Source organism: Littorina saxatilis, linkage group LG7, assembly GCF_037325665.1.
Source record: "Littorina saxatilis isolate snail1 linkage group LG7, US_GU_Lsax_2.0, whole genome shotgun sequence".
Classification (NCBI taxonomy): domain Eukaryota; kingdom Metazoa; phylum Mollusca; class Gastropoda; order Littorinimorpha; family Littorinidae; genus Littorina; species Littorina saxatilis.
Genome location: NC_090251.1, coordinates 56782986 through 56927164, shown reverse-complemented (window position 1 = coordinate 56927164; position 144179 = coordinate 56782986). Strand labels below are relative to the sequence as shown.

The 144179-nt window shown below is 42.4% G+C and overlaps 1 protein-coding gene and 4 long non-coding RNA genes across 7 annotated transcripts in view; 3 read left to right on the top strand and 2 right to left on the bottom strand.

Moving 5' to 3' along the window:
- The window catches only part of LOC138971868 (uncharacterized), a 6040-nt gene extending 1717 nt beyond the window's left edge, over positions 1 to 4323 (top strand). The window contains exon 2 of the long non-coding RNA XR_011457406.1: positions 1519 to 4323. This is a non-coding gene — a long non-coding RNA (uncharacterized lncRNA). The remainder of the gene's footprint in view (positions 1 to 1518) is intronic.
- On the bottom strand, positions 298 to 1512 carry LOC138971867 (uncharacterized). The gene is made up of 2 exons (XR_011457405.1): positions 699 to 1512; positions 298 to 453 (listed from the first exon to the last, which is right to left on the bottom strand). It is a non-coding gene; the product is annotated as an uncharacterized lncRNA (long non-coding RNA).
- A 62602-nt stretch (positions 4324 to 66925) lies between the features above and the next one.
- On the top strand, positions 66926 to 69311 carry LOC138971865 (uncharacterized). The gene is made up of 2 exons (XR_011457404.1): positions 66926 to 67135; positions 67630 to 69311. It is a non-coding gene; the product is annotated as an uncharacterized lncRNA (long non-coding RNA).
- Positions 69312 to 80897: 11586 nt separating this feature from the next.
- LOC138971864 (uncharacterized) lies at positions 80898 to 88591 on the bottom strand. Its single transcript, XR_011457403.1, has 3 exons — positions 88345 to 88591; positions 82023 to 82122; positions 80898 to 81489 (listed from the first exon to the last, which is right to left on the bottom strand). It is a non-coding gene; the product is annotated as an uncharacterized lncRNA (long non-coding RNA).
- Positions 88592 to 106355: 17764 nt separating this feature from the next.
- On the top strand, positions 106356 to 134180 carry LOC138971866 (zinc finger protein 76-like). 3 transcript variants are annotated; one of them, XM_070344704.1, is made up of 14 exons: positions 106356 to 106417; positions 114721 to 114897; positions 115387 to 115478; positions 116112 to 116262; positions 117465 to 117545; positions 120732 to 120827; positions 122190 to 122323; positions 124969 to 125097; positions 129293 to 129494; positions 130392 to 130571; positions 131283 to 131516; positions 132215 to 132339; positions 132618 to 132815; positions 133579 to 134180. In XM_070344704.1, exons 2-14 carry the CDS (start codon positions 114738 to 114740, stop codon positions 133720 to 133722), a joined length of 1926 nt encoding a protein of 641 aa, XP_070200805.1. In that variant the 5' UTR covers positions 106356 to 106417; positions 114721 to 114737; the 3' UTR covers positions 133723 to 134180. The 3 variants fall into 3 exon arrangements, with proteins under 3 accessions (XP_070200805.1, XP_070200804.1, XP_070200802.1); XM_070344703.1 differs by having other exon boundaries at positions 115384 to 115478; XM_070344701.1 differs by having other exon boundaries at positions 115333 to 115478.
- Positions 134181 to 144179: the final 9999 nt, after the last annotated feature.

The window sequence follows — 144179 nt, the reverse complement described above, 5'->3', positions numbered from 1 at the left end:
AACAAAACAGCAAATGTTAGACAAAACATTGGGCAACAACCAAAAATGTCCTACCAACCAAACTTTGCTACCAACCAGCCTTTCCTATCTTTCAGATTGTAACTAGACAACAGCACAACATGAACTCAAAAACAAACATGAAGCTGCTAACCACAGATGTGGCACTGACAGATGGAATAGAAGAGCCTCTGCATACATGAAAATCAATGACAGTTTTGAAATATTAACAAAACAGCGTTCCACCCACTCGTATTATTTTTTATTGTTTTTTTTTTTATTATGGAGGGAATGCATCTAGGCTGGTTGACCTCATGCTAAACAAATACATGACAACAGTACAGCTTCAGAAATCTTAGTGCATGGGAACAAAGGGCCACACATAGAAGTCTGTTTGCTTTCACGCTGTTTCTTCAGGAAATGTACTTCTGCACCATCACCAATGAGGGCTTGAATCTGCAACACAAAATAACAAGAAATTTCGAGGTGATATTCAAAGCGTACCAGTTCCACATAACTAATCTCATGAAAATCATCAATTTGATTGAATTAAACATAAATTACCATGCATGTTAATATATTCGTGTACATTTAAACAAAAACTAGTATCATTGGTACTGAAACAAACAAAAACAAAAAATCCCCAGTGCCTCAATTCTCACAATTTCTTCCTGAATGTATTGAAGTCCTTGTACTCTTACCCCTGGAAATGCAGGTCACAGTATTGTCAGCTGAGTCCACACCACTCTGTTCTGCAAACTTCACTGGATGTTGTCTCAGTTGATAGTGTCCAGGGAAGGAAGAAAATTTAAAAAAAATTAAATGCTGGACCGATGAAACAAACTTTTTTGTGTCCTGAAATAGCATTCCTAATGCTGTTGATCATGTGTGTGTTATGTTACATTGTGATTCAAACACATACTGTTAAAACTCATCCTAATACATAATTATTCACTCTTAGTCTGAAAACACTCACCTTCTTTGTGAATTTTTGTTTTTACCGAGTAAAGTTACATTCAAGCAATAGATTAAGTGGGTTTTTGTTTGTTTGTTGACCTGCATTAAACCATATCTTGGTTGTTAAGCAGCCTTAAAAAAAAGCATCCACAGAAAAGAAAGAAAAGATAATAAACTATGTTGACGGCAATTTTTACTCATACATGTAACTTAACACCGAATAATCCCTTAGTCTATGATTATGTTTGTGTTATGTGACATTCAAACACATGTTTAAAAAAAATGCTTGTACTAAGTGATCCACTCTTTGAACATTATAGTGTGCAATTAGTGTGCACAAAAATGTGAAATTCTTCAAGATACGTTTGAAAGTAACTTTACACAAAACCTATGGTGTCATGTTACATGCAAACACCTTTAATCTATTTTGAAGCATTAAACAGTTTGAAAAGCAAAATTGTTGACTGTTTCCATCCAGTCACCTTTCAAAGTGGGATGGAACCAGTCAATGAAATCCTGAGTTCATCTTAGCAATGCCATTTGAAAATGTCAGTATGACTGCAGACAGGTTTCACAGTCTTCAGAGTCGGGTATGTCCCTGACTTTGATATTAAATAAAATGTTTCGTTTTGTTTAGTCGTGAATTTTCACTGGTCTGTGTCGAATGTCTTCGGAATTTACATATGAAAAATAAACGTTGATCGAATTTAAGTCAAGTTTGTATTCCCCACCAGCGAAAAAGGTAGGTCGGTCGTGAGAAATGAGACAGACACGATTTCCCTTTTTAGCCACATTGCAATAGACAAAGGCACCAGTACAAAAACACACAAAGAAATCCAGTGAAAAGTACATTAGAAACCAAAGAACAGAGATAGATGAACACACTTAGTTAAAAAAAACAATGAATGTGTTTATGTTTAGTCGATACAATCGCATGTGAAGTAAACGGTCTTTTTTCCAAATGTGTCTGTCTCAAAAACGTTAATTCCAAATCTGTTCAGTTGGAATGGCTGTTAAAAGGTTTGGGCGTAACATGCTTTTAATAAGTAGCAATTTCCATCAAATCACGACATGAAAGGGTTTTGAAAGGCTAACTACGGCTTATTCTACTTGCGCTTGGTCATTTTGTCACTCGGGCAAGGTGTCTGTCTCATTTTTTCTCACGACCGCCCTGCAGACAAATCGTCTGCTATAACCGCCATACACAGCAAATTGTCATGATGCAACCAATTTTACACTTCCTATCCGTTGTCAGGCAGATAATCAACTGGCTGACTAAAGAATTTTTCGGCATGTGTTTATTTCAGAGCACGTTATTTACTGTCTAGTAACTCGGGCAAGGTGTCTGTCTCATTTTTTCTCACGACCGCCCTGCAGACAAATCGTCTGCTATAACCGCCATACACAGCAAATTGTCATGATGCAACCAATTTTACACTTCCTATCCGTTGTCAGGCAGATGATCAACTGGCTGACTAAAGAATTTTTCGGCATGTGTTTATTTCAGAGCACGTTATTTACTGTCTAGTCACTCGGGCAAGGTGTCTGTCTCATTTTTTCTCACGACCGTCCTGAAGACAAATCGTCTGCTATGACCGCCATACACAGCAAATTGTCATGATGCAACCAATTTTATACTTCCTATCCGTTGTCAGGCAGATGATCAACTGGCTGACTAAAGAATTTTTCGGCATGTGTTTATTTCAGAGCACGTTATTTACTGTCTGTCTCTGAAAACCTTGAATTCTCACGACCGCCCGGCACTATTGACGGTCATTTCTTACCAAATGTTAAGCAGATTCATTTGTAAAATAACAACATTCAGTGACTGTGTCTGATCAACGCCAGTGTTTTTTTCCAATCATTGAATGCACTGCATTGTGAATGTTGTGGTCAAGTGAGAGTTTTATAGACATCGCCGTACGTTTTTCAACACTTTGATGACGTCAGACAGCAGATTGAAAACGTTCCAACTTGGAAAGAGAGCCAGTCACGATCATATAATCGTAGGGCTAGGGAATCAATAGTTGCTTTGTTTATTAACTTTCAAGTGCTTTTAAAAGTTTGATTTTTGTCATTGTTATTGTTGCATATGTGCGTGCGTACGTGCGCGCGCGCCTGTCAGTGTGGAAGAGTGTAGGGTAAGTGTATCCAATTCCGACCGACTTCGGGGATACCTAAATCCGACCGATTTTCCAAGTCACTAATGATGAGGTTCACACGTCATCCCAACAGAAAGAATGCCATTCATACAAGGGCCATTCATGAACGGTTGATGACGCGACGTCACGAACCAATCGTTTCGTCACGAGAGTTAATTGCGTCATCTGCACCGCGGCGCGAAATGTGCCTTCGCCATACGTTTCTTGCAAAGGGTGAGATAATTTGATGAACAGAGTTGTGTTTCTTTTACATGGATGTTAATAAGTGTTTTTGGAAGAATAATGTTATGGTTCTGACTAAATCTCATTGTACTTTTTAATCGAAAAGGGGAAAATCTTATCGGTCGTGATTAGATACCCAGTTTTTGAGAGAGTATTTAAATCCGACAACAACGCAGATAATACAAAACGCTGCACAAAATCCCAGTAAAACCATTCATAGTTTACGTTTATGACTTGAAAAAAGCATATGAACAAGGAAACATATCAGATGATGTATTATCTAACTGTGTGTGTGTGTGTGTGTGTGTGTGTGCGTGCGGCCGAGCGTTGCGCGCACGTGTTCGTTTGTGTGTGTGTGTGTGTGTGTGTGCGTGCGTGCGTGCGTGCGTGTGTGTGTGTGTGTGTGTGTGTGTGTGTGTGTAAGCGTGCGCGCGAGCGTTGTGCGCACGTGTTCGTTTGTGTTAGCTTATGTGTGTGTGTGTGTGTGTGTGTGTGTGTGTGTGTGTGTGTGTGTTGATGCGTGAGTGTTCATGCGTGCGTACTTGCATGTGTGCGTGCGAGAGGGGTTGGGTTTTCTTATGTGTGCAGAGTAGTTGTAGAAAATGCAAGACATTAAGGTTCAATCTGTAGTAGATATACTGGGACAGCGTCCATGTACTATGCCACAGTTCAGTCTGTAGTGGATATACTGGGACTGCGTCCAGGTACTATGCCACAGTTCAGTCAGTAGTGGATATACTAGGACTGCGTTAAGGTACTCTGCCACAGTCTTTGATGACGTCATTTCCGTTTTTGTGATAGTTGAGGCGGACCTGTTAAGTAATCTTTGATTAAGTCGGGACTTTGATATTGCATTTGAGCCAGGTAGCTTGAAAATAAGTGAATTAGTTCGCTCATTAAAATTGTCATCAAAAACGAATATTTCATTACAGATTCAAACACTACTACATTGTACTTCTTATCTTCTCCTGATTTAAAATATATATATACATATGTTATGTTTACTTTAAAAACGCGTTCAGAATTAAAGAAAACAGGTTGAGTATGCTTCGCGGAGATGAGTGTGATCCGTGACGGTTTTCGGGTATGGTTAGCCGAGACTATCTGAATTTAGTCTCGCCGATCGGACTTTTTTTTTTTTTAGTTTATCCTTCAATTTGATGCCTATAGATTGACTACATGTTTTTATATCGCTTTACGCGACTTGTTTTACATTTCGTCAAGTTATGAAATGTATTATAAAATTTGCTACATAACATTCTAAAAATTGCAAATAACAATAACACTTTTGATTACAGATTCAAAAGTTATTGCATTGTATCCTTTGGATTTCCTGGATCCCAATGTATAAACAGATATGTCATGCTTAGTGTGAAAATCTGCTCAAATGAGAAAAATCGCCCGTTTTGTTCATATGCTTCGCGGAGGCAACCCGTCTCGGTCTTCTGGTTTCGGCTAGCCAAATCTCACTAGCATTGTTAATGACTCGTCCCTGATTCCAATGTTGATCTTTTAGTTTCAAACCAACTTAATGTTTTATTATCGCTTCACATGACTTGTTCTGTATATTTGTTTTCGCTGTCATGATGTCACCATTTAGAGGGTAGGGTTACATTTTCAGGTATTTATTCCCCAAGAATATGCAAAAAAAATTCCAAACTCGTTTTTTTCTATTGGTCAATGATTCTACTTTTTTTTTAAAGTGAGAAATGGAGTGCAATTAACATTGTTACTTTTGAAGGTATGCTCATGACGTGCATCACAGCGAAATAGCAGTTCAGAAGAACGGAATTCCCATAATTAGTCCTTATTTTCTGCTTTTTTCACTGAGCTCGGAAATGATATTTTGCTTGCATTGTTATTGCTTAATTTATTAAAGCCTCTGGACAATATTCTTTGAATAAATCGTTACCCAATTCTGTTTACGTCTATCCCTTTGTTTGATAGAGTACTGTAACAAGCTATCACATTATGTCGACAAGAATGCGTCTCCATACAAGTTTTTGTCTTGATTCCATCCAGGAGGATGTAAGGCTTTAATAAAAACACTATTTCAAAGATCTCTGTCAAGATTGATTTTGTTGAAAAAAAAGGAAGTCTGTGATTGAAGATTGTGAAACCTGCCTGCAGGTACATAACATAACATGCATTTATCGTGTTAAGTTACTTGCATGCACGTTTTTACTGCATGTAACATAATGCACAATTATAATTCAAATGTTACCATGAAGCAAACAATTCATTTGTATTAAAAAGCTCCTATTCAATAGATTTTGCTATACCAAACTTGTGTGATGAAAAATACATGAGTGTAACTTAACACCACTCTTTATGGAGTAAAGTTACATACAAACACATATATCACTAAAACATCCCTTGTGCAGGCGAAAACACAAACTGAAGTTAAAGATCGCCATTCAAAACGCATTATCTTGAAAAATCAGACAGGTACGTGCAGATTCAGTTTCCATCAACAAGGTGATAGTTAGCATGTAACTTTACACGGGCATGTTGTCACTGTGATTGCGTTAGGTTACGTACGAACAGAACATTCAAACTTGGGTTTAAGATCGTACCAGGGCCATCCACATTCATCGAGAATGCAAATGTTCAGATTATTGCATATTTGTTTTCCTTTAAAATTTCCCCGATCTAAAATGAATGCAGCACTTGCTTGTACGTAACGTTAACGATATGTACTTTCGTGTTAAGTTACAATCACGCGTCAAAATGGTAAGTCGTAACAATTTTTTTTAATCCTTCGAGATCTCACAACACTACGTCCAAAATTGGTCTTCTCGCTAAAAAACATGTAAAAATCATTCTCCTAAAGCAAACATATTCACGCATGTAACATTAAAAACAGTAACACCAAAAGTAAGCATGGTCACTCACAAACATGTGCTCATAACAAATCAAGGGCCCCAAAAAACATACATAGCATCTTGACCTTGCTTCAAGGTCAAGGTCGCAGGGACCATAAATGTTGTCTAAAAAACAGCTATTTTTCACATTTTTCCCATTTTCTCTGAAGTTTTTGAGATTGAATACCTCACCTATATATGATATATAGGGCAAAGTAAGCCCCATCTTTTGATACCAGTTTGGTTTACCTTGCTTCAAGGTCAAGGTCACAGGAGCTCTTCAAAGTTGGATTGTATACATATTTTGAAGTGACCTTGACCCTGAACTATGGAAGATAACTGTTTCAAACTTAAAAATTATGTGGGGCACATGTTATGCTTTCATCATGAGACACATTTGGTCACATATGATCAAGGTCAAGGTCACTTTGACCCTTATGAAATGTGACCAAAATAAGGTAGTGAACCACTAAAAGTGACCATATCTCATGGTAGAAAGAGCCAATAAGCACCATTGTACTTCCTATGTCTTGAATTAACAGCTTTGTGTTGCATGACCTTGGATGACCTTGACCTTGGGTCAAGGTCACATGTATTTTGGTAGGAAAAATGTGTAAAGCAGTTCTTAGTGTATGATGTCATTGCTAGGTTTAGGTCAAGCATGTGAGTCGTATGGGCTTTGCCCTTCTTGTTCACAATGTAGTCGTCAGTTAGTCATTTGAATGCGACTCGATGTGAGCTTATCTACAATAGCACGTTTTTATGCACGAAACAAACGGCTGTGGTTCACAAGAACTCTAGCGATGGCTTTTGACTGTCACTGAGAGGAACGGCGATATGCACTGATAAACCGTCGTCTGCTACGACCCTTGCGTGACCCTGCTTCCGGGCTTTTCTTTTTTCAAACTTTCACAACTTCGAATTGCACTGATCTTGTCTTGATGAAAAAAGAATTCTTTTATGATTAAAGAATGTTTGTGTAACAAGCTGTCAATTTATTATTTAGATTTTAAAAGTTAGGTCTAGCGCAAAAACGCACCACGGTCCAAAAACATTCTGATAATCATCGATCCACGGCTATCGCCAGTTTAAGGGAAGTAACTCATTTTTGACCTGAGTTCAGGATGGGTCCAAAAAGTGTTAGAGACAATCTGCAAAATTAATTCTTCAAAAATTGCTCGCTCTTTACGTAGGGCACCTAGGATGTTCCCGTTTGGTGAGCGTTCAAATGGAAGGGTGTTTGTACTGTGTCTAAAAGCCTGACAGTATCTGTGATGGGGTTTACGGGAGGCTTACTGTCCGGGCGTAATTTCCGGGATAGGCCTATTCACAACAGCCGTCCAGCACCAAAACGGGGCGCCATTGTTGTTAAGGACCAAGGCCACAAAAATAAATTCTTTGAACATTTCTCACGCTCGACAGAATGCAGCCAGAGACTATAGAGTATACAGAGACCCGTCATCCTTCTTTGCGCTGCGGTGCGAAACTGAGACCGGCCAGCCCAGCGCGGGAAAAGAGCCACACCCTGCCGCACAAGGTAGCTGGCGGCTTCTGTCGGCTGTGTTTATATCACGTTTATATTAACATACTGTCTGTTCTGTCCGGCTGACAGTGCTGCAAAAAGTAACTGGACGAAAAAATATGTTTGTTTGTGAACATCCTTTTTAAATTACCATAAAAACACCGCAGAAAATGGTATAGATTAAAATTAAATCAAATTTTCTTGGGCAATATTCGCTGTAGTTATGCAAACATGATTCAAGTCAGTCTCTTTTCATGAACAAACCGTCGTTATTTTTGTGTGTTTTAATCAAATACAAATACATACTGAATACATGGTTAGTTAAGCCTGAGAAAATATGTCAGGAATAAATCGTTTAACCTTTGCCGTGCTTCCTGGGTTCACCTGTACCCAGAGACACACTAAAATCATTGTAACTCTGGAACCATTAAAGGTATCGTTTTGAAATTTTAAGTATCTCTCACACACCTAATTTGCTCTCTGTCTGCACATTTTTAGTGTGTACATGACAAAACATTAAAATTAATTGATTATGATAATTTAGATAAACACTACCGATGGCGCGGGTTCACACAAACCCATACTTTTAAAGAGTAGTCAGACCTGGGAACCCATACGATTTCGCCGTATTTTGTACGCATAATTGTCTAGAATACGAGCAGTACGGTCAGTGTAAAGCAAATACGACGAGAAAAATGCCTGGACAACTTTTCCTTATAAGCTCATCCCAAAGTCGTTCCAGTATTTTGACACATGATTACAGTTTTTGTCAGTAAACATTGAAAGAAGCAATTGTTTTAAATGTTTCGGTAAACTTAATCGACGGTGCAACGGACGCGTGTGAAACATGTTTGGATCACAGATGTTCAAAATAATGCTGTGTGGAGTACGCTCATTTTTCTGAAAATACACCAAGTTTGTTTGAGAATACTCCAAGTGCGAAACAAGGGTTCCCAGGTCTGACTAGTAGTGATTGTAACTATCCCTCTGCCGACGGCGCGGGTTCTGCTACACCCATAATTACCAAAGGGGCGGAACAGTGTCTGTCTGCCTGTTTGTCTCCAAGAGACTGTCTGTCTCTCTGTCCGTCTGTCCGTATCTCTATGTCTGTATGTCTGTTGTCAGTTGCTCTGTCTGTCTGTCTATCTGTCTATCCGTCTATCCGTCTATCTGACTGTCTGTCTATCTGACTGTCTGTCTCTGTCTCTCTCTCTCTGTCTCTCTCTCTCTCTCTCTCTCTCTGTCTCTCTCTCTCTGTCTCTCTCTCTTAGTCTCTCTCTGTCTCTCTTTCTTAGTCTCTCTCTCTCTCTCTTTCTTAGTCTCTCTCTCTCTCTCTCTTTCTTAGTCTCTCTCTCTCTCTTTCTTAGTCTCTCTTTCTTAGTCTCTCTCTCTCTCTCTTTCTTAGTCTCTCGATCTCTCTCTCTTTCTTAGTCTCTCTCTTTCTTAGTCTCTCTCTCTCTTTCTTAGTCTCTCTCTCTTTCTTAGTCTCTCTCTCTCTCTCTTTCTTAGTCTCTCTCTCTCTCTTTCTTAGTCTCTCACTCTCTCTCTTTCTTAGTCTCTCTCTCTCTTTCTTAGTCTCTCTCTCTCTCTTTCTTAGTCTCTCTCTCTTTTTCTTAGTCTCTCTCTCTCTCTTTCTTAGTCTCTCTCTCTCTTTCTTAGTCTCTCTCTCTTAGTCTCTCTCTTTCTTAGTCTCTCTCTCTCTCTCTCTCTCTTTCTTAGTCTCTCTCTCTCTCTTTCTTAGTCTCTCTCTCTCTCTTTCTTAGTCTCTCTCTCTCTTTCTTAGTCTCTCTCTCTCTTTCTTAGTCTCTCTCTTTCTCTTTGTTAGTCTCTCTCTCTCTCTCTTTCTTAGCCTCTCTCTCTCTCTTTCTTAGTCTCTCTCTCTTTCTTAATCTCTCTCTCTCACTCTCTCTTTCTTAGTCTCTCTCTCTCTCTTTCTTAGTCTCTCTCTCTCTTTCTTAGTCTCTCTCTCTCTCTCTTTCTTAGTCTCTCTCTCTCTATCTCTCTCTCTTTCTTAGTCTCTCAGTCTCTCTCAGTCTCTCCCTCCCCCCTCTCCCTCCCCCTCTCCCTCCCCTGCAAGAAGTCGGTGAAGGGAGAAACTCGATGCACCCACTGAAGTAGCGCTGTGGGTTTCCATGAACCCACCCCGTCGTTAGAGAAATAAACGGTAAAAACCCTCTTTCAAATGTATGGGTTCAGACAAACCCGCATCGTCGTTAGAGAAATAAACGGTAAAAACCCTCTTTCAAATGTATGGGTTCAGACAAACCCGCATCGTCGGGCGTGTGTAGTCAAAAGCGGCATCCGGCAAAGGTTAACGAAATAGTTCCCGGTTAAATCGGTAACTAAGGCATTTAGTCAATTTGGTGTCGTCCCAGCACATCGAAACTGAAATGGGTTGTCAATTACACGGAGCTAAGAAGTTATCATGAAAGGAAAACTGTAAAATACAGCAACTTGAACCAGATTCTTGTGACCAAGCTGACTTGATCGATCGATGATTTTCTTGTTTCTTTTCAGTTGCTTCTTTCTTGTTCAGAAAGCTCTCTCTCACTCTCTCTCTCTCTCTCTCTCTCTCTCTCTCTCTCTCTCTCTCTCTCTCTCTCTCTCTCTCTCTCTCTCTCTCTCTTATTATGGCAAGATTCCGAGGTGGAATAACAGAACTATTTGTGCACGTTAATCGATATAAGAGATACGATGCGGATGTGTTGTTATGCCCATTGTGCAGGGAAAGTAAGGAAGATGAGTTTTATGTTGTGCTTTGTTGCCCCGCACTTCGTGATTTGCGATGCCAGTTTATTCCTGCTAAGTTTTATAGAAACCCAAGTTTACATAAGTTTTCTATCCTTATGGCATCTGTGAATAAAGGTATTGTTCGAAACTTGTGAGCTTATGTGTACAAAGCATTTCGGCTACGTAGTGTTGTTATGTCTTAGTTCATGTAAGCCTGCGGTATATTTTATTTGAAATGTAATGTCTTAGTTCGTGTATGATTTATTTCATTGGATTTGTGTGCAAATGTCATTATGTCATTGTATATTTGTTCACCCCCGTCAAGGGGCTATGGCCTAAAAAGAGTAAACAATCCAATCCAATCCAATCTCTCTCTCTCTCTCTCTCTCTCTCTCTCTCTCTCTCTCTCTCTCTCTCTCTCTCTCTCTCGCTCTCGCTCTCTCTCTATACCCTCTTTGACCTTTACTCATTCAAAATGGTGCACAAGAAGAACAACAACAATAGCCATCATCATCATCATCATCATCATCATCATCATCATCATCATCAATCTTACATCAAGTTTACAATCAAAATATTAATCATGATAATACTAACGTTCGAAGCTGCAAGCTGTTATCCGTTGTAGATCTACTCTATAACCCCGCGACGGCCGTGTCAATCAAACGTGATTGTTATGTCTACCCTAATCGATTACCGACCGTATTTGCCACTATCAGTTCCAGACTTGGCATGCCGAAATGAGATAAAGTAGAGGAGAAATAAATCTTATACATGTGAAACTAGTACCAACATGCACAGCTTGGACTGGTTTGTGTGTTTTCACTGTTCCGGTAGAATAGATCTACACGCAGTTCGACGCTACAACTTTTACTGATTTTCCAACATTTAACGAGAGAAAAATTGAAGAAACAATCCTCACCTGCTCTCTTCCTTGGGAAATTTGAACATCCTGAAGCCTTTGGCATGTGCGTTTGAGCAATTGATGGCCAAACACCATGCCCCACTGCGTTTTCGCGTTGGTGCGGCCATGCTTGAGCAGCACGATATCACTACTGCTGTGGAAAGAGAAAGTAGATTGTTCCATGTTTCCGAGTGGTGGCGCCACTGGGCTTCCGGTCTCACTTTTCAGCACCGTATAGAGCGTCTCTGTATACTCTATAGTCTCTGATGCAGCCAGGATGTTCCCGTTCGGTGAGCATTTAAATGGAAGTATGCTTGTACTGTATGTAGACGCTCGGGGAGCTCTGTGATGGTTTACGGGAGGCTTACTATGCCTTTAATATGTCAGGGGAGTGTCTGGTAACAGTGTGAGGGTCACCTTAGTCACGGGCTTATATCTCAAACAGTTTTTGCTCTTTTCTGAAACGGTTTTCACCACTGGATAGAGCATAAAAAACTCTTTAGGAAAATATAAAAATATGAAAATCATGCAAAAGTGACATGTAACTCATTCCGTGGTGGAGGGTCACATATTTTCCTGGAATACTCACTCAGTTACTCACACATGCTCACGTGGAATGTTTATGGCATCTAATTAGCCGGTAACTGATTTGCTTGCAGAAATGGAATGAGAACAAATATTTTAATGAAGGCCATTTCTTTGTCGGTGATGTGCGCACGTGTGTTTGTTTCATTATATTTTTTTTCTTCATATTTTCCCACATTCTTAATTCAGTTTCTCAACAGTCTATGCTTCCTCCAGTCTATATATAACTCAGTGGGATGAATACACTTACCATACCGTGTAGAGTGCATCTGGACCTGAGCCTTGGCAATGTGCGTTATATCGGGAAATTCCGTACCGTTAGATTGGCTGCGAGTACTGACCTAAACACAGCAGTGTGGCGAGAGAAATGTTGACACCAATAGAAGAAAAGCACTTAATCAATGTTATTTCTGTCTGTCTTTCGTTGATCAAGCCGTGTCGGTTTTATGATGTGTAAGAAACATTCTATTCGATCAGCAGGCTCAATAAATAAACTGTCTTGAAAGTTTGTTCATTCGAGTGCTTTGAATTGACTGAATAAGATTATTCACAAAATGTAATTTGCAGGTTGATTCTTATTAAAATATGCCTGCCAATAAACCTTGTGAAGTCGAATTCGCCATTGAAAGGTAATAATTTATACATTCAACTTCAGGAGGAGAAAAAGGAGAGACAGAGCAATCAGAAAAACAATTGATGGACTGAGAGGAAGAAAGGAGAACAGGAGTGGGAGGGGGTGGGGGTGTTTGTCTGAATCTGTGTTTTTGTGTGTGTGTGTGTGTGTGTGTGTGTGTGTGTGTGTGTGTGTGTGTGTGTGTGTGTGTTTTCATTTATCGAGTTCATAATTATTAACTTGAACAAATACACGCAAACAAGTGACATGCAGTTCCTTACAGGGTAGACATAAGATAGATATTTTATATTCACATGCTTACACATTTCAATTTTATGTCGACAAAAATAATGCGTTGTTTAAACCAAGATTGACATTTAAAATGCATGTAGAAATCACACAACACAACACATGCATAACCTATCACCTCATCCTTTTATATTGTATCAATTTTTAAATACATGCATACAATTTCGCAAACAAAATAATGCAATAATCAACAACATCTTCATTCACATTTTACATACATCCGAATAAAATACATTTTTTCTAAAATGAAAGACCAGCAGAATACAACTGTTTTTCCTTTGAAGTCATTCCAGAGTTTTGAATAAGCGGGCAGTAGGGGAGAGTTACTGGTATAGTACCACTTAAGGAAAAACAGCTGTGTATCATAAGTCTGTCGTCTCTAAACATGCAAACTGCTTCATGGTATTGCGTGGCAATGGTGCTACACATACACAGGGATCGCGCTAGCTTTTTAAAAAAACGCGTAAGTCATACGCAACGAAACGAAAAAAACGCGTCACGGACCAATATTTTTGCGTACTACGAAAACACGTACAGACACAAACAAAACACGCACGAAAGACTTAAAGACACTCCTTACCTAAATACGGCGAGTTTTCCTGTCGAACTCCGCGCACGCCTGTCGAATAACACCCCTGCTGTCTCCAACCTTCGGGCCTTTCGAGTTTGTTTCCCGCTCTAATACGACTAGACACACTTTCCGCCTTTTGGAAGCGCGAGATGGGAGAGCAGCTAATGTCTGTTTCATTATCCGACAAGACATTATCTGGTAATACCCTCGTTACGTTCGTTTGCGATACTTCGATGCAAAAAAGATACGGACTTTAGTTTTGACGCGCAGATTTCATGTGTGTCGTCACTTCTCGAGCCCTATAGTCAGTTTCAGGATCGGGTGATTATTAAGTCAGAGCAAAAGCGCTGCGTGAAGACAAGAAACAGTTACAATATTTTTGCGTATGGCTTACGCGGCGCGGCGAAAAAAAACGCGTCAGCGACTTTTAAAATGCGTCAAATACGCAAAAATCGTGCGTAAACGCGATCCCTGATACATGCATGGCTTTCTGACATTTTGAAATAAACACAGGGAAGAGAATTAAAGAAAGTTTTTATTCAAAAGGTACGATTCACAAGACCAGTTCCTCTTATAGTACTGCCAGGTTACCTGATAAGTACCGGGGGTACCATATCAATAACCACCTGGTACTGTATGCGTAACATGTTGTGCAGCTGTAAAATGCTCAATTCCCTAAATGGAATAATGACTAGAATGAGACTATGATGATCCTTGATGTGTACAGTTTAGTCCTAAAAGCCATTTGATATTTGTTTTCCCAAATGAGCAAAAGACATGAAAACTTTGACATAGTTATCCCTCAAATGTCAGTGCCTAAGAGATGGGTCTTGGCCTATAATGCCAGTGTTTCACGTCCTGCAGCTTGAAGTCATTGCAATAACACAGTTAGTCGTCGTCAGAATCACAATGATGGCAAACATAAGGATAACCGTTATCTGGTGTACACTGTACATGCGCCCATTTTTGGCATGAAACACAGGCAATCCATTCCTCTCTGCTTCTGCTGCATGAAAATTTCTCGCAGCAAACAATGCAAAACGGGTCATCCTCATCGCTGCTACTGCCACTTGGATGCACTCTCGTTGCATTTGCCCTCTGCTTCTTCCTCCTTGCCTGCTTGCTGGATTTGTCCGTCTTGCGGCTGCTGGGTTTTGCCTGCTTGCTGGATTTGTCCGTCTTGCGGGTGCAGGGTTTTGCCTGCTTGGTGGATTTGTCCATCTTGCGGCTGCTGGGTTTTGCACAATTCTTCTTTCGTTCAAGATTGTTTTTGTAGGGACTGCTGGTAAAAAGATGGGACTTTGAAGATTCAGGGGTCTTCCTTTTGTTGCCACCAACGACTCTTGGAAGCGGAGAAAGGTCAATAACTCGAGGGGCAGCGAGGCGTACCATTGCCTCATAATGACCAGCATCTGCATTTGGAATGTACTTAACAATCACTGGATCATTGGTACAGTTATCAGATGCATTGTACTCGGAAACATGGTCTGTGCCAACCACCACTACATGGACTGGCCGATCAAGTACCTTAGCAGTGGCCTGTATTTCAAGTTCGCCAACCATTGATTTTGGGTCAGACATGTGAAGAATCCTCTCAGCAACAGTACGGAATTGAATGCGTGCAGGCATGTCAGCACTCAAAACTGCTGCTCCAGGTTCCGCGTCCAGATGTTCACACATGTGCGTAATAACTGTAGTCCGGAGGTTATCAGCCCGAGCAGTTTCTTGTAGTGATTTCATTGGGTCCAATAACTCTCCTGTCAGATGATTGCGTTCACCCTTCTGCAGATCAGGATTCAAGGAAATGACGACTGCCCGGAAAAAGCATCGCCCGTCTCCTTTGGTTGGAAGGGTCTGAAAACCTGTTGATTCAGGAACAGCGGTTGATTCCCGAGATTCTGTTGGTATTTCTCCTACTCCATGTGATGCTGTGGGAGGTTCTGGTGGCATGCCAGTTGCATCATGGGCCTCATTTCGACATTTGGGTAGGCAGTACCTTGGGGATTCCCCTCTGGAACACGTGTGGTTGTTGAATCATGGGCCTCATTTGGGTGGGCAGTAGCTTGGGGATTCCCCTCTGGAACACGTGTGGTTGTTGAATCATGGTCCTCATTTGGGTGGGCAGTAGCTTGGGGATTCCCCTCTGGAACACGTGTGGTTGTTGGATGGCTGTCCACAATTGCCTCCATCCGCCTGAACTCATCATCAAAGATGTCGGGATTGGGTGGCCACAGACCCGTTTTTCGGAAACCATTGACTGCCGTTTCCATGGTAGCAGCTTTGATGAACTCCCTGCCCACCAAACGACTGACGAGGTGTACTCCAATAGCTCTCCCTTGGCTTGATTTCAGGAAGTTTTCAATTTCGACGTTGTACCAGTTCTTCAAGGACTTGAAGAATGCAACATCAAGCGGCTGCAACCGATGTGTTGTATGAGCTGGAAAGGAGAGAATGAACACCCCATTTTCTCTGGCCAGATTGATGGCGTCCAAGTTTTTGCTGTGCGATGTATGTCCATCAAGGAGCAGCAGGACCTTGTTTTCTGGACTTGCGTTGACACTCTGGATGAAATGGCGCAACCACTGTATGAATGTGTCCGTGTCGATCCACCCAGAATCCGTGCAGGCAAACACAGTTCCATTTGGAGCATCCACTTTCAGGCTATCAGCCATGCGTTTCCGTTTGAAAATGAGCATAGGAGGGATGAAATGCCCAGTGGCTGAATGGCAGTACACGCCTGTGGTGTTCGTACCACGCTCCGCACTGGTGGTTGCCCCCACCTGATGTTTCCCTTTGACTGAGATAACTCGAGTAGGCGTTTGAACTGTTGAATGTCCAGTTTCATCCATGTTGTATATTGCATTTGGTGCAAAGCCCTCTTCTTCAATAAGTTTGCTATACTTGTCAAAGAAGTCGCCCACATCTTGTCGATTGAATCCTCTCTGTCGTCCAATGGATGTTGGTTCTGGGGAACGCAAGGAGAGATCTGGGTGACGCTTCATGAAATTGTAGTACCAAGTCTTGTTGGCAGCTTGCTTGGTGTCACTGAATTTCTTTATCCCGTGTGCGCAGGCAACCTGGTATGCAAGTTTTATCAAGTCAGTAATGGAAATGCCAAAGAAAGCCTCATCAAGTTTCTTTATGTGTTCCACTAGCTCATTTTCAACGTCACCGGGTAAGACACAGGGACCTCCACGGAACTTGACAGAGCCAACCGCATACTTGTTCAAACCAAGGCGATGACGCCGGATGCTTGGCTTGGGAATACCAAATGTTCTGGAAGCAGCATTCACTCCCATCCCTGCATCAATCGCAGACAGACATCTGCTCATGTCATCTGGTGTCCACATGGATGCTGATGGCTTTTTCCTTAAATAAGAAAAAAAAGGAAAAAAATAAATCATAAATACAGCTCCTCTAATATTTGAAAGGGGCATTGGTATTACTACTAGCAGTAGCAGCAGCAGCAGCAATAATAATAATAATAATATTGGTAGTAGTAGTAGTAGTATAGTTGTAGTAGTAGTAGTAGAGGGGAGTAGTAGCAGTAGTATAACTATTTACAATGTATATCTATGTAAGGTGTCCGGGTTCGAGTATGGGAGATTCGAGGTTCAATAACTGGCTGGGTCAAACTAAACAAATAATAAATACTTTGGCATGAATGAATTTATGATCAAACAAACAAATAAATAAACAACTTAAAACTGACAGTTGGTAGTCATGAAAATAGTACCAGGTGTTACGTGTATCGTACCACTGGTACTATATGTGTAACTAGGTGAAGTAGCATACACGTAACTCATAGTTAAATGGGGAAAATGCTTGTAGATTCCACCATAGGAACATGTTGCATTTAGATCTAACTCAGAAATGCGGTTAACACTGCAGTGATTAGAATACAACTTATTCAGTTTTACTCCTTTGATCCTCTACAGATGTGCAGCTCACTAAAAGAGATCCAAATTTTACTTGAAATCGTCTGAAAATGTTTTTTTTTTCTCACCTTGATGATGCGCACGCCTTTTCCGCCATTTTTTCAAGGGGAAGTACTCAGAGTGTATCAAAGCATCACTCTAAGCATGGATTGTGCCCCCTGCATACACGCATTAGTCAGAAAAGGGGTGGTACGAATAGGATAACTGGTACGCAACCGGTGACTCTCCCCTACCTGAAAACAAATATACAACATTGTTTCATTGTCAAAAAAACAGAAAATAGCGAGGGAACTGTGCACATTTTTCTTTACAAAAACACGGCTGACGACATCAAGAATGCGATGTAGAAGTCTGGTCTGAAATCGTCTGTGCTTGGTTGTAAATCATTTATTTTAAGTATCAGTTTGCAGAGTTGGTTAACCTTTGCCGGATGCCGCTTTTGACTACACACTCCCGACGATGCGGGTTTGTCTGAACCCATACATTTGAAAGAGGGTTTTTACCGTTTATTCCTCTAACGACGATGCGGGTTTGTCTGAACCCATACATTTGAAAGAGGGTTTTTACCGTTTATTTCTCTAACGACGGGGTGGGTTCAGGGAAACCCACAGCGCTACTTCAGTGGTTGCATCGAGTTTCTCCCTTCACCGACCTCTTGCAGGGGAGGGAGAGGGGGAGGGAGAGAAGGAGGGAGAGACTGAGAGAGACTGAGAGACTAAGAAAGAGAGAGAGAGAGAGAGAGAGAGAGACTAAGAAAGAGAGAGAGAGAGAGACTAAGAAAGAGAGAGAGAGAGACTAAGAAAGAGAGAGAAAGACTAAGAAAGAGAGAGAGAGAGAGAGACTAAGAAAGAGAGAGAGAGAGTCCAAGAAAGAGAGTGAGAGACTAAGAAAGAGAGAGAGAGACTAAGAAAGAGAGAGAGGGAGACTAAGAAAGAGAGAGGGAGAGAGACTAAGAAAGAGAGAAAGACTAAGAAAGAGAGAGAGAGAGACTAAGAAAGAGAGAGAGACTAAGAAAGAGAGAGAGAGACTAAGAAAGAGAGAGAGAGACTAAGAAAGAGAGAGAGACTAAGAAAGAGAGAGAGAGAGAGACTAAGAAAGAGAGAGAGAGAGATACTAAGAAAGAGAGAGAGAGAGACTAAGAAAGATAGAGAGAGACAAATAAAGAGAGAGAGAGAGACAAATAAAGAGAGAGAGAGAGACTAAGAAAGAGAGAGAGAGAGAGAGACTAAGAAAGAGAGAGAGAGAGACTAAGAAAGAGAGAGAGACAAAGAGAGAGAGAGAGAGACTAAGAGAGAGAGAGAGAGACTAAGAAAGAGAGAGAGGGAGACTAAGAAAGAGAGAGAGACTAAGAAAGAGAGAGAGACAAAGAAAGAGAGAGAGAGACTAAGAAAGAGGGAGACTAAGAAAGAGAGAGAGAGAGAGAGACAAAGAAAGAGAGAGAGAGAGACTAAGAAAGAGAGAGAGAGACTAAGAAAGAGAGAGAGAGAGAGAGAGAGACTAAGAAAGAGAGAGAGACTAAGAGAGAGAGAGAGAGAGAGACGAAGAAAGAGAGAGAGAGACTAAGAAAGAGAGAGAGAGAGACTAAAAAAGAGAGAGAGAGACTAAGAAAGAGAGAGAGAGACTAAGAGAGAGAAAGAGAGACTAAGAAAGAGAGAGAGACTAAGAGAGAGAGAGAGAGACTAAGAAAGAGAGAGAGACTGAGAGAGAGAGACTAAGAAAGAGAGAGAGAGACTAAGAAAGAGAGAGAGAGAGACTAAGAAAGAGAGAGAGAGAGACTAAGAAAGAGAGACTAAGAAAGAGAGATAGAATAAGAAAGAGAGAGAGAGAGACTAAGAAAGAGAGAGAGAGAGAGAGACTAAGAAAGAGAGAGAGAGAGAGACTAAGAAAGAGAGAGAGAGAGAGAGAGAGAGAGACTAAGAAAGAGAGAGAGAGAGAGACTAAGAAAGAGCTAGAGAGAGAGAGAGAGACTAAGAAAGAGAGAGACTAAGAAAGAGAGAGAGAGACTAAGAAAGAGAGAGAGAGAGAGACTAAAAAAGAGAGAGAGACTAAGAAAGAGAGAGAGAGAGAGAGACAAAGAAAGAGAGAGAGACTAAGAAAGAGAGAGAGACTAAGAGAGACAGAGAGAGAGACTAAGAAAGAGAGAGAGAGAGACTAAGAGAGAGAGAGAGAGACTAAGAAAGAGAGAGAGAGACTAAGAAAGAGAGAGAGAGACTAAGAAAGAGAGAGAGCGAGAGACTAAGAAAGAGAGAGAGAGAGAGACTAAGAAAGAGAGAGAGAGACTAAGAGAGAGAGAGACTAAGAAAGAGAGAGAGAGAGACCAAGAAAGAGAGAGAGAGACCAAGAAAGAGAGAGAGAGAGACTAAGAAAGAGAGACAGAGAGAGAGACAGAGAGACTAAGAGAGAGAGACAGAGAGAGAGAGACAGAGAGAGACAGACAGGGAGAGAGACAGACAGAGAGAGAGAGAGACAGAGACAGACAGTCAGATAGACAGACAGTCAGATAGACGGATAGACGGATAGACAGACAGACAGACAGAGCAACTGACAACAGACATACAGACAGAGAGATACGGACAGACAAACAGAGAGACAGTCAGTCTCTTAGAGACAAACAGGCAGACAGACACTGTTCCGCCGCTTTGGTAATTATGGGTGTAGCAGAACCCGCGCCGTCGGCAGAGGGATAGTTACAATCACTACTACTCTTTAAAAGTATGGGTATGTGTGAATTACCCGCGCCATCGGTAGTGTTTATGTAAATTATCATAATCAATTAATTCTGATGTTTTGTCATGTACACACTAAAAATTTGCAGACAGAGAGCAAATTAGGTGTGTGAGAGATACTTAAAATTTCAAAACGATACCTTTAATGGTTCCAGAGTTACAATGATTTTAGTGTGTCTCTGGGTACAGGTGAACCCAGGAAGCACGGCAAAGGTTAAAAAAACAACATGTATCATGTTTCATCTATTTATGCCTGCTGGGTAAAGCTCGACCTTCAATTTTAGACATACATTGTTAACGGCATTTGAGCCTTTACAAATAACCTGCCAAGGATTCTAATGCATACCTTAAAAGCATTCAATTAATCAATCTTTAATAGTCTCTGATATTTCTTTCAAGACTAAATAACACATGCATAAAGTACGAAAAACAACAACAACCATTTTGACAAGAAATGGAGACTAAATTGAACAACTCATAAACATCCAAAAGATATTATGTTCATCCACTTCTCATTTTACAGCTGTCCCGCCATCTCCCACAATGTTCACGTTATATTGTATATGTTCTGCGCGAGGTTAGAATCCGGTACAGCAGTCCCTCTCATGAACGGACACCCTTGGGACATAGCAAAACTGTCCGTACATTGCAGGTGTCCGGTCACGGGAGGGGTGACCACACCACCCCCTCCGCCATACATTCACACAGAGACACACAAACAACAGGATTGAATCTATGCTAATCACTTCTTGTGGCTACTAAACAATAACAATAAACTCCTAATACTTCTTTAAACGTTCTGTAAAAATGATTTGTATGAAAAGTGTTGAAAAGAAGAGATAAGATAAATCCTCAAGGCAGTGAACACACTCACCATGCACTGACATACGAAAGCAGCCACACAAACACAGCACAGAGGAGCGTGTGCAGATGCTTTGAAAGAATAAGCTTGAAAACCAGTTTGAAGAAATAGCAGCAGATAGAGCTGCATGTCATAATCATGTAATTTATTTTCTTCTTGTCTGGCTTTATTGACTGCATGCCGATCATGTGGGATGGCAGTGACTTTTCACTCTTCAGTCAGAAATACACAGTACATAACACAGCTCCCACTCTCCCTCACTAATGCCTACCCCAAGCCGTGACAACTGATGCTTGGAAATTGTGTGGAAGAGTACACCTATCTATTTCTCTCCAATGCTCTTCCTGCTGACATGTAGTGACACCGGAAACCCCACAGAGTTTAGCCAGCTACCTCTCCACCCCCCCTCCCTCTCTCTCACTCCCTCCAGCCATGTACTGTTTGGGGCTGTGGCCAGAGAGGCCAGCTGGACTGTTCACTCAGAGCAAAACCAGTTGACTGTGTGTAACTTTTGACAAAGCAAGACAACTGAAGGGTTCACAGATTAGGCAACCGACTCACTGGTCAAGGCTGAGGGGAAACAAGAGTATCTTGTCAATGAAAGAGGTTACACACAGACACACGATGCTGAGAACTGTGGCCGTTTTTCACTCTCTTTCGCTCAGGACCTTCATCGACTGTACGTGTGGTTTCTGTTGTTTACGTCCATCAGACAAGAATAAAGAGCACAGTGCAGTTTCATGTTGGCATCTTCGCATGTACTCCACTCCTGACCAAAACTACCCCCCCCCCCCCCCCTCTCTCTCCTGATGGGTACACATGCACTCAAGTTATCAGTGACTGTCATCACGCCATTGCGGCTGTGATCTTTGTACCAAGAGCCGGACTGCTCTGTTATCGACTTTGTTGTGGTGAACATTTGACGATGGTCTGTCCGTACATTGGAGGTATGACCTGCTGTTGGGACCGAAAATGAGTGTCCGCGTCCACGTTTTGCAGGTGTCCGTTTAAGGGGGGGCAAATATAGAAGGAAAACACTCCGTGCCGAGCAAATGTGTCCGTACATGTCAGGTGTCCGCTCACGCCGGGGGCCGTACATTGCAGGGACTGCTGTACCATTCTAGAATGGACCGTGTCCAGGTTGGAATTCCAACCCTGCGCAAGTACAGAGCAGAGGTGCCATTCTAGAATGGTACATGCGTGAAGCATCGCGAGAGTGAATAAAGGGGGCCGTAATGTTTGTAGGTAAGACAGAGTTGTCTTCCCTTGAATTATCTCCACCTGCACCTTCCCTTTGATAAAATGGGGCTGATTTGTCTACCCCTGAAAAAAATCCTTTGGCGATCTTGCGATGTCATGTCATGTCATGTCAAGAAAGTTGACACTCCTGAGTACGCAATAAACAAAGGCAGACCATAGCAAGGGGGACTACCAGGGCGGTATTGTTTGCAGGGCAGTTGTTTTTGTGATGAGAGCCGGTTGCGGCCGCTTGCAATGTCAGCGCTGTCTCCCTCTCGGAAATGTCCGTTTTTTTGACAATTTTTTTGACAGACAGACAGACAGACGGTCAGACCGACTAACCGACAGACAGACCAACAGAAGGACAGAGTGAGTTATAGAGCTGTTGTCACAGGTTTAAAAAAAAGTTGACATTAACAAAAACAGAAATCAACAACAACTTTTGTCTGATTTTATAATATTATGGGAAAACATTGAAAGCAATTCGTAGTAGTAGTACTACCACAACAAATACTCTCAAAGGGGAATTCCATGCCTAAAAGTTTGACAGTTTTTATTTAATCTATCAGAATCCCTACCTTCCAAACTGTGATATGCCCACGTTTCAGACTCCTACAACCCTGCATTACTACTACACAAAAGAACAAAGTTCCAAGAATTATATCCTGGTGCACATTTATTTGTAGAGGAAGTACCAATCATTCAAGAGAGTTCACTTGATTTACAAATGGATTGGAGGTCTGTCATTTCCAAGCAACTGAATTGTAGCTTAAAATCAGTGAATACCCTTTATTTCTGACCAAGCCTCATTGCAATGACAGTCAATTAATTTTTCTCTCCAAAATCACAACATTATACCATGTCATACTTTCAAATAACCTCTAATTGCCCTTGAAAAAAATACAGGCTCCTGACGTTCTCAGTGCCCAGTGACGGCAGAGATTGACGAATTGCAATTCAACCGTGTAGCAAGATGACACCACTTGAGCCAGAGGTCAACTAATGATTAGTAATGACATTCCAATTCACAGCATCTTGATTGACAAGCTTGATTTTCCGTAATAACTGTGGAAAGTCAGAATTTTCAAAAATTTTCCCTGAAAAGCATAAATACTCGAAGCTCAGCGTTCACAAATGAATCAAATGAAAGAATGAAATCGATGATTAGATGCCACAAGACCTTATGTCGAAATACAAACGCCAGTTATGGGATGATATGTCATTTTGGAGAAAACAGAGACGATTTTCTACAGAAACTAGCCTCGCCTTCGCCGATTTTTGTGGGGCCCACCGCAGCCAATTGCTTACGTTGTGGTCGGCGCTCATAACGAGGGGTTTGCTATGGCTGCGAGTCTTGTGGTCAAAGCAGCACCGTTCTTAAGAGGCGCATGCCTGATAGAAGAACGTTAAAGCTAGTAAAAAAAAAAAAAGCCTTTCCCTCGCTCAAACTATATAGTCATATTATATATCGATACAAAGCTAAAGACTTTATCTTCACAATTCAGAAGACCAACTTCATGTATATGAATAAGATTAAAAGTTACAAGCGAGATCGGCAAAACACTGTCAGTCCGGAAATTTCCGTTCGTAGCGATCAGTGCTGAGTGTCTCTCAAAATCGTAATCACTTTCAGAACATCACAATCCCAATTCACGATGTCTTTGAGTAAAGTGTAAAAAACCCGAGAAAAAAAACCCCAACCAAACACACAAAATACAAAAACAAACAGAAAATCCACATTTGTGGCTTTGGCTGTGTGATAGTCTAACTGAAATGACTATTCCAACTTGGACCCAAATTCCAACCTTGCGCACGGCCGATTCTAGAATGGACCAGCAACAAGGGTACCATTCTAGAATGGCACCCCTGTACTTGCGCAGGGTTAGAATTCCAACTTCTAGAATGGAACCGGATTCTAACTTCGTGCAGAACATATACATTATGTAACAACATCTTGCCAGTCTGCTACCTAGTTACGGTAGTAGTATACGGAACAAATACGTTGCCAATTTTGCCAGTCAATTTTCAAAAGTGGCATCTTTGGTAGTATCTGTTTCAACATCGAACGCAGAAGAAGAAGAAGGTAGTATCTGTTTAAACATCACTAAAACGAATCAGATGTTTTATATCAACTGAAATTGAACATGTTCTTTTCTTCCCAGGCCGCAAAACTCGACACGATGGACAGACTGGCTTTGTACTTGGTGAACCATCTGCCTCGTGCAGCTCGTGCTGTCATTGCTGCTCGCTCTCCAAAACAAGTGAGTTTTCCATATCTTTGCAACTCTGCCGTGTAAAGGCAGAAGGAAGCAAGTCCATGAAACATAGTTTCGAGAAAATCGATATTTTCTGTTTGCATCACTGTTATGGAATGAAAAGCTTTAAATGATTTTTGACTCACATGCGAAGCAAAAGTGAGTCTATGTACTCACCCGAGTCGTCCGTCCGTCCGTCCGTCCGGCCGGAAAACTTTAACGTTGGATATTTCTTGGACACTATTCAGTCTATCAGTACCAAATTTGGCAAGATGGTGTATGATGACAAGGCCCCAAAAAACATACATAGCATCTTGACCTTGCTTCAAGGTCAAGGTCGCAGGGGCCATAAATGTTGTCTAAAAAACAGCTATTTTTCACATTTTTCCCATTTTCTCTGAAGTTTTTGAGATTCAATACCTCACCTATATATGATATATAGGGCAAAGTAAGCCCCATCTTTTGATACCAGTTTGGTTTACCTTGCTTCAAGGTCAAGGTCACAGGAGCTCTTCAAAGTTGGATTGTATACATATTTTGAAGTGACCTTGACCCTGAACTATGGAAGATAGCTGTTTCAAACTTAAAAATTATGAGGGGCACATGTTATGCTTTCATCATGAGACACATTTGGTCACATATGATCAAGGTCAAGGTCACTTTGACCCTTATGAAATGTGACCAAAATAAGGTAGTGAACCACTAAAAGTGACCATATCTCATGGTAGAAAGAGCCAATAAGCACCATTGTACTTCCTATGTCTTGAATTAACAGCTTTGTGTTGCATGACCTTGGATGACCTTGACCTTGGGTCAAGGTCACATACCCCCCGCGGGTTAGGGGGAGTCCCAAATTGGTTGGGACTAGAAAGAATTTACCCGATGCTACCCAGCATGTCGTAAGAGGCGACTAACGGTTCTGTTTCTTCTCTTCTTTTGTCTTATTTCTGCCTTACCAGTCCTTTCACCTATATTTCCTTCCAAGAAAACTCTCCCTACTATTCCCTGCAGTTTTCCAATTCTTTTCTTGTTGTCTTATTTCTACCTGACTGGATCCATCACCTTTATTTCACTTACCAAAAGTCTTCTTTTCCACATCCTTATTTCTCTGCACCCCGCATGTCGTATGAGGCGACTAACGGATTCTGTTTCTCCTTTTACCCTTGTTAAGTGGTTCTTGTATATACTGTTCAAAAAAAGAAACGCATAGTTGCTACTTGCCAAATTTGTTTTATTTTTCGAAAAAATTAACAGAAAATCCAATATTTAGATTATTTGTTTGAAATTTGGTATGGACACAGTTGAATGCACACACAGTTCATTTGCATCTTCAAATCAATCAGTCAATCAATACGATTGGGTGCCGAGGCTGTCAAGTCAGTAGGGGGTGTGACTGCCTTGAGCAGCAACAACTGCCCGGCACCTTCTGGGCATGGACTGGATCAGATGCCGGATATCTTGCTGTGGGATGGTGTCCCACTCCTCCTGAAGTGCCTGCAATAGATCGCGGTGATTTGCCGGCGCTTCTTCTCACCTGCGCACACGTCTGTCCAATTCATCCCAGAGGTGTTCTATCGGGTTCATGTCTGGCGACATGGATGGCCAGGGAAGCACCTGGACATGGTGGTCGGTGAGGAACTGGGTGGTGAGTCGTGCTGTGTGCGGGCGAGCGTTGTCCTGCTGGAATATGGCATCCTGGTCAGCCAGAAGAGGAAGGGCGTGTGGGCGCAGAATTTCCTCGACGTATCGCTGGGCAGTTATGCGCCCTTGGACGTGCACCAGGGTGCTCCTTCCAGCGGTATTGATCGCCCCCCACACCATGACGCCTCCACCACCATGAACGGGTGCCTCATCCACACAGTTGGGCGCGTAACGTTCGTTTACTCTCTGGTAGACCCTCCTCCGACCATCATGTCGCTGGAGCAGGAAGTAGGACTCGTCGCTGAACCACACGTGTCTCCAATGATTCCGGACGGTCCAGCGAAGGTGCTGGTTGCCCCACTGCACTCGGTTCTGGCGATGGCGGCGGGTGAGGACAGCTCCTCTGTGAGGTCTGCGAGCTCTCAAACCAGCTTCATGCAGGCGGTTCCGCACGGTCTGGTCCGATAATCGGTGTGGCCCGGGGAGAGCCTGGACAGAAGATGAGGCCGACAGGAAACGATTCCGGAGGTGGCGGAGCCGTATGAAGCGGTCGTGAGCAGCAGTTGTCGCCCTTGGTCTTCCCGCTCGTGGCAAGTCAGCAACGGAGCCAGTGGCTTGAAACCTGACCCACAGTCTACTGATGGTGCTCTGGGACACGTGGAAGTGCCTGGCGATTGCACTTTGACTTTGGCCTGCTTGTAAACGACCCAATGCAATTTGGCGGTCTTCTCTGCTCAATCGGGCCATCTTTCGTCGCTGAATTGTCGTCTGATTTCTTTGTGGCGAACAATCCGCTTTTATGGGTTTTGGAAGACATGGTGAGAGCTCAATATTCCCCGAGTTTCACGAGATTACACTGAAGCATGACGAGTGGTCATGCCAAATGAGCAATTTTGACATTGTAGCCACTGATAACGCATGCGTCACGTGCAGAGCTCACTTGTGGCAATGGACGAAAGGTCGACGACCAGATAAACATTTTCTGCAGTTTGGTGGATATCCTTGTAGCCATATAACTAAATTAACCAAATATTACAAGCTATGCGTTTCTTTTTTTGAACAGTATAGTCAATTTTAGTAAAGATTTTAGTCAAGCAGTATGTAAGAAATGTTAAATCCTTTGTACTGGAAACTTGCATTCTCCCAGTAAGGTCATATATTGTACTACGTTGCAAGCCCCTGGAGCAATTTTTTGATTAGTACTTTTGTGAACAAGAAACATTTAACAAGTGGCTCTATCCCATCTTCCCCCCCTTTCCCCTATCCCATCTCCCCCCCCCCCCCCCCCCCCTTTCCCCTATCCCATCTCCCCCCTTTCCCTCGTCGCGATATAATCTTCGTGGTTGAAAACGACGTTAAACACCAAATAAAGAAAGAAAGAAAGAAAAGGTCACATGTATTTTGGTAGGAAAAATGTGTAAAGCAGTTCTTAGTGTATGATGTCATTGCTAGGTTTAGTTATTTGACCTTGACCCTGAAGGTCAAGGTCATGTAAAGGTCAAGATCAAGCATGTGAGTCGTATGGGCTTTGCCCTTCTTGTTTTGTTTGCTGATAACATGTAGGGCATTATTGTGCGTTTCTGCTATGAATATTAAAACCCTCATTTGATTCATCACTTAGAAATAATGATTTTTGTGGACTTACTGCCTTTTGCCGAATTAATTCCCTAAACTCATTCACTCAAAAATAATGGTAAAAGGCAGTAAGAGGACATACTGCTTTCTGCCAAATTATATATCGCGACTTAAATCTTATTTTAAAAAAAATGGCAAAAAGCAGCATTGGACTTACTGCTTTCTGCCATATTATATCCTGGTCGATATATCTGGCTGAGAAAAGGGCATAGAGCAGCAAGTGGACTTACTGCTTTCTGCTAATTTATTATCTCAGAAAATTGAAAGTAAAAGAAAATACTTGCAACAGTGCTTTTGAAACTTTTTTTCAAATGTGACTTTACGTCCAGTGATTTCGTGAATTTCTGAATGCACAAACAACTTCCTTGGTGAACAATTTGTATTTTCTTTTGTGATTAACTGAGACAAATGTTCCCGTTTTCTTAAATTTCAACACATGCTCAAGTTAGTCTTTGTCTTGGTTCCTCGTTTTGCTTATCATTCTGTGGTCGCTCACTCATGATTAACTTTATTGTTAATCCGTTCTTGTGTCATTGATATCGTTTAAAAAGACCAGTGGTTTTAATACAAGTCTCCCTATTGAGACCTTCCTTATTACGACTTCCTCTAAGTTACGACTTTAAATTTCATGACCGATCCTTTTTACTCTGTTTACATCCTCTGTACTACGACTACCTCCTTAACCCGACATACGACTGACAAATCATGGTCAAATGCGACTTTGTTATTCCCAAGAAGAAGTTCAAAACTGTGCAAACCTTGATATTGTTTTGGAAATAGACCCTATCGATATTCCAAGCTCTCGTAATCTCTCGCAAACTTCAGAGAATAGCAAAGCATGCGGTACAGCGATCTCGTGCGAGCTGCACAAGCCAAGGTTCGAGGTTCTCGCGATGTTCAAAGCATAACAAAGAGCGTGTCTCGCGAGAGCTGCTCAGATACCGAAAAGGTCTATTGAGCAAACAGTTGACGAGCACATCGAGCAACTGCGATGTCGTCTGCTCAAATAGGCTCCATTTCAGGTCATTACTTTATTTTGAATAGATAAAGGTCATTCGCCAGATGTCTGCTTCATTTTGCAAAGAACTGTGCAGGAACTCCTACCTTTTAAACACGCAAAGTTACAGAAACGTTATGAAAGCAATCCGATCATCGAACCAAAACCGAAAGTTGTGGTGACGTCATGTCATTTTGCGATGTACGTATGCAAAGCGTGTGTAACATATTCGTCTATCTAACAATGGCGGCCGACGAACATGGGTTTTGAAATCTGGAACTGTTCTTGGTTTTCCTTGATCCGTGACCGAATGACGCGATATACAACCACGCGTTCGTTTGAATCAATAAATTCATCTCGGAATCCCGTCAGTGAAGTTTGAAGTGAGTAGTGGAGTACGTGTCCTAAATAACTCAACTCTGTGGACAGTCCGTAGTGCAGTTGTCCCTTGAATGAGCGAGTCAAGTTGCATCGTGAAAACTGACGCTTTTGGCTACAATTTGACATCAGTTTCAACACACTGCCGCGGTTCTTATTCGTTTTTGAGTCACTTGAGAAAAAGTGACTATGTAATCGGTCAGTGTTAGTCTGTCCGGCCGGCCGTCCGTAGACACCACCTTAACGTTGGACTTTTCTCGGAAACTATCAAAGCGATCGGGCTCATATTTTGTTTAGTCGTGACCTCCAATGACCTCTACACTTTAACGATGGTTTCGTTGACCTTTGACCTTTTTCAAGGTCACAGGTCAGCGTCAAAGGAAAAATTAGACATTTTATATCTTTGACAAAGTTCATCGGATGTGATTGAAACTTTGTAGGATTATTCTTTTCATCAAAGTATTTACATCTGTAGCCTTTTACGAACGTTATCAGAAAAACAAGGGAGATAACTAGCCTTTTCTGTTCGGCAACACAACTTAACGTTGGGCTTTTCTCGGAAACTATAAAAGTGACCGGGCTCAAATTTTATGTGAACGTGACTCATTGTGTTGTGAATAGCAATTTCTTCCTGTCCATCTGATGCCTCATATAATATTCAGAACTGCGAAAGTGACTCGATCGAGCGTTTGCTCTTCTTGTGTTCCTTGCGTTTGGGACACTTTTCTTTGTTTTCAACCAAATCGTTGCTGGGTATAGTGTGACTATGATAAGTAGCTGGTATCGACATCGATGTGCATGTTTTGGGACCGCATGCTTTCGTTCGACCTCAGTTTGTTTATTTCAAACCTTAACCCACGAGTAGTTACAGGGCTTGATTAAACAAGAAAGAAAACTGTGTGGGTAATTAATTGAATAGAAAACAGGTTACCATAATCGTTTAAGGAAAGAATAACATTACTTTGTGGGCAGAATCAATCAAAACGCCAATGTCATTCCGGATCATCGACTGACCCAGACATAACAAAACCATCCTCCATAATACGACCCCTCCATAATACGACCGAAATTCGGTTACATTTTCAAAGTCGTTATAGAGAGGTACCACTGTACTCTCTTTTGATATTCACAAGACAAATATTGACTTGAACGCAAGTCTTTTAACATTGAAATAAAAGTCTAAGAAAACGTTTACACACACACACACGCTTTTTTTCTTGCTGCTTGTCTGCAACACACACACACACACACACTTTTTCTTTCCTTCTCACTGTCTTTCTCGCTTTCGTTTGCTAATTATACATTAAAGTGTAACTAAACAAGCAAAAAGGAAAAACATCGTTCAGCAACCTTTACACTTTGATATGAAGAAGGGCCTCATATACTGTCGAACTGCGAAAAAAAAAATTTTTTCTCTCACTCGGACACTGTTTGCCGGACATGTGAAGTGCGCGCCAGGAACGACAATCTTCTTAGTTTACCTGATTAATGCCCTTAATTTTTGGTTCTGGTACTTTCAGTTCCGGCTGTTGTCATCAATCTACCAAAATAAAAGATCAAACGGAGTTTTCGATTTTTATTTCATGGTTCAGAAAAATATTGCTTATTTTCTGAAGTCAACCGTTTTAGCGAATCTTTCTTTGATTCTTAAAAGTCATTTCAGATTTTTCAAAAATAGTTAACGGTTAGCAATTACCAATATATCGTAAACAAACATATCGATAGGTTTTGGTAAGAAGACACAAGTGCGATGAATGTGGTACCAGTATTTTTGTGGTAAGTAAGGATGCATTTCTTTGCTGTAAGCACATTTACAATGCACATTTAATCTGTTTAGCAACATAAACGAAAGCATGGTACAGTGCCGCTTGTTTGTGGTCTATCTTTTCGCGGCAGATGCGTAACAATTAGGGTCTCAGTTGGAAAAAGCTGCTCGGAACCAGAGCAGATTTGGCTTGGGTTCTTTGAGTGTGAATGATCGACGAGTGGCTTGACATTTTTAACGAATCATTACTGTAGCCTACTTGAAACCATCATCTGTTTCTGAATTTGTCATCAGTTATGATTGAGCAGTCTCATAGGAATCGTCCATAAAATGTTAAACCGAAAAAGGGCAGACGATTCTGAATCACACAGGCTGCTGTACAAAATCAGATCTAAAACGATATTTTGAACTGCGACGTCTGCGTAAATGCCCTGTAACAAAATACCTTGTCCTGGTCATGTATATACACATCAGCTTCTATTGGGAAGATCAGTATTTTATATTAATCACAAATACAAGATTAGAAATAGTTCTGAAGATCGCCTTTGATTTCAGTTTCAGCGGCAAACTAGCAGATCTGTCCAAACCGGCATCGTTACATGGTTGAAACTTGAATAATCCCAAATAGATCTGAGTGGGGGTAAGTTTTATAGTATTTCAATTTTTTACGGCAGTTTTATTTAAAGATAGTGTAGTGGATGTCTCTGGTGAAGACTACAGTTATATGAATTTTTTGTTGTAATATTAAAATGATTGTTCTTTATTTACACAATTGAATAATTTGTATTTATTTGTTTGCAGATGACGGCATACTGAGTGCTCCAAGAACATACGCCTGCTGGCATTTTGTGTCTTTTCTGAAGACGTCGAGGCAAGCAGAAGTCACGGTCCTGGCCACACACACACAATGACATGAACAAGAAATGATATTTTTTCATGGGCATATCCAGTATTAAAACTTTATTACCATGCAAACGCAACGATTAGAATTTAGAGAAGGTCATCGGTCATACACACACACACACACACACACACTGGGCGGATCCGGAGGGGGGTTCCGGGGTTTCCGGATCACTTAGGAGCCGGCCTTTGTATTCTAAGTGACGATTTTGGGAAGAAGTTGGCTAATTAGTTTGCTCAGGTTGCGTCAGATCGATCAATTGTCCTTGTTGTGATTCAAATTTTTCTTCTTAATATATTTACTTTTTTGGAAGGTGTATTAGGGGATGTTTCTTGGTTCAGATTGATCCATTTTCCTTGTTTTTATCAACATTTGTCGCAACCCCCCCCCCCCCAAGGAGGTTGAACGCTTCGCGTCTTCAACTAAACGCTTCGCGTCGTCAAATTGTCCCTAAAAGAAATTTGGAAACTCCCCCTTAAAAATGATGTGATCCGCCCCTAGCCCTGCACACACACAAACACACACAAATAGAGAAGTAATAAATGGATACAGTTTTTCTTTATTTAAATTACAATCAGATGTGGCCGTAGAACAGGCACTGTAAACAAAACCTAGCATGATAAAATTGATATACCACTTGTGTGATGTTTCGGTCAATATCTTTATTTTCCTTTCAGAAATACATTGGCGTTTTGAATGTCAAGGGAAGTGATACAAATGCTGCAGCGGGCTATCAAGAACGCGAAGGCAAACAAGGTAAATACCTACTTCTGACATTAGTTTACTTATTAACTCTTTCTATACTGGCCATTATCTCCCCAGTCTCTCCCCAGAAACTGGCCATTTGCATGGGTTTGCAAAAAAATTCTCAAAAATAAACAAAACAAGATGCAGCCTTCAAACTCATAGGTTTTATTGTGAATATATTGCTAAAACATATGCCAAAGTTTGGTTTCATTGTTGTGAAAAAAAATAAAAATATGATGTCCAGAATTTATGGGTATGTTTTACGCAATACGAAAAAGGGGGTATGTATTTTGTCTTAGAAGCATTTTTTCTTATGAAGGCTCTGTTTGCAACAAAACTGTTTCTGTTTACTTGTATGAAGATTGTGCTTACACAAAAACATAACAAATACCAACTGATTTTCCATTTGGTGGTCATGTAAGCATTGTGAACATGTCCGAAAAATCTGATCACACACCATGTGGTCGACATGCAGACCTGAACGGCCAGTGTATGGTGGCAGAGTTGGAAAATAGGAAAAGTCTTGATGCCAATCCTTCATCAAAAACCGAAGAAAATCGTCATTGTAATAAGTTTGCTTTATTCTAAATCAAACGACAAGGATAGATGACAGACACAACGACAAACACATTCAATTCTATGTAAAACATACACAATGCTCACGTTAACAAGCTGGCCATAACAATGTGCCCATCGTGCATGAAGTGGCTTTGGTCGGATCAGTAGCCGTGCTTTGTCTGCGATACTAAACATGAAATTTTGTTAAAGCGACGATTTAGCAATGTTGTTGTTGCTGCTGCTGCTGTCTGTTCTTGTCACGACATCTCGTTTTTTCCCTCCTGATTCTGAGAAGAAGCTGTTTAATTGTGATATCAGGCCTAGGAACCCCTGATTTTCACTTGGAGCATTCTCAAAGAAACTTAGCGTATGTTATGTACCCCACACTTTGTCTTTTGTTGTTCGTTGTCGTTGCATGTCTACCGTTCCACAGCCACCTACTATAGCTGATGGGGTCTATGTCGACCAAAAGAATGGGATTCACTGTAGGTCGAGTTCCTGTAGGTGGATTCTCTGTATACCTAAGACTTTAAAATTGGCAATCTTGTATTTAGGGAATACCACAGGGTGTAGTTCCTGTAGCGTTTTGCTAATATCAATGAAAGTCACGTGATGCTTAGCGACATCGTTAGAATTTGATGTTTTTCGATCTTTTTTTGATATTTCTTAGAAATTCGAGTATGGTTTGCAAGTTTTATTGAAAAACTGCACCCTGTGGGATTCCCTGTATACTAGATTGCCAATTTTAAAGTCTTAGGTATGCAGGGAATCCACCTACAGGAACTCGACCTACAGAGAATCCCACTCTTTTGGTCGACATAGACCCCATCAGCCCTACTATAAGTGCAAGTGTTAAATGACGTATTTCCACAAAAGACTGCTTGCAGAGAATCATGTGATGCCAATGACAGGTAAGGACATGTGGTAATACATACTACGTTTTGGAACCAGGGAAAATGCAGCACAAATTATTTATCAACCAAATTGATTGACTTGTGCACCACGACAAAAGTTTTCTTTGATCCATAAAAGGTCTTTTGCCAGAAAAATTACTCTGAACATCAAGTACCCTGCAAGTTGTCACACATTAACATTATTGAAATAAAAAGAAAACACACCAGTAACCAGGTTAGGTACGTTAATATCTATAATCAATATCTCGGCACGTTACTGCCTTCTTCGGGATGGTAAGCTGAACATTATTGAACAAAATAATCGGTTTAGATTGTATACTTTGATTCCTGAACGAAGAAGCAGAGGTACTGCATAAAACTAGAACTGTAATATCAGCTTTTGCCTGAAACACACACACATACACTTATAAAATTAATGCAATGTCATTGTATGAAGCCAGAACAATCACTAACTTACATAGTTGGTCACACAATTACCCATCACTGAACAATAAATCGAAGTCGGGTGGAGTCAATGACTAAAGCAGTAAAGGCTTTGAAAAAACCCTCATCACAAAACATCCCCCCCCCCCCCCCCCTCCAAAAAAAAAAAATAATAAATAAATGAAATAAAACAGGTTGTGTATATAGCGCAGTAAACACCATGCAGGTACAAGCAAAGATTTGACAGTGATTATCCTTGTTTTATATAGCACACATTTTCTAGTTTTAATCTCTCTCTCTCTCTCTCTCTCTCTCTCTCTCTCTCTGTCTCTCTCTCTCTCTCTCTCTCTCTCTCTCTCTCTCTCTCTCTCTCTCTCTCTCTCTCTCTCTCTCTCTCTCTGTGGAAAGTAATTTATTGACTTGTGGGTTATTTGCGTTTGTATATACATTGGTGATTCGTAAACTATGTTGGAAGAGATTGTCAAACAATATTATATGGGGTGTCTTAAAAAAAATGTATATCAACAAAATCTGTCATTATTATCAGGCACACGGTTTTAACAAAGCTATGTCACGGAATGCAACATAAGTGGCTTAAAAAGTCGTGTTTTTGTGTGTGCAGGATATTCGCTAGGACAGGACCTCAAGCTGAACCAGCACAACAGCGATGCATTCTTCCATGGCTTTCACAAAAGTCTTTCACCTATAGCGAGCATTGCATACAGATAGTCCAAAGAGGGTTAGGGTTACCCTAACCCTCCTTTTTAAAAATTCTTTAGACCAATTATCCCTCTGTTCCCATGTTAAACATGGAATAATTCTGGACAAATGCGAGGACGTTAGCTTTTTTTTATTTTTTTATTTTTTTTATCATTTTACTTATCATTAAAACTTGTTTAGATTTCGATTCGTAAACCATTTACAGTAATCCTTTGTTTTTTTAACTTTGTTCATCTTACCACAGTCACTTCGTTGTTTAGATTTATCATTAAATTTGTTACCATTATGCAGGAAAAATGTAGAATAAAACCAGGAGAGCTTTCGGTAGAAGATATTTCCTGTGTCAAAAGTTAATGCTTATTCTGATTGATGGGTGCTCCAAACTAAGTTATTTTGACTGCCTTATTCGAATTCATTTCCAAGACAGGGCTGAGAAGTGGAGAAGCTTAGGAGAATATCGTAAAAATTGTCTGGGTGTTTATGCAAAACTTTCGAATATGTCAGATTTTACTTTAGAGATTTTAAATACTGTTAACTGACAGAAATGCTATAACTTCTACACCAATTGACTGGATAACTTCATATTCAGCATACTTAAACTTGATTTTATGCATGTGCAGTTCACAAAGTGGCAAATTTGTAGGTTAAATTATCTAACTAACTTTTGCATCACCAATGACACCAACGCTTTCGTGTCTGAGGATTGCCCTGAACCTAGCTGTAACTGCATGCTTTCTTCAGGTCATCGATAGCCTGGGGGTTGAAGGGGATGTTTTTACATACTCAGACATTCAAAATAATCAAAAAGGTAAAAGCCTGAAGGGTTTAAATTAGGTAAAAATAGCTACCGCTCAATGTCAAAACTCGTTCTGTTTAGTCGACCCCCGAATTTGGAGAAAAAAATTAAAATTGCACAAAAGTCAGACCATTCAATTTACAAAATTGCCACTTACTGGAAAGGCAGAACATAAACTGAAGTTAATGAATACCATATATAAAATAATTGGTTCAACAGATGCAGAAGTAATTTGCATGGTTGTGGGTGTCCTTTTTAGGGGGGTCAACCCTGTAGAAGAGACGATTTTCTTTAATTATCAATCCGTAATATATTGTTTGTTATGCATACAAGATTAACATTGACAAATACTTCAAGACTCCTCATTGATCTTAAGAAATGTTGTGTTTTTTTTTGTTACTGACTGATTCACTTTCTATTCACTTTACTCTACATAAGTCACGACAAGAAAAGCAAGGGAGGTAATTTCTTCGGAAGAGGTAATTCTCTCCCCTCAGAACGATTGTTGTAGTTTGTTTGATTTTGTTCCCTTCTAATAAGTATTATTTAAAATAGATCTTTACATCTTGATGTGAAAGGCGCAGTACCCCCCTCCCCCCAGGATGTTAAATTCTAGGTTGTGTCCATGTAAAATCCTGATCCTAGTCAAGATCCGAGTTGGTTTTTCATAATAATAATAATAATAATAAAGATAGCTTATATAGCGCCGCTTCACAAATTTAACTATGCTCTTAGCGCTGTACATCGAGATATAACAATTTCGATAATATAAATATGTAAAGCCGAGCGGTCTTAGCTTCACATTAACTCTAACTGTCTATGTCTGTGTCTTAGATGTTATACGTGTTTGAAGGTCATTTGTCAGGATGGCAATCACACGACAGGACAAACAGACACACAGAATATAAACTCAAGAAGAGGCAGGTAAAGTTCAAAATTGTATTGAATCAAAACAAATCATAAAAACAACTCAATACAAGGCGTTGGTTCTTTTCAGAAAATATATCTGTACATTGGTTCACTCTATTCCTGTAATTTTCCTACTCCTTACAAAAATATTCTAAGTCCAAAAATGGCTGAAAATTTGGGCATGACCCGTAGGTACCCTTAGCAAAATATGCTACTGAAAGCAATATCCTATGTCCAAAAATGGCTGAAAATTTGGGCAGAGGTTCGGGGCCTGAGTAAAAATAAAGTAAAAGAGTAAAGCGACGCCACTTTACTCGCCGTGTGGTAACCTTGACTGCGGAACGTTTGTTTTTAACCCTGTTAGTTCAGTCCACAGGGCGGAGTCCGGTATACCATTTAGACACTTAAGCCAGGTTGGTTGCCAAAACTTGTTTGTTTGTTTGTTTATTTGTTGCTTAACGTCCAGCCGACTACGCAGAGCCATATCAGGACGAGGAAGGGGGGGATGAAGGGGGCCACTTGTCAAGCGATTCCTGTTTACAAATGCACTAACCCATTACTTGTGTCCCAGCAGGCTTTAGTAAAACTAAATTAATACCTACTGGAAGATTACCAGTTTCCAGTATGTTAAAATAGGCTTAACCTATCTACTGCTGGACTTACATCAGAACACTAACAGATTAAACTATACATGAATCGCGAGACAAGCGGCAAGAGAAGAGATTTTTGGAAAAAATACAGGTGAATGAGCAAGAAGGCAGAAAAAGGAAAAGAATTCATGAAGAAAAAGAGAGCATGACAGGAAAGAGGAACCAAAAATCTACCTAACAGCAAACTAGAAAGCTCCTGCGGTTCCAAAAACAGGAGGGGCTTTTAATTTCATAACCGCAGTGCCCCACTGCGGGAGGTTGCCAAAACTCCGGAGGACAGTTTAGAGATAACAACAAATACTTCTCAGTACTCAGGTTTGGACTCATCCACAACCATTCCCACCGAAGCAATGCTGTAACCCTAAGTGGTGGTGGGGAGTCCGGTATACCATTTAGACACTTAAGCCAGGTTGGTTGCCAAGACTCCCGCCGAACCTTGAAAACTAGCAGCTTATATACCTTCCATGACTGTCCCTGACGTCAGTCCACGTGCAAAAACAAATTCGTGGCAAGTGACAGGAGCGTGACTTTGGGTTCACAACCCCGCCAGTCAAGCCGGCGCGATCGTATCAACGTCATAGAACAAAATGGGGAGGGAGGGGGGGGGGGGGGTAGAGTCTCGAGGCTGCTGTCAGCTTCCATAGAAGCTACAGTTAAAATCCCTCAAAAATACACAAAAACTCCTGTACAAAGAAAACTACATCAAAAACGCTATAAAGATATACATCAATAAAATGGAAATTCTACGACGCATCATTTGATACCAAACACTCATTGGTTATCAACACTGTGAACAAAGTGCAAAACCTCTGACTATTACCTCGCAAAATAGTCATGTCACACCAAAAACCGTATGCAGTTACAAGTTAACCACAATCAAACACAGTGTATATTGAACAGGCTCCTCATATGTAGATGATAAACATAAAATCTACATTCTACTAAACAAATGAATACAGACTACATGTTTATATTGAATACATGGGTAAAAGAAAGAATGATATACATGTAAAAGCTACATAAAAGACGAAAGAGAGAGAGAGAGAGAGAGAGAGAGAGAGAGAGAGAGAGAGAGAGAGATAGAGAGTATGTGTGTGTATGTATGTGTGTTCGCCTGTGTGTATCAAGTATATTATTAATAGAGAAGTAAAGAATCAGGTCAAGCTGGAAAGGAGGGTTGGGGGGGGGGGGGGGGGAGGTGAGAGTTGGATGTCGAAAAACAATGCTTTCACGGGTGGTCCACGTGCTCAAAACTAAGCCGTAGCGAGTTTGTGACCTAGGGTTCATATCCCGTCAGTCAAGCCGGCGCCATCGTGTCAAAACCAATTAACCAATTAATTCTATCGCAAGAGAACAATAGAAAAGTACTATATCATTCCTATCTCCGAACAATTTACTAGGGGAAAGAACAAATATGATTTTAGAGTTTAAATCTTAATTCCAAACAGTTTCAATACTAACTTAAATAATATATTCTGCTCTCTACGCTTTCTCTTCTTCCTCACTCTATAAACTTTAAGAAGAAAATTGCATATGGAGAAAAGACAAAAATATTCCTGTAGTCGCTTTTCTCCACAATGCCCCCCTCCACAAAAACAGTTTGCCCTCAAACTGAAAATGACCGAGGGTATTGAAACTTCTCAAAGCAGACAAGTACTCATCTTTTTACACAAAGCAAAATCATATTTACACAAACAATTGAAACACCAATACCTCTCCTTCTGTTTCTGACACCAATTGTAAAAACGAGCTGAAGGATAAGATTTGCGTTAGAGACACCATTTGTAACGCCGAACGAACAACCTCTGTTCGTTATTATTGGATTCCAACTCAAAATGGTGAGTTTGGCCCAAACCAAATAAAAACACCTCTCTCAGCTTCTCAGTTCTATTATCATTATAAATTTCAAGCAGAAAAAGAAAAAAATATATTGTTACAAAAAAAATATTAGAATTATGCGATTATAATTTCTTTCACCGACAACAAAAGGAGGGAAGTAAAAAAACCGTCGAAATAATTTGTTTCTTCGCGACCTTCCCAATGAAACAAGTGATGTATTTTACAGTTTACACGGACAAAGATATAAAAATGAAGGGTATAAAAACTTCTGCAGCTATAGTCCAACTTTGTTTTTTTCCCAAAAGAACGTTAGACTTTCCACTCTAGTCTTCTGTTCCCTTCTTCTTCTTCTTCTTGGCGTTCGCAGAGGTTACACAATCAGTCCAGCACTGGTGATAAATGTTGTCGTTTTCTCCAACTCCTGTCGACTGCCGTATAGTTTGGTCTGCAAGGGAGTTGGTGACGGCCACACTTCTTTTCGTTCCTCATCTAGTAAGGGACATCGCTGTAAGATGTGTTCCGCTGTTTGGTCCTCTTGACCGCAGGCACAGGTTGGTGATGGCGCCAGCTTGAACTTTCGGTTCATGTGAGCATTGAGCCTGTTGTGGCCAGTACGCAGCCTGATGAGGTTGACTTGCTGCTCTCTGGACATTGTGTGGTAGTCATCTCTGTTTGTCCTTGGCCTCATCAGTGCCTTGATGATTGTCTTCTGCTCACTAAAGCTGACACTGTTTTCAGGTTGGTCTTCCACGGCTCCTTCTTTTGCCAGCTCATCTGCCCTTTCATTTCCTGGTATCCCACAGTGTGCTGGTATCCACTGGAGGACAACTCTTCTGGTTTGTCTGACCATCTGTAATGCTTTGGCCAGCTGTGGGAGTTTGTCGTTCTCTAGGGCCTGAAGGACTGAAAGGGCGTCCGAGAGGAAGACAACTTGGTAGCAAGGGTCTGCGGAGTCCTGAACGAAGGAGGCGGCCTGCATGAGAGCTTCTGCTTCTGCTTTATAGTTTGTGCAGTGTTTGCCAGTGGCAACGCTGGATGTAGCTGTATGTCCCCCAGGGAACTGGATGAGAATGCCTGCACCTCCATTGAGCACGGCGTTAGTTGCTGATCCATCGGTGTATACATGGATCCACGCCTCTTTTGGGTACTGTTCGTCGATCAGGGCTAAGGTGAGTGCCTGTCGAGCTGTGTCATTCTGATCTTCTCCTGAGGTAACATGTGGAACACTGGTGCAGATCTGGATGCCTGGTTTCTCTGTTGCCTTGGGGGTTTCCTCTTCTTCTTGAGTCAGAGGTAGAGTGTTCTGTGGAAGGACTTCCCTGTACTGTCGAGAAAGTCTCTTGCTCTCGTGTACAAAACTGCTCCGTTTAAGCCGGTTCTTGGTGAGGTTGCTCAGTCTGTGCTTCATGGGGTGGTCAGGTAGGCACTTGAGCTTCTCGGCCTGTACCATAGTCTTGGCTTCTCTTCTCTGACAGAGGGGTTGGATGGTGGTAAGCTTCTCCATTTCCTTGATGGGCGTGGATTTCATTGCACCGGTGATGAGTCGGAGGGCCTGGTTTTGCACACGGTCAAGGGTCTGCAGGTTTGTCTTGGCTGAGGTTGACCACGCTGTGGAGCCGTACTCGAGGTGGGGTCTGATTGTTACCTGGTATACTGTCTTCAGTATCTTCTCGTTCGCTCCCCAGGTGGTACCTGCAAGCTTCCTGAGTATGGCTAGCTTGCGCCGGGCCTTCGTCTCTGCCTGTGCAATGTGTGGTTTCCAGGTCTGCCGTCTATCAAAGGTGACACCAAGGTACGTTGCTTCTTCATCCTCTCTCAGAGGAGTTCCACCAAGCCTAATGGTTCCGGCTTTCTGCTTTGGCGACAGTGTGAATAGGGTGGTAGAGGATTTCTCCTTGTTGATGGAGACGCACCAATCTTCTGCCCATGCGTTCAGCCTATCTGCCGCTTGCTGCATTCTGTAGGTGGCAGTACTTGCGTGCTCCTCCTTGCACCAGATCACAAGGTCGTCTGCGTAGAGAGCAGCTCTGATCCCCTTGGGCATCTCAGACACCAGATCGTCGATGAAGAGAAGGAAGAGTGTGGGGGAGAGGACTCCGCCCTGAGGACGCCATGACGAAGGAGGAACTTCTTGCTTTTGGTCTGGTCGACGTTAACTCTTGCCCTGCGGTTATAGAGGTAAGAGCGAATCCACTGGTACATGTTGCTGGACACGCCTTTCCTCAGCAGTTTTACAAGGAGTCCATCTTTCCAGACCTTGTCAAAGGCCTTCTGAAGATCTATCCAGGTGACGAAGACCAGCTTCTGTTCCTGAAAGGCATCTTCAACTTCTTGCGCCAGGTAAGTGACCTGATCTTCAGTGCTGCGGAACTGTCGGAATCCAGCTTGTTCAGGGGCGAGGAGGTTCCTGGATTCCAGGTACCACCTGAGGCGCTCGTTCACAATTCTCTCCAGGGTCTTCACATTCTGTTCCCTTAAAAAAAAAAACACAACCACACACCGATTTACCTCGCCGTGGTTGGTTTCGCAATACATTCAGAAAACATGACATCGCGGAACCAAACTTCACAGCAACATATAAAAGAGAGGACAACCGGTCAAACTTATTTATGTTCAACATTTCAACAAATACAAGAAACAATTAACAGAATAAAAAGACAAAATGTGTATTCTTACCGGTCGTAAGTGTACACTCACATCTGCCCCCATTGTCTTTGAAACACACACACGGCGCAATAACTCATCTAATGTCTGTCTCTTTCTTCTTTTAAAAACAATCCTACATGACTCATGTAACTGATTAACTCAATGTCTTTGATGCTCTAAATAATAAAACCTTCGATCGTTGACGTCATCGTTGTTGGAGTTGCGGCGACATCACGGATGCGGCGTTGACGACGATGATGTTACGTCGCTCTGACGTCATCTCGTCACAGCATCGGCGTCGACATCGGCTGGCGCGTCCTCGCGGCGCCAGACAGCTCCCTCCGTCACAGCAACGACATCAACATCGGCTGGCGCGTTCTCGCGGCGCCAGGCAGCTCCCTCCGTCTCTTCTGTCACTGCCAATGCGTCGACCTCGGTGAAACATCCGCCCCCGGACGACCCCCAGCTGGAGCACCGTTTAACGCCGAGACGCAGCTGGCATCCCAGGTCGACCGCCCTGTCTTAACCGGGACAAAGGTAGTGGTGTCGTTGACTGCTACCGTAGATTTTGAAAATGATTTTCGAAGAGATTTGAGGTTCTGTGTTCTTTTCTTTGACAACCTTCCCGGTTTCTGCAATAGGTTCATGGACTAGTGACCGATGCGTGTCTTCGGGACCCCTCGTTGTAATCTAAGTCCCCTTCCGAGAAGTCCATCTCTCAGGCTCCCTCGCTGCTGGATGCACTTAGCTCTCCAGTTGATCAGCCCACCCGACCTATGTGGCCGCATAGGTCCAGCACACGCCGCTCAAACCGCTCTTTCGGTTATGCTTGCCTTGCCTGTTCCCTGGTAGGTCTTCTGTACCCTACCCTCCAGTGCCACCTAGTGTGACACCAGGTCAAGACGGTTCCCAATCCAATCCCCCGCAGGTTGTAGGACTACACCCATGGCAGAGTGTATATGACTCTTCTGTAGTAAGTTGTTGCAACAACAAAAAAACCAAATGTTTCATCAGCTCCGGCCGGACGCTGTTTCATCCATCGTGAACCCTCATTCTCCTCTAATGGTCAAATCTCAGTCTATCAGGCGGACGACGAGTCCTGCTGGTTCGCCGTAGCTTCGTTGTCGCCCCTGTTGTTATCTGCATCTCTTTCGTCGTTGGTTATGCTAATCTATGCTTTTTAACAAAAATCAGAACAAAAACATCTATCGAGCTCCCTACCCTTATTGATCACGAAGTCACTGGTGCCTATTTCCTTGGTGCTTACGTCTGACGCTTGAGTTGTCGCTGATGTAGCCTCGCTCCGCGGATTCCGGGAGAGTGGTACCTTGACGACATCAGGCGCGTCCTCTCGCGGCGCCGGACAGCAACAAAGGACCAGATGACACCCGGCGCGTCCTCGCGGCGCCGGACAGGAACGCAGGAACGGGTGACCTCTGTGACGACTTCTGTGGCGGTGATAGGACTCGAGACGCACCAGCTGCAGCGTCAGACAGGTTCCCCTGTCTCGTCAGACAGAGGCAGGAATCACGGCCTCGTGGCAGCGCGCCGTAAAGCTCGCTCGCCGACCGGATCCCCTGCAGCGCACTGGTCAGCTGGGTTGTCCTTGTCAGTTCGATGTACGGTGTTGTTGTTGGTATCGGCTGCGTTTCGTAATGACGTAGTTCTTCTCTGCCGTCGCTGGAATCTTGTGGGCCGAGATGTCCGACGGTGTAGTTGTTGGGACGTATACAGAATCCCTCTGTATCTTGCATGCAGTGTCCCACACTGCACACGGAAGCAACCTTCAGCAGGTTTTGTCTCCTCCTTGTCTGTCTTCTCTTCAAAGATGCGCTGATCTTCGGAAAATCTGTTGCCTGACGTAACGCCTGACGTCAGTACAACCCCAACCACCTGTGCAGCCGTCACAGGTGTAAAAAGACCAAAACATCTCCCTCCTCGATGGCCCGTTTCCAGCTACTGTCTTCTCTTCCGCTATCTGGTCGCTTCTCTCGCTCTTCTTCTGCTTCTTCTGCAGTTTGTTGTTCGATGCTTGGGCTTGTGGCAGTAGAAACACAAGCCCCTCGCACCTTCGTGTACCTCTCTGACGACCGCTGCCTTGCCCTCGTGTGTGAAGCAGTCTCTTCGTGCAACCCGAAAAGACTCGAACCTGATCGCAGCTGCAACAGCTTCTTCCAGTGCCTGTGGTTTTGCTTGAAATGTCGCCCACTGCAGCCTTGCGTCATGGTAGAGGGCGTCGGTGAAATGAGCGATGGTCAGCTCCTCTTCTGCTTCTCTGCTAGCTGCCGGATAGACTATCTGTACCAGGCGTCTGACGTCTTCCGCTAACGCAGGCAGACTTTCATCTTGCTGACGCGTTCTGTCCTGAAGGTTCGTCCGTAGAAGCCGGTTCCTTCTCGTGTATCTGTGTGCTGAATCTCGCTTCAAGGGCCCGAACAAGCGAGCCACATTCCCGTCTGTCTTCGGGTCTCACGAGTTTCAGCGTTGTCAGTGCTGACCCTCGTAGACAAACAGCAAGCTGAAACTCCATGTCTGCTTCTGTCCATCAGTTCAGCTCTGCAAACATTTCGAACTGAACTCGGAACGCCACCCAATCCGCCTTTCTGTTGAATGTTGGTGGACATCTGTTGAACTCGCTTCCGCCGGTCAGCGAAGCGCCGTTCCTTCCCTTGAGTTCCAGAGAGTGTCCCTGTCTGTCCAGAACTCGACATCTATGCCAGCAGGGAAGGTTTTCCCCGCCCGGCATCTGTTGCTTTCCCAGGTTACACACGTTTGGATGACCGCGTGTCACTGAGGCTGCAGCGTCAGAAAAGCTCGATCGTCCTTGGACCCCAGTGACAAGCTTCGTGTCACCTCTGTCGCTGTCTCGTCGCCTCTCTCGCTCTTCCTCTGCAGTTGTTCTGTGCGCGCTGTGATCCGGGGAGACAGAGACTGACTCCAAGACCGCTGTCAGTCCCCGAATATTCTCCTTCGGCGTTGTCGCCTCGTGACGCAGAGCGCTGCATTCCTGGCGTTGGCTGCTCTGCTCTCCTGCCAGCAACACGTGAATCGTGTCGCCGACAGTATGCAGCTCTGGCTTCCCAGTCCAGGTCTCGAGTTGGAGAGACGGACCGGAAAGCCACTCTGTACTGCTCCCGTGTGTAGTTGACTGAAGACGACCCCTGCTGTGTTGTCCGGCTGGTCCCTTGCCTTTCCTCCAAGCGCCGTGTAGACCGTGTTCCTCGTTGCCAAGACAAAGTGCCGTGTTGTCCCTGCATGCCAGCTGTGTTGACTGCACTGCATGCCCTCTGGAACACTGCCTCGTTGTCCGCTATCTTGCTTCGGTCCGCAGCCATCAGCAGGAAGGGTGATTTTCAGGGAGCAGACGGAAAAAAAAGTTTGCCCAGCAAAAGGAAAAACCAGCTTAAAGCTTTGAACACTAACAGCCCCATCTCTTTAAAGTACACAGAGAAAAAGACCTAACTCTGATAGCAAAAAAATATGCTAGTGTTTGCATTATGCTGTTTCAAGGGAGGTAGGCGACGACCCTTGTCGTCAGTACCGCCTGACGCCCGCAGGTCTTCTTGTGAACCAAGGTCAGACATCTTGCTTTGCAGCAGTCCAGAAAAATAAACAGTCACTTGCTAAGTGACTGAGAAAAATAAAATAAAAACAAAGGGATGGGAAGGGATCTTCTCTTTCTAAGTAAAAATAAATGAAAAGCTACCAAAACCTACAATGAACCAAACTATCCCACTTCTGACACCATTTTGTAAAGCCGAGCGGTCTTAGCTTCACATTAACTCTAACTGTCTGTGTCTGTGTCTTAGATGTTATACGTGTTTGAAGGTCATTTGTCAGGATGGCAATCACACGACAGGACAAACAGACACACAGAATATAAACTCAAGAAGAGGCAGGTAAAGTTCAAAATTGTATTGAATCAAAACAAATCATAAAAACAACTCAATACAAGGCGTTGGTTCTTTTCAGAAAATATATCTGTACATTGGTTCACTCTATTCCTGTAATTTTCCTACTCCTTACAAAAATATTCTAAGTCCAAAAATGGCTGAAAATTTGGGCATGACCCGTAGGTACCCTTAGCAAAATACGCTACTGAAAGCAATATCCTATGTCCTAAAATGGCTGAAAATTTGGGCAGAGGTTCGGGGCCTGAGTAAAAATAAAGTAAAAGAGTAAAGCGACGCCACTTTACTCGCCGTGTGGTAACCTGGGACTGCGGAACGTTTGTTTTTAACCCTGTCAGTTCAGTCCACAGGGCGGAGTCCGGTATACCATTTAGACACTTAAGCCAGGTTGGTTGCCAAAACTCCGGAGGACAGTTTAGAGATAACAACAAATACTTCTCAGTACTCAGGTTTGGACTCATCCACAACCATTCCCACCGAAGCAATGCTGTAACCCTAAGTGGTGGTGGGGAGTCCGGTATACCATTTAGACACTTAAGCCAGGTTGGTTGCCAAGACTCCCGCCGAACCTTGAAAACTAACAGCTTATATACCTTTTGTGACTGTCCCTGACGTCAGTCCACGTGCAAAAACAAATTCGTGGCAAGTGACAGGAGCGTGACTTTGGGTTCACAACCCCGCCAGTCAAGCCGGCGCGATCGTATCAACGTCATAGAACAAAATGGGGAGGGAGGGGGGGGGGGGGGTAGAGTCTCGAGGCTGCTGTCAGCTTCCATAGAAGCTACAGTTAAAATCCCTCAAAAATACACAAAAACTCCTGTACAAAGAAAACTACATCAAAAACGCTATAAAGAAATACATCAATAAAATGGAAATTCTACGACGCATCATTTGATACCAAACACTCATTGGTTATCAACACTGTGAACAAAGTGCAAAACCTCTGACTATTACCTCGCAAAATAGTCATGTCACACCAAAAACCGTATGCAGTTACAAGTTAACCACAATCAAACACAGTGTATATTGAACAGGCTTCTCATATGTAGATGATAAACATAAAATCTACATTCTACTAAACAAATGAATACAGACTACATGTTTATATTGAATACATGGGTAAAAGAAAGAATGATATACATGCAAAAGCTACATAAAAGACGAAAGAGAGAGAGAGAGAGAGAGAGAGAGAGAGAGAGAGAGAGAGAGAGAGAGAGAGAGATATATAGAGAGTATGTGTGTGTATGTATGTGTGTTCGCCTGTGTGTATCAAGTATATTATTAATAGAGAAGTAAAGAATCAGGTCAAGCTGGAAAGGAGGGTTGGGGGGGGGGGGGGGGGGGGGAAGGTGAGAGTTGGATGTCGAAAAACAATGCTTTCGCGGGCGGTCCACGTGCTCAAAACTAAGCCGTAGCGAGTTAGTGACCTAGGGTTCATATCCCGTCAGTCAAGCCGGCGCCATCGTGTCAAAACCAATTAACCAATTAATTCTACCGCAAGAGAACAATAGAAAAGTACTATATCATACCTATCTCCGAACAATTTACTAGGGGAAAGAACAAATATGATTTTAGAGTGTGAATCTTAATTCCAAACAGTTTCAATACTAACTTAGATAATATATTCTGCTCTCTACGCTTTCTCTTCTTCTTCACTCTATAAACTTTAAGAAGAAAATTGCATATGGAGAAAAGACAAAAAAATTTACTCATGTAGTCGCTTTTCTCCACAAATACAAAGATGATATTATAATAATACACATTTACAAATATCACTTACGTGCATACATCCTCGTGCACACCACGCGCATACACACTCCCACTCATTAAGTGCTTCCATCCCCCTGCCACTGAGATACATGTTCATATACCCCCCTGGACAAGCTCACACCATGTCCGTCTCCTCTCTAGACTGTACATACACTCAGCAAGAAAAAAAAAAGAAAGAAAGACTAAATGCAAATTTCATACACAACCCTATGGCTCAATCAAAGCTGAAGCAACTATACAAAAAAGACACATTCAAACAACGAATCTAACTTCACCTCTAACAGTCTATAAAGATGGCAAGGACAATTTACAAGGATTCGCAACTGTGCCTCTTTATGCCACTCAATTAGACATACTTTGCAATCCATAATTGCACGAAACTAAGTACAGGAAATACGTTGTTGTCGTGTTTTTAATATTACATAATGAAATAAAAAAGACAACTGGTTTCGTGTTGGGCTTTCTCTCTCTGTCTGAATCTCATAATTACTTCCTTCTGAGGTCTGAAATGTGTTGCAGGCATTGTTCAGCTTACATTTATTGTTACAATTTTTGTGGATATGTTATTAAGTGTGTCTGTGTTTCTATCATTCGTTATCAGTGTGGTTAAAAAAAAGCACACGTCAAAGTAATTTACCCTTCATCATTATCAAAACATGCAGATACAGGTAATAAATATTTGTGATACTTTAAACAAATACAATGTTTGTTTGTTGCGTTTTTTTTTCTTTTTTTCAGAGCAAACACACATCGTATTTGTTCAAACGTGTATATTCTGCACTTTCTAATACCCTGCATGGATCTCGATCCAAATCAAGAATAATGAAAAGTCGTCTAATAGCCCTGCAGCACTCATGCACCCAGGCTCGCTGTCTTCGGCTAAAAGAGCTTACCGTTGGATCTTCGCTCACAAATGTAGCTGTCTTGTCCACTTGCTCCTGTCGCATAGATCTGCAATGTGCAACATCATCTTTGATTAATAAGTCTGAGGCACAGACAAATACACACGCGCGCACATTTGCGAGAGAATGCACGTCAGTCTATTCAATCAAACAGTATAAAAACATACCACAGACGTGGTGGTGGAAACTGGACATTCGCCGTATAACAAAATCAAGAGATTCATTTGTGTGTGTATGTTTAATCAAAAGTTCATCTTGCGCACATTCAGTCTGTATTGTAACAGGACCCATCTATTAAATTCTGAAATCCTTGACAAGGTTTTTTCCCAATCATCTGTATCTGACCGAAGTAAAAAAATAAAAAAATCAGCCAGTACACGCATCTACCCCCTTACACGACAATACATATGTGGCGAAAAAAGGAATCGAGAGGGGGGGGGAACAAGGAATAAATTAGATCCAGAAATAATTCCACTTCATCATTCCAAAATTCAAGTGTGAAGTGATCTGACAGATACTGTGGTAAAGATACGTGCTTAGTATCACAACTGAAAATACAAGCCCTAGGGTTTTAAATCAAGGAAACAATTAAAGTTAAGGAAAGATCAACAGAAATGTCGAGAACATGTAAAATATTGTACTTACAATCCGTTTCAGCATGCTCTTCGAATAATAATCTCCCAGTCAGCCTCGTGCTTACGACTTCGACAGGATGTTGCCTCTCACGCTGAGCCAGTACATTTGGAGTGAATTCAAAGGCCAGAGATGCAGTAGTTAGATCCAATTCATTTACATTGCTACCTTGCCCAATTTATGGCTATTTCTGTTGGTAACATCACACATGTGGCAAGCAGTGCTTGTTGCCGACTCTGCTGGGACAGGCAGCAGACGATTTTATTTAGGAACCAAATTCTGATTGGTTAAAACATAAAACCGGAACTCAAAGTACCACTTGTTCTTTGGAAGTATCAAATCAAGAACAGATAAGCAGGTAAATCTGAAATGGGTTCAACACTTTTAAAAAATCGTAGTAAATCAGAAAACACAGTAAACGTTGGAAAAATCGTCCAGTATCGCTTCTACAGGTCTATACTTGGACAAAACATAAAGCAATTCAGTAAAGCTGACACTTCAAAATGTCTGTTTAGTTACACTTTAACATGCTTCCATTTGAAACTTCGAGGTCTTCATCGGGGGTTGACGCCCGACCAAAGGTCGCTCCGTCGGGCTTCAATTAGACTTTGGGAGGGCGTCAATCCACGATGAAGACCGAGAAGTTTCAAATGGAAGCGTGTTAATGTTATTGTAATTCAATCTGACGACGATCTCTTTCCTGCTTTCATGCGATGGTAAACAGACAGAATTGGTTCTGTTCTGTTCACACACTACTTTCAGTCCACCTACCTGCAAGGGTCAAGTCCCAAGAAATATGTCTCTGTATTCCTATCGTATCACTCTCCTCCTGTTTTGTTTTCTTTCACATACATTTTCCCATCTTTTTTTACGGGTTTCTGGACAGCAAACTCTAAAACAAATTCTTTTCATCACAAAAGCGATCTTTGGAATTGACTGACGAAGTCCGGAAGAATTCATGCATCAACTTACGTCACGTATTCGACGTCATCACTTCGCATACTTATATGGTCTCGGTATTTCGTTGGTACTTCATATTTCCTACTTGTAAAATGACCCTCAAAGCTAACCGAGACTAGTTGAGGCTGTATCACTGCGCCTCGCCAGCAGGTGGTTAATGGATTTTTTAGCGAGTGGCTATCGACAATTAGTCACCTGTAATTTTTAATGAGTTGGGGCATTCTGACCAATCACAGGATCTGTTTCATTAAAACGCAAACTTGATTGAATTACAATAAGAATTAGAATCCAGGATGTGACAATAAGACATCTTATTTATTTACTTTGACTAACGATTTCCAAAGGACACAAAATTAAAGCAACAGCATGACAAAAATAACTAGTGTGTCAAGCCGCCATTATACCAGAATTAAGAATAGGTCATCGTGCAGTGTTGATTTCCAAAGTATACAAAATTAAAGCAACAGCATGACAAAAATAACTGGTTTGACAAGCAGCCATTATACCAGAATTAACAATAGATAATCGTGCAGTCTTGATTTCCAAAGTACACAAAATTAAAGCAACAGCGTGACAAAAAGAAATGGTTTGACAAACCGCCATTATACCAGAGTTAACAATATTATCGTGCAGTGTTGACTTTCAGCTGAAGTGTTCCACTTTTGAACAACATTTGTTTAATTAGTCTTGAAAAATGTGTGATGAACTACATAACCATTTATAGTTGTACACCATGCGCGCTACATTTGCTAGTAGAATTACATAGTAATTCACACACTGCCCACAAACACTGTAGTTGAGTGTTCAACTAGCAAAACCACAAACCTGCAAACTATGATGTAGTATATTTATGTATCACCCCATCTACCTCAGTTACAGTCTACATCCCTTCTAAAACTATTCACTGACATTCTGCCATCCGACTGATGACAATTATCAACTACAGCGATTAACTGGATGTAGATTTTTTTCCATGAGCCTGTTTGGATAACTAACAAACAACATACAATCCCCCCACCTCCTCCTCCTCCTCGTCCCCACGTTCTGCATCTCTGCGCTCAGCATCTGTTATTGTCAAACTGAAAGTTGTCAGTATTACTCCTCTTCCTCTTCTTTGTCCCATAACCGTCGTATGTTGCTGGCATTTTCATTTGGGCAAGGTCCATTGTGGCCTCTTCTCCTGCAAGCCGAGGTGGATCGTATCTCGCAGTTGCAACCTGCCAGCAACGCTTACACATCTGTCAAATGAAAAAGGCAGCAAAAGTGAGACATTTTATTAACAAATCTCCTCAGCACCCTCCTTCACATCATCATTTTCTTCTCCCGCGCACATCACCTCCCCCCCTCCGGGCTACTATAATGACAAACGATTACTGCTGCTGCTGATGATACTAATACTACTGCAACGAAAATGATGTAAAGATGTTGCTCGTTTTAAAATATACCTCTTCAGCCCGAGAAAAGAAAGGAATGAAAAAATGTTGCACGCTATTTTTGGTTGTGTCAGTGAAACATACCTTGTTTTGGGCCCTTGAACATAAAGGGGCAGTGGTGGCGAATATTCCTCAGACTGTGTGCTGCAGCTGTCGTCGCTGCCTGTCCCACTTCGAATCACATTTCTGTCAAATACAATAGGACATAATACTTATTCCGATGGTTGGAAGCACAAAGAGACCGGAGAACAATCCTCCAGTATAATGTCATACTGTTCCAGATCTAACACGCTGTCAGTGCTCAAGACCACAAGTCACTCATTCTAGATCAAAACAACTATCTCTTTGTATTAGAAACATGCTAAATGCATCCATAAATATCATGATGAAAATAGCAGAAGTGAATAGTCAAGAAGTCACGGTGGAAGTAGCGTATAACAACAAAACTATAATAAATGGGGATTTGAACTATTAGACTAGGACAGATTTCAGAAAATCTAACACCCTCGGGCATTTGTGGGTAATTAATGGCAACAGGTTGTTTCTTATAGATTTGGGTGTGCTGAATCCATTTCTGCCTGTTGCCAAAGTCAAAAATGCCTATATTCGTTACTATTCAACGGTTTCCAAGATGGCCGCCATGATATCAAGAGACTACTAATTCTCAAACAAATGCTTATATCTTTGGTGTTTTTAGAGATACAGTGTTAATTTTTGGCTAGTTGGTAGATGACCGATAGGCAATGGTTGCCTTGTCAGAGTATTTGACCTTGACCTTAAGTCAAGGTCACATGAGACTTGACAATATTGACTTGTACTGTTTTGTCATGTGTGCATTTTAAGTTGTCTTTTGGCAGTAAACTACTGCGAACTAATCACTAAAAATAAGTGATATTACCCAGTAGGTATTCAGCATTAAAATGAATATACATTGATCATCATTCTGACATGGTCAAGGTCATTTTGACCCCATATTTCAGATGTGTTTAAACTTGGACGCCATCAAGATTTGCAGTGGCTCATCTGTTGTACACACTGGACATCTGATTCAACAATTACATTTCAGCAGGGGTTCAGATCAATGGTGCATAATCAACTAGGTCAAAGGTCAAGGTCAAAGGTCACTATTTGGACCATTTATTCTCAAAAACGGGGCCTAAAATAGAGATAAGCCATTTGTGAGTAATTATGGTGTGCTCTTCCCATTTCTGCTGTATGACAAAGTGTATATTTGCTAGTTTGTCCTGTATCATTAAATATTCAAAATGGCCGCCACAAGCCTGAAAACTCACCCACACACAAAAACTGACAATTCTTTAAACATAACCACTCTATTTATTATCAACTTTTGTTTCAACATACGTTTGTATCAATAACGTTGCATAATCAGTACAAATTTCAACAACATTTAAGATGTTATGGTATTTCTGTGGCAATTATAACACAATATACACAAATCTCAAATGGGCTAAAGCTGAATATCAGAATCTGCTGGTAGTGAGGCTCGGTGGTCTCCATACGTCCCTCAACTTCCTCAAAACCATCGGGCGTCACATGGAGTGCTCTGGTCTTCTGGATCTGTTGGTCGAGAGCAATGTCCTTGGCCCGAAAACAGCTGAACAGGTGCTGGCAGGCAAGTCCTATGTCAGAGGGATGCGAACTCATAAGTTGACCTGGCAAGCCTTGTGGAGAATACTCCTACCACAGTTGCTGCAGTACGTCCACGGCAGTGATGATGAGCTCGCACAAGAGATTGAAGACGAGATGGTTCGTGATGACACAGCAGCACTTGTACATCTTCTTGCCAACAAACGCTTCACAGACCTTGTGGACTCGTTTGCTGCTTCGCGGGCCAATCCAAATTCCAGTTCTGGTGGGGGTACCTGGAGATGGTAGAAATTCTTCTCCAGTTCACACGCGCCAGTAGAGATGGCGACTGGAATCTGCATCTTCAAGCTTTCACGGCAATGCTCCCCTACTTCATGAGATATGATCATACCAACTATGCTCGATGGGGCACAGTCTACGTCAGTGAAATGAATCAGCTCCCCGAAGAAGTGAAGAAGGAATTTGAAGCTGGGCACTTTGTTGTGAAGAGGAGCCAGAGCAAGTTCAACCAGGTGGACCCAGATCAAAGTCAAGAATGGCTGAACGGGATTGGAAAGTCATGTGGAGGGATTGTGGGCATCACAAAGACACCGTCTGCTCTGAACCGTTGGGCCCTCTCGTTCAATCTCCGATCTCACATTGCAGGAGAAACAAGAGCAGTCTTTGGAGCAGAGGTTGACGAGAAGAGCATTCACAACGAATGCAACAAGGCCAGAAAAAGACAAGACAAAACTGATGAAGAAAAGTTGTTTGACAACCTTAAACGCTTCAAGGTTTTTTCTCTGGGTGTGCCTGAAGATCTGCAGAACATTGCTTCGAAGGATCTTACAACCAAGAACATGGAAGAAAACCTGTTGACAGCACGTGAAAAAGGACAAGAACAGGTGAAAACATTTGTTCGGGAGAGACTTGTGCCCTGCGAAGAGAGGAAAATGAAATTCCGCGATGCTCTGCCGAAGAACAAGCCTCTGACATTTGCCAGTCTGTACGAGGTGAAGCAGAAGGATGCAAAGAGTGGGAAACAAAAGACGGTCAAAGCTGACAGAAAGATTCTTCAGCGGTTGATCACGGCCTATGAAGCAGGGCGCAGTGTTGATCTTTCTGTGATCATGAAGCATGAGCTGATGCCAGTACCCCCTTCACTTGCTGAAACTGATGGCAGTTTAAGGTCAGGATCAAAAGCAAGCTTGCTTAAAATCCTCACAAGTGGTGTAAACTGTCCTCCAGGCATTGAAGCACAAGAGCTTGGAGACAAGGCAACACTTGTCGTTGATGGGCAAGCACATGTTTGTGCACTTGGAAAGCCACAAGGTGCAGCTACATTTGGTGATCTTGCTGACACATTCGTCAAGTCTCTCCTTGCCCAAGGACATGCCTTTAAACGCACCGACATCGTCTTTGATCGGTATGATCAGCTGTCAATCAAAGGTGGAACAAGAAAGAAGCGGAGCAAAGGAGCTCAGCCCATCAGGAAACTGATAGAGTCTAAGGACACACCCCTGCCAGCCAAATGGGACAACTTCATGTCTCACCCTGAGAACAAAGCTGATCTGGCCAAATTTCTGTCTCGGCAACTCATCCTGCAGGCACCAGATGACAAAACTGTTGTGGTTTCCGGTGGTTTCAGTGATCCAACTCAAGTTGAGTCATCCAAGCCAGACGTGGACACGACTCCGCTAGAGGCCAGTCACGAAGAGGGTGATACACGTGTTGTTCTGCATTGTGTGAACAGCGATGCAACCAGCCTGGTTGTTTCTTCACAAGACACAGATGTAGCTGTATTGATTCTTGCACATTTTGACAAAATGAAGTGCAAGAAAGTGTGGATGAAAACTGGCACAGCAAAGTGTAGACAGTACATCCCAGTTCACAATATTGCCAAGAGACCTGACATGGAGAAGGCAAAGCTCCAGAACTTGATAGGATTCCACGCCATCACTGGCTCGGATTCCACATCTTTCCTGTCTGGCCAAGGCAAGGTATCTGGGTGGAAAGTGTTTCAGCAACATCACCAGCTGCTGGCAAATTTGGGGAAAGGGCAGCTGACAGACGACACGTCAAAAGAAGCAGAGCAGTTCTTTTGCAAGCTGTACATCTGAAACTGTGAGACTGCAGATGGTGCCAGAACCATCATGTTCCGGAAAGCCACCGCCCCAGAAAATCTGCCCCCATCCAGTGATGCTCTGAGCTTCCACATCAAGAGAGCTCATTATCAGGCCTCAGTCTGGCAACAAGCTCATGAGAAGAAGCCGAACCTGCCGCCGATTGAAAGCATGGGCTGGCAACTGAAGGATGGCGTCTTCCTCCCCGTCCTGAAAACCCTTCCGTCTGTTCCAGACGCGTGCCTAGACATCATCTTCTGCACCTGCCAGAAGCAGTGCAGCAGTGGAAGGTGCAGATGCAGAAAGGCGAAGCTACCATGCACAGCAGCGTGCAAATGCCGGGAAATGCACGAGGAGTGTCTTAACGAGTGGTGAACTGACCGTGACCCTTTGGACGTGTGTGATGTTCATTGACCTTACCATATGAAATGTGAACATTTGACATTGTTTGCTGAATGCCTGTACATAGCTGATATGTTTACCTGTTGCTGAGCTTGTTCTCAACATGTTTCGGAAGTTTTTTTCTCGTGACAGAGTATTATGGAACATTAACGTTTGTCATGCTTCAGATTTGTGTATATTGTGTTATAATTGCCACAGAAATACCATAACATCTTAAATGTTGTTGAAATGTGTACTGATTATGCAACGTTATTGATACAAACGTATGTTGAAACAAAAGTTGATAATAAATAGAGTGGTTATGTTTAAAGAATTGTCAGTTTTTGTGTGTGGGTGAGTTTTCAGGCTTGTGGCGGCCATTTTGAATATTTAATGATACAGGACAAACTAGCAAATATACACTTTGTCATACAGCAGAAATGGGAAGAGCACACCATAATTACTCACAAATGGCTTATCTCTATTTTAGGCCCCGTTTTTGAGAATAAATGGTCCAAATAGTGACCTTTGACTTTGACCTTGACCTTGACCTTTGACCTAGTTGATTGTGCACCATTGATCTGAACCCCTGCTGAAATGTAATTGTTGAATCAGATGTCCAGTGTGTACAACAGATGAGCCACTGCAAATCTTGATGGCGTCCAAGTTTAAACACATCTGATATATGGGGTCAAAATGACCTTGACCTTGTCAGAATGATGATCAATGTATATTCATTTTAATGCTGAATACCTACTGGGTAATATCACTTATTTTTAGTGATTAGTTCGCAGTAGTTTACTGCCAAAAGACAACTTAAAATGCACACATGACAAAACAGTACAAGTCAATATTGTCAAGTCTCATGTGACCTTGACTTAAGATCAAGGTCAAATACTCTGACAAGGCAACTATTGCCTATCGGTCATCTACCAACTAGCCAAAAATTAACACTGTATCTCTAAAAACACCAAAGATATAAGCATTTGTTTGAGAATTAGTAGTCTCTTGATATCATGGCGGCCATCTTGGAAACCGTTGAATAGTAACGAATATAGGCATTTTTGACTTTGGCAACAGGCAGAAATGAATTCAGCACACCCAAATCCATAAGAATCAACCTGTTGCCATTAATTACCCACAAATGCCTACCTCTTTTTATTTAGGCCTCTTTTCGAGAATTTATCCTAGTCTATATGGCATTTTACTTGCTAGCTCCGTAATGCACGCAAGTGCACATTGGAATACCCAAATCAGTCAGAAAATCAGTGTTGTCGTTGTAAATTCCCATACACCTATTGAGAGAGTCATTTCAGACCGGAACGCAAAACTGCCAACAACAAAAATGAAACAAACAAACCAACTTACTGTTGCTTCGGATATAGTTGAACACGTCGGCAGCTTTCATCGCCATTTTCCCCGACAAAGGCCAGGGAAATAATGATACAATAAGCTTAGTTCTGATTGGTTAACCGCAGTCAGGATTACAAAAGTGTGAACGCGATTGGCTAGTGGACATAGAGCGCTAAACCATGCAAACTCGTTTTGAGGCTTGCAAGGAAGTAAGTCCAGTGCAAACCTGAAAACCAAAAGTCCCTGGCTGGACTTGCTTCCATTTGCCGATTTTTATCCTTCGATTAAATTTGTTTAGTGGACTTACTTCTTCAAAAAGTCCATAAATATTGATCGCACATCTTAGAATTTTTGACACAAGATGCGCCTTTTTCCCCTCGGCATTATGATATGAAAATCTCATTTTTACCAAATTTGGACTTACTGCCTTCTGCCAATACACGGCAGAACTGCACTTAGTGGCATATTCGCCATGAAAAGATGATAGATTCATATCATAAACACAGTAAGAAACATAAAGAAACTTAATTGACCTGCATTATTGTACATTTAAAAAAAAAAGGCATTTAAAAGGTTTTTTTAAAAACACGTGGTTCACAGACCCGGGATTGCAATTTACCCAGTTAGACAGACAATTACGTGGACTGAATAGGGGTCAGCATCCTGACACATAATACCGTGCAAATTATCAGTGGATAGGTAATCTGTCGGGGAAGTATTTTGCATAGATTGCAAAACGTCCAGCAAGAAACACACTCACAAACACAGATCTGGAGTTTAACCATAAGCAGATTTGATGTGAATTTCCCAAGACCATTATGCTGGTGTATAATACCACGATAAAGTCACCCGATAAAAACATGTTCCCCCGCTAATGTTTTCCTTTTTGAACATTTGATTTCATTGGCTTCTGATTTTCTGATGAATTACTGATGAATTACAGAGCCCCCTGCTGGATGTAGTGGGGAAGCTGACACAACCTCAACCAGCTGAGTGCAGTAATGGAGGACATAGCGGTGCGGTGTACACAACATCAGTCAGTTCCTTGAAACAGTAAAGGGGCAGGACCCCCACCCTCTTCTTTCTGTGGGTCAACGTCGGCAGACTCAACAGCCGTGACTGATTAATTAGGACTCAGTTCTGTCCAGGGAATCCAGGACCGTTGTTCGTGTTGCTTCAGTGTTTTGTTATACGAAGCGTGACATCTAGATGTTGGGTTTGTTAGTGTGTGCGTGACTTTGTTTAAACAAAAAAGGACAAGACACTCCACAGATCTGACCCTGTATTGACAGAACCGATGATTTCACTTTTGTAAAGACAGCTCTTATTACTGTTTTGCCAGAAGTGACCACAGCTTGATTTCTTACTGTTGTTGAAGTTGTTATTGTTAGTGTTGTTTATTTGCATGGCGGAAATAACACATATATTGGCACAGATGGAGATGTTCTGTGCCTGGTAATACGTTTTTACCAGAATAGTTCATACGCAACCAATGCCCAAAACGAAGACGTTTATGAAGCAAACCTTTCTGCAAAATTCAAAATATTGCTGTATTATCGTTAGTAATAGTTCCTGCATTTATTCTACAATTGCTGAAACAATTAAAACAAAAATGGCCCTCAAATGTATATTTCTAGAATATATGTTAAAAATAATGCTATCAAGCGCAGGAAGACTGCCTTTGCTTCGCAAAAGAATGTGTTTTAAAGGCTGAATTAAATGTCGTATAAAGGCAAATAAACAAATTCTTTGTGGTTTACTGAATTATTTCCCTTGATTATGTACAAAATGAGGTTACTAGGTCGCGGCGTCATAGAGGGATCTGGCCAGGGTAACCCAGGCGGCGCTTCTGGACTACGTTATGTTTCGAACACCCACAATAAGCAACGCCCTGAAGCTCATTCACTCACTTTGATTTAATTAACCACTATGCTTCTGGTGCGTTTTTGCGCAAATCTTACGTAGTGCGTCAAGATTATGGTATACAGTGGATTCCCCAGATTCTTTAGAAATGTCAAATTCTCGAAACACGAACCCCAAACGGTGAGATACATACTATGCCTTTGACAGTACGATAAAGTAGAAACATTTGCAACATAGTGTACAATATGGCTTCGCCAAACAAAAAAACTCGATATGACTTTGAAAAAGACATCAATGAAATTATCCAGAGAGAGTTGTGGTCGGACCTATCAACACTTCTCCAAGATGGCGGCCTTTCTGACGCCGAACAGGGTGGTGCAGTGGAGGCAGCCAGCAAGCACTGTGCAGAATCCATCTTCCTGTCTCTCATCAGTCCTCAGTGCACCAGCAGTCATCTGCACTCTGCATTACCACACCTTGCTTCCAGGGGACTGTGGCAAGCTGTGGGACACGCCTTACAGCGTGGTGTAAGCACCGCTCTCCTCACTTGGTCCGTCCACCAAGCAGCAAGGCAGAGCGCTGAGCAGGAACTGCTGTCTTTTATATTGCCGCACTGTGCCGAGGATCAGCTGGACTCTGTGCTAGCGGTGCTTGTGAAGCGATGTCTGTGGCGAGCGGTTGGTTTGGTGATTCAACAAGTTCAAGGAACCACGCGTAGCTGGGCGATTGAAAAAGCTTGTCAAGAAGCTGGAGAACATGAGTTAGTTGTCTACATCCTCTCCGCCTGCAGTGCCGTGGAGATTGCTTGCGCACTAGTAGGGGTAGTGGTTCGGGGGCTTTGGCGTGCGGTTGGCAAAATGTTACAGCGAGGTGTAGGTGACACACTATGTATCTGGACGCTTCAGGAAGCTTTCAAAAATGCCAAGTGTAAACAGATAAGAAACGACATACTGCCTTACTGTACACGGGATTATCTGAACCGTCTCATGTCGTACATCATCTCAAAAGGTCGATGGAACGACGTTGACAAACTGATGCAGTGTGTGAAAAAAAACATTTCTAATTCGAGACTTCAAATATGGACGGTCAGGGGTGCCGAAATAGATAAACAAATGTTGCAGCTTGTGGCAAAAGGAAGATGGCAGGATGTTGGCCCCATGTTTGCAAAGGGCGTTAGTGACTCACAACAGGAGTGGTTGATCCACATAGCATGTCTACATGCAGATGAAGAAGACTTTGTGCAGTACGTGCTCCCTCACTGCAGTGACCGGCTACTGGACTCTGTGCTGACAGTGATAGTGGGACCACGGGCGTGGGAGGCTGTAAAAGACGTGTTAGAGCAACACGTCAGAGACTCAAAGATACGATGGGCAGTTCTTGAAGCCTGTAACATTTGTGACGAGGACGTCATTGGTGAAGGTTCGGATGCTGATTTGTTCATGGAGGATTGTGGATTTAATGACCCAAAGGAGTTTATTGTATACGGCTTACTTCCTGAATGTGCCAATGACAAGCTATGCTCCAAGCTGTGGATACTCGCGGACCGTTATCTGCAGCGTCATGCGCTTCGCGTGTTGGAACGGGGTGTCAAGGAGTGTAAGAAACGGTGGGCTATACAGGAGTCATATGACGATGTTAAAAAGGGTTACTCTTGTGACTTTTTCAGAAACGAAGATAGTGCTGACGATCAGGTGGACGATCTGCTGGTGACCCTGGTAAAAGAACATTTGTCGTGTGCTATTGAAGAGGCCCCAAACCAGAGTGACGGTGATTCTGAGACACATAGCGCACTGGGGAATTCCTGTGTAGTTGATTGGGAGGAAAAACAATTGGAGAAGGATAACTTCAGCATAATTTCCGACTGTGGATACGACACGATAAACGATACATTAAAGACCCTGGTGGAAGGACGTCTGTTGCTTTCCTTTGGAGATGCTTTGGGACAAGGAGTCAGTGATTCAGTGAAACGACTGTTAATGGAAAAAGCCTGCAAAACGTACCTGATTGACGTACATGATGATGTTGCTCCTGCTGCTGCTGATGATGATGGCAATTTTGTTGACGGTGGCAATGTTGGTGATGATGGCAAAGATGATGACGAGGCAGATAATTTAGACTGCAATGATTTGCTTGATACCAATGGCGATGACGATGATGATGGCAATTTTGTTGACGGTGGCAATGTTGGTGATGATGGCAAGGATGATGACGAGGCAGATAATTTTGACTGGAATGATTTGCTTGATACCAATGGCGATGATGATGATGATGGCAATTTTTTTGACGGTTGCAATGTTGATGATGATGGCAAGGATGATGACGAGGCAGATAATTTTGACTGCAATGATTTGCTTGATGCCAATGGCGATGATGACGATGATGGCAATGATGATGACGATGGTACCTGCTTCTCTTGCAAGCTGATTTGCTCATATCTGAAAAATCACTTTGATTCAGATGAGTTTGTTGATGAATCTATTACAAATAGCATACAGCCTCACTGTGAAAACGCCCACTCGTCTGTCTTACCAAGGCTGTCAAAACAAAAGCTGTTCAACTCCGTGAGAGACGTGCTGAAGCAACAAGAAAGTAACACGGAACTCTGCAAAAATGTGCTATTAGTATTTGAGAATGCAAACGAAACCCTAATAGAAACGATCTTGTCATGTTATGTTTATGACAACATTCGCTCAGAACTAGAAACATTGGCATCGCGAAGATTGTGGAAGGTGTTTCTTATGTTGCTGCATCGCTTTACAATTGACACACTTCACTCGTGGGCCAATGGGAAAGACTGCTCAGGGCCGAAGGAGATAGTTTTCTGGGACATGGTCAGCAACCCTTGTGACGGGGTTAAAGAGCTTTCACCTGCCCAGTGGAGATCGGTCACGTGGTCAGATCCACAGTACTCTCTGAAAGACTGCCTCGACTGGGACACATTGCTGAGAGAAGTTCTCTACGAAGCTCTGCTAGGCACTGTCAAAGAGACATGGTTGAGTGGACGAGAGAAGGAGATCGTTTGTCCGACAGCTGTTGGCGAAGCCAGATCAGTAACAGAAGATATTAACCTCCACCTCAATAAAACTTTGACGGGGTGCAAAACCATCACCTTTTTAACCTTTTTGCCTTGCGTTCATTGGCTGTGTCAAAAATACGCTGGCAAGACACAGAGCGTAGCCAGACAAAAACCCACTAAAGGAGAAGCTGTTCAGCGACATGGCGGAACTGCAGAAAACAGTAGCTTTTGTATGCGCTACATGAGTACAAATCCCAAAGGAGCAATTAAGGAGGAAGACCGATATGGTAAAAATGGCTCCAGCAGCAGTCCCCTGTTTCAGTTGCACTTTCTCAAGTACCTAACACACGATTACTACATGTCCAAGGCATGGACACAAATGACTGACGCTGTCCTGGTGGTTCTGACCACAACCCCTGTCGTTCCCGGCATTCAAAGCATAGCGCTCAGAATCATGATGCGTGAGAAAAGATGGGACGTTATCCGCCACGCGTGTCTGTCCTATGTGTGTGAGCAAGATCGGCGGCAGATGTTCCAGGCGGCTGTCAAACAGAGACAGTGGGGCGCTGTGAAGCGGTGGGCAGACTACTCACTGTACGACGATCAGCGGCTCTGGGCACTGGGAGAGGCCAAAGGAGAGAAGAGGTGGGACGTCTACTTGACGCTGGCTGGCCATGGACTCAATGAAGGCGAGCGGATGGGAGTCCTCCACCGTGTGGCCATGCACGCAGACTGGGAGCTTGTTCGTCACATGCTGAACACCGTAGCTGATGTATCGTACATGAAAGAGCTTCTCACCAACACAAGAACTACAAGACAGTCACGACCTAAGCCAGCGATGTGGTATCAGCGAATCGAACAATTAACAGAATTTGAGGACACTCTGAAGAAGGACACATACACGCTGAAGACACTGAAGACCGCAGCGAAGCGAGGAAAGTGGCAAGTTGTTCTCTACAACATCCGTCACAAACCAGACCTGCAACACGCGCGCCATGCACTGAAAGCCGCTGTGTCCAGTAAAGCCTGGCAAACAGTGATTCAGCTGGTGAGACTTGAGACTGACGTCACACGGCGAGACTCGCTGTTCCGTGACATGGTCAGACAGCAGCAGTGGGCTGTGTGTAGAGAGCTGCTGGACCAAGGCGTCAGTGATGACCAGTGTGTGGAGGCTCTGAACGACTTGATGGAGCACCACCAGTGGACACTCGTTGCCATGGTGATGAGATGTCCGATGAGCGAGGAAAGAAGGACAGAGACGATGTATCGAGCACTGATGATGAGAGAAGGCAGCGTGGTGTGGCAATGTATCAACAGTATGCAGCGTCCTCTTTCCACCGAACAAAGGGAGAACATATTCCAGCTTGCGTTCAAACGTGAGGTGTGGCAGGCAGTGAAACCGCTGGTAGAGAAAAAAGACGAGACTGGAATCAGACATCGTGACACCGCTCTGCTGGAAGCCATTGAGCAGCACCAGTGGGATGTGGTGGATCACTGCCAACGTCACCACGCTGACATCAACATGAAGGACGATGACGGCCACACACCGATACACAGAGCGGCCAGGAAACAGGACTGGGAGGCAGTGAAGGAGCTGGCAGTGAGAGATGGTGATCCCAACCTGTTGGACGGCGAGGGCCTGTCTGTGCTGCACAGGGCGATTAAAGCAAAAGAGTGGAACGTTGTGAAGCTGTTGATTCAGTTCCATGGTGACATTCATCTTCCTACCCGCCGCTATCAGACAAAAACATCCCTAAACATGCTGATTGACGCACGTCAGATAGACGTGATCCAATCCACGTTCCTGTGGTGTGCTGACCAGTGGAAGGGTGTGAATAACTTAGGGGAGACAACTCTCCATGCCGCGTGTTCATCTGGCTATCCTGAAATCCTGCACGACCTGATAGCCAGGAAAGTCATCCCCTTGGCTGTGACATCCACAGACAGGATTATTCCCATCAGCGAAATGATAGTGACAGGGCTTTCAGCCTTGTGTTACGCAGTGCTTAGCAGAGACTGCCCACAGAAGATGGTGGCAGAGTGCATCAAGCTGGGCTTCAGTACACACCAGCCAAACATTACTGGCGTTGTACAGAGACATTCGAGTCAGTCATATATTTCCCAGACAGAAAAGCAAAAGGTGTTGACCTGCCCCTTGATGCTGGCCGTGATGCGAGGCCTGCCTGTCGTGTCACAGATGCTCTATGAATCCGGGGCGTGTTCCAACAGACAACTGTTCATGCTGACCGCACACCTGGACACACTCACACTCAGTTTTTCATCGACAAGACCAGCACTTGAAAGCGAGTTCAATTCGCTGTGGAGAGGAGTTCATGAAATGGACGATTTTGACTGTGTATCTGACACAGTTCTGAGAAAGAAGTCAGCGGACTATCTGCGGCAGATAAGCAGAACGCCTCGCAGCCTGGTGTCCACTTGTCGCCTGGTGATCTCACGCTGCCTCACACTCGGCAAGACACGTCACAGAGACATCGCACTGCTCCCCCTGTTGCCCATTATAAAGAACTATTTGATGTTTACTGATCTCACGGAGTCATCAAGAGTGAACACAGACTGTCTTCTGTCTGTTGGCCAAAGGTTGCTGTGGCAGGACCAAGACTTGGGGACTGTAGCTTTTTTTTTCTGGCGTGTTTGGTACAGCAAAGCAGGAACATGAATGCTCCTTACTTTTTAACGACACCAGCACTTGCTCCTTTAGGTGATACACTCGTGTGAGTTTATTGTACATGTTTTATGTTTTAGATATATTTATGTATTTAGTTGGTGAAGGATGTTCTCAAGTCAGCTCTTCATTTATTTGTGTTGCTTACTTTGTAAAACTCGAGGCGTTTACAAAAGGCAACTATTTTTTGTTTCAGTATTTTTCTAATCAAGAACCTCGCCACTCTCAGGAGGTTTGGGACAGTTGTACGTACTAACTTAAAGCAAGATGACGTGACTCCATATGTTTTGAGATCCTGGGTAGCAATATCGGTTGTAGGGACGTTAACAATAAATAACCAACCATGTACATACCATAACATGCATGGCCACAAAAATAACCAACCATGTATACCATAACATGCATGGCCACAGGAGTACGCATGGGAGGCCTTCCTTGGATCCTTGACTTTTCCGAATGTAGAACAGTGTAGGTCTCATCAAGCTTGTCTGTGCTACACATATGCTATACCATGTAGCTTTTTTGGTTGGATGCAATTGTTCTTTTTTTCTTGCTTTCTTTGCAGCACATGTTGCCATCAACGCTATACTTTGCAGCACATGTTGCCATCAACGCTATACTTTGCAGCACATGTTGCCATCAACGCTATACTTTGCACCACATGTTGCCATCAACGCTATACTTTGCACCACATGTTGCCATCAACGCTATACTTTGCACCACATGTTGCCATCAACGCTATACTTTGCACCACATGTTGCCATCAACGCTATACTTTGCAGCACATGTTGCCATCAACGCTATACTTTGCACCACATGTTGCCATCAATGCTATACTTTGCACCACATGTTGCCATCAACGCTATACTTTGCACCACATGTTGCCATCAACGCTATACTTTGCATATTGTTGATGGCTTGGTTTGCTCCTATGACGCATTGATGAAATGTTTTTCAACTGTTATTATGTTGCCTTTGTTACAATGAAAAGATATCATTTATTCTTGTATGCCACAAGAGAGAGTTACTATGTAGTAAAAGGAACTGATTGATCCTGCAGGGTTTGCCCGCCTAGGAAATGTGTGCCGTTTCATGGTTAATTGCATCAACGATAAGAAATGCTGTTTTCTGTATGTATTGATTTTTCAGATTCAATAATGATTCTCCAGTTGTTGGTTTTTGTTTTGTTAGTCTATCTGGTTAGATTGTTGTTGTTGTTTTCGTTTGTTCATTCTTAAAAGTGTGTGCTGTGCAATCAATTTATGAAGTGTTTATCCTATGAAAATGACAGAAGGAGCTGCCTTCCTGTGTACACAGTCTTTGCAATTCCTTGACTTTTAATGATGAGGGGAGGGGGGGGGGGGGAGGGGGCGGATGTGCTTTCTTGATAATCTTGTTTGTATATGATAAAATCGCTTTTGGTTCTTCAACATGAACCAGGTACGTTCTGAGTGAACACATGTTGCAACTTCCTCGTGTTGTCTGTCGAACACTGAGAATTTTAAGGTACCTTGCTCCTCAGATCAACCATAGTGTTGGACTAATGCTGTCCCTGTTACAGCATGGTATACGATGCTATCGTTCTGCACTTCTTCTCGTGCGTTCTTGAGCTCTTACCTCTCAGGGTCACCTGATGGAGAGAGTTCTGTCTGCATAACCCTTTTTTAACCATGTCATGTGGGCGGCATGACGCTGTCTTTGAGGGTCTGCGTGTTAGCTATCTGTGTGCTTGCAAGTACCAGACTGGCGCTAGAAACTCGGTATCTTTAACGTGCGCACCGGTCTTTGTGGATGTATTTGCACACGGGAGTAGTACTATTTCGTCAGCTTAAAATCTACCTTGAACATTGACTCTGGCTACGTAATAGAAAACAATCCCCGCCGTGCCTTGGTTCGAACCCACGCCGATGACGATGATCTGGTTACAACGCTAGCGCGCTACAGACTTAGCTACAAACTTAGTTACTGGCCCGCCTCTCCTTCTTCACTGAGTTGTTTCCCACCCGTATTCCTTTTATAGATAGGGTAGATCGGCACCTGTTCCCCTGTACATTTGATTTTGATTTGTTTTCCCTTGATCACTGTGGTGAGTTCATTTACTTTTAGTGTACAGTTATTGCTGTACTTTTAGTGTACAGTTATTGCTGTACTTTTAGTGTACAGTTATTGCTGTACTTTTAGTGTACAGTTATTGCTGTACTTTTAGTGTACAGTTATTGCTGTACTTTTAGTGTACAGTTATTGCTGTACTTTTAGTGTACAGTTATTGCTGTACTTTTAGTGTACAGTTATTGCTGTACTTTTAAGATTCTTCTCTGACAATAGTTAATATGTTATTACCAGTAACCTTGACATTTTTCTGTTGTTATGTTCTTGCTTTCATTTAGTTTATTGCTGCAAGTGTATTGTGCTTGTGTTTCCACAATGATGAAACTGGCTCAATTTGTGTGAAATGCTTTTTAGCCATTGCATCTTAAGGTTAATGTACCATGGTCATGTGATTCAAATTTTGTAGCAGTTTTGAAATTAATCGTGTACTTCTGAGGTTTCCCGCAGTGGGGCACTGCGGTTATGAAATTAAAGGCCCCTCCTGTTTTTGGAACCGCAGGAGCTTTCTAGTTTGCTGTTAGGTAGATTTTTGGTTCCTCTTTCCTGTCATGCTCTCTTTTTCTTCATGAATTCTTTTCTTTTTTCTGCCTTCTTGCTCATTCACCTGTATTTTTTCCAAAAATCTCTTCTCTTGCCGCTTGTCTCGCGATTCATGTATAGTTTAGTCTGTTAGTGTTCTGATGTAAGTCCAGCAGTAGATAGGTTAAGCCTATTTTAACATACTGGAAACTGGTAATCTTCCAGTAGGTATTAATTTAGTTTTACTAAAGCCTGCTGGGACACAAGTAATGGGTTAGTGCATTTGTAAACAGGAATCGCCTGACAAGTGGCCCCCTTCATCCCCCCCTTCCTCGTCCTGATATGGCTCTGCGTAGTCGGCTGGACGTTAAGCAACAAATAAACAAACAAACAAACAAACAAACTTCTGAGGTTTAATGTTGAAGTTGTTTGTGTTGCTACTGTTGCTGTTCTTGTTCTTAATAGTTTTTTTGTTTGTTTTTTCTTGGATGAGATATTTATTTTTGCTTCTATGAAACGGAAAACGAATAATTTTCTTCAGATGTTTTTTTTAGCAGAATGAGGGTCAAGCTTCTGTTTAAAATACTGGTGTGGTTAGTTCGGTTCCAACCCGTTGTTTGTTTTGTTTGTTTTTAAGACAGCAGGTTGGGGGTGAGGAAGGGGCCAGAGGCGGCCGTTTTGTAGAATGTGAATGATCTGGATTCTGCTCAGTAAATCTGAAGCTGTATAATGGTTGGTACGAATTGCTGACAATGTGTTTCACCGCACAACACCTACTGTTTCAGTGTTTGTATGCACATGATTTTACGTGTACGGAATGTAACGATGGAACGATGGAACTCGTTCACCTTTAACGTAGCGTATTCCTGGGAATACTTTTAATGCATGTTTGCAGCATGATTCGTTGTAAATAGTAAATTGTGTGTTTTGCCGAACTGTTTCACATGAATATGAAGAAAAAACATACTTATGGTAGCGTACTGCACCAATACCTCGCGGTAACAGATACCTCGGAGCGAAGGATCAGTTGCTCGAAACCTATGTCTTTGTTGAAATAATATGAAAATGAAGAGGGACGTCAGTCATATTCGTACGTGCTATTCGCGTCACCAGCCATCGGCAGGGATGTATGCTTTTATCACAATAATATCATTTGACCAAACCACGGGTTACTGTGGTGAATTATCTAAAACCAATAATTACATGCCTCAAACAAAGACAGATGAATTATTTCTTTATTACACAGAACAAATATGTCGTCCTTCTCGACCTAAAGAGACCTCAGAACCGTAGAACATTTTATCAATGAAAAACCTGTCCAAATAATGGCGATGTTCGTAACTAAGAAACCTGTTTGATGCATCTTTCGGAGGAGAGACCAACGCATCGCCCATTATGGTGACGTTTTTGTCGGACCTTGGTCAGGTAACAGATACCTTTCTGTCTGTGTGGACAGCCTGGTTAGTCATTACATATCCGTTTTTACTGAGGATAAGAGCATCCTTGTCAGTTTCAAACCACATATTAGTTGAGAATGAGATGTTTTCATGAATTGTATATCACAGAATGAACTGTTTACTGTTTATCTCACATAGGGATAACTGTGTTTGAAAAAGAACATCTTGTTTATTTGCTAGTGTTTAGCGTCACAACGGCGACTGCCTTGCTGCTGCTGTTGTTGATGTTGTTCGTCGTGTATTAATGTTAAACTGCAGATTAACAACATTGAACAGATCAACACTATTTAAAGGTTCATACCTTCCATTGCAGACAGTACTGCTCACTATATCTCATGTCTAACCAGGCTTTACATGGGATACAAACATCCCTCCACTTGGACACATACCTGACTGATTTCTAGGGTCAGTTGGGATTAAGTATATTGTAATGCCATGTAAACATACAGTTATAGTACACTGAGTTAGTAAATACAAGCGTTTTTGTGCCTGTAGGTTTTTGCCGTATTGAATGACCGTATACCTTTTACTCAAATCTATGTTTTAAATCGTTAACAGGCATGTTGCATGTATGGAAGAAATTATTCCATTGTAAGGTACTCATTTAAATCGACATTATAGCGTTTGTTATTGTTATTGCTATCAACATACTTGGTGTGTGTGTGTGTGTGTGTGTGTGTGTGTGTGTGTGTGTGTGTGTGTGTGTGTGTGTGTGTGTGTGTGTGTGTTTGTGTCAAAATGCTTGCTAATATTCTGTTCATTTTGTTTAATTATCAGCCACAATGTATATCATAGGTTGAGATGATAAGGTATTATTGTATAGTATTGTATTGTAAGTGGAAACATATCAGTATACAATTTAATAAAACATTACATCTCAAAGCGTGTCAGTCATTCATCATGTGAACGTTGTGTGTGTTTCCGAAATAAATAGTCTAAAACAGTTCATTTGTTATATCTAAAGCACACATACACCTAATCTCTCTTCTAAAAATATTGTCTCCGTCTCGCTCTCTCTTTTTTTTCTTTGTATGTACTGCTCCTATCAGCATTTTGTAGGTTTTTGCTTGTTTGCATGCTACCTTTTCAGTTTTTTGCTTGTTCTTTTCTTTATTTCTTTGCTTATTGGTTTGTTTGTTGATATGTTCGTTCTTTTGTTTATCATTTATCAAGATTTTGAATGTAAGGATAGGTTGTCAGAAAAGGCATTTCCTTGAACACGTTTATTCTCTATCTCTCGATGACACATGGACATATATAATAATTTGCACGCACATACTTATCCAAACGGCATGAAATTATAAACACAAACATTCATAAGTATATGCACATTCGCGCGCCTCCTTGCGAACATATAATGCAATGCTTTTGCAAAATAATGATGATTTTATTCTTCGGATAAGTGAAAGAAATTGCCTGAATATTTCTAATATCCAGATAAGAAATCAAATCGGATACAAGAAAGCACAACAATTTTCCCTTCGATTTTTTGTAATAAGCGGGTTCCACCCTATGTAACACCTCGACAGGGTCAATGGATATGACGTCACTTGAGGCTCTACTCTGTTTCGACGAGGTACCACGCGATACCATGGATAAACTGGAGGTGTAAGCGATTTATACATATTTACATAAATGCATGCACAACAACAACAAGGCAGCAGCCACATGGCCACAAAAAAACAAAAATAAACACACAAAAACCACACGTGCACGCTATTTTTTTTAAACAGTTATCCTCTTTACCTAAAGGAACCGTCAAAAGTTCTATTTGCTTATAAAAATGGCAATTCAAAGAAGTCAAAAAAGGCTCGTACCTCTCGTGTAAACGATTATAAACACCACCATGCACACTCATGTCCTGGCTTCCACAAGAGGTTCCAGCATTCATCCAGGTGGACACAGCAGACTAACACAAGTGGCATTGGCAGTGCTTAATCTGTACAAAAACCAGCCAGACGTTTGATCTGTCTCTCGTGTTTTAAACTCAATTCAATTCAATGAACTCAATGAAACTTTATTATCAAAATGGGGAAACATGCAGAAATGTGTATACTTAATATTAAATTATAATAATATAAATGACAGCTTATATAGCGCGAACCTCAGTAATCTATGCTCTCCGCACTTTACATATTAACTATGAAAATAACATACTATTTGACATGACATCATGACGGGCGCTGTGGCGGGGTGGTAAGACGTCGGCCTCTTAATCGGAAGGTCGAGGGTTCGAATCCCGGCCGCGGCCGCCTGGTGGGTTAAGTGTGGAGATTTTTCTGATCTCCCAGGTCAACTTATGTGCAGACCTGCTAGTGGCTTATCCCCCTTCGTTTGTACACGCAAGCACAAGACCAAGTGCGCACGGAAAATATCCTGTAATCCATGTCAGAGTTCGGTGGGTTATAGCAACACGAGGATAACCAGCATGCTTCCTCCGAAAGCGGCATATGGCTGCCTAAATGGCGGGGAAAAAACAGTCATACATGTAAAATTCCACTCGTGCAAAAACACGAGTGTACGTGGGAGTTTCAGCCCACGAACGCAGAAGAAGAAGAAGAAGAAGAAGAAGACATGACATCATTCAAGCAAAATAACGTAACGATAAACTTACAACTACACATTAGACACTTATGGACAATACCATGCAGATAGATAAACAACGCACAATAAATCATCTACAATCAACATTGGAAAATCTCAACGCACACATGCACGCACGCACGCACACACACACACACACACACAGACACACACACATACGTAAAAGTACAGCCCTTACACGCCTTCACTACATACATTCAAAAATGAGTTACCATAAGCATTACAAGTTTATAACATATAACACTCATACCAAATTAACACGCACATCTGCGTGCACATACACACACTTCCAAATCCACACACATCCACAACCACACACTTCCACAACCACACACATCCACAACCACACAAAGGCACATACACAGCCATCTACATGCAGACACGTATCCAATAACTATTATCAACTAAACTTTTAATCTTAAATTTGCTACTTGAAAAAGCAAAAGTCTTCCTGAAAATCCATGCATAAGATTAACACTAAACACTGTTAATACTGTGATACACAATTAATGAAAGCATCTCATTCTCAACACATACTTGTAGCATAGCGGGTTGAACATCGTATCAGTGGGTTTGGTCGTATGATTCAGTGTTAAAAAGGTACATTTATATAACATATAATCTAAGCTACCATGAGGGTTTTTTCATAGACATGTAAAAACAAACAAGTAAAACACACAATTTACTATTTACAATGTATCATGCTGCACATTTCTGCAAAATCCCAGAACAATAACAGCTATTTTGCTTTCAAGAAATACGCTACGAATTATAAGTGACACGAATTCCATAGTTACATTCCAAACATGTAACATCATGTGCATGCAAACACTGAAACAGTAGGTGTTGTGCGGTGAAACATACAGTTAGGAAAGTGTACCAACGAATATACAGATTAACGAAGAAGAATCGAGATCATTCACATTCTTATAACCTGCCGCCTATGTCCTCATCGTAACATGCTTTATCAAAAACAAAAAAACAAACAACGGGTTAAAACCAAACTAACCACACCATGCTTTAATTGTCCCTCGTTCTGAAATATGTTGTTTTTCAAAGAATGAAACGTTTTCTTTTTTATAGAAACAAAATCTATAAGTATTCCCCCCTCTGCTTCTTTCTCTGTGTAAACGTGTAGGGCCAGTTATTTTTCTGTAACTTTCCCAACAACCAAAATCGCTTTCCAATAACGGGCCTGAATCCTCGATAGCTCATGGGTAGAAAAGGTTAACATTGTGGGTCTACTTTGTGCGACTCAAAAGTTCCGAACACTCTAATGTACGAAATATACATTTCTGGGGCAAACAATACAAACATACCGCATTTAAACTAGCAACAACAGACTTGAACACATGAATCTCAATATAAAATCCATGAGTTTGGTTGTTTTCTGAATCCAGATCTGCCGTGCACAAACCTTCAGCAATAGCAAATTTCCAAGGCAAGTAACACTCATACTTTGTCTAGCGACACGAGTAGTTCCCCTTGTAGATTTTGGCTGCATCGACAAAAGACTGCAATCCGACAATCAGTTTTCAACAATATATTTTATTTTATAAACAGATCACACACAACCAAATGCACGCACACCATCAATTTAAAGAACATAAAGCGGTTTCATACACAGTTTTGCCCCAGAAAACCGAACTTCGAATACAGTATTTACCGCTGGAACACGGGTGCAAAAGTTCGTGCAAGGAAAGAAAATGTCTTTACCAATACCAACACATGAACAGAACACACAATATCTGCCTTTACCGCCACAGGAGGATAGGTAGAGGTTACATGCCGAGTCTCAGTGATTATTAAAACTAATGGTCTCAGTTCGCGGTCATGAAAAAGCTCGCTGAAGCTCGCATTTTTCATGATCCGCTAACTACGACCATTATTTTAATAATCACTGAGACTCGGCATGTAACCTCTTTATTCCTCCTTTCTTCAGTCATTCAAAGAAAAGAGGAGTTTTTGTGCGAAAGTTTGATCGAATTGAATTCTCTCAACCAGTCTACCTGCGCAGGCGATTGAATAATGCGCGGTTGTATAGTTCAGGGAAGATAATTCAATTATGTCAACACTTCTTGCCAGTTTCCCTGTTTTGGACTAAAATCAAGTACACAGTTATGTTGTTATTCTGCTGTGGTGGTAAAGGCAGATAGTGTGTGTTCTGTTCATGTTTTAACGTAGAGGGGGGAATCGAGACGAGGGTCGTGGTGTATGTGTGTGTGTGTGTGTGTGTGTGTGTGTGTGTCTGTCTGTCTGTCTGTCTGTGTGTGTGTGTAGAGCGATTCAGAGTAAACTACTGGACCGATCTTTATGAAATTTGACATGAGAGTTCCTGGGTATGATATCCCCAGACGGTTTTTTTCTCCATTTTTTCGATAAATGTCTTTGATGACGTCATATCCGGCTTTTTGTAAAAGTTGAGGCGGCACTGTCACACCCTCATTTTTCAATCAAATTGATTGAAATTTTGGCCAAGCAATCTTCGACAAAGGCCGGACTTCGGTATTGCATTTCAGCTTTGTGGCTTAAAAATTAATTAATGACTTTGTTCATCAAAAATCTGAAAATTGTAATTACAATTATTTTTTTTATAAAACGATCCGAAATTATGTTCATCTTATTCTTCATAAATTTTTGATTCCAAAAACATATAAATATGTTATATTTGAATTAAAAACAAGCTCTGAAAATTAAAAATATAAAAATTATGATCAAAATTAAATTTCCGAAATCGATTTAAAAACAATTTCATCCAAAAACAAACTCCTTGTCGGTTCCTGATTCCAAAAACATATAGATATGATATGTTTGGATTAAAAACACGCTCAGAAAGTTAAAACGAAGAGAGGTGCAGAAAAGCGTGCTATGCAGCACAGCGAAACCACTGTACTACAGCGCCGAACAGGCTCGTCAGTTTCACTCCGTTATGCACAAGCGGCGGACCACGGTCATTGTGAAAACATACAGTGCGTTCAGTTTCATTCTGTGAGTTCCACAGCTTGACTAAATGTAGTAATTTCGCCTTACGCGACTTGTTAATTTTTAGCTTGATAAAAAAAAAGGGTCCCTGCCTGAACGTTATAACATTTAGAGGGTCACCTAGAATCCGTCCTGATTGGTCAAAAAGCCATATGTGGCACTGAATTGGTAATAAACTCACATAACGGAGCTGGTGTCGCAAGGAATAAAATATCCCTGGTTCGGATAAGAGAATGTTTTAGGAGGAATGTACTGTTTTCAGTTACAAAAGCTTGGCTGTATGCAAACACACAAGTAAGCACATGCTGCAGTCCCCAAGGCCGGTCCTGCTACAACAGTCTTTGGTCCACAGACAGAAGAGATAGTCCCTGTTCACTCTTGATGACCCACATAGTCTGGATCTGTGAGATCAGTAAACATCAAATAGTTCTTCAACATGGGCGACAGGGGGAGCTGTGCGATGTCTCTGTGACGTGTCTTGCTGAGTGTGAGGCAGCGTGAGATCACCAGGCGACACGTGGACACCAGGCTGCGAGGCGTGCTGCTCATCTGCCGTAAATAGTCAGCTGACTTCTTCATCAGAACTGTGTCATATGAATTGTCATGATCGCCATATCCATGGACGCATTTCAATACGCTACTAAATTCGCTTTCAAGTGATTGTCTCGTCGTTGGAACAGTGAGTGTAAGTGAGTTCAGGTATGCGGATAGATTGAACACCTGTCGGGTTGAACACCCTCCTGATTCATGCAGCATCTGTGTCATGGCAGGCAGGCCTCGCATCACGGCCAGCATCAAGGGGCAGGTCAACAGCTTTTTTGTCCAAACATAATACGATTGACTCGAATTTATCTCTACAACGCCAGTGATGTGTGGTTGGTTGGTGCTGAAGCCTAGCTTGATGCACTCTGCCACCATCCTCTGTGGACAGTCTCTGCACAGCACGGCGTAACACAACGCTGAAAGCCCTGCAAATGCAAAGTTGGGGAACTGCCTGGTAATCAGGTCCTGCGCTTTGGATGTCACAGCCAAGGGGTCGACTCTCCTGGCGATCAGGTCGTGCAGGATGCCAGGACAGCCAGATAAACACGCAGCATGGAGAGTTGTCTCCCCTTTCTTATTCACACCCTTCCACTGGTCAGCACACCACATGAACGTGAATTGGATCACATCTATCTGGCGGGCATCAATCAGCATGTTTAGTCCTGTGTGATTCTGAGAGTCGCGTGAAGGACGATGAATGTCACCATGGAACTGAATCAACAACTTCACAACGTCCCACTGTTTTGCTTCAATTGCTTTGTGCAGAACAGAGTAGCCCTCATTGTCCAACAAGTTGGGATCACCATCTCTCACTGTCAGCTCCTTCACTGCCTCCCAGTCCTCTTTCCTGGCCGCTCTGTGTATCGGTGTGTGGCCGTCATCGTCCTTCATGTTGATGTCAGCGTGGTGACGTTGGCAGTGATCCACCACATCCCACTGGTGCTGCTCAATGGCTTCCAGCAGAGCGGTGTCACGATGTCTGATTCCAGTCTCGTCTTTTTCTTCTACCAGAGGTTTTACAGCCTGCCACACCTCACGTTTAAACGCAAGCTGGAATATGTTCTCGCGTTCTTCGTTAGAAAGCGGACGTTGTAGACTGTTAATACATTGCCACACCACGCTGCCTTCTCTCATAATCAATGCTCGATACATTATCTCTGTCCTTCTGTTTTTGCACATCAGACATCTCATCACCATGGCAATGAATGTCCACTGGCGGTGCTTCATCAAGTCGGACAGAGACTCCACACACAGCTGATCACTGACGCCTTGGTCCAGCAGCTCTCTACACACAGCCCACTGCTGCTGTCTGACCATGTCACGGAACAACGAGTCTCGACGTGTGACGTCAATCTCCAGTCTTACCAGCTGGATCACTGTCTTCCACGCTTCACTGGACACAGCGGCTTTCAGTGCACGACGCGTGTTTTGCAGGTCTGGTTTGTGACGGATGTTGTAGAGAACAACTTGCCACTTTCCTTGCTTTGCTGCGGTCTTCAGTGTCTTCATCGTGTTTGTGTCCTTCTTCAGAGTTTCCTCAAATTCTCCTAATTGTTCGATTCGTTGTTGACAATTTCCGGGCTTTGTTCGTGGCTGTCTTGCCGTTCTTGTGTTGGTCAGAAGGTCTTTCATGTGTGATACATCAGCTACGGTGTTCACCATGTGACGAACGAGCTTCCAGTCTGCATGCATGGTCACACGGTAGAGGACTCCCATCCGCTCGCCTTCATTGAGTCCATGGCCAGCCAGCTTCAAGTAGACGTCCCACCTCTTCTCTCCTTTGGCCTCTCCCAGTGCCCAGAGCCGCTGATCGTCGTACAGTGAGTAGTCTGCCCACCGCTTCACAGCGCCCCACTCTCTCTGTTTGACAGCCGCCTGGAACACCTGCCGCCGATCTTGCTCACACACACAGGACAGACACGCGTGGCGGATAACGTCCCATCTTTTCTCACGCAGCATGATTTTGAGCGCTACGCTCTGAATGCCGGGAACTACAGGGGTTGTGGTCAGAACCACCAGGACAGCGTCAGTCATTTGTGTCCATGCCTTGCGTTTGAAGTATTCCCGTGCTAGGTACTTGAGAAAATGCAACTGAAACAGAGGACTGCTGTATACATCACCATATCCGTGTTCCTCTTCTACAGCTCCTTTTGGATTTCTAATCCTGTAGCGTGTACAAAAGCTCTTGTTTTCTGCAGGGCAGCCAGGTCGCTGACTAGCTTCACCTGCAGGGAATTCTCGTCTGGCCATGCTTTGTGTCTTACCAGCGTATGTTTGACACACGCGATGAATGCATGGCAACAAGGTTGAAACGTTGCTGTACTTGCAGTCTATCAATGTATGATTCAGTTGTTGGTGAATATCCTCCGTTACTGATCTGGCTTCCTCTACAGCTGTATGTGACCGCCAGTGGACTTCCTTCTCTCGTCCACTCAGCCATATCTCTCTGACAGTGCCGAGCAGAGCTTCACACAGTACTTTACCTAGTAGCGTGTCCCAATCAAGGCAGTCTTTCAGAGAGTACTGTAAATCTGACCATGTGACCGATCTCCACTGGGCAGGCGAAAGCTCTTTAACCCCGTCACAAGGGTTGCTGACCATGTCCCAGAAAACTCTCTCCTTTGACTCTGAACTGTCTTTCACAATGACCCACGAGTGAAGTGTGTCAATTGTAAAGCGATGCAGCAACATGAGAAACACCTTCCACAATCTTCGCGAGGCCAGTGTTTCTAGTTCTGAGCGAATATCGTCGTAAACATAACACGGCAAGACAGTTTCAATCAGACTTTCGTTTGCGCGCATAAAGACTGTCTGTACTTTCTTGGAGAGTTCCGTGTCACTGACGTCTTTTTTCAGCACGTATGCCACAGATTTGAACAGATTTCTTTCTGCTAGAGTTGGTAAGACAGACTGCAAGTGGTCGTCAGCACAGTGAGGGAGTATGTCTTGGAAAATAAAATCATCGCTAGATGTACCTTCTCCGCAAGCATGGCATATGTTTTCCTCATAGTTTGTGCACAGCTCCATCACTGCGAAATGTTTGGCAGAATCAGTAACATTTCGCGTCAGTGCATGTCCCACTGCTCTCCACAGACGTCGTTCTGCAAGTGTCCTCAGCAGCGAGTTCACTTGCTCATCCGAACACTCAGGCAGTATAGATATCGCCATGAGTTCTCCGAAATCTTCACCAACGTCAACATAAGTGGAGTATTTGCAAACCTCTTGCACAGCCCATTGCCTCATAGTCTCAGCCACATCTTGTTTCAACACACGTCCCACAGCCCTCCACTCATGTCTAGGAACAAGCGTTGTCAGCAACAGGTTTAGCTGACAGTGAGTACAGTGAGGCAATATACTGTCCAACACGTATTCCAAGGCACAGCTACAATTACATGCTTTCTGAACCACCCATAGTTCCTTAGAGTCACTGACACCTCGCTTCATCACCTCGCCCACTGCCATCCACATACGTCTTCGTACCAGTGTTGTCAGCACAGTGTCTAGCTGGTCGTTAGCACAGTGAGGTAGTATGTCATTAATAATATATCCATCAATGTAGTCAGATAGGTCCAAACTATTGTTCAAATAAAAACCGTCCTCATCACAAGTGGGGCAGGTGTACTTGTCATTGAAAACAGGTTTACGTTTACGTGCATCTAAGTCAGGTAAGGAACCAGTAATGCCGATGCAACTTGCAAGACTGGAGCTCAATAAATCACCACTTTTATCCGGATCGGGATCACCACCACCACCACCACCACCACCATCATCATCATCATCATCATCATCATCATCATCATCATCATCATCATCATCATCATCATCACTATAATTTTCGTAACGTGCACAAGCCTCTTCTACAGCCAATCGTTTTACAGAGTCATTGACTTCTCGATTCAGAGCCGCTCCGACATTATGCCACTGCTTCCTTTTCACAAAAATCGCTAGCATATCGTCCACCTGGTCGTCAGCACAGTGAGGTACAATGTTGGTGAAAGAACAATCCCTGTAATGGAACACTTCATCAAAGAGACCATGTTCAACATCTTCACGTACTTTCTGCACCACCCACCGTTTTTTACAGTCGCTGACACCTCTCCCAAGGTCCAACAGTTCAACTGCACACCGCCACAGATGACGTTCCGCGAGTATCGTCAGCACAGACTCTAGCTTGTCGTCAGCACAGCGAGAGAGTATGTCTTTTGCAAAATAATCCCTGAGATCATAGTATCCTGATTCTTCACGGCGTTCAGTGACGTCCTTTTCGTATTGTGTACAGGCTTCCAGCACTGCCCACCGTTTCTTGGAGTCACTGACACCACGCCTTAACACCTCCACTACAGCCAGCCACACCTCTCGTCCCAACATCACCGTCAGCACAGAGTCCAGTAGCCGGTCACAGCAGTGAGGGAGCACGTGCTGCACAAAGTCTTCTTCCGGTGCATGTAGACATGCTGCGTGGATTAACCACTCGCGTTGTGAGTCACCAACGCCCTCTGTTAACATGACACCAACAGCCCGCCATCTTCCTCCAGCCACAAGCTGTGACATTGATAATTCGGTTTCCCTGACCGAACATATTTGTTCCCCGTCGACAGTTTGACTTTTGTTGAATCCTGCTGTTTCCGTTGAAATCTCTGGCACTGTCTTAAGGGGATCTTGCTCTGACACGTTGTAAAGAGCCCACCAAATTTTTCGTGCAAACAGGAATCCTAATACATAAACAATCGATTCTTTCCGACTGTTGTGTATCAACTTGTTAAGATTTACATCAATGTGGTCAACCTTCCAAGTTTCGAAATCACCAGACAATGTTTTAGATGAACATTTCCTCACACAGTTGGTGAACACAGAGTGTAGTTGGTGACCAGCGCAGTTGAAATGCACACAGAGGTGTTCACGTGTGTCAAGGTCAAAACACATAACCACCAGTACAGAGTGTAAGTGTGAACAGCACGAAGGGAACCCTTCACCTCCAGGCCTCCATACAAAGGACGGGTTGCCCATCTCCACTGGTTCCCACAAACCGTTTCCAGTGGGAGATAATATCTGATACGCAAATGTCTTTCCTTCATATTCCTCTGTGATAATTGTTTCCGCGTGGCTGTAGCTGTCCTCGATAGCTTTGTGTAACAACGCAGTGATGTCACTCCAGTTCCTGTCGACGATAAGGGAGAGAAGTTTACTGTCCACGCGTAGCCCGTAAACTGACCATGTCGACATGTTTTCTTCCACACACTGCAGCAGTTTGTCAACGTCGTTCCATCGACCTGTTGAGATCAGGTACGACATGAAACGGTTCAGGTAATCACGTGTGCAGTGAGGCAGAATGTGGTTTCTTGTCAGTTCACACTCAGCTTGTGTAAAAGCTTTCTGAAGCGTCCAGATAAGGAGTGTGTCACTGACACCTCGCTGTAACATTTCGCCAACAGCACGCCAAAGTCCCCGAGCCACAACCTGTGCCAGTGAGCAACCAGTCTCCACATCACTGCAGGCAGGAAGGATAAAATCAACCAAATCATATTCGCCGGCTACTTGACAAGCTTTTTCAATCGCCCACCTGCGCGTGGTTCCTTGAACTTGTTGAATCAGCACACCAACCGCACGCCACAGACCTCGCTTCACAAGGGCCGCTAGCACAGAGTCCAGCTGATCCTCGGCACAGTGCGGCAATATAAAAGACAGCAGTTCCTGTTGAGCGCTCTGCCTTGCTGCTTGGTGGACGGACCAAGTGAGGAGATCGGTGCTTACACCACGCTGTAAGACGTGCCCCACAGCTCGCCACAGTCCCCTGGAAGCAAGGTGTGGCAATGCAGAGTGCAGCTGACTGCTGGAGCAGTGAGGACTGATGAGAGACAGGAAGAGGGATTCTGCACAATGCTTGCTGGCTGCCTCCACTGCACCACACTGTTCGGCGTCAGAAAGGCCGCCATCCTGGAGAAGTGTTGATAGGTCCGACCACATGTCTTTCTCAATAATTTTATTGATGTCATGTTCAAAGTCATTTCGAGGTTTTTTAGTCGGCAAAGCCATATTGCACGATCTGATGATAATGTTGTGTTTTATCTTACTGTTAATAACTTTAGCAGATAGTATCTTAGAATACAGCTTTTTTTGCTTGCACAAAGGTTCGCTCTATAGACGTCTAAACGTCTTTGTTTTGCGCGTTGCTTGCGTATGAACAATTTACAAAGTATAACTCGAACAACCGCGAGTGTGCCATTATGTGTGTTATTTCCGCAATGCAAATAAAACAACAACAACAACGAGAAATGAAGCTGTGGTCAACTTTGGCAAACAGTATTTAGTGTTGTCCACAGAAATGTGAACGTATCAGTTCTGTCAATACAGGGCCAAATATGTGGATTTTCTATATATTTTGGGTAACAAAATACCTTGAAGTAACACAGAAAAAGTTCTATGAATTCCCTGCACAGAACAGAGTCCTGATTAATCAGTCAGGACTGTTCAGTCTGCCAACAGTGACCCACAGAAAGAAGAGGGTGAGGTCCTGTCCCTTTACTGTTGCCAGGATCTGACTGATGTGGTGTTCACCTCACCGCTATGTCCTACATTGTTGCACTCAGCTGGCTGAAGTGGTGTCCACCGCTTCGCTAGGTCCTTCATTGCTGCTCTCATCTGGCTGCTGTTGTGTCAGCTTCACCGCTAGGCCCAACAGGGGGCTCTGTAATTCATCAAGTTGAAACGAAACATAAGAAAAAATGCAATCAAATGTTAAAAAATGGCAACATTATTAGCAAAACAAATCTTCAAATTGGGTGACTTGATCGTGCCATTCTATACCACCATGATGGTCTTCCCATCAAATCGGTCAACTACAGATTTAAAAAAGAATTATTTATCTATTTTTGGCCAGACGTCTTGCTATCTACACACATTTCATTTGTATGTAAATGAAAAATACGTACGACGATATATTCCTTATCGACTTGTATTGTGCACTGTATCTCGTGTAAGGATGTTGACCCCTATTAGGTCCACATAATATTCTGTCTAACTGGGTGACAGGCAATCCCGTTTCCAGGTCTGTGAAGCACGTGTAATTTGTTTGATAACTTTGTAAATGTTTTATTTGTATTTTACAATAATGCAGGTCAATTAAGTGTCTTTCTTGTTTTTACTGTGTTACACATCTATTGTCTTTGCATAGTGGTTTGCCACTGCGTTTAGTGGCAAAGAGTTGGACGAATAACTCACTTGTTGAGGAGATCGAGCAGCAATGACAGCACGAGCTGCACGAGGCAGATGGTACACCAGGACTGAGCTCGAAGCCGGTCTGTCCATCGTGTTCAAAGGTCTGGGAAGAGGAGAACATGTTCTATTTCAGTTGACATCAATAAAACTTAATTCATTTGAGTGATGTTTAAAGATATATTGTACTACCAAAGTTGCTGAAAACAACTGGCAAAGTATTTGTTCCTTTTGCTAGGAAGCGGACTGGAAGGATTTATTGCACTGTACCATGAACATTGTACGAGATCGCGTGACAGTTGTTAAATAAGGAGCGGATTGAACATGATATTTTGTTTGTTTATAAGTTATTGCAAATCAATGTAAATGTCGTTCTGTTGTCAAAAGTTGTTTTTTGTTTTAATTTATAAAGGTGTGATTTAATCTTTCAGGCAAAATCAGAGAAAATTTAGAGATTGCATGATTTGTTAAATTTTAAGCTCTCATGTTATGAACTATGGCAAGTAAGTTATTAGAAATCAACGTTACCCTCTCGCTTATTGTATGGATCATACATTTTCTTGTCAATAGGCTTCAATAAGTTTGTTACCAAGGTGCTCTGTCTTCATCTCGTTCTATATCCACAGGGTCATCACAGGGTCACCACAGGGTCACCACAGGGTCACCACAGGGCACAGTCTTATCTCCTTATCATTTTATTCTGTATACAAATGACTGCACAGGCAATACTTTATTTAACACCAGTCATTAAAATACTCAGATGACGCTGCCATACAAAACATCATATGTAGAAAAAGTCCCCGAGTTTCCCCCTTCTTCTTGCCTTGGCTGCAATGTTTACGCGGCTGGGATTTATCACCGCGCGGCTCGCTGACAAGATAAAATAAACAAGCTCCCCCACTGGAATTGGGAACTAGTGGCCATATGTTTCAAACTGTGATTGTACGTATTTCAACGAAGTTGAAAAGTGTCACTTATGGTACAGAAACAACTACATGTATCTTGATTTAAATATATAATAATAATAATAATAATAAATAACTTTTCTATAGCGCGAGTCCCATCAATTGGCTCCAGGCGCTTTACAAATTCATTATAGAATAAACTAGCACAAATCAACAAGCATACAAAGCATACATTTAACTGAGACATAACACCAAGAACCCAAGCACTAAGCAAAATTTAGCGTACAATGTTAAAAGTACACACACACACACACACACACACACACACACACACACACACACACACACACACGCACGCACGCACGCACGCACGCGCACACACAAAGATACCATTGACAAAGAGACCATAAAGCACATACAGGGTAGAGAGTTCCAAAACAGAATAGAGTTGTGGAGAGTCTACTCAGGCTAAGCAAAGGCTTTACGAAACAGGTATGTTTTGAGTTGGGTTTTGAAGGAGGAAAGGCTGCTGGAATCACGGATAGAACTTGGAAGCGAGTTCCAGACGGTCGGAATCTGGTACCTAAAGGTTCTTTCACCAAAGGTCTTGGTCCTGGTTTTGGGGATGCGAAGGAGTTTTTCAGAGGAGGATCTGAGAGAACGGGATGGCTCGTAGATACTGAGGGAATGGGACAAATAGGGGGGGAGTGATTTCTCAAAACAGCGGTACCCTAACAGAGCGAGCTTGTACTCGATTCTGTACTTCATAGGAAGCCAGTGAAGGGTGGTAAGTAGGGGAGTGACATGGTCTTTCTTAGACTTCTGCAGAATGAGCCTTGCAGCACTGTTCTGGACTCTCTGTAAGCGATCAAGTTCTTCAGTGGGGAGGCCGGCAAGCAATGAGTTGCAGTAGTCAAGTCGACTCAGGATCAGAGAGGAGACAAGTTGAACAGTGGCTTGGAGTGTCAGGAATGATCTGACAGAGGAAATCTTGCGCAACTCAAAAAAGGCACATTTACAAACAAAACTAATGTGTTTTTGCATTGTCAGAGCAGAGTCCAGGTACACGCCTAGGTCCTTAACAGCGGTTTGGGAAACAATCTGAGTGTCGCCTATTGTCAGGGAAGTACAGTCAATCTGATTTAAAGCATGCCTTGAGCCTGACAGCATCACCTCAGTTTTTGAGTCATTCAGCTTGAGTTTATTGTCTATCATCCAGTCTTTAACTGACTCAATGCAGCGCTCAGTGTTTTTAACCACTTTTGGAAAATCACTGGGGGGAGCAGAATCCTCTATTTGGGTGTCGTCGGCATACTTGTGGTGTTCGCAGCCATGCCTCGAGATGACGTCAGATAGGTCCTGTGTATATAGTGTAAACAGAACCGGGCCTAGAACAGAGCCCTGAGGTACTCCATGCTTCAGGGGAACAGGGGATGATTCTTTTTGACCTATTTGTACTCTTTGAAAGCGTTCAGAGAGATATGACACGAACCACTGGAAGGCTTTGTCGGCAATTCCAAACGTGAACTGTAGTCTCTTTAGGAGGACGTCGTGGTCGATGGTGTCAAATGCCGCCGAGAGGTCCAAGAGTGCGAGCACAGACACTTCCTTGTTGTCAGCACTGGTCAGCAGCTTGTCAGTTACGTAAAGAAGAGCGGTTTCTGTGCTATGATTTTTCTTGTATGCGGACTGATGGACGTCCAAAAGATCATTACTCAGCAGATGTTCTTGGAGCTGCGCTAGCACACACTTTTCTAACAGCTTGGTCAGAAAGGGTAAGTTTGAAATGGGTCTATAGTTCTTTAAGCACTCCGTGTCAAGGCCTGGCTTTTTTAGAAGTGGTGTTATTGATTTGAGATGACAAAAACAACAGAAATTATAATTGATTTTAGGAGAAAACCAAGTCTAATTCCAGATCTATTTTTAGATGATGTGAAAGTGGAACAGGTGAGGGAGTACACATATTCAGGAACAGTGCTTGACAGTAAACTGAACTTTGAAAGCCACGTCACAGAAGTCAACAAGAAATGTTAGTCGAGAGCTTACTGCATGCAGACACTGCAAATGACACTTTATATGCGCGCGTTCGTGTGTGTGTGTGTGTGTGTGTGTGTGTGTGTGTGTGTGTGTGTGTGTGTGTACTAGTTGTTTATAAGGATGTGCTTTAATGTTATTATGTGTAAGTTCTCTTTTAATTTAATAACTATAAAGTATTATTTTTGTGTTGCATTGCATTGTATTGTATTGCATTGTTTTTGATTGTATCGGATTGGATTTATAATCCTTTGCAGGTTATTCGTAAAGGCCCGGATGCAGTTAAAGATGTAGGTCTACAATTGGAGGTCGAGTTTAACCCAGAAGGCATCACTAGGTGGAACAAGTTGTTTTGTGACCTACACTTGAAATTGATACCTAATTTAAATTCTTCAAAACCGCAAAATATACGCAGATCAGACGGTTTAATACCAGACTGCTTCATCGCATTGTTGGTGTCGCCATCCGGTTGTTTGTACAAACTAAAACAAGTTTACAGTCTTAAACTCTCACTAGATTCTGTAAATACGAAAGTGAAAAAATGTTGCATATTTTCTGAATCTGCCCGCTTATTACTAACTCTGGAATGACTTCAACAGACCTCTTGAATAGCAGTTGTACTCGGTTGATATTTCATTTGAGAACAAATTATTTTGTTTGGATTTATGAAAAATGTGAATGAAAATGTTGCTCAGAGTTTGCAAAATTGTAAATTCATAAGATTAGGATGCAGGGAAAAGGAAATTGTTGGAAATACTGTTTGCAGAATTTGAAGTATTTTTTTTCATTGGAAAACTATTTTAACTTCATTATGGAAAGTATTATGCAATTTATGGAATCAAGGTCCTACTATGAAATACTTTTTTTCAAAATAGGACGAAATTTTTTGCCCTTGGATAAGCGAAAGAAATAGCCTTAATATTTCTTATATCAAGCAACAAAAAATATTCCCCTCGACTTTCTTATAAGCGGGTTCCACTGTATTTAGACAATATATAATTATAGCGTGTGTGTGTATAACAAGTAAATATGAACTCAACAAATTCAAAATTAAAAGCCGCACACACACACACACACACACACACAGATGAACACAGACAGACACACATACTGGTGTGAGCCACGTTATCCGGTCAGTGAGTTTGCACAATCATTAAGATGCCGGGAAAAATGAGCAGAGTTTACAGGCCGATTCTGTCCAGATTTGAGATGAAACTTTATTTTGTAATTCTAAATGAAGTTGGAAAGAAATCATTCGCCTATTTTGAAACTTTAGCTAAGCTGACATTTTACATGAATAGAGATGCCATGTAGTGTATGTTGACATTTACTATCATAAAGTGGTCAAAAGGCAGCTTAACGGTGCTCCTACAAACACACACACACACACACACACACACACACACTTTCGTATATTATAAACATAAATCATCCAAATTAAATATACCGGCCTCTTTCGGTCACATCGCTGCTCTTGCCGCTGCTCTCTCCAAACTACGGCGTCCATTTTCAGTGTCAACTGAACTTATGGCGCGCCGAACTTGTGTGACCTTGTGTGAGGAATTTTACCGCGTAAGCGCGGTCACGTGTTACGCAAGAGGTGTGTAAAAAACATGCATCCGTGACATTTTACCTCCATTTTCCTGCCTGACGTAAAACGAAACGAAACTTAATTTAGGGGTATTTATTGACCGTTTTATACGGCTTTTGACAATATTTTCCTATGCTGCCGGCAGGATATACCGACCCGGCATCCTTATGAGGGTGTGTAAACTTGCAAAAGGCAGCTTAACGGGGCTCACACAAACACATACACACACACACATACACACACACACATACACACACACACACATACACACACACGCACGCACGCACGCACGCGCGCACACATACACACACACACATACACACACACACACATACACACACACACATACACACACACACACATACACACACACACACACATACACACACACACACACATACACACACACACATACACACACACGCACGCACGCACGCACACACACACACACACACACACACACACACACACACACACACACACACACACACACACAAAACCAAAGCAAAAACTGCATTAATGTCTTCTTCCCCTGTGTACCTCGGGATGTCAACATTTTTCTTTGCAGACAGCTGTTTGTAGGTCAGTACTCGCAGTTACTTTCACCGAACGGGAATTTCCGATATCACGCATAATTATATTGACAAGGCTCAGGCCCGTACGTTTTAACATGCACAGAAATACCGAATGTCGAATGTGTTTATCCACAATTATTTCATCAAATTTGATATATTTACAGGCGGCGGGACATTTTTCTGACCAAAAAATTAACTTATTAGTTAAAAAAAAAAATGTAGGCCTATGGCAGGTTTTACTCCAAACAATGCCTAGGTTCCTACTAAGTAACATGGGACGTCTTGCGTCGGTTCCCAGCAAACTCCGTCTGTCCCTAAGTAACCCACGGTGATAGATTAAAACGGTGAAGGGTACGAGCCTGCAATATGCAACAATCTTATCGTATAACTTTTAACTTCTTACTAGCCCTACAACCCATCCCCCCACACACACACGTAGGCTACTCTATTATCATGATATCAAATCAATGTCCCTCAACAGGCGCAGCGCAGCGGCAAGACATGTGAGGACGTGAAACCCAATTAGTCAGTCAGTCCCAGCAAACGGGTTGTAAATAACAAGATACTTGAGAAAGCAAATCTCACACATCTGTCTTACGTTAAGTACGCAAACTTAAACAAAAAACAATCTCTATTCTTTTACACCGCCACAATAACACACGGCAGGCAGGGGTAGACGTTTTGGAATGTATATGTTTCCTGTACGTACGGAGCACTAATGGCCCGGTGCTTAGGGATTCTCAGTCACCATCTGCCTTTTGAACAGCCCTCAAAACACACATGTTTAAGTTAGACCTCTGAAGGAGATCCCATGATCGGTAAGTCCGGCATTGGCGCTGCCACGTGTATTATCTACTAAAGTGTGGCGTTCGTGAAGATGTGTAGGCCTATGTGCCTGTGTGTGTTGTACTAGCCGTATAACGTATGCGTACATGGAATGACATTGCGCCTGCGGGTTACCTGAACATTGACAATGACGAAAGAAAGATTGTGTGTGTGTGTGTGCGCGCGCGCGTGCGTGTGTGTGTGTGTGTGTGCGTGCGTGTGTGGGTGTGTGTGACTATGTTTGAATTTATTCGGATTTAGTTCTCTTTCCTTGTTTGTATTGTGATTATGTAAGTGTAAAGCGCTCTGGGCTTGTCACCACGAGGTTTACGCGCTATATAAGTAATCGTTATTATTATTATTATTATTAATGGTGAAAGACAAGCACGTCTACTCACCCCAGTGGCCATGATGTGACAGTACGTGACGTTGACAGGTTTGTGCCTGGAGGATGTTCCGCATGTGGACTGTCCGGTGACTGACTGACCGGTGTCTGAGTCAGTCCTGCAGTCAGTCAGTCCTGCACTGGACAAGGCTTCACATTTAAAATTCAACCATTGCGGGCAGCGATTAAAGTTCCTCAAGTGTTTGCGTCTGAAAGCATTGACCCAATTACCCAGACAGCCGCTGTGAGCCATCCGTCTCGCGCGCACCCTGCGGCCAATATAACAGCGCAAAAGGGGCCGAGCCTAACCAGGAAGATTGTCACCCTGACTTGGCGCGCCCGGTACACACAGTAATTTGCACTCTTTCGCTCAGAAGTCACTGAGGTGTGAAGGTTATTGCTGTTGCCTTGGGCTTTTTATTTAAACAAGAATAATATTCAATTATTTTGAACAGTCATTAAGTAGGGCCTATGCTGGTACGTGGCGACTTACAATACAATGCATGCAATGTAATACACTAAAATACACCACACTACACAACAATACACAACCGGGCAATTCAATACAATACTATACTATACAATACAATATAATACAATATAATACAATATGATACAATACAATACATTACAATTCGGTAAACTACTGTGTTATCTCCACCTGAGATACTACTTTGTGACTGTTAATAAAACACAATTCATCAACAATAAAACCCATCTGAATATAGATAGATGGATAGATAGATAGATAATTTATTGCCAAGTGTACAATACATGAATGAACATAAAAAATACACGAGGAAAGCAGCTTGCTGTGTGATAAAAACAAAAATAAATAGCATTCATACATCACTGGCGCATAGCATCATACATACATGGGTAGGACAATTTGGTATCACAGTAACTAATACATACACTATACAGACATGGTGAGAACTATGAAACTCTAAGAGCTATCGGAACCACAATAAAAGTACGCAGAATAAGATAGGATCCCCCCCCCCCCCCCCCCCACTATCAACTACTGTAAGAACTGAACATGTTCCATACTGATAAAATGTACCTCTAAAACAGCACATAAAAATAAACTCTTCCAACACATCACAGTGGTTAAAGAACGACTAAAACTACTAAAACTTACTAGATGTGTATTCCGGTAATATAACCAGCTGCTAAAACATAGTCTGGCACACACACATACACACAAACACACACACACACACACACACACACACACATACACACACACACACACTGGCACGCGCGCACACACACACACACACACACACACACACACACACACACACACACACACACACACACACTTTGTGTTTGTAAAGGGATGGGTCGTTTGGGGCTGGTCTTCAAGTGTTTGTTATCTGTATTCTTTTTTCTGAACATTCCGTAATGATAACAAGTAGGTTTTTTTCTGATGCATTTGTCCATCCACCAGTTTAAACACACGCCTGTTCTGACTCTGTTTCCTATCCTTTTTCTTGTAGAGAATGTTTGGTTTCAATGTATTTCTTTGTGATTTTTGTTATGTATATTTCCATAGTATATTTCTCAATGTCGACCAAAAGAGCGGAATTCCCTGTTGGTGGAGTTCCTGTAGGTGAATTCCCTGTATACAGGGAATACCACATGGTGAAGTTCCTGTAGCGTTTCACCGTGACTGATATCGCTTAAAGTCACCTGATGCTTAGCGACATCGGTAGAATTTGATGTTTTTCTATCTTTTTTGATATTTCTTAGAAATTCGAGTATGGTTTGCAAGTTTTATTGAAAAACTCCAACCTGTGGGATTCCCTGTAAACAGAAAATCCCCCTACATACAGGAACTCCACCTGCAGGAAATCCCACTCTTTTGGTCGACATAGACCCCATCAGCCCTAGTAGGTGTTACCGAGTGCCCGAAGCACAAGCATTACCCTTAGAGCCAGAGCCAGTCAAACAGTTTTCAGACATTTAGAACAAAATAAAAGTAATTTTGGATCGTTTTATAAAAAAATAATTTTAATTACCATTTTCAGATTTTTAATGACCAAAGTCATTAATTAATTTGTAAGCCTCCATGCTGAAATGCAATACCGAAGTCCGGCCTTCGTCGAAGATTGCTTGGCCAACTCATTTCAATCAATGTGATTGAAAATTGAGGGTGTGACAGTGCCGCCTCAACTTTTACAAAAAGCCGGATATGGCGTCATAAAAGACATTTATTGAAAAATGAAAAAAACATCTGGGGATATCATACCCAGGAACTCTCATGTTAAATTTCATAAAGATCGGTACTGTGACAGTAGTTTACTCTGAATCGCTCTACACACACACACACACACGCACGCACGCACACATCAATCAACCATGCATGTAGCAACATTCACATCGCATACTCACATCATATCGCCACACGCAAACACTGTACCCACACACCTACTAAAACAAGCCTAAAAATAGAAGCAATGTATTGCCTGTTATAAAAATTATATCACATTATCACCTTATCACATTTTAACCACATTATCTTATCACATTTGTATCCTATAAATCAATATAACTAACAGCAGAGAAAAACAACTGATAAAAGGATGTCAAGATTATGCCGTTGTCAGAGCGACAGCACCAGCACCTAGCGCCCCACCTGAGAGTTGAAGATGTGAATTGCAGATGGAATGAATGAGTTTCTGTAGCGTGCGGTTCTTGTGTATCTTCTGTCTATCCGTCTGCTGTCAAGTTCAGGTCTGAGTGGGTGCGTGTCATCGGTCAAAATCTTCTGTAGCCTGTCAGTCAGTCGTCGTTCCTGCGTTGATGCAAAAGTGTCCTGCTTCCTCCCAACTACCCCACTTGCTTTCTTAATGAACTTCTCTAATCTATCCCTGTCCTGCTTGCTGATGCTGCCACTCCAACACACGGATCCAAAGTACAGCACACTATTGCAGGTTGAGGTATAAAACATCTGGAGAATCTCTTGTCTAACATTAAAAGATCTGAGTTTTCTCAAAAAGTACAGGCGGGAGTGGAGCTTCTTCACAATAGCATCAGTATTGGGCTTCCATGTCAACTTATTATCTATGATTATTCCCAAATACTTATACTGCTCTACTTTCTCTACAACCTCCCCCTTAATCACTATATCCCCATGTACATGTTCCTTCCTCCTATTGTCCATAATCATTTCCTTGGTCTTGCCTACATTAAGTTCTAAATAATTATCATCACACCACCCAACAAACTTATCTACCTCCCGCCTGTAGTCCGAGTCGTCATCGTCAGTCATTACTGAGTCCAACCAGAGAGTATATAGTCAGTCGGCTAAGGACCGTTTTGGTTACTTTTTGGCGTCACGTTAGCAAACACATTTTTCTGATAGAGTTTAACACCACAACACTAAATCTAAAGTTTTGGGGCAATATTCCAAACCACCGGTGAGAAAAACGTTGGTTTGTGTGTATGTTTTCCTTCTTTGGCGTTACTATTCTTGTTTTGAGGGTTGGGTTCATAAAACGGACATAAAACTTAAACCGCTTGACAGAAATTCTATAACTGTAAATCATTCGAAAGGGAAGGCATTCATGTACACGTTTGTGCCACTTAAAATGACGTCATTATCTGTTTATTTTTGTGAAATTGACAAGAAGAGCGGGGTAGTAGTTGCGCTGAGAAGGATAGCACGCTTTTGTGTACCTCTCTTCGTTTTAACTTTCTGAGCGTGTTTTTAATCCAAACATATCATATCTATATGTTTTTGGAATCAGGAACCAACAAGGAATAAGATGAAAGTGTTTTTAAATTGATTACGAAAATTTAATTTTGATAATAATTTTTATATTTTTAATTTTTAGAGCTTGTTTTTAATCCAAATATAACATATTTATATGTTTTGGGAATCAGGAAATGATGGAGAATACGATGAACGTAAATTTGGATCGTTTTATAAAAAATAATATATTTTTACAATTTTCAGATTTTTAATGACCAAAGTCATTGATTAATTTTTAAGCCACCAAGCTGAAATGCAATACCGAAGTCTGGGCTTTGTCGAAGATTAGTTGACCAAAATTTCAACCAATTTAATTGAAAAATGAGAGCGTAACAGTGCCGCCTCAACTTTCACGAAAAGCCGGATATGACGTCATCAAAGACATTTATCAAAAAAATGAAAAAAACGTCTGAGGATATCATACCCAGGAACTCTCATGTCAAATTTTATAAAGATCGGTCCAGTAGTTTAGTCTGAATCGCTCTACACACGCACACACAGACACACACGCACATACACCACGACCCTCGTCTCGATTCCCCCCTCTACGTTAAAACATTTAGTCAAAACTTGACTAAATGTAAAAAGGAGGAATAATTGCAATCACACACACACACACACACACACACACATACACACACACACACATGCACACACACACGCACACACGCATACACACACACACACACACGCGCGCGCGCACGCACGCACGCACGCACGCACGCACACACACACACACACACACACACACACACACACACACACACACACACACACACACACAAAGACACATACACAAACATACCGACAAAATGACAGACATACACACAGTGAGACAAACCGACACAGAAACACCCACACATGCACGCACGCACTTATGTACGCGAACAAAGACGTAGAGATGCTTATAGAGAAACACTTACGCAACCAAAAAAAACACGCACACAAACACACAGACAGACAAACTTCATTCTTGGTAGAGAAATGCATTTCTTTCTGTATTGCTTTCTCTTTAAGTGCACCTACCTCGCAGAGAGAGAGAGAGAGAGAGAGAGAGAGAGAGAGAGAGAGAGAGAGAGAGAGAGAGAGAGAGAGAGAGAGAGAGAGAGAGAGAGAGAGAGAGAGACAGGAGGACAGACAGACAGACAGACAGACAGACAGACAGACAGACAGACAGAGACACAGAGAGAAAGAGAGAGATAGACAGACTGATAGACAGACAGAGGGAGAGACAAACATACGAACACACAGACAGACATAGACAAACACACAAACAAAGACACACAGACAGACTTCACTATTGTATGTGCAAGTAATTTTGTTAAACCACACGTTACGTTCACTACTGAACGTGTAACCATGTAAAACGTTACTATCTCTTTATATGTGTTTACTTGCATTGTAATCCTGGGGGGGGGGGGGGGTATAAATGTATGTAACGCTCAATACATGCCTTTTAACTTACTAGAATTGGAATTGTCATTTAAAGACTAGCATAAGAGTGTGACACGTGGTTCATTCGTTATTACCTTATTACAAAAAGAAAAAGATAACGGCACTGACGCTACCGGAAATAGAATTTATCAGTGAAATTCTACCATCAATTTAGTAATCGATGCGATGTAAAATTATCCTAAAACTGTGGTATGATCACGACATCGTTTAGCATTTAGGATCAAATGGTGCCAATGTGTCCACAATGCACTAATCACAGACAACAGTTATACGCTTTACGTACATGTAACTCTCCAACTGACATTGTCTGCCACTTGAAACAAATGACTTTCGAAGGAAAATTAACTCCTATATATAAATATTATGTATGAATTTTAATAATTACTTGCACTTTTTGAAAATAAAGCTTTTTCTACGATAAGGTGTTTACCCCCTAAATGTATAAGTCATCCGGTAGAAAAACCGGAAGTATCGTGTACTAAGCATATGTATATGTTTAAAAAGTTAATTGTGTTAATGTAGAACATCTTGCCTATGAATATGTTTAGGGTTTGAATACTTTAGGGGAAAAGCATAGCCATTATTCAGTCATCTTTAACTAACACCCCTAATCTCAGGGCCCATTTTGTTAGTGGGGGTAGGGTTTCAATCAGTCAAAAATCACTTTCATTCAATATTTTCTGCCATTTCAAATACATACACGTAATTGCACAATTTCTTGAATTTTAAGATGCTTTAACTGACTATACCAAGAAAACCTGCACTTTTTGTAGAATTAGTTTTTTGTCCATGATTTATGTTTAAAAATGTCAATTCTTACGACAAAAAATGCTAACAGTTGCCTCACCAGACGACACGTACCTACGACGTGAATCGTGTCTGCCAATTAAAATGCATATATTTTGAAATAAGGGGAATCATAACATATTTCACTGTAAAGTGTCTCACTCTAATATCTTCTGGGTTCATGGTGTATTTGGTTAAGTGAATTGCAGATAAGGTTTTTTGAAAATGACAGCTATACATATATTTTATTAAAACTGAAACTGGTGGAGTGAAAAACAGACCTGTTTTGAAGAAGTCGTACTAAAATCATTTATGGCCTTGAACTTCACAGTTTGCGTGTTATCTTTTAAAGAAAACCCGTTTTCATCACTAACAATGACCTAATTTACACATACATATCGGTCGGTCATAGTCGCGTTTTCTTTAGAGAGGTAGTGTACAAAATGTCGTATTGTACGTTTAAATTACATGTCCATTATTTTAGTCATATATCAATCAATAAGTAAATGCGCATACTTTTATTAAACGTTACTTTCACTTTAAGATCGCTTCTAACATTTAGTATAATTTCTGACAAATGCACGCTATGTAATAAAGTGATAATATTATGGACGCCATGTGGTAAAACCGGAAGTTGAATTATTTTGCGATAGCAAAATCCTTTTACAATGATCACTTTCCTTTTATATTGAGCTGATCTTTAACGTTATGGGTAAAAATCTAACAGATTGAACCAAATTATCCCTTTTCAAGCCTGTGTATGTGTAAACTCTTTTTTGCTTCGACCCGGTTCGGTTTTCGGAGTTGATTCAGAATCATCCATTATTTATCTTATATGACTGTTGTTTTCCTCGGTAAATTAACAATTGTTGATGTAAAATAATTCTAGCTGTGAGAATAAACAATTTTCAAGATGTTTTTGATTGCGGTTTCAACCAGGCGTTCAGTTAGCTATACATATCGATTGAGAAAATGGCATTTCCTGTTTTGTCGTCCGCATGTTATACAGATGTTGTTAAAAATAAAACTGTGTATACGAATTAGGCATTTTACTTGCTGTCTGATGGCAACAATCTTTAGCTTTCGTTTAAGGTATAATTTTGTCACGATCGGGTGACAGAGACCAAGAAAGTGTCACTCAGTGGAGTGCCTGTTCTTGGTCGATTATGATAGAAAGCGCCTGTACGTGATATTGGGCTACAGCAGAGTTTGCTGACAGTGCTCAATCAGCACGGATGTTTTGTAGCGCACGAGTTTCACAGTGGGTTTTTTTGCTGTCACAGGGCTGACGGTTTTTCGCTGACAGCGCGCACGGGATTTTCAGGGATTAAGTTTCTCGTGTCTTTTTTCTGCTTGGGAGGCAGAATTGTGTATAGCTGGACTGGTTTTGTGACAAGGTCAGTCACGTGTTATTGGCTAGGTTGTCTGAGAGAGACACAAGCACGGGGCACTTGACACCCAGCGGCAGAAGGGGAAGGATCTAATACACAGTTTCTAGAGTATGATGGTTTTTCACCGAATATTGTATTCGGCACTCTAGGGGAGCTTCCACTAGTTTTTCCTGTCTCACTGCCAGTACTTTGCTGAGGACAAGTCGTCAACTTTCCTTCGTCGGCGATGGCTTTCGCATAAGGATTCGACAAGGGGTTCTGGACGTTTTTGGTCACTGTTGACGAACAGAGGCTGTTCCAGGGAGGAAGCGGACTTTGCTTCCATTGAGAGTACAATCATAGGCTTTTGAGCCTCCGTTCGTTTCGCTTCGCTTCGTTACGTGTTCCTGTAACGTCTGCACGGCTGACTTTGGCGGGACCTGTTGAAGCTACGCTAACCAGGAGACCGGTTAACCAGGAGACCGGCTAACCAGCGGACCGGCTAACCAGCGAACCGGCTAACCAGCGGACACGCTAACCAGCGAACCGGCTAACCAGCATACCGGCTAAGCAGCAGCAGCAGAGATAAAGCTAAGTGCACCATGTCGTACGCACCCCGTTGACCACCGTTGTCTTTTCGTATCTATGATTTCATTGGAGTAGTGACAACGTGGGGTGTGACCCCTGCACGAACTAGAGCTTTTCGAACAGAACATTCGCATTTAACTATATTTACACGGGTTCAGCGTGTTACTATAATTTTCTATATACTACTGGCATTTTGTCAGTGAACACTGTTTTTTTACGTGTTGAGAACGTAAAAGGAACATATTTTGAGTGAAGGCTCGAGGGAGGTGGAGAGTTTATACATAAACAGGCGTCTGAAACTTATACTTTTGTTGACTCTATTTAATTGTATGACTGCGAGAGTGGATCGTGGTGTGGTTAGTTAATTAGTAGTAATTAACCGGTTCATAATCACCTTAAGTGATATATTGAAACGTGACACATGGGGGCCAAGCCGGGATTTACTCAGTTAATTTCCAACTGATAAAGACCCACCAATTAAGGATAACTAAGAGCAGATAATCTCGTCAGTGCTCGACTTATTTTCTGCTTGGTGCTGCCCTTTTTTGTGTAGTTTTGATCATATACCACACCTTAAGCGATTCACATCTTGCAGGAAATGTAAATTGTAATTTGTGAGTTATTGTATGCGCTAACTGTGATTACTTCCCTTTCCTTTGTTTGTGAATCTTTGTTGTTGTACGTTCAGAGTTTTCCGTTGCAGAGAGCTGAGCGGGGTTAGCGGATTTGTTATTCGTTTTACTCAGTTTTCTCTACATTGTTGTTTCGCATTTTGTAACAGGTTACATTTCTACCGTCTTGTTTTACTTGGATTTTTCTCCATATTTTGACTTTGTTGGAATTTTGGGGGGGAAGGGTCCGAGGACTTCTGTCCTAATCAAGGCTGTGGGAGACACTCTGTTTCACCGCAAAAAGCAGCCGATAAAGTAGGCCACGGCTGTGGGAAACACTTTGTTTCACCGCAAAAAGCAGCCATAAAGTAGGCTACGCGTTTTGTTCTACACTGTTTGGATTTTTCTTCTGCATTTTCTGGTTGCTGGATTTTTGTATCCATCGCTTTCATCACCGCGTGTTCTAGCTATAGCTGCGTTAGACTTACTTTTGTGATAAAGCTTTGCTAAACTAACCATGGCTACAGGGGGATCTCCTACGAAGAGATTAACTTTTGAGACTCCTGGTAGCGAGGAACAGACAGAGCGAGACGCACGCGTTAGAGCGCGTAGTTTGCTTAAGCGCAAGGAGTTAGAACGTAAGGAAGACATAGAGCGACAGACGAGAAAAGAAGAGCTTGACAGACAAGAACGACAGGCCGAACGTGAGAGACAGGAACGACAAGACGAACGTGACAGACAAGAACGGAAAGAGAAAGATGAACGAGACAGACAAGAAAAGAAAGAGAAAGATGAACGAGACAGACAAGAAAAGAAAGAGAAAGATGAACGAGACAGACAAGAAAAGAAAGAGAAAGATGAACGAGACAGACAAGAAAGGGAACGACAGGCCGAACGACAGGCCGAACGTGACCGACAGGATAAGAAAGACGAGCTTGAGAGACAGGAACGACAGGCCGAACGACAGGCCGAACGTGACAGACAGGACAAACAGGCGGATCGCGATCTCCAGCTAGAACTAGCTAGGCTACAGGCCGAGAAGGGTACGCTTACTCAGGCTAGCGCGCCGACGTTTGTTGCCGACCGTACGAGACTGCCGACGTTCGACGATGACAAGGACGAGCTCGACGACTTTTTACGCCGGTTTGAGCGCATTGCATCTGACCAGAAGTGGGAAGAGGCCACGTGGGCTAGCCGCCTTAGCACCTGCCTGAAAGGACGTGCTTTGCAGCTCTACAACGCTTTGGATGACGACGAGGCGAGAGACTATCAGGCACTAAAGAAGGCGTTACTCCAGCGCTTCAACCTGACTGCGGAAGCCTACAGACGACGTCTGCGTAACAGCAAGAGACTGAGCGGCGAGCTGAGCCATCAGTTTGTGGCACGCCTTAATCTCTACCTGCGGCGCTGGGTGGAGATGGCCGAAAAGGACTGGACCGTCAACGACCTTGCCGACCTCATTGTCATGGAACAACTGATGTCCAGCCTGCGACCTGAGGTGGTGACCTTCGTGCAGGAGCACCAGCCAAAGACTACTCAGGAGGCAGCCGACTGGATCAGAGTACACGAGGACGCCCAAGCGATCTCCGGCAAATCTTCAGGCTCACGGCCGGGAAAATCGGGAAATTCAGGTTCTTCAGGACCCAAGGACGGGAAGGACGATCAGGGACACAAGGGATCAAGTTCCAGATCTGACATCCAGTGTTACTACTGCAACAAGCGGGGCCACGTGAAGAAGGACTGCCACAGGAGACAGGCTGACCAGAAGGGCGTACACTTTGTTGGCAGCGAGGAGTTAAGGGACGTCACGAGCTCATGCACCATTCCACAACTCTGCATTCCGTGCTCCAGGAAACATTTCCAGCCCCACTGCAACGTCTACGTTAACGGAGTGAAGGGCGAAGGTCTGCGGGACACAGGGGCAGACATGATAGTGGTTCGGGCGAGTCTAGTTCCAGCTATGGCCTACACAGGAGACAGCATCAGAGTGAGAATGGCCGAGGCATCTCACGCTTACGACTTGAACACGGCAGTGATCAAGGTCGTAACACCGTTGTTCACGGGGACCATTGTGGCCGTCGTCATGGACGATCCTCCATGCGACCTGCTCATTGGAAACCGGGTTCAGTTTGTGGACGGCGTCACCAGGGAGGTTCCCGTTTATCGGTCTCCCGACGTCATTTCAGTGCTCACGCGGGCACAGGCGGAGCGAGAGGACAAACCTCTCAAACCCCTACCTGCTGCACGAGCTGCCCTGGGGAACGTGACCCCCGCGCTTCTCGCGAAGGCTCAGGCATCTGATCCGACATTAGCGACTCCTCGGGAGCACGCGAAGTCGGGGAAGGTGAAGCTGAGCGGGAAGCATGGGAGGTCAAGGTTCCTCAGGGACAAGAAGTTGCTCTACCGTGAGTTCAGCAACCAAGAAGGTACATTCAAACAGGTTGTCGTGCCTCGCGAGTTTCGCGAGGGTGTCATGGCAACGGCACACGACTCGATTCTGGGAGGTCATCTTGGTACCAAGAAGACCACGGATCGTGTCTGGCGCCACTTTTACTGGCCAGGCATCTGCACGGATGTCCGACGTTTCTGTGCGTCCTGCGATAAGTGCCAGAAGGTGGTTGCCAAAGGAAGGGTGAGGAAGGTCCCCTTAGAGAAGATGCCGCTCATCGACGAACCCTTTCGTCGGGTGGCAGTGGACATCATTGGGCCCATCTTGCCTGCGTCTGAGGACGGAAACAGATACATTTTGACCATGGTGGACTACGCTACTCGATACCCAGAGGCGATCCCTCTGAAATCGATTGAAGCCACGCGAGTAGCTGAGGCTCTGGTTACTATGTGGTCCCGGCTGGGAATTCCATCAGAGGTACTCACCGACAGAGGCACGCAGTTCACGGGAGGAGTGATGGCGGAGGCAGCACGACTGCTATCACTGGAGCAGCACTTCACCACTCCTTACCATGCTCAGTGCAACGGACTGGTGGAGAGGTTCAATGGCACCTTGAAGACCATGCTGAGGAAACTAGCTCAGGAGAAACCACGCACGTGGGACAGGTACATCCCAGCATTGCTTTTCGCATACCGCGAGGTTCCTCAGGAGAGCTTGGGCTTTTCCCCATTTGAGTTGTTGTACGGCAGACAGGTACGCGGTCCCATGGCTATCCTGCGTCAGGCTTGGACGGACGAAGAAGCTGACGAGGAGGTGCAGACGACAGCGACCTACATCGTAGAACTCAGGAACAGGATTGAAGAGACCTGCAAACTGGCTCAAGAGAACCTGGGAAGAGCAGCACAGCGTTACGCGCGAGGATTCGACCGCAAGGCACGGCCGCGCAGCTTCAAGATTGGAGAACGGGTGTTGCTACTTTTACCTGTCAAACACAACAAGCTACAACTGCAGTGGCAAGGACCTTTTGAGGTGACAGCGAAAGTGGGCCAGAACGACTACAGGATCGTCATGAACGGGAAGGCACGCCTGTACCACGCCAACCTGCTGCGCGCCTACATAGAGAGGACTGCCTACGGGGAAAAGGACAAAGTGACAGAAGCAGTTGCTGTCGTGATGGACGAGACAACGGAAGAACAGGGAGGAGGACGTGTACCAGTTTGTCCGTTGGAGGCTAGTGAGGATCACACGGACGTGCACATCTCACCTGATCTTGGGGACGACCAGCAGGCGGACTTGCAAGAGATCCTGAAGGATGCAGCACGGGTCCTTACAGACATACCACTTCAGACGCATCTAGAGGAGTTTACCTTCGACTTGCTGGAGAAACAGCCAGTGAGGACGAAGCAGTATCCCATGCCTCATGCCCAGAAGGAGGTGGTCAGGAAGGAAATCGCCGACATGACGAAGTTGGGCGTCATCGAGCCAGCGAACTCTCCCTACAGTTCACCAATTGTGCTTGTGAAGAAGAAGGATGGACGCGTCAGGTTCTGTGTTGACTACCGGAAGCTGAACAAGATTACGGCGTTTGACGCGGAACCCATGCCTGATGTGGACTACCTCTTCAGTCACTTGGCCAAGGCCAAGTATTTTTCAAAATTAGACCTCACCAAGGGATACTGGCAAATTCCAGTTGCCGAGGAAGATCGCCCAAAGACTGCATTTACCACTCCATTCGGCCAGTTCCAGTGGACAGTCATGCCTTTTGGTCTACAGAATGCAGGGGCCGTCTTCACTCGCATGATGAGGAAACTTTTGGAACCATTGAAGCGCGAGGACATCAGCAGTTTCATCGACGATGTGCTGATCGCGACAGAGACATGGACTGAACATCTCGACGCCCTGCGCGACGTGTTCGGAAGGTTGAAGGACGGAAATCTGGGAGCTAAACCGTCCAAGTGCTACTTGGGATTTCGGGAGTTGTCTTTCCTGGGTCATGTTGTCGGCGAGGGATTGCTCGTTCCAGAGGACGACAAGATCCAGAAGATTCGGGAGGCGGAGCCACCGCGCACGAAGAAAGAAGTCAGGTCTTTCCTGGGCCTAGCCAGCTTCTACAGACGCTTCATCCCGCACTTTGCCGAAATCGCTCTACCACTGACCAACCTTACCAAGAAACTACAACCGACCGTTGTAGTGTGGACGGAGGAATGTAGCTCCGCATTCAACACCCTGAAGAGGCGACTCACCAGTCAGCCTATTCTCCGACTACCAGACCTGAACAAGGACTTCGTGCTGAGGACAGACGCTTCAGGGAAGGGACTTGGGGCAGTGTTGCTTCAGGAGACAGAGGGGTTTTTGCACCCTGTTTGCTTCGCCAGCCGTAAGCTGACCTCGGCCGAGGCAGCGTATGCAACGGTTGAGCGCGAGTGTCTCGCCATTGTCTGGGGCATCCAGAAGTTCGAAGCGTACCTGTACGGACGACCTTTCTGTCTGGAAACAGACCATCAACCTCTGCAATATCTTCAGGTTGCAAGGTTGGCAAACGCCAGACTTATGCGCTGGGCGTTGATTCTCCAACCGTACCAATTCACGGTACGCGTTATTCCGGGCGCCAACAATGTTGGAGCTGACTTTCTCTCTCGGGCTGTAGAGGAGAACATGACTGTGAGCGAAACCGAGGTTTCGTCTTGAAGAGGGGAGGTGTGTCACGATCGGGTGACAGAGACCAAGAAAGTGTCACTCAGTGGAGTGCCTGTTCTTGGTCGATTATGATAGAAAGCGCCTGTACGTGATATTGGGCTACAGCAGAGTTTGCTGACAGTGCTCAATCAGCACGGATGTTTTGTAGCGCACGAGTTTCACAGTGGTTTTTTTTGCTGTCACAGGGCTGACGGTTTTTCGCTGACAGCGCGCACGGGATTTTCAGGGATTAAGTTTCTCGTGTCTTTTTTCTGCTTGGGAGGCAGAATTGTGTATAGCTGGACTGGTTTTGTGACAAGGTCAGTCACGTGTTATTGGCTAGGTTGTCTGAGAGAGACACAAGCACGGGGCACTTGACACCCAGCGGCAGAAGGGGAAGGATCTAATACACAGTTTCTAGAGTATGATGGTTTTTCACCGAATATTGTATTCGGCACTCTAGGGGAGCTTCCACTAGTTTTTCCTGTCTCACTGCCAGTACTTTGCTGAGGACAAGTCGTCAACTTTCCTTCGTCGGCGATGGCTTTCGCATAAGGATTCGACAAGGGGTTCTGGACGTTTTTGGTCACTGTTGACGAACAGAGGCTGTTCCAGGGAGGAAGCGGACTTTGCTTCCATTGAGAGTACAATCATAGGCTTTTGAGCCTCCGTTCGTTTCGCTTCGCTTCGTTACGTGTTCCTGTAACGTCTGCACGGCTGACTTTGGCGGGACCTGTTGAAGCTACGCTAACCAGGAGACCGGTTAACCAGGAGACCGGCTAACCAGCGGACCGGCTAACCAGCGAACCGGCTAACCAGCGGACACGCTAACCAGCGAACCGGCTAACCAGCATACCGGCTAAGCAGCAGCAGCAGAGATAAAGCTAAGTGCACCATGTCGTACGCACCCCGTTGACCACCGTTGTCTTTTCGTATCTATGATTTCATTGGAGTAGTGACAACGTGGGGTGTGACCCCTGCACGAACTAGAGCTTTTCGAACAGAACATTCGCATTTAACTATATTTACACGGGTTCAGCGTGTTACTATAATTTTCTATATACTACTGGCATTTTGTCAGTGAACACTGTTTTTTTACGTGTTGAGAACGTAAAAGGAACATATTTTGAGTGAAGGCTCGAGGGAGGTGGAGAGTTTATACATAAACAGGCGTCTGAAACTTATACTTTTGTTGACTCTATTTAATTGTATGACTGCGAGAGTGGATCGTGGTGTGGTTAGTTAATTAGTAGTAATTAACCGGTTCATAATCACCTTAAGTGATATATTGAAACGTGACAAATTTGATTATATCCGTATGCAGTCAAGCGGTACATGACGTTTTTTTGTAACCTACCCCCTGCGTCATGGCTGCATTTTTGCAGAATATGGGTCATGTTACAAAAACGCTTCTCATTCTTAGGTGGTTGGGTTTAGCCATTTGTCGTTTACCGAACTGTGGCTGCAAATAAAACGAACTTTCCAAAAAACATAATATCTAATGTGACCACCAAAAGTAACCCTCCCACTATAGCCAGCCAGGTGACTAATAGGTCCAATTCATTCTTCTTACTCGGCGTGACGTTATCAAATGGATCGGCTAGCTTTAGCTCTAAGGGGCACAACTCCGCTCATACTCTCTTCGCGCCGCCATATTGGATGCCGTCTTTGTTAGTTTTCTTCATTGCACTCTTGTTCTTTTTGCGTATTTCACTGTGTATGCAGACAAAATGAAGAAAACTGTGCATGCATGAGTCCAAAGGGGATCTGCCTTTTTAACACAACAGCACAACATAAAAAGTAAAGCAAGAATTAATACATTATTATATTCATTTATTTATTCTTTATCTCAAATTACCATGCAGACAGTGCACCAAAATTCACAAGATAAAGCTCTCAAGACAGGCAAATGAGGTAGGCTACAATGCAGCTCAGGTAACTACTGCAAAGTATAATTTTCAAAGCATCCTATCACAGTGTTCACTCTAAAGGCACAACCGATGGACAATTGTTGATTAGCGCACTGCACACAGCAAAAAATAACCAGTTTTGTCAGTAAGTACTGGTGTCACATGACTGATGTGAACCAGTTGATTGGCTAATGGCGATGCGCTAAAACTGTTAGCGCACTCTTGGAGTGCTCTAACTTTTCCACAGAGCGTATTCTTACGCCCTTTACCTAAGCAAGACTGTGCTCTCATCCTCAGAATTAATTACTGACATGTAGCTTATATTCTCCACAATACCAAATGACCATAAATTCCCTACTTCTCAATTAAAGCAGAAGTGGTTTTTTTTTGACAGATTGCATGTGCCTGTGCCACAGTGCGGCTGCCACTGATCTAAAAATAGAAGCCGCTGGGTTTCATCTAATTCTTGCCGACTTGCATAGATTCTTCTCATCGTGTTAGTGGCATGTAGCTTATCATCCACATTACCAAATGATGAGTTAATATAAAATTCCCATCCGCTAGCAGAAAACACAAGTGTTATTCCGATAACGTACCAGCTAGACCAGTTTGCGGGAAGACTGACTCGATCGACTCTGTCATACGTAGCCGCACTGACTACACTGAAATACGACTGCATCAGTTCAGTAAATGAATGGTTTCCGAATTATTATTTCAAGGCAAGAACAATCGTAATCGAAAACGTGTAGGGTTCAGAACGTTCTTACCATTATAAGACTTATTACCAGCGTGCCTCGTGCGTGCAGACTCAGTCAGTGCAGACTGCATGCAGTGGTTTGATTGCCCTAGCAGACGACATAAACCCCGCTCAGCAAATTAACATGTTGGGCAAATGTGAACGAAAAAACGATGGGGATATAATACGTGTAGGGTTCAGAGCATTCTTACCGTTCATATTTAGTATCAGACTCCCCGATGAATGAAGATACAACACGAAAATATACCACATTTGTTTTGAAAATGTGCGAACCGTCGAGTCCCGCGGCTTCGAGTTCGAGTCAATTCAAGGGGAGTCACTCCGCACAGTCAATCCGTCGAAGCTCGACTGGAGGTTTCGAATCGCAAATAATGAAGAGCACAGCCCTTTCTCCGAGTTCAAATGAGGTCTCTCTGAAAGATCATCACTGTTCAGATTAACGCTACACTGGAATTTACCAACAGAAATTAAAATGCGTGTGACGAAAGCACGACACACTTGAGACACCCCACACAAAAGTAGATCTTTACTGTACACGACCTGACCACACAGTTATGCCTATTCAAATGCGCGTTGCAAAATGTGCGCTTGGAATCTTCTTTTTTCTATGGCGGTACTGACAATATCGTTATTGAAACAATCCCAGTGCACTAAGGGATTTATAGAGCAAATCTCGAAAATAATTATTGAACTCAGCGCTATGCGCTTCGTTCAATAATGAATTTTCTCGATTTGCTCTATAAATCCCTTAGTGCACTGGGATGTCTCAATAACTTCAAATAATCGTCTTCTCCGCTCAGTAACTTCCTTCCAGTTGTCACCCTGATGGTAAACAACTTTAGGGATCCTAATGTGTGCCTGCTGACTGCAGTTTTTGGCCACACAACGTGTCATTTTCACTTTTGTCGAGTCGCCACCCAACGCTCAAGCAAGGCTGTCAGAGATCGTGCAAGGCATCCAACATGGCGGCGGATGACCAATTCCAGAGAGTTACGACCCGTGATTCTCATACCGCGCGCGCCGAGTAGAAATGCTGTTGTTAACTTGAGTTTCTGCAATGGGCCTATAGAGTCCAACCACACACACACACACACACACACAGAAACTCAGTCACGCCTCTCGTGGCTCGGCCCCGGTGCGCAGCAAGTGGCCCCGGCTTTTTTCGGGTGAAGCGGAGGTACCGGCGTGTAATGATTGACATGTAACGGCAATAAACTTCGCGCGATACCAATCGGCGCAGCGATCCTCGAAGCGCAGCGCGTCGACACTGATTCGGAACACAACTGAACGGCGCCGCGCGTCTCTGAATCCACTGTCATTATTATATACTGCTAGCTTCGACCAATATTTGTATCATCAAAGAACACTCGGTGTGTAACCTCTACCTGCTCAAAACAAAGTCGCTATGACAATAAAAATCGGTAATCTAATATAATTCAAAGGCGTTTTTGTTTGATGAAACAAGTTTGAATCAATGAAAGGGAGCTAAGTGTGTACATTATATTATACTGTACTTTTAAATCGTGGATTGTGTCCCTTTGACTGCTGAGCACAAAAATAGTAACAGAATACCACTTTAAGGAGAATTGGGACAAAACAACGCAGAAAAAAATGTATCAATACGCCACACATAGTTATTCTGACATATTAGATGCAACTGCATGCCTGCCTAATTAAAAAAATGGGATTGCAAAGCTGTCTGTTCACCACCATGACAGAAGATTTCATTTTGTGACGTCACGTCTTGATGTGCGTTGCATGGCGGTCTAGAGCGAGGATTTTGGGTAAGTTTTCCCAGTGTTCATAGGAAAGGCTCAAAAGAGAATCTTGGGAAAGGAGCTCCGCGAACTTTCAGATTCGCTTCACATTAAAATGACGCAAACCTGAAATAAATCTCGCTAGTTTTGTTCAATCGTTTAGACGAAAGACACGAGCGTGTACTGTGGAATCTTGGAATTCAAAATGGAGTGCTTTGTTGACTGGTTTCAGCGCAACAGAGAATACACACTTCTCGCTGTCGATGGTTTGCTTTGTAAACCTCAGCCTACAACACACTGTATCTCAGATTCTTTGAGCAGAAGAAATTGAATGTTCACATTCAGCAGTTCTCCCCACTGCTTTGATTTATGCATCAGACAGCTTCAATTATTGGGGGTCTGCTGACCTATTTTGACAGGCTGCAATCTGAAATATTGATTTTGACGAGAGAAAGCTGCCTCAAAGAGCCGAATGACTCAAACTTGGGTGCACCGAATGAACCCCAATGCCCCTTACGTGTAACTGAAGACATTTTTTCCACTGTCTTTTTTTTTACTGATGATCTGATCTGACGATAATGTCTGAAATGTGCACACCTCACAGTCACAACCTTGCACTTGCAACTACTTTACAATAACCCTACTCCATGTCACAGAACACACACAAGTCACTAGAAGACAGCTCTTAAATTGGTGCTTTTCATATTTTGCTCTTTTCCTTGGAAACTTGTTCTGTATTGATACTATTTGAACTGGGAATGATATCAAATGACTCAAAAGACTATCCTGGTATCCACCGCCCTTCTTCACGTTATCTCAAAAGAAAGTTGAAGCAGAGGACCACATGTGATGCAGCTTGATCTTTCATAAAGCATGCATTTTAACAAAAACATTTTAGCAGCTGCAGAGGCAAATATTTTTGTATGAAAGTGTAGCAAAACTACCATGCAGTACCACTATCCCACCAGTTACTTTTCAAATATAATTTGAACAATGATATTGATAGAAACATGTGCAGCCTTTGAATGCCATGAAGTGCTGAGTCGGCATACATGCTACAGAAATCAGAATATTATGCTTTGATGCAATTTAACTAAGTACTGAAAAATGCTAGTGAGCGGAAAAAGCTAGCTGTAGCAACTAGCATTAGTAGCAACTAGCATTAGTAGTAACTAGCATTAGTAGCAACTACAGTGAAACCCGGCTATATTGAAGTAGGCTATATTGAAATCCCGGCTATATTGAAGTTGGCTATATTGAAATCCCGGCTATATTGAAGAATTTTTCAGGTCCCGGCTGAAGCTCTACTTTTTCTTTGTTAAAAATGTTGGCTACATTGAAGTCGGCTATATTGAAATCCCGGCTATAGTGAAACAAAAATTCAGCCCACGGGACGTTTTTACCGTTTTTAAATGTTTGCTCCAAAGATTTGTTTAACTTTTTATTTTTAAAAACAATGACTGCGCGGGCGCCGAATGATATGACACGCCTCTGTCAGCGCAATCAGTTGAGGGTGGGGAGAGGCCAGATCAGCATCAACTTTCGAGTCAGGAGGCCGGTCTCTGATAACAATTGTGACCCTCCACCACGGAATGAGTCGCATGTCCCCTTTGCATGATTTTCATATTTGTACATTTTCTTAACGAATTGTTTATGCTCTATCCAGTGGTGAAAACCGTTTTAGAAAAGAGCGAAAACTGTTTGAGTTATAAGCATGTGATTAAAGTAACGCTCTCACTGTTACCAGACACCCCCCGGACTTATATTAAGCCTAGCCATAGACCAAATAGCCTGGACCGCCAACTCGTCACGTGACCCGTCGAGGTTACGACTCTCGCCTTTCAGGGGCGCGTTGCGTCCGGTTTGAAAGGCCAGCGATTCGAAGACAGTGAAAAGAAAGCACGCTCCAGTTATTTGTGACAATGGGAGGTGACAATGAACTGGATTTTCCAAAACTCCAAACTAAACTTAACAAAACTCATCGAAAAACATGTTCCATATGCACTTTTGCTGAGTTTATTTTAGCATTTTCAGAACTTACCTCGGCAACTTCGTCCATATTTACAATCGACACCGGATATAACGTCCCCCTGATTTATGAAAGGCGTGTAAGCGTAGGTTCCTAAATGCGAGAGGCCGCTACCTCGTAATAGAGAGAAAGAGCGGAGAGAGAGCTAAGTTGGCGGTCCAGGATAAATGGTCTATGGCCTTGTTCTGCGCGAGGTGACATGCGACTCATTTCGTGGTGGAGGGTCACAATTACAGTCTAACAATGCCGCGGGCCTCTGCCAGCTACGCCATGTAGTCTTGTGGTGCGTAAATCTCCCCCACTTAATTTCTCTTGTTCATGCGACTGCGAGTAGTTTCTCTTTGTACACTAGCAAAAATGGCTGCAAAACAAACAAGTCGCGTAAGGCAAAATAACAACATTTAGTCAATCTGTCGAAGTCACAGAATGAAACTGAACGCACTGCATTTTTTCACAATGACCGTAGTCCGCCGCTCGTACAAAAGGCAATGAAATTAACGAGCCTGTTTAGCGCGGTAGTGGTTGGGCTGTGCTGCAAAGCACGCTTTAAAGGCCTACTAAAGTGCAACATTTTTATTGCTTAAATGGAAAGAGCTGCATATCAGGATACCAAATATATTAAACAAAACAATTTCTTCCGCTCCGATCACCCGTAGTCGGCCTGAGAAAGTGCTCAATCTCACCTGTAATCAGCGAGAAGGGAAGCAACAGACATTTTTTTGCTACTGCTTCTCTCCCCTGAAAGTGACGTCATGAGTGGTGTATGGCTACCATGATGTCGAACGCGGATGAGTCTGAATTGCAGCTTTCGTGCGAAAGCAGTGACTTTGAATCGGAGTTGGAAACATCGGAACTACCGTATTCTGGAGCGATAGACATAGAGAAATACCAGTTCGAACCGCAAGGTTCAAGTGATGAAGACGAAAGACCGGAAAGACCAGCAGAAGAGGTCGGTCTGACTAAATACTACGCGACCGCACGCGGCCTTGCACTACCTTGCGCTACCAAACTAAAGCATGGACATGTACTATTTTTTTTATATATATATAGTATCTTCACAACATTATCTGACTTTATACCAAGTTTTAAGTCACAGAAATAAAAAAAATAAGGGAGTTATGATGTATTTTGCGACGATCTATCGAGCGAAAGTGAAAGCATCGTGGTTCAGCGTCCGACCATGTTCGCATTGATCTAAGAACGCAGGCTCAACCTCAAAATAAAGAATGTTCATGTAATATTTATATATATATCTAGAATCTTCACAACATTATCATACTTTGTGCCGAGTTTTAAGTCACAGAAATAAAAAAATAACGAAGTTATGATGCATTTTCGAAGAGCTAGCGAGCGAAAGTGCAAGCATCGAATATCTGCGTCCGACCATGTTCGCATTGTTTTTAGAACCGCAGGCACGACCATAAATTAAAGTACGGTTGTTTAATATTCTTATATATCTAGTATCTTCAGGACATCATCTGCCTTTACACCGAGTCTTAGGTCACAGAAATAAAATAAAAATACGGGAGTTATGATGTATTTTGGAAGATCTAGCGAGGATGATAATGATGATGGAAATTATGATAATGATGGTTATGATAATGATGATGATGATGATGATGATGATGATGATGATGATGATGATAATCAGTGATGGTGATGATGGTGATACTCGAATGAATGGACCAAAAGAGAGCGATAACTAGAAAAATGAACATCAGCATGTACAACAACAACAACAACAACAACAACAACAACAACAACAACAACAGAAGCGTGTGAGTGTGTGTGAGTGTTTGTTTGTGTATACGTGAGTGTTCGTGTGTGTGTGTGTGTGTGTGTGTGTGTGTGTGTGTGTGTGTGTGTGTGTGTGTGCCCGGTGTGTCAGTGTGTGTGTGTGTGTGTGTGCCGTGGTGTGTGTGTGTGGTGTGTGTGCCCAGTATGTTCATGCAATATTCGTATAGATCTAGTATTTATCCTACATACGTGAGAGAGACACCCGTGAGATAATAATACTTAAAATGACACGTGTGTATATCATGTAAATGAGGTCATGTCAAGCAAGTCTGGCAGGGACCTGTTTTTCCACTGATTTATGATGCCAAAGTCAACGAGACAAACGTCATTATAGAAACAAAAATTGCGCTGGCTAATTACCCTCGATAAATCTTTAGAACTAACACGTCACGCCACACTTTCAGAGTGACGTTTCTTTGCTTTGACGTAATAGATTGCACGAGGTTTTACTAGAAGAGATCGAGGTTCCAAAACGTTCGAAACTCTATTGACCGGAACCCTACTGGCCTAAATACTACATGCATGATGTCGTCGTGGAATTACTGCGTAACTCCATTCTTGGCGATTTTGATGTTTTGGTCCCTTAGATCATTTAGTCATTCATTCTCACTGAGAAATATTCTCTCAAATACGTCGATACGAAAATGTGTGTGCGTGTGTGTGTACTATTTGCGAATATTGACACATACACGCACGAGTGCGAACGTGCGCGCGTACACTGTAACACACACACACACACACACACACACACACACACACACACACACACGCACGCACACACACACACACACACACACACACACACACAGACAGACAGACAGCTGACAGACACAGACACTGACTCACTCAAACCTCAAGCACAGACGCACACACAAACAGTAACACAAACACACACACACACTGACACACCGTGCACACACACACACACTGCACACACACACACTGGGCACACTGACACACACTGACACACAGTGACACACCGGGCACACACACACACTGACACACCGGGCACACACACACACACACACCAGGCACACACACACACACACACACAGTACACGTACACACACACAAACAAACACTCACGTATACACAAACACTCACACGCAGACTTTTGTTGTTGTTGTTGTTGTTGTTGTTGTACATGCTGATGTTCATTTTTCTAGTTATCGCTCTCTTTTTGCTCCATTCATTCGATCATCATCATCATTATCATAATCATCATTATCATAATTTTCATCATCATTATCATCACCCTCGCAGTCAGAGTTAAAATGCAAACTGCATATTCTCGAATTTTGATTTGGTGTCCCAAACTTCGGACCAAAATCCGCTCTGCAAGTTTGCACAAACTTGACCCACTGCCTCCGAGTTTCGGCATCATCAGGAAACCTGTGCATGGTATGGCCCTTACCATGATTGTTGCTGCACTCAGCGACAGCACAGGCGAAGCCATATCTTCTCCGCTTCGAAGATGGAATCTCTTTTTGAACATACGTACTCGCAGTGGCAGCGCTACTATCACCGTCGGCCATGTTGCTCTTGAAGGCCGTGTTACACTCATGACGTCACTGGCACCGGGGGTGTCTCTCGCAGAATGGACAGGTGCGCGGAATCGGTTTTTATTCAATAAAAAATCAGCCACGCAAAATTTTACAAAATGGTCTTCGGAACATTTACCAGATTGCTATTACACATGTTTTCGGCGAATAAAAATTTTGCACTTTAGTAGGCCTTTAACTGTACCTCTCTTCGCTTTAACTTTCTGAGCGTGTTTTTAATCCAAACATATCATATCTATATGTTTTTGGAATCAGGAACGGACAAGGAATAAGATGAAATTGTTTTTAAATCGATTTCGGAAATTTAATTTTAATCATAATTTTTATATTTTTGATTTTTAGAGCTTGTTTTTAATTCGAATATAACATATTTATATGTTTTTGGAATCAGAAAATGATGAAGACTAAGATAAACGTAAATTTGGATCATTTTATAAAAAATAAATTTAATTACAATTTTCGAATTTTTAATGACCAAAGTCATTAATTAATTTTAAGCCTCCAAGCTGAAATGCAATACCAAAGTCCAGCCTTTGTCGAAGATTGCTTGACCAAAATTTCAATCAATTTGATTGAAAAATGAGGGTGTGACAGTGCCGCTTCAACTTTTACAAAAAGCCGGATATGACGTCATCAAAGAGATTTATCCACACACAAAGAAAAACGTCCGGGGATATCATACCCAGGAACTCTCATGTCAAATTTCATAAATATCGGTCCAGTAGTTCACTCTGAATCGCTCTATACGCACAGACAGACAGACAGACACACACACACAGTCACAGACACCACGACCCTCGTCTCGATTCCCCCTCTATTGTAAAAAGGGTGTCTGACAATTAAAAGAAAAATCGAGCTTATTCAGAAGCTGGAAACTGGCTGCAAAAAAAGAAAGGAAGTAGCTGAGGAATATGGAATGTGTGCGTGTGTGTAAGGGAGGGGGGGGGGGGGGCGTGCATGTGTGTCCGTGTGTGTGCAGAAAAAAGCCAGGAGGCTCGAAGAACAACAGCCAACAGGTGAAAGATTAATGGGAATATATCTCACATCAAACGCAATGTGTGGACATGGAAATAGGAACGTATTGTGAAAATAAGTTCGGTTATATTAAATTTCTGAAGGAACAAGGAGGGAAATTCAATATAACCGAGAATTGCCTATATTGAAGTTCCAGTTATATTGAAGGTCTTCCCGGGTCCCGGGCCACTTCAATATAGCCGGGTGTCACCGTAGCATTAGTAGCAACTGGCATTAGTAGTAACTAGCATTAGTAGCAACTAGCATTAGTAGTAACTAGCATTAGTAGCAACTAGCATTAGTAGCAACTAGCATTAGTAGTAACTAGCATTAGTAGTAACTAGCTGCTTCAACTTGTTCATCGACAGACACCAAAGTGTATGAAATGTACACACAAACAAACATTAGTGTACAACATACATAAATACTTACATAAACACACACACCACATAGCTGACATTGATATTAGTATGACTATGAGTAGACAAAGACAAGGAATAAGTGCTTTACCCGGTGGATCATCTCCTCAATGTCACATCCGATTTTTGTACCTGACAAAATCAGTGCCTTGAGTATTATGAGTTATTTCTAATAATTATGCTGACTGTGAGCAAATGATAACAGACATGTCGAGAAAAAAAGATATCAAGCATGAGCCTTTTAGGCGAATGCTGATATCGTTTGTGAGACATGACTTATCATTTGCTAACAGTCAGCATATTAGAAATAACGGTTTTATTACCGTTTAATTTGACCAAAAGAAATTTCGAAGCGACCCCGCGAATTAGACAGAACAGCCACAATGGGAACTGGAGCGCTCCTATCTCATTATGCCTGTCAGTCAAAGAATTCTCGTGACCTGGGTCAGCCAATCAGAGTAACACACCTCACGTGATGAATATTCACAGGTCAAATGCGTTTGACACACAACAAACCATGTTGAACATGCGTTTCGGTTGCTTCGCTTTTTCTTGTTGAACAGAGAGCGACAGATTTAGAACCGACTCCAGACGGATGGGAAATGACGTAAAGATACATTTGACGTAAAGCGAGTGACCCAATTTCACTTGATTTTCCGAACTTTGATAATTTAGATTTCAAGTGAGCGAGTCGGCATTGTACACTGTAAAGCACCCACCGACAAAACTCGCTTTTCGGTATTTTTTAGATAAAGAGAGTATTATCTGACAGCATTTGAAGTGTCATTCTTTAGAATAAATCACACTGATATTGCTGATTTAAATGTTTACTTTGTCTTGTTCATTTTTAGCTTGATAAACAAAAAGGGTCCCTGCCTGAACGTTATAACATTTAGAGGGTCACCTAGAATCCGTCCTGATTGGTCAAAAAGCCATATGGGGCACTGAATTGGTAATAAAGAGATTTAATAATTAGCTTACTTGTATGTTTATAAAACAACTCTTTTAGCAGTGCAGATCACGATTTTTCTGAATTTATCAGCACATATATATCTGACATACACTATGATACAGTAACATTGAATTCAATATTAAGATATATATATATTAGTTATTGGTTTGTAAAGATATCTGGCAATCATGTACTGTAGAACTTTTTGGGGCTGCTAAATGCTATTCCACTTTTATTTATAGGATCTTTGAGCTAAATAAAAAGTTTTAAAAAAATCAGATTTTGTTGTTGATAATATCAGTAAATGTAGCTTCATTTCAAGACGTACTCTCTCCATTGTATGGATTATTTTTAAAGACCTGAACTGGTTTCAAGGTCTTAAAAGAAGGAAATATGGTTCTAAAGAGTTTATCTCTTTTTATACTTGTTACATTCACTTCAAATCTTTTTGATAATCTCGATCTTCTTTCAAAAGTTGAAAATCTTGTCTCCTTCAGAGTATCGGGTCAATTGTGTGACCTTAGTCTTATGCATCTTGTTGATCACCTGTATTTCAGGACAAAATATCTGAGCCATGGACAGTATGGAGACAGTTTTGGGCACTGGCCTTGGTGACGAAGACACAGACGCCATGTCGCCCCTGGAATCCACCGGTCATGAGGTCTCTGAACTGGAGAGTGCAATGGCACATGCGGCAGACATGGATCATGAAGACGATGATGATGATGTCAACGGTATATGAAAGTTCAAAAGCAAATTACTAATTACTCAATTTACTGTATTTATCAGAAATCTGGCTGGCTTTGCATTGATTACATTCATTTCTAAATCCTTATTTACGTTATAAATTAAATAATGCTTGATTAGAGGTTAGAATTTGGGTAATTAATAGACTATCGGTTTCTGAACAGAGGATACATCATACAGTACAACCTATTGTTGAAGTCCTCTCTTTTAAGACTGCCTCAATTTTCACTTTCACACTTTGTTTTCTTGACATTTTTCTTGATGAAGTCTGTAAATGTACCTCAATTTTACAAATACCTCACCAAATTTTGTCAGATTTTTGAAAGGCCTTGAAAATAATATAAAGGGACAAATTTAGTTCCATATGAATGTTACAGAATAAGACTAAAGGTTACTAACTCTGCTGGTCTCAATAATTACAGGTGTGTCTGTGAACGATGCTGACAGTAGCGGTGTTTGTGTGTCATCGGTAGCAGATGGCAGTATCCTCATTCCCACCGACGGCACGCAGTCCATTGTCGGAACCACAGCAGATGGAGTCATTGGCCTCTTCCTTCAAAGCACTGACGTAAGAGAGGCGGAAAGAGCGAGAGAAAGCATGTTTTTGCTTGTCTACCAACTACTGTTTTAGCAGTAGTGTGGGTGTCAGAACTGTCATTATACTTTATACAGGTTGTAGAAATGAAAGTACTTTGTAGGGAACTGAGGCAAACATGGCGTCATTTTTCTGGTGTCGGGCTGCCGCTGTAACACCTGTTCTAACATGTATTTTTATGCATTTTCAAAAGTGCAAGGCAGGCCTTGGCATCCTTTTTTTCTCCAACGAAAACTTTTTTTTAACAAATCTATTCAAGTTTCAACTGATGACATTTCGTTTGCGATTTGAAAGAAGTTTCGGCATTTTGCTGACTATCTGTCTAAAAATGAATGTGGGTGGTATTTACTTCCCTGTTGTTTGGTTTTCACTGAACCCGAAATCATGTATGCATGGGTGGGATTCTTCCGGTTTATTCCGGAAATCCGGATTCGTAATGTCTGTGGTGACGTTTTTTTGGTTGTTAATTATACAAATCCTTCAGCGTCTGGGGGCACCCAGACCCCCCACCCCTTAAAATTCTTCAGGATTCATGACATTTTTCAGTCCCACCCATGGGTGTGTGCGGACATAACTCTGTGGTCTTTTTTTCCTCCCTGCGTACAGGCTAATGGGGTGGCCATGGCATCCGGTATGAAGCTGTCGGTGTCGGGGATGTTGCCAGAGGGTGCCGTCATATCCACTGAGCCGCCGGTCCAAGCCATTCAGGCAGTTACTTTGGATGATGGCAGCACTGCTTATATTCAGCAACCAAAAGGTTTGTGATGATGGCAGCACTGCTTATATTCAGCAACCAAAAGGTTTGTGATGATGGCAACACTGCTTATATTCAGCAACCAAAAGGTTTGTGATGATGGCAACACTGCTTATATTCAGCAACCAAAAGGTTTGTGATGATGGCAACACTGCTTATATTCAGCAACCAAAAGGTTTGTGATGATGGCAGCACTGCTTATATTCAGCAACCAAAAGGTTTGTGATGATGGCAACACTGCTTATATTCAGCAACCAAAAGGTTTGTGATGATGGCAGCACTGCTTATATTCAGCAACCAAAAGGTTTGTGATGATGGCAACACTGCTTATATTCAGCAACCAAAAGGTTTGTGATGATGGCAACACTGCTTATATTCAGCAACCAAAAGGTTTGTGATGATGGCAACACTGCTTATATTCAGCAACCAAAAGGTTTGTGATGATGGCAGCACTGCTTATATTCAGCAACCAAAAGGTTTGTGATGATGGCAGCACTGCTTATATTCAGCAACCAAAAGGTTTGTGATGATGGCAGCACTGCTTATATTCAGCAACCAAAAGGTTTGTGCGTAGCATCATGAAAAATTAATTTTTGACGTTTGCTTTGAATCAAAGGAGCTGTCGAAGGAAAGATAACCTGACAATGGTTACCTCCCTTTATTTAGAATCTTGGCGTAACAAACATGTACCTTTTTTGAAAGGAGCGCAGTTGCTGAACACTTGAAGTAGTTAGTAAAGTGATTGGAGAATGGGTGACAGGAAGATGAGGAAGCGGTGGGAGAAGCCTAGTCTGATCATCCTCTATGTTAGTAAAGTGATTGGAGAATGGGTGAGAGGAAGGGGTGGGAGAAGCCTAGTCTGATCATCCTCTATGTTAGTAAAGGACAATGATTAAGTTTGGAGATTGTTCCTTTTGGCTGTTGACAGGCTATCTGTGTACTGTGTTATATGTTCCAAAAGACGACAACAACAATTCATGTAGTGCAAGGGAGTTAAAAATGTTTAAAAGAATCCTGTTTTGTTGATGGCATGTATTAAGAGTGGATTTGGATTAGATTATACAGTGGAACCCCCCTTTTAAGACCCCCCAATTTAAGACTCCCTCCTTTTTAAGACCTGATTTTCTCAGATGTTTGAATGTCTTTAAAGAGGGGTTCCACTGTAGCCTTGTTGTTGATCAAGCAACACAAACATCTGTTTTCAGAGGGTAAACTGTTGGAGGGCCAGACGGTCACGCTGGAGGATGGAACCACTGCTGTGGTGCAAGGATCACTCACACCCAAAGGTTGATAACACTTTAGTCTTGTCTCCTTTACTGTTGGTTTCAAGGAGGTGGGGGGGGGAGGGGGGTGGATAGTGTGGATTCATTGTTATCACTATTAAAGTATTTATGTAAAGCCGAGCGGTCTTAGCTTCACATTTCTGACACCATTTGTAAAGCCGAAAGTGAGACGAGCTTCACATTAACTCTAACTGTCTGTGTCTGTGTCTTAGATGTTATACGTGTTTGAAGGTCATTTGTCAGGATGGCAATCACACGACAGGACAAACAGACACACAGAATATAAACTCAAGAAGAGGCAGGTAAAGTTCAAAATTGTATTGAATCAAAACAAATCATAAAAACAACTCAATACAAGGCGTTGGTTCTTTTCAGAAAATATATCTGTACATTGGTTCACTCTATTCCTGTAATTTTCCTACTCCTTACAAAAATATTCTAAGTCCAAAAATGGCTGAAAATTTGGGCATGACCCGTAGGTACCCTTAGCAAAATACGCTACTGAAAGCAATATCCTATGTCCTAAAATGGCTGAAAATTTGGGCAGAGGTTCGGGGCCTGGATAAAAATAAAGTAAAAGAGTAAAGCGACGCCACTTTACTCGCCGTGTGGTAACCTGGGACTGCGGAACGTTTGTTTTTAACCCTGTCAGTTCAGTCCACAGGGCGGAGTCCGGTATACCGTTTAGACACAAAGTCAGGTTGGTTGCTCAGACCCCGGAGGACAGTTTAGAGATAACAACAAATACTTCTCAGTACTCAGGTTGGGACTCATCCACAACCATTCCCAAAGAAGCAATGCTGTAACCCTAAGTGGTGGTGGGGAGTCCGGTATACCGTTTAGACACAAAGTCAGGTTGGTTGCTCAGACTCCCGCCGAACCTTGAAAACTAGCAGCTTATATACCTTCCATGACTGTCCCTGACGTCAGTCCACGTGCAAAAACAAATTCGTGGCAAGTGACAGGAGCGTGACTTTGGGTTCACAACCCCGCCAGTCAAGCCGGCGCGATCGTATCAACGTCATAGAACAAAATGGGGAGGGAGGGGGGGAAGGGGGTAGAGTCTCGAGGCTGCTGTCAGCTTCCATAGAAGCTACAGTTAAAATCCCTCAAAAATACACAAAAACTCCTGTACAAAGAAAACTACATCAAAAACGCTATAAAGAAATACATCAATAAAATGGAAATTCTACGACGCATCGTTTGATACCAAACACTCATTGGTTATCAATACGGTGAACAAAGTGCAAAACCTCTGACTATTACCTCGCAAAATAGTCATGTTACACCAAACACCGTATGCAGTTACAAGTTAACCACAATCAAACACAGTGTATCTTGAACAGGCTTCTCATATGTAGATGATAAACATAAAATCTACATTCTACTAAACAAATGAATACAGAATACATACTTATATAGAATACATAGGTAAAAGAAAGAATGATATAAAAGCTACAGAAAAGAAAAGAGAGAGAGAGTAGAGAGAGTGTGTCTGTATGTGTATGTGTGTCTATGTATGTGTGTTCGTCTGTGTGTAACAAGTATTATCATAGACCTGTATTAGAAATAAAGAATCAGGTCAAAAAAAGAAAGGGGGTTGGGAAGGGAGGTGAATATAGCAAAACAATGCCCTCAGTCGTTAACGGCCCACGTGCATAAACATTCGTGACAGGAGAAACGACCTAGGGGTCATATCCCGTCAGTTCTGTCGGCGCCATCGTGTCAAAACCAATTAACCAATTAATTCTACCGCAAGAGAACAATAGAAAACGGGACCGTATCATACCTTAATCTCCGAACAATTTACTAGGGGAAAGAACAAATATGATTTTAGAGTGTGAATCTTAATTCCACACCGTTTCGATACTAACCTAGATAATATATTCTGCTCTCTACACTTTCTCTTCTTCCTCACTCTATAAACTTTAAGAAGAAAATTGCATATGGAGAAAAGACAAAAAAATTTACTCATGTAGTCGCTTTTCTCCACATTTATGTTTTATCGTGAGGTCCACCAGCTTAGGATGGAAGCATTTACTCTTATTTGAGCTCGGGGAAGGTGTGGATTCAAATTCTCTCCTTAGTTGTTGGTTTCAAATGGGTGTATGGGGGGGAGGGGGGGGGAGGAGGAGGGTAATGTGGATTCAGTGTTATCACTATTTAGGTAAACATATTTCATTGTAAGGTCCACCATTTTACTCTTCTATCTGAGCTCTATGAATCAAAATCATTGAACACCAAGCTTTGCACTATCTGTTCAGGCCTGAAAGTGGGGAGTATTTTACTCGCCATGGCGAGAAGAAACATGTAACTGGCGAGTAGAAATGTTCATATACTCGCCAAATGCGCGTAAAGTTGCTGAAACAAATTGTTGGTTTGGCTAGTAAAGTTTGCTCTCTGGCTAGTGCATTTTTAGAATCACTAGCCAAATGCGAGTACGCCATATGTTGGACTTTCAGGGCTGCTATTCCAGTGTTCTATTTGGTCAAACGTGTAGCAAAGACCTGTACGTGTAAGTGTAGATATTGCGTCACCCGTGACTCACTTTTTTTCGCCAATGTTCCAAATCATAGGTTGTTTTGCTCCCACCAAGACTGCAGATCTTGGCAAACCCGTGACGTAAAAACTAAATTTGATGACGTTACCCGTACACGTTCCCGTACACGTGCTGAAATGTGCCACATCTAGATCTTGCTATTCTAACAAGCTGTGTGTGCTATTTGACAGCATGCAGGGTGTATGTGAAGCAGAGAAATGTAGATGCAAGGTTTCAGAGTTTAACATGTATTCTGGAGGAAAATCTGAAATGCTGCAACAACAGGAAACAGTGACGTGACACTTTGTGGCCTTTTTTCTGATTCATACTGTCATACATATTATATACAGGGCGGAGTGTTCAGAAAGATCAATATGATATGTGAGAAAAAGAAAGAATGTTTCTCTTGAAATTAAAATCAAATGTGTACCAAATTCACTTATGTGGCCTTTTTTTTTGTATTCCTTTGTTTCTAGCTGTCTCTTTTTTTCTTTTTTTCTTTCTTTCTTTCTTTCTTTGTTTCCTTCTTCTTTCTTCTTTCTGTCTTTCTTTCTTTCTTAATTCTTTCTTTTTCTCTTTCTTTCTTTCTTTATTTATTTTTTATTGTCCTTTATTGCAAAGCATGTGATTGAGTGATGTTGTGTTTGCAGTGGAGCCTGGAGAGGAGTGCAAAGGTCTGGAAGCAACGGCCATACAGTTGGAGGATGGTACCACAGCCTACCTGCAGCCCACGTCTAAAGCTGCTTGTGAGTTGACACTTGCGTCAGTTGTTCTGTGTGGTTTTTGGTCTTTTTCACTTATGTGAAAATAGAGGTGCTTTCTCCACTCGTTCTACCAGATATCTTGGGAAGAAGCCTCACACGGCACAAATATCGATCATGGCTGTTGGTAGGTTTCTCCCACCACCACCACCTGACTACATACATCATGGGGGTGTAAGCCATACTGTGTTTTCAAGATTCACTTCGGGGTTACGTTTTAGAGCAAAATAAAAGTGTAATAATTTGTAAAACCAAAGTTGTAGATCACATTATTTGAAAACGATACAACCAACTTTCTGCGTTCTGGTAAGATCACATTGGCATTTGTAGACACTGTAAATTTTTACCTGTGCTGCCAACTGTTTCAGCGTAAAACATGAAAAGTGTTTAGTTCCACTTATAATTATACTGGGATAACTGGTACACTGTCACATATTGTCAGTTCATACTTTTGTAAATCTCAAGGGAGGTAACTGATGACCTGGCAACCAGCTCTCTTCATGTTGTTCAACTGTCAGCGCATTGCTGCTTGACAAGTCTGTCCACGCCTACATAATATTGACATTTTAAAAAAGAATACTCTTCGTGTAATAAAAAGTATCACACAGCTTATTTTTTGTATGTAATGATCCTTGCACAAATTTGTCTGTCGATTTTGAATGTGTTCAACCTGTATGAAAATAGCCAAGAGGTTACCAGATTTTTCTGATTTGTTGGCTCACGAAGTGTAGCCTATGCGATCGTAACTTTGTCTGTCTGTGCGTGCGTATGTGCGTGCGTGCGTGTGTATGTCTGTGGTAGAAACTCTAACATTTGAAGACGTCACATTACATTGACGTCACATTATGACGTAAGAGGGTTAGACGTCACGCGAAGGAAGTACTGAAAGTCTCGGTCATTATTATTTTGAGCGGGCCGAGACTAGTGTACATGCAGACAGACAGATCTAGATCTAGTGTCTCGCTTTCTTGCACAGTTTCACCTATGCTCTTTCTCTGTGTGTGTGTGTGTGTGTGTGTGTGTGTGTGTGTGTTTGTGTTACTGTTTGTCGATTTCTTACGTGAGCCTTGATGCTTCGCCTCTTGTTTTGTGTATGTATTCTTTTTGTTCCTTGTTTTTTTTCATCATCTATTACTGTTAAATGTTTTGACACTTGATCCGTAGATCTTGCCTTATTTGTTGTTTTTCATGGTTAGGAAATGTCATCATCATGAGATTCATTGGTTTTTTTTTTACCGTTGTATGGAACTAGACCACCAGATTTTGTTGAAGAATACAATTTGTTGTTGTTGATGTCAATTAATTAATTAATTTATTATTTATGTTTTATATTTTATTTTTTTACAGTACATGAGGGTTTGCATGCCATACAGCTGGAAGACGGAACCACAGCGTACATCGCCCACCCCAACCCGGAGGCCCTCTTTGGGGAAGGGGCCGCCACTCTGGATGCTGCCACCCTGGATTCCCTCACAGCACAGGTAAGTGTCACCTGACAGTAATAGACCAGGCTGACGTGTGCTGCCACCCTGGATTCCCTCACAGCACAGGTAAGTGTCACCTGACAGTAATAGACCAGGCTGACGTGTGCTGCCACCCTGGATTCCCTCACAGCACAGGTAAGTGTCACCTGACAGTAATAGACCAGGCTGACGTGTGCTGCCACCCTGGATTCCCTCACAGCACAGGTAAGTGTCAACTGACAGTAATAGACCAGGCTGACGTGTGCTGCCACCCTGGATTCCCTCACAGCACAGGTAAGTGTCACCTGACAGTAATAGACCAGGCTGACGTGTGCTGCCACCCTGGATTCCCTCACAGCACAGGTAAGTGTCACCTGACAGTAATAGACCAGGCTGACGTGTGCTGCCACCCTGGATTCCCTCACAGCACAGGTAAGTGTCACCTGACAGTAATAGACCAGGCTGACGTGTGCTGCCACCCTGGATTCCCTCACAGCACAGGTAAGTGTCACCTGACAGTAATAGACCAGGCTGACGTGTGCTGCCACCCTGGATTCCCTCACAGCACAGGTAAGTGTCACCTGACAGTAATAGACCAGGCTGACGTGTGCTGCCACCCTGGATTCCCTCACAGCACAGGTAAGTGTCGCCTGACAGTAATAGACCAGGCTGACGTGTGCTGCCACCCTGGATTCCCTCACAGCACAGGTAAGTGTCAACTGACAGTAATAGACCAGGCTGACGTGTGCTGCCACCCTGGATTCCCTCACAGCACAGGTAAGTGTCACCTGACAGTAATAGACCAGGCTGACGTGTGCTGCCACCCTGGATTCCCTCACAGCACAGGTAAGTGTCACCTGACAGTAAGGCCAACAACATACTGTTTACGGTATCCCGACCGACCCTATTTTTTTGCACGACCCTAGACTTTTTTTTGGCATTTGGGAAAAAAAATTAAAAAATAAAATCTTTTTTGGGGCAAAATAACTTAAATATGGTTTTTTGGAGAGAAAAAATTAAAAATTCCGACCTACCGACCCTATTTTTTTTGCCTATGTTACGGTAAACAGATTATTATTATTTGTTTGTGCCTGATAGACCAGGCTTATGTGTGCTGTGGTTTTGTTTCCACAGAAAAGCATACTACAGCAGTCCCTGCTTGTACGGCCTCCGGCATGAGTGCACACCTGACATGTACGGACACATGCACCCTCTTTCGCAGACACCTGCAAAATGTGGATGTGACACTCATTTCGGGGTAACCTGCAATGTACGGACAGGTTTGCAATGGCCACAGGTGGCCATTCATGAGAGGGACTGCTGTGCTTTATTGACTCACATGCGAAGCAAAAGTGAGTCTATGTACTCACCCGAGTCGTCCGTCCGTCCGTCCGTCCGGAAAACTTTAACGTTGGATATTTCTTGGACACTATTCAGTCTATCAGTACCAAATTTGGCAAGATGGTGTATGATGACAAGGCCCCAAAACACATACATAGCATCTTGACCTTGCTTCAAGGTCAAGGTCGCAGGGGCCATAAATGTTGCCTAAAAAACAGCTATTTTTCATATTTTTCCCATTTTCTCTGAAGTTTTTGAGATTCAATACCTCACCTATATATGATATATAGGGCAAAGTAAGCCCCATCTTTTGATACCAGTTTGGTTTACCTTGCTTCAAGGTCAAGGTCACAGGAGCTCTTCAAAGTTGGATTGTATACATATTTTGAAGTGACCTTGACCCTGAACTATGGAAGATAACTGTTTCAAACTTAAAAATTATGTGGGGCACATGTTATGCTTTCATCATGAGACACATTTGGTCACATATGATCAAGGTCAAGGTCACTTTGACCCTTATGAAATGTGACCAAAATAAGGTAGTGAACCACCAAAAGTGACCATATCTCATGGTAGAAAGAGCCAATAAGCACCATTGTACTTCCTATGTCTTGAATTAACAGCTTTGTGTTGCATGACCTTGGATGACCTTGACCTTGGGTCAAGGTCACATGTATTTTGGTAGGAAAAATGTGTAAAGCATGTGAGTCGTATGGGCTTTGCCCTTCTTGTTTACCTAAGGGCTCACACTCTTCTGTAAAATGGACTTTTGAGAAATGTTAAGATTAAAAATCCTTATAAATATACTCATATTTGTGTCAGATTGCACCATTTTGAATGTAAGTTTCACCTTTTTTCCAGACTTTCCTAGAATGTTTGCTTTTTCTCAGTGGGAGCCCTGGTACATGCTACCAGAACCACCAGCTTTTTGAAAGATTGAAAAGGTTGAACTTGTTCTGTACAGCATGTGATGGGTTTACTTGCTACAATACCATTCAGTGTAAAACTGGTGAATTTGAAAGATTCATCAAAATACACACAGCTTACCCAGAAAACAACTTGCCAGTCCTCAAGAGCCTGTTCTCTGGTGTCCACGGTCTAAGAATCTGTGTGTGTCTTCAGTGTGTATTTTTAGGAGCTTAGCAGATTCACCAGTTGTGCAAATAAAGTCTTTTAATTTCATCTCAAAAGAAAAAGGGTTGGGAACAACTCGTTTTGAAATACAACACATTTTTGTTGTTGTTGTGTGTGTTACGTTTCAGGTGAACAGATACACCATTTCTAGCAGGTAAATTGTAAAAGAATATGTAATGTGTTAACAGCTGAATGGAGTGGTGGGCAACGGCAAGCAGCAGATGACGGTGGAAAAGGCCCTGGCGCTCGGCGACAAGGCGTACAAGTGCGGCTATGAAGACTGCGGTCGTCTCTACACAACTCTCCACCACCTCAAGGTAAAACAAATTGCAAGACATTCACTGATCTGATACGTACTGTCAAACATATACAGGACTGACTACTCAGAAAGATCAATATTTTTTTTTTTTTTTTTTTTTTTTTTTTTTAACCTCAGTTGCATGCAGGTTTGCTACTACAATTATTTTTTGCCTTTTTATTATATCTTTTTTTTTTTTTTTTTTTTTGTGGCTTGGAGCAAACCTTCTTCATAGGTCTTTTCTTTTCAAATGTGTACAATTTTTAAATCAATAAACCTTATCAGTAAACTAATATGTTCAAATAAATAAATAAATAAAAATAATCATAACATAAATTTATTCCTAATGTTCAGCTCAGTTTCCAGTACACCAAATCTTTTTTAACACTCAACTTATACCAGGCCCCTGAGGGTTAAGTCCCTTTGAAAAATAAATAATATTTCAAGGGGTGTCCCATATCTAAATTTACTTATACACATTTTTCCAATCAAGATTAAATGGGTAAGATACTTAAACATTTCATGTGTCAAACCATTCTTATCTCGCACATAAATCAGCACATCTGTTGCTTGTAGAATAATTGCTATGTTATATCGATTGTAGAACAATGTTTCAACATGCTTCCACAAATGGTGAATTTTACTGCAATAGAAAAAGAAATGTTCAATGTAATCAACTTGTTCAATACAGTATGGACATTTATCATTATTTGCGAGTCCCATTTTTAAGAGGAGAATATTGGTTGGGTATATATTGTGTAATATCTTCCACTGTAATTCTTTTAGTCTGGTTTCTGTTGTTGTTTCTTTTGCATTAAGCCAAACTTTTTCTTCAATACTAATACCAAGTTTGTTCAGCCAAAATCGAACACAGCAGGGTGGACTATATTTCATATCTGTCATAAAATTTCGAAAATCTCTAGCTTTTAACATCACTTTATCATTAAAATACAATTTCGAGAATTCTTCAGTGACAGCATATACATAATCCGTATTGTTCTTTAAGTAACGAGACAACGCCGAGTGAACAACAATGTACTGTAAATAGAGTTCTGGTGAAGTACCAATTAGGTTCTGTACATTTTGAAATGACAAAATGGAATTGTTTTCTAAGAGGTCATTGACATGTGTTATTCCTTTTTTTGCCCAGTTGTCAAAATAAATTACATTATTTTGATATTTTATATCGACATTATTCCATATGCATGCCATCTTCAGAGATGACGAAGAGTGCAGTGTATTATGTTCCAACCAGACTCGCAGTACTTTGCTCCAGAAGGAGGACTGAAGACTATCTAACCCTTTAAACTTTTTAGGACCAATAATTGAATTAAAACATGATAAATCTGTTCCAAAATTACGGAAATATAATCTAGGAATCCAAGTCCATGTACTATTGTTATTCATATTCGAGAGCTGAGCAAGCCAGCCGCACAGAATAGATTCTTGCAATATTTGCATATCAATCATTTGGATTCCTCCTGTTCCTATTCCACTGCACATAACACTTCTCTTCACTTTCTCAAACGCTTTCTTGTTACAATTAATTTTCCTCCAAAGAAAACGAAACAATAACGTATTAATTTCTTTCAACACAGGTTCAGGGATGCATATTGCCTGCATAACATAAACGAGCTGAGAAATCAAAAAACTTTTTATTACGCACATTTTACCAAATATGCCAAGATTCCGTTTTTCCCAGTTTAAAATCACCTGCTTAATACTCTTAATTCGTTGTGTCCAGTTTTCATCCACGAGGGAGGCACTGGATGTATTGCAAAAATATATTCCCAGAATCTTCATTTGTTTAACCCATCTTAATCCGTATCCTCCCTCGTTGCTATTCCGTTTTGATCCAATCCACATTGCTTCTGATTTTACTCTATTTATCTTCAAACCGGATATAATTGTAAACTCGTCTAATATCCCCAAAACAACTTTAATGTCATCTTTATCACGCAGAAACATGGTAACATCATCGGCATACAGAAGTGCCTTCAAAATCTTTTTAAACATATGCACTTCTTCTGAATCGTCAGTTTCAATTTCCAAACCTTTCACTTCAAAACCTTTTCGAAATCGGGTTGCAAGCAGCTCAATTCCAATAACAAAGGCCAGTGGTGAGAAAGGACAACCTTGTCGCACCCCACAGCTGACTTCAAAATCACTTGAGAGCCAACCGTTGTATCCAATGCAGCTTCTTGTGCTACTGAACAATACTTCTACCCAACGTAAAAAATCTGTTCCAAATCCGTATCTCTTAAAGGCATATAACATAAACTCTTTCGATATACTGTCAAATGCTTTTTTGAAATCTAAAGCAAGTACCAAACCAGGTTTTTCTTGTAATCTAAAGTGTTCAATAACATCATCTATTGTTCTCAGCGTATGAGAGACGTTTCTACCTTTAATAAAACCAACTTGATCTTCGTGTACTATGTTTTGAATAACTGGGCTTAGCCTATTTGCTAAACATTTAGCTAAAATCTTATAGTCTGTATTTGTCAAAGAAATTGGTCTCCAGTTTGATAAACTGTGTTTTGATAAGTCTTTCCCTTTGTGGATCAGGGTAATAACCGCCGATGCTTGGGTGAAGGACAGACTTCCATTCTCAAATGATTTGTTAAATGAATCAACAATAAGAATTCTTAACTTTGACCAAAAAAACTTAATAAATTCTGTGGTAAGGCCGTCCATGCCTGGTGAGGAACCATTTTTCATCAATTTAAGTGCCGATGATGCCTCTTCAACCGTTACATTTCCTTCACACTTTGCCTTCTCCTCATCACTTAACTGAGGAACATCGCAATCTTGCAAAAAGGATGTAATATTATTGTCTAAATTTTCATCAGGTAATTTTCGTGAATAAAGAGTTTGAAAATACTCTCTCTGAGCTTCCAGTATATCAAATTGATCTGTAATGACTTCACCATTCTCCAGTTCTAATCTTGGCATTAATTTAGAATGTGCACGTGATTTTTCTAAGTTAAGAAAATACTTTGTATTTGTTTCTCCTTCTTCGATCCATTTTACTCGTGATCTTGTCTGGGCACTGTGCAATTCTGTTTTTTCAATAAGTTCCAAATTCAATTTTAACTTTTCTCGTCGAAAAATAGCGTTTTTATCATCTGGGTTTTTGGCTAAATGTGATTCGCATACATTTAAATCATGTTGCAGTGTTATCTTGTCTGTTCTCTTTTTTACGGCATTTTTCTTGCTGTATTGCATAGAGATGTCCTTAATTTCCAGTTTTAGTAACTCCCAATTCAATCCCGCATGCTGTGTCGGCTGCTCAGAGAGAAAATTATCAATGGTCTGATTCATAATATCAACGTATGCCTGTTGTTTTAATAGAGAGTTGTTAAATTTCCAGTACCCTGGACCTCTGCATGTATCAGTACATTTTAGTTGTAAATAAACACCCCTGTGATCAGTCGAAGGTAGTGAATATATATTGCATTCAAGCACTTCGTCAATTACGTTATCATTTAATAATATGTAATCCAGTCGCCGTGCAATAAATGTACCCCCTCCCTTTGACCATGTGTATTCTTTTTCTTGTGGGTTGCAAATCCGCCACATATCATTCAAAGCACAATCATTTATAAAAGAGTTAAATGCTTTTACCAAACTCTCTTGGTGTTTTTGGCCACTGATAATATCAAGTTCATTATTCAACACGGCATTAAAATCTCCACAGACTATTTTCCTTTCACAATCACATTCTTTGACTTTGACAGCTAAATCATGTAAAAATTCCTTGATCTCTTTTGTTACACTGGGTGTCAGAAAGATCAATATGATACGTGAGAAAATGATAAGAATTTTTCTCCTGAAATTTAAAGACCAAATATACTAGATTGACTCTTCCATCCTTATTAGAAGTACTTATAATCTTTTGTGTAGCTGTTGAATGTTAGCTATGGAAATAAGTGAGGTTGCTCTGATATTTCTGTTGTAATGTACTTGCGTATTCATTATGTGCAGTGAATACAACATTTTTGTGTGTGTGGAGAATGTTCCTTTCTTTTCAGTTATCTGCATACCTTTGACCAGTATTTGGCAAGCTTCCTTTGTCCTCATCATCATAATAAAATTGTCATTTGCTCATTTCTTTGGTTTTGTTTGTGTGTGTGTGTTTTGGTGTTTTTTGTTTCAACACTGTTATATAATATACTACATCTACTACTCTGTGTGTTTTCTTTTTCGATCAGGTTCACGAGAGGTCACACACAGGCGACCGACCATTCAAGTGTGAGCACCCTCAGTGCGGCAAGGCTTTTGCCACGGGGTACGGCCTGAAGAGTCACACCAGGGTGCACACAGGAGAGAAACCATACCCCTGTCCCGAGGAAGGCTGCGTGAAAGCCTTCAAGACCTCTGGTGATCTACAGAAACATGTCCGCACACACACTGGTAAGATTTTGTCAGGGGTGGGGGGGAGGGAGATTTGAAACCCAAGGACATTCTGTAGTGGTGTATATGTCTGCCAAACCAACTGGCTGTAAGGAGGTGCTGTTATTTCAGCTGAACTCTTCGAAGTTTTTTGTTTAGGATTTTGTTTTAAACAAAAATGTTGAACATTTGCCGATTATCTTTTTTTCAGTAAACGTTCCTGTAGATTCATGTTGAGTCTATCAAAGACGTTTTGGTAGAAGAGAGGGCTTAGTCTCGGTTAGAAAAAGCGTGACCATAGTCTTGGAAAAAGTGTGCAGTTTTGGTTTGAGTCTACAATATCACAACAGTGAAATTGTAGCGAAACTGCCTCTTGTCTTGCAAAAACACATTTCATTAAATAGCAAAGCGATCGGCGCAGTGGCGTGGTGGTAAGACGTCGGCCTCCTAATCGGGAGGTCGTGAGTTCGAATCCCGGTCGCTGCCGCCTGGTGGGTTAAGAGTGGAGATTTTTCCGATCTCCCAGGTCAACTTATGTGCAGACCTGCTAGTGACTTAACCCCCTTCGTGTGTACACGCAAGCACAAGACCAAGTGCGCACGAAAAAGATCCTGTAATCCATGTCAGAGTCCGGTGGGTTATAGAAACACAAAAATACCAAGCATGCCTCCCCCGAAATCGGCGTATGCTGCCTGAATGGCGGGGTAAAAACGGTCTTACACGTAAAATTCCACTCGTGCTAAAAAACATGAGTGAACGTGGGAGTCTAAGCCCATGAACGAAGAAGAAGAAAAAGAAGAAGAATAGCAAAGCTTCTCTCTAGCTCTCTCTTGAGGTTGCTTCTCTGTGTGGATTTACACCGTCTGTGTTTAAGAGTGTAAACCTTCATGTTAAGGTGTTCTGTTGTGGTGCTTTCAGGTGAGCGTCCTTTCAAGTGTCCCTTTGAGGGTTGTGATCGCTCGTTCACCACGTCCAACATCCGCAAGGTTCACATCCGCACGCACACAGGAGAAAGGCCATACCTGTGTACGGCAGAAAACTGTGGTCGTGCTTTTGCCTCTGCCACCAACTACAAGAATCACGTCAGGATCCACACAGGTAAGGAAGCAGACAGGTGGGGAAATGTGATGCTTACAGACAGGTGGGAAATGTGATGCTTACAGACAGGTGGGAAATGTGATGCTTACAGACAGGTGGGAAATGTGATGCTTACAGACAGGTGGGGAAATGTGATGCTTACAGACAGGTGGGGAAATGTGATGCTTACAGACAGGTGGGGAAATGTGATGCTTACAGACAGGTGGGGAAATGTGATGCTTACAGACAGGTGGGGAAATGTGATGCTTACTGGCGTGAGATTTTGACGTAAATCTAGTATTAATTTATTTACTATGTTCAGAAATAACTCTTGTTTGGTTTGTATGGGTTGTGACGGAATGTAAAGCCTTGCTTTTTCAAGGACAAATTATTCACACATGCTCCTGTCTACATGTTTCAGACACACCGCTCGCTGATTAAAATTCATTCAATTATTTGGCATAGTTTCGGAGCCGTTTTGAGCTAATCATTGCAGGTGTTTCTAAATTACAGTACAGCGAATATCCCTTGAACTTTTTAAGGTCCAAATTGGCAGAAAAGTCTCCACAATTGCAGCTTAGACAATATATATTTAAACCCGCAGGTGAGCCTGAATGGAGTGAGAATAACTGTATAACTTAAGGACAGTGCGCATGTCGTATTCTTTCACATTCATGCTGTGCAATGTCCAACTCATGTGCTTTACATTATGTTTATTTCCTGTTTGTGCAGGAGAAAAGCCGTATGTGTGCACAGTGCAGGGCTGTGGCAAGCGTTTCACGGAGTACTCCTCTCTGTACAAGCACCACGTGGTTCACACCCACTCCAAGCCCTACACCTGCTCCCACTGCGGCAAGACCTATCGTCAGACCTCCACCCTCGCCATGCATAAACGCACCGCTCACGGGGAGGGGGAGGAATGCACCGCCGAGAGCGAGGCTCAGATATTTGCACAGCAGGAGAAAGGTATGTTTGACAGCAGAAATCCCAAGAATGGGTAGTTTTAAGCATTGGGTGATCACGCAAGACTGTTCAGAGACACCTTGCTTCCCATGTAAATGCTCATGTGCATACTGTCATGGTGTAAGCTTGGCTTTCCTGTCTTGAAGGGAAACATTTGGAAGTGAAAAATACTTTTCTTAACACTTTCTACCCCACCTATGTTGACCAAGTGTTTTTTAGCCGAGACCAGTTGTCCTGCAGCATGTCGCTCAGAATTGTAGTAACTGTGTAGCAACTGTGAATCAACACGCTGGAATGCAGGCGTTAGATCGACGTTACAGGAAGCCACTGAAGTGACTGTGTGTACGGATATATCCGTACCAGGTCAGAAAGAGCCTTATGAGTGAGTACGGATATATTCGTACCTGGGAGACAATGAGTTAAGTCGTAAATACCTGGGAGGCATAAGAATGATTAGGATTGTGGGACTGTTGACCATTGGACATAAGACATGAGATAATTGACCAGAGTGAATCAAAGCCTACATATTACACGCCAATAACCCCACACACATGCACACACTCTCTTTTTCCCTCTACTTTTATTTACAGGCAATTTTACTCAGAACTAAGCAGTACTTTCCCGTTTGTTGACTAATTAGTATTTGTGAAATGGTACTTAATTTATTGATAGTTACTGATTTGTGAAATTATATCTGTCAGATGGTGGAGAGCCAGCTCAGAAGCGGCAGAGACTTCACTTCACGCTGTCAAACACGGAGGCACAGACAGGCACTGCTGAGGAAGGGGAGGGTACTCTTGTCATCAACACCACTGATGCTCAGCAGGTAGTGCATTCCCTCCCTTTATTTGGTACTGTGAACTCATTTGCATTGTTCTTGTGTCCTGTAGGTTTGCTGCGCCATAGATGCAAAGACATAAAGAATGTGGTTACCATTAAACTAAAGATTTGTCTCTCAGCCCAATATTGTTGGACCTGAAAGAACTTTGGCTTTTGAGAAACAATAGACGAATTCTGGCAATAACGGTATGCAAAGGCTGGTTTCACTTTACTGATTGATTATGTCAGCAGTATTGTTACACGCTGAGATGTGTTTACTTTCAGATGACGATGTTGAAGGGCGAGGAGGGTGTGCAGGTGATCACTGACCTGTCGGACCAGGCGGCGGGTCTGGTGACCTTACCTGCACAGCTGTCACTGCAGGCGCTCCAGGGCCAGGGCATCCCCTCCTTCACCGTGGGGGGCGAACACGGCCAACAGGTGTTGGTGGTCACCGACCCCAGTCAGCTAGAGATGCTACAGGTAAGGATTCGAGTGGGAGTGAGGGAAGGCGGGGGGAGTGAGGAAGTGGGTGCAGAAGGAGTAGGGGGTGAACACAGCAGGCATTGGTGGTCGTCAGCTAGAGATGTGTCCGTGTTGTACGTTCAAGAGAGTGTGTGTATGAGAGAGACGGAGAGTGTGTGTGTGTGAGAGAGTGGGTGTGCGAGAGAGACAGAGAGAGTGTGTGTGTGAGAGTGGGTGTGGGAGAGACACAGAGAGTTGGTGTGGGAGAGAGAGAGTGGGTGTGGGAGAGTGGGAGAGAGACAGAGAGAGTGTTTGTGTGGGAGAGAGAGTGGGTGTGGGAGAGAGATGGAGAGAGAGTGGGTGTGGGAGAGAGACAGAGAGAGTGGATGTGGGAGAGTGGGTGTGGGAGAGTGGGTGTGGGAGAGACACAGAGAGTTGGTGTGGGAGAGAGAGAGAGTGGGTGTGGGAGAGACAGAGAGTTGGTGTGGGAGAGAGATGGAGAGAGAGAGTGGGTGTGGGAGAGAGACAGAGAGAGTGTGTGTGTGAGAGTGGGTGTGGAGAGACACAGAGAGTGTGTTTGAGAGAGTGGGTGTGGGAGAGAGAGAGTGGGTGTGGGAGAGAGAGAGAGTGTGTGTGTGTGTGTGTGTATAAGAGAGTGACTGTGCGGTGTTCTGAGAGAGTGGGTGTATCTGTGTGTGTGTGTGCCTGCTTGCGGGTGTGCTTCTAAATGTGACTCTGTATTTGAGTATGTCCATTTCATAACAAATTGTGTTGGTTGCAGCAACTGGCTCAGCAACATCTCGACTCTGAGAATCTGGAGTTGCCGATGACAACGGCAGACATCATAACCTCTTCCCAGCATTCCACCATCACGTCCAGTGGTGCCACCATCACCACCCCCATGATCGTCTTTCAACACGAGTAGCCGCCACAATGGTCACTCGGATTCCTGTCACCCTCTCTGATAGAATGGGGCCAAAATTATCGTCGGAGTTGCATGAGTATAGAAAGTGCCAGGAATGGTTGGAATCAGAGGTAAAACAGGGGAACACCCCCCCCCCCCCCCTCCCCCTTCCCCCCTTTTGAGACTTCCCAAAGTCTGAGAAAATCAAGTCTTGAAAAGGAGGTAAATTTACAGATGTTATGAACAAAGAATCTGAAAAATCATAAAAACAATTTTTGTTTTTAGTCTTACATTGGTGGATCTTAACCCTTTCGCTGCCAATCAAAACTTACTTATGTGCATTCCTGATTGCCAGGGAATTTTGGAGTTCGGGGTGTAATAATTCACAAAAAATTCTAGCTCCAAACCGGCAGTAGGTAGGTAAGTAAAACCTATGTTATTTTTGAACCAAGAATCTGTTTTTAGAGTCTAAACATGGAAATAATTAGTTTGGCTTATAATGATGTTCAAATATGAACTTTTGAAAAATTGGTCCGGCGCATCTTCCGGTGCCTGTGGATCATACACAGGTGGCTGTTTTGCTTGCTCGAAGAAAGGATCATAATCACTGTCATCCACCTGTTTCCAACAAATCGTCCAAAAGATCTCCCCCTTCCCCTGTCAGTATCCATAATCATTTGCACCGCCTGTAGCGTCTGTCCGTCTTTGTTTTTCCCTACTAGGGCCCGGTCGACTGTCACTCGTTTTTGAGCTTTCTCTCTCCTTCCCTGCCGCCAAGGCCGAAAATAGCCTTCAGACGCAAAACCGCGTCACCATTTATGTTTATTCATGAGAGTGAGGTATCCTACCAAGCCATTGGCTGGTATTTGTGTGTCAGCAGTGATGCATTTCTGGAAAATTCCTGAACTGAGATGACGGGTTTACCCGTCACGTAGGCGCTGCGGCTGCACAGGCACATGACGGGTATACCCGTCATAAGGCAGTCAAGGGGTTACCCGTCATAAGGCAGTCAAGGGGTTACCCGTCATAAGGCAGTCAAGGGGTTACCCGTCATAAGGCAGTCAAGGGGTTACCCGTCACAAGGCAGTCAAGGGGTTACCCGTCATAAGGCAGTCAAGGGGTTACCCGTCACAAGGCAGTCAAGGGGTTAACAGGGGGGTTTGACTGTAGCCACTTTCTGTTGTGGAGCTGTATGAGTGTGAACGGGTAAGGGATGGTTGGAATCAAGAATTGTTTCAAAACGTATTGTTGGTTTGCAGTATTGGTGTTAACCGGTAATTACCAGTATTTTACTGGTTGAAACAAGAAAATACCGGAACAAAATTGACCGACCGGTTGATTTTTAGAACTACCGTTTTTTTTTTTCGCTGGTTAAAAAATAAAACCAGTACTCTGAGTTGGACTCTTACTGGTATGGTTCCAATGACCAGCCTACCGTTTTTCTCTGGACTGTTTGCATCATTAAAGTTTGCGTACCGGTTTGAACAAATACTAGTGCCATCACTGGGTTTGTTTTTGAGACCCATGAAGATTATTCGGTGCACTGTTTTGTATTGATTCAAATACCACACATGGTTCTTGTATGATTGATTGTTTTTATTTGATAGTTACAGAAAACAAGAGGCAGAGCCTTCAAGGCTCACGTAAGAAATAGACAAACAGTAACACAAACTCAATCACTCCGTCACACATACACACCCACACACACAGTAAGCTTAGGTGACACTGCAAGAAAGAGAGACACTAGATCTGTCTGTCTGCATGTAGCCTACTTACAGGGACACGACTGCCAAATAGTCTCGGCCCGCTCAAAATAACAATGACCGAGACCACACACACCACGCGAGAGAGAAAGACTACAGGGAGGCATGCCGTCATGATGCATTAATTGACGTCAAACACTTTTGACCGTGACGTAATCTTATGCGAGCTTTATCCATAGTCTTGGATAACCACTCACACATAGACTCGGAAATGTTAAAGTTTCTACCACAGACATACACACGCACAAACACACACACACACACACGCACAAACACACAAACACACACAAACGCACAGACAGACAAAGTTACGATCGCATAGGCTACACTTCGTGAGCCAATGAAAAAATGAAAATGAAAGAACACCTGTGCACCCTTAGGAAGCCATTTCTACACAATATTATCCTACATACGTGAGAGAGACACTCGTGAGATAATAATCGTTCAAACCACACGTGTGTATATCATGTAAATGAGGTCATGTCAAGCAAGTCTGGCAGGGACCTGTTTTTCCACTGCTTATGATGCCAAAGTTACCGAGACAAACGTCATTATAGAAAAAAAAATTGTGCTCGGTAATTACCCTCGATGAATTTTTAGAACTAACACGTCACGCCACACTTTTAGAGTGACGTTTCTTTGCTTTGACGCAATAGATTGCACGATGCTTTAGAAGAGATGGAGGTTCCAAAACAAGCGTCTTCATTTTAGCTGCCTCGGCTGCAGGACATTTTCAGTAAAATACAATTAAGTACAGTATGTAGGATAAACAGAATACTACATGGCTTGCTGTGTCGTACCAGATTTACACGAGTTGCTTTTTCAAATAGTGAACAGCTCGCTTTCGCTTGCAGTTCAATATTTTAAAAAACAACTTGTGTAAATCTGGTACAACACAGCAAGCCATGTAGTATTCCCTATTTAGGTCAGAGTTCTGTACCCTGTGGTTTCTATGACATCATTAGAAAATCAAATTTTAGAAAAATTAAGAGTCTGTGTAGAAAAGTTATCACAGTATATTCATCAAATCTAATAAACAAAGGGAAGTAAGCGCTCTAAATGACATGTGTAACAGAGTAACTGAGAGTTATTCAAAACCATTCTCCTGGCACGTGAGAGAATAACAAGCATTGAAATAAACAAGCGATTTTCTTTTTCTTTTTGAATATTCATCAAAGGCACAGTCCTTCCCCTGCAGTACAATGGGCGGTTCTGGTGAGGTTAAGCCCCCTCTTTCTTTCGGCTGGTAACTGGCGCCACCTAGTGGCAAAATCACACGAGAAAGGAAAAAAAAACTTGCATTGGTCCCAAATAGCATATCGGTTTGGTAACAGTTCGTGTGTAAGTCATGCATTGTATACGGTAAACAGACGATGGTCGGTTCTGGTGAGGTTATGCCCCTTCTTTCTTTTGGCTGGTAACTGGCGCCACCTCGCGGCAAGATCACAGGAGTTGTCTCCCGTTATCACCCAAGAAGCGCTCATTAGGCTCACCATCTTAGATCTAGCCAAGGCTTTACATACGACAATATTTTGATGATTTCTTTTCACAGATTGCAACTTGTGTCAAGAAAGTTAGTGATAACAAAATGCCACTCAACACAGATTGCAACTTGTGTCAAGAAAGTTAGTGATAACAAGATGATGCCACTCCACACAGATTGCAACTTGTGTCAAGAAAGTTAGTGATAACAAGATGATGCCACTCCACACAGATTGCAACTTGTGTCAAGAAAGTTAGTGATAACAAGATGATGCCACTCCACACAGATTGCAACTTGTGTCAAGAAAGTTAGTGATAACAAGATGATGCCACTCCACACAGATTGCAACTTGTGTCAAGAAAGTTAGTGATAACAAGATGATGCCACTCCACACAGATTGCAACTTGTGTCAAGAAAGTTAGTGATAACAAGATGATGCCACTCCACACAGATTGCGACTTGTGTCAAGAAAGTTAGTGATAACAAGATGATGCCACTCCACACAGATTGCAACTTGTGTCAAGAAAGTTAGTGATAACAAGATGATGCCACTCCACACAGATTGCAACTTGTGTCAAGAAAGTTAGTGATAACAAGATGATGCCACTCCACACAGATTGCAACTTGTGTCAAGAAAGTTAGTGATAACAAGATGATGCCACTCCACACAGATTGCAACTTGTGTCAAGAAAGTTAGTGATAACAAAATGCCACTCAACACAGAAACCACACAGGCTGTTGTATGATTTGTGGTGTATGTCCACACGGAGGGATGGTTAACAGGGTTCCCACAGGTCATGGAAAACCTGGAAAGTCATGGAATTTGATTTTTAATTTTCCAGGCCTGGAAAGTCATGGAATTCCAATTCAAGTCATGGAAAGTCATGGAATTTAACAAAAATAAGAAAGAAAAAAAATTAACCTTTGAAATGACAGGACCAGCAAACATTACCGATAATCTGACTGCGTAGCAAATGCTTGACTTGCTTGTCGAAGAGACACTGCGTAGAAACTGACTCAAATTCAGTGCAAAGCAAGCCAGTGTCAAAACTGGCAGTGACAAGACGTAAAAAGTTTGCGTGTTCGGAAATGGTGACCTGTGGATCTAGTCATGGAAAATGTTATTGAGGCTCATGGAAAGTCATGGAAAAGTCATGGAATTTTGTTTCTAAAAACCAGTGGGGACCCTGGGTTAATGCTTTGTTAGATCTGAGATGGTGAGTTGAAACATGTACAAGGGGGAGAGACTATGCCTATTAAAACGACATTTGTTGTACTACAGTCGTACCTGTGATGAAAGGACAGCCTTGGGGCCAGCCACAAGTGTCCCTACATTGCAGATGGCCTGTCATGACAGGTATACTTTGGTAGAGATAATATCAAAAGGGACAAGAGAAGGTGTCCTTTCAAGGGAGGTGTCCTCTCCCACACATCGCAGGTACTGCTGTAATTTGTTAGAGTGGGTTGCAGTACATCGCATCATTGTGATATCATGTTCATGTCAGCTGATATTTTAAAAAACAAAAGTATGAAATCTCCTGTTGACATATCTTGAACGTTCTGTACAGTTCACTTCACAGTTTATGGTGCACATGTAAAACACTGTTATGCTGTGATACAGCTGTGTTCATGTCACAAAGTAAATGGAGAAATGAATGGAGTAAAAGTTGAAATAGTGCAAGAAGTTGTGAAGAGTCTTGGTGTAATAATAATTGACTTTAAACTGAATGATATACGGTTGAAAGAGCACAAGTATGTAGAGTAATTGTCTGTTTACATTGTCTTGTGTGTGTGTCGTTTTTGCCTGTAAAGAAAAACATTTTTGAATGAAATGAAAGCATTAGGTTAGCATGTTTCAAGAATCCCAAGCTAGGAGGGGGGGGGGGGGGGAGTATGCTTGACTTATTGTGTGTGTGTCATTTTTGTCTTGAAAGAAAAACATTTTTAAATGAAATGAAAGCGTTAGGTTAGCATGTTTCCAGAATCCCAAGCTAGGAAGGAAAGTGGGGTATGCTTGTGAGTGTGTTCCTGATGTTGTTGTTTTATGCTTGCAGTTCTGTACAGTCTATTTCAGTTCAAAATGGTGACATGTTTCTTTTTGGTAATAAGTTTTGTCTTTATCATATTATTTTTCAAGTTCCCCTCTTGTTGAAAAAATTGATTTGTGGTTGTTCATGCCTGTCTTTTTACATTTAGTCAAGTTTTGACTAAATGTTTTAACATAGAGGGGGAATCGAGACGAGGGTCGTGGTGTATGTGTGTGTGTGTCTGTCTGTCTGTCTGTCTGTGCGTGTGTGTGTGTAGAGCGATTCAGACTAAACTACTGGACCGATCTTTATGAAATTTGACATGAGAGTTCCTGGGAATGATATCCCCGGACGTTTTTTTCCTTTTTTCGATAAATACCTTTGATGATGTCATATCCGGCTTTTTGTAAAAGTTGAGGCGGCACTGTCACACCCTCATTTTTCAATCAAATTGATTGAAATTTTGGCAAAGCAATCTTCGACGAAGGCCGGGGTTTGGTATTGCATTCCAGCTAATGAGTGAGTTTGGTCATTAAAAATCGGAAACTTGTAATTAAAATTATTTTTTTATTAAACGATCCAAAAACAATTTCATCTTATTCTTTATCATGTTCTGATTCCAAAAACATATAGATATGTTATATTCGGATTAAAAACAAGCTCTGAAAATTAAAAATATAAAAATTATGATTAAAATTAAATTTCCGAAATCGTTTTAAAAACAATTTCATCTTATTCCTTGTCGGTTCCTGATTCCAAAAACATATAGATATGATATGTTTGGATTAAAAACACGCTCAGAAAGTTAAAACGAAGAGAGTAAAGCGTGCTATGAAGCGCAGCGCAACCGCTACAGCACTGAACAGGCTCGTCACTTTCACTGCCTTTTGCACTAGCGGCGGACTACGGTCATTGTGAAAAAATGCAGTGCGTTCAGTTTCATTCTGTGAGTTCCACAGCTTGACTAAATGTAGTAATTTCGCCTTACGCGACTTGTTTTTTCTCAGTGTGTTCTTCCTCTGTGTTCATGGGCTGAAACAATGTACACGTGTATTTGCACAAGTGGGTTTTTATGTGTATGACCGTTGTTGTTTTTTCTCACCATGTACGCAGGGAGGTTGCATGCTTGCTAGTTTTCTGTTTCTATAACCCAACCAACTCCGACATGGATTACAGAATCTTTTTCATACCTACATGTACATGAAATTGTGCTTGTATGTACACACAGAACGGAATAAGGCACTAGGAAGTCTGCACATGAGTTCACCTGGGGGATCACAAAAACACCCTTAACCCACCAGGCGTGTCCGAGATTCAAACACCTGGCGGGGAGATAACTCAGTTGTTGCTGGCCTTGAAACCAGTTTTCGTTATCGGCATTATGGGTCAACCCCCATGTTTGGCAAGGTTTTTAATTCCAAGAATCAACTTTGTGCAGCCCCCCGCGGGTTAGGGGGAAGAATTTACCCGATGCTCCCCAGCATGTCGTAAGAGGCGACTAACGGATTCTGTTTCTCCTTTTACCCTTGTTAAGTGTTTCTTGTATAGAATATAGTCAATGTTTGTAAAGATTTTAGTCAAGCAGTATGTAAGAAATGTTATGTCCTTTGTACTGCAAACTTGCATTCTCCCAGTGAGGTAATACATTGTACTACGTTGCAAGCCCCTGGAGCAATTAGTGCTTTTGTGAACAAGAAACAATTAACAAGTGGCTCTATCCCATCCCTCCCCCCCCCCCCCCCCCCCCCCCTCCTTTCCCCGTCGCGATATAACCTTGAACGGTTTAATACGACGTTAAACACCAAATAAATAAAGAAAGAAAGAACTTTGTGCAGACTCTCCTCGGTGTCCAGATAGCCTCGTGTGCACGCATGCGCACGATAAAGATCTCAAGGTGGCAGCGAAAGTCTCGGGGCTTGGAAAACACAAATACATGCATTCAGGAAAAAGAAAAGAAGTTGGGTAGCGCGATTCTGTCGCTGTACGCTATCCCCAGGTATAGCAGCCCTGATTTCTTTGAGGGAATTCCCCATGGGTAGCAAAGTATACCATACACCCAATACCAGCCTTCCACATGGGAGACCGGTGTCCTATCCATCAGGCTTTTGTGCTGTTGTCACTTTGGCAGCGCTGAAAGTCCACAAAATGGGGCACTCGCCTTTGGCTAGTACTTCTCATAATTTACTAGCCAGAGAACAAATTTTACTTGCCAAACCAACCATTTCAATTCAGTGTTTCAGCAACTTTACTCGCCTTTGGCGAGTTGATTAACAATTCTATTCGCCATTTACAGATTTCTACTCGCCATGGCGAGTAAAATACTCTCCACTTTCAGGCCTATCTTGGTGTGTTCAACTACTTACTTGTTATTCTCCTTGTGGGCAAAACAAACAGAATGCAAACAAACCAACAATGCTCTGCACAAGAACAGTTTCTTCTCATGAAATGAAGGGTTCAACAAAAAGCAAGTACACAAAGTGAGGAACAGGTGGTGCTGGTTCTGTTTGCTTATGTTGGGTGACATGTATGCTTGGCGCTGGTGGACAATATTCACTTTTTTGGCCAAAAACACTTTTTTGGCCAAAAACGTACATTTTTGGCCAAAAAAGTGTGTTTTTGGCCAAAAACATGTTTTGGCCAAAACTTTTAAGTGCAAAGTTTTGGCCAAACAAATATTTGGCCAAATCTAAAACAATCTTCACTTTTTTGGCCAAATGTTTTAGATTTGGTTAAATATTTTTTTGGCCAAAACTTTTGCATTGAGAGTTTTGGCCAAAAAAATAGTTTTGGTCAAAACTTCATTTTTTGGCCAAATCTTTGAGTACCCCTTGGCGCTGATGGACAATATTCATTTTTTGGCCAAAAACGCCAGTTTTGGCCCAAAAAGTGCGTTTTTGGCCAAAAAAGGGAATATTGTCCACCAGCGCCAGCAAATACAAAAGATTTGGCCAAAAAAAGATTTGGCCAAACAAAAAAGATTTGGCCAAAAAAGTGAAGATTTTTTTTTGCCACATTTTTTTTGGCCAAATCTTTTTGTGGCAGAAGTTTGGCCAAATCTCCTGTTTTCGCTAACATAAACAGTTTTGGCCAAAACTTTTACATAGAAAGTTTTGGGAAAAAAAAAGTTATAGCCAAATCTATTTTATTTGGCCAAATGTGTGGGGTTTTTTTTGTTGCCAAATCTTTGGTTTTTTGGCCAAAACTGGCGGTTTTGGCCAAAAAAGTGAATATTGTCCACCAGCGCCAAGCATAGACATGTTCGTAAATACTCATTTTGTAAGTTTTTCTGGGTGTTTGTGTGTGTGTGTGTGCGCGACAAGTGCTCAGTTAATTTCATTCTTTGTCTTTGAAAACAAGGGTATCTGTATGTACGTACATACAGAGGATGAATGTAAATTATTGTGGAACAAGGTCTGTGTGTATGCTGTGAGTTTATCTAATATTCACTGTTGTGTGATTGCTTGTGTGTTTGATACTTTGTTTACTGAACGTACATTGCATGTTAAAAGATAATGAAAAAAATATGTACTTATTTTGATAAGCTTATAACTTGTACTGAGAATGAAATAGAAAATGTCAGTTGTTATGCGGATGAGTTCAAAATGTCTGGTTTCAAAGTAAAACAAGCAGTGATCTGGATGCATTGCTGTGTTTTACTTCAGAATGGAAGTGTGGTGTATTCTATAGTGCATTCATTGGGTGCCAGTATTGATGCAAACCACACCTATACATGCCTGCACCCACACACACACACGCACACACACACACACGCACACTCACACACACACACACACACCCACCCACACACCCACACACACACACACACACACCTATACATGCCTGCGCACACACGCACACACACACACGCACACACACACACACACACCTATACATGCCTGTACCCACACACACCTATACATGCCTGCACCCACACACACACCTATACATGCCTGCACCCACACACACACACACACACACACACACACACACACACACACACACCTATACATGCCTGTACACACACACACACACACAAACACTGTGTGTGCAGGAATGAACAGAATGTCTGTGTGCAGAGTTAATTGAATATTTGCTGTTGTGTGAATGCTTGTCTGTTTGATACCTTGTTTACTGAATGTACACTTCAAAGGACATTTTCTCAATTATGACAGAAACGCGCCATGTGTATAATACTAATTTTTACTCACACATGCACGCACGCACGCACACACACACACACACACACACACACACACACACACACACACACACTTAGGAAAAAAACTTGTCCCTCTGTCCTTGTGATATAGAAAATACAAAATGATATTTCTGATTGACAGAACGATATGAATTTCAAAGTAAGGGCACCAAGAGGACACACTCAACACATCCATGTAGCAATTAAGCAAAGTGCTCAAGTCGTCTAGTGTCGATCGTGCCCAGCTCAAAGGCAGACAGGCAAAAAAGTGTTCTCGTGTTCCTTGCCCCGTACAGGTCACGGGACTCACAAAGCCTCTTAGCATCAAAAGCTTCGGTCAATGGAATTTGAAAACTCGAAGATGTTCTGTCAGTTGTCCGGGACCTTCCAGCAACCGGCAGTTAATCTTTGGCTTCTTGCCCTTTTGCTGACAGAACAGCATGCGCAGAGATTTTTTTGTTTTTTTTTTGTTTTGAGAGAGAGAGATAGAGAGAGAGAGAGAGAGAGAGAGAGAGAGAGAGAGAGAGAGAGAGAGAGAGAGAGAGAGAGAGAGAGAGAGAGAGAGAGAGAACGAGACTGAACTAATAATCAGATATGTTGTTGTTGGTGGTGTTGTTGTTGTGGTTGTTGTTATTATTACAGAGTGAAATTGTTCAAAACGGCATAAAACCCACAAGGCCTGACATCCATTTCAATTACCAAAAAAATCACGGTCCCGGTGTAACACGAGAAAATTACTCCCACGAGATTTTTACTCCGGAGTAAACACTTCGTACGAAAATATTACTCCCTTTACGAAAATACTACTCCCCCATAACACGAGAAAATTACTTCCAACGACAGGTGTGTTTCGAGTCAACATTTCGTACAAACATGTTACTCCCCTGACGAATGAATAACGAATAAATTATTCCACCCTAACACGAGCAATTTACTGCCCACACCAGGTGTACGCAACTTTTAATCCCTTGTCCCCTGTTAGTCTTGGTGGTGGAAGGGGTGGAGGG

What these genes read in the sequence shown, in the direction of transcription:
- LOC138971866 (XM_070344701.1), top strand. Translation starts at nt 114,738, where the DNA reads ATGGACAGTATGGAGACAGTTTTGGGCACTGGCCTTGGTGACGAAGAC. An exon ending in GCCCACGTCTAAAGCTGCTT is followed by an intron (nt 120,828 to 122,189) that starts GTGAGTTGACAC and finishes ATTTTTTTACAG; the next exon opens with TACATGAGGGTTTGCATGCC. An exon ending in TGGATTCCCTCACAGCACAG is followed by an intron (nt 122,324 to 124,968) that starts GTAAGTGTCACC and finishes ATGTGTTAACAG; the next exon opens with CTGAATGGAGTGGTGGGCAA.